At 39.6% G+C, this 144,179-nt stretch overlaps 3 protein-coding genes and 1 long non-coding RNA gene across 7 annotated transcripts; 1 reads left to right on the top strand and 3 right to left on the bottom strand.

Annotated features, from left to right (window-relative positions):
• Positions 1 to 3,620: 3,620 nt before the first annotated feature.
• SPTY2D1 (SPT2 chromatin protein domain containing 1) lies at positions 3,621 to 23,117 on the bottom strand. 2 transcript variants are annotated; one of them, XM_026706529.2, is made up of 6 exons: positions 22,955 to 23,117; positions 15,976 to 16,090; positions 12,357 to 13,781; positions 11,561 to 11,726; positions 10,827 to 10,904; positions 3,621 to 7,753 (listed from the first exon to the last, which is right to left on the bottom strand). In XM_026706529.2, exons 1-6 carry the CDS (start codon positions 23,012 to 23,014, stop codon positions 7,657 to 7,659), a joined length of 1,941 nt encoding a protein of 646 aa, XP_026562314.2. In that variant the 5' UTR covers positions 23,015 to 23,117; the 3' UTR covers positions 3,621 to 7,656. The 2 variants fall into 2 exon arrangements, 1 of the variants encoding a protein (XP_026562314.2); XR_003374696.2 differs by having other exon boundaries at positions 6,800 to 7,753; positions 11,541 to 11,726.
• Positions 23,118 to 37,263: 14,146 nt separating this feature from the next.
• On the bottom strand, positions 37,264 to 38,176 carry LOC148128108 (uncharacterized). The gene is made up of 2 exons (XR_015740797.1): positions 37,843 to 38,176; positions 37,264 to 37,454 (listed from the first exon to the last, which is right to left on the bottom strand). It is a non-coding gene; the product is annotated as an uncharacterized LOC148128108 (long non-coding RNA).
• Positions 38,177 to 43,745: 5,569 nt separating this feature from the next.
• On the top strand, positions 43,746 to 86,155 carry TMEM86A (transmembrane protein 86A). 2 transcript variants are annotated; one of them, XR_015740796.1, is made up of 4 exons: positions 43,746 to 43,975; positions 74,611 to 74,875; positions 76,808 to 78,268; positions 80,618 to 86,155. XR_015740796.1 is itself a non-coding variant. In XM_026706532.2 (3 exons), the coding sequence occupies exons 1-3, from the start codon at positions 43,955 to 43,957 to the stop codon at positions 77,233 to 77,235; spliced, it is 714 nt and encodes a 237-aa protein (XP_026562317.1). In that variant the 5' UTR covers positions 43,746 to 43,954; the 3' UTR covers positions 77,236 to 86,155. The 2 variants fall into 2 exon arrangements, 1 of the variants encoding a protein (XP_026562317.1); XM_026706532.2 differs by having other exon boundaries at positions 76,808 to 86,155.
• A 5,730-nt stretch (positions 86,156 to 91,885) lies between these two features.
• On the bottom strand, positions 91,886 to 143,816 carry IGSF22 (immunoglobulin superfamily member 22). Of its 2 annotated transcripts, none has more exons than XM_026706531.2 (23): positions 143,253 to 143,816; positions 140,751 to 140,904; positions 139,401 to 139,517; positions 138,047 to 138,183; positions 137,702 to 137,801; positions 137,129 to 137,168; positions 131,067 to 131,238; positions 128,934 to 129,047; positions 125,985 to 126,147; positions 124,369 to 124,641; positions 121,098 to 121,382; positions 119,559 to 119,683; positions 118,893 to 119,034; positions 115,660 to 115,956; positions 109,160 to 109,462; positions 106,463 to 106,636; positions 102,647 to 102,775; positions 100,993 to 101,289; positions 99,837 to 99,925; positions 97,000 to 97,192; positions 95,445 to 95,744; positions 93,362 to 93,688; positions 91,886 to 92,215 (listed from the first exon to the last, which is right to left on the bottom strand). In XM_026706531.2, exons 2-23 carry the CDS (start codon positions 140,860 to 140,862, stop codon positions 92,148 to 92,150), a joined length of 3,957 nt encoding a protein of 1,318 aa, XP_026562316.2. In that variant the 5' UTR covers positions 140,863 to 140,904; positions 143,253 to 143,816; the 3' UTR covers positions 91,886 to 92,147. The 2 variants fall into 2 exon arrangements, with proteins under 2 accessions (XP_026562316.2, XP_087776384.1); XM_087920258.1 differs by having other exon boundaries at positions 143,176 to 143,352.
• Positions 143,817 to 144,179: the final 363 nt, after the last annotated feature.

Genomic DNA, 144,179 nt, shown 5'->3' with positions numbered 1-144,179 from the left:
TTTAGAAAATTGGGCATCATCTAAGTTCAAACTAGGTGGTCTAGAAGCTATGGTTTATGCTCCTCCTTTGCCCTCTGCTAATTGTGCAACTTAATTCAATAAATAAAAAAAATTAGTGCCCAAATCTCAAATGCAGCTCTTTGAACTAACCTCACTTCTCCCAAGAATTAAGCCAACTCCTAAACAATGTGAGTTAAACTGTATGGGATTGCATGGAGGGAGCTGTAGGCAGGGACAATTACATTAAATCCTGTAGTAAAATGTAACTCCATTTAGTTGCCATTGAAGTCCTATTAGATAAATCACATTGTTAAAGGATCCCCTCCGGCAATATTTGTAGGTTAGATCAAAATAAGTCAAGATAGAACAGAGATATAAAGGAGGGTAAACAATTTAAAGGACATATTATCAGACAAAGTTTGATACAACTATGAAATGTTACCAAGAGAAGAGTAAATCCAGTGTTTTCTATCTTCTCCCTCAAATGCTTTTCATGTTGGAAATAATTACAACAAGAAAAAAGTAATTATTTACCCAGATATGGTTCCTCGAATTCTATGAACAAATTAAAAACACAGCAAGAACTATTTAGGCACAAGCTGGAATACACCATGGTTGATAGATTTACAAATAGCCTGAAGGATAAAATCAGAGCTCAAGAAGGAAGAAGGAACATCCGGAACAAAATAAAAACAGAATTTGAAACACTCAAATAAAACCAACACCATATATTGTGGCACATGTACAGACTTTTAGTTATAATACAAAGATAGAACAAACAAAATGTTTATGACAAAATGGATGTAAAATGTTAAAGAAACCATTATAATACATCAATGAGAAAATTATGGACTAAATCTATCAAATTTACATCGTTATAACTTAAAAGGAAAATTGATCCAAAATATTTTATAGATGTTATACAATTCCATTAACATTATCTAAGATAGACAGATCTCATGGTAATAACTCAATAACTGCCATGAAACAGAAGGAACATTTTATTCTATGAAATAGTCATGTAAAAAAAACCTCAAAAATAGTTGGAAAAAAATATGCCAAAAATCTTAAATTTAAATTTGAAATGAAACCACAACTTTTCCTACTAGGTGTAATCTCAGAAAAAAATTAACAAGAAATATCATTTAATGAGATACGTACTCATTTTGCAAGAATAAACTTTGTTCTACCTGGAAGACACAGTCCCAACCATATCTTAACTGGGAACTTTAACTTGGAGGATACACAATAACAGCAAAATCAACAATATATGTTCACAATACAAATTTAATTAAATTTAAACAAAAATGGTTCTCATACATGCAACACATAGAATAGAATAGAATTCTTTATGGGTCAAGTGTGATTGGACACACAAGGAATTTGTCTTTGGTGCATATGCTCTCGGTGTACATAAAAAGAAAAGATACATTCATCAAGAATCATAAGGTACAGCACTTAATGATAGTCATAGGGTACAAATAAGCAATCAAATCATATGCAGCATGGTAAATATAACAAGTTACTGTCTAGCTTCTAAGGGGGCCTAAATACCCACAAATATTGCAAATTAGCAAATGTATAAAAGTGGGGAAATTAAATCAAGTCATTTTTATTATTTTGCATTTTCCTTTAAAAAAAAGTTTAAAGGATTTTCACTTTTGCTTCATCTATCTTTTCGTCTGTCTGTCAGCTTGGGCCAGTCACTTTCTCTCAGCCCTGGGAAGCAGGCAAGGACAAACTAGTTCTGAAAAAAATGTGCCAAGAAAACTGCAGGGACTTACCCAGCCAGTCACCAGGAGACAACACTGGCTCAAAGGCACCCCTACCCAAAGGCAACAATACAATTTCTCATTCATTCATTCATTCATCCATCCATTCATTTGCACTTATGTGATCAAAATCCTATCCCTTTGTATATGCATATGGTGTCAACACATGTACAAAGGAGATAAGGCTGTATTTGTATGGTTATAACTACCTCCTTGACTTTTGAGTACCCCTTCCCTACAATACTGCCAAATCCCCACTGCTGGGAAATGGTTTGTTAGAGCTACAAAGAGGAAAGTAAGATAAATATTAGCTATACAAGCTGCCTGCCTTCTGCTTGCATATCTGTTGCCATGCAATTAGCTTATAAATAATACAGCAAATAATATTTTTCCATTTGTTTTACATTGTAAAGCATAATCAGAGGAGTATCTTATTTTAACCATGGTTAGCATCTCATTTGCACACTGCAGAACATCCAATTGTTAAGTGTCCACACCCAGATCTGAAGGCAGGACATTTCAAAATTAGGTTGCTCCCAACAATAACTCACCAATATTTGAGAAACACACCTACCTTTTCCTTAGTTATTGACATGATTAATTAGCCCTCTTATTTTCAATCACATTTACAATCTATATATAGCCTTTCCACCCCAAGGCAGTTGAATGAAAGTAGCAATATCACACTGGCTTCTTACTCTTTGGACAATGGAGTTTGCCTCACTAGGCCCATTTTTTTCAGATAGGTTCTACACTCACTGCTCCAGAGACATCCACAGGATTTGCTCAAAGAAATCAAGATGGTGGCCATGATCGTATGTTTAAAACTATTTTTTATGTATTGTATGTGTGCAGGAAAACCTGTAAGCTATGAAAAACCATTGTTATTAAATTATTCATACATGCAAATATTATGTTTCTTGGTCTTTGCTGAAGCTGTGATATTTTTACTCCAGATTTGCCACTTAGGAGTGCAGCATAACTTCTCAGGAGCATCTGCCTTTAAAATTAGTTTTGACATCTAAGTAGCAAATCATTGAAATATTTTTCTCTTGTGCCCGGACTCAGTCAGACAATAGACAACTTTACTGCATACCCAAAGAAAATGAAGAGTAACTGTGTTTTATTAAATTGTACTTTCCTGATGCTATGGAAACCTAAAATCATCCAACTTTTTCAAAACAGTTCTTTATGCTGTAATCAGGCTGGCATTTAATGCCACCAGTTTGACTACAATGTACTAATTGGAGTCAGCCTGAAAATGTCTTGAAAATCACACCCAGGTCAAAATATTTGCCTGGGAAGAATGATATTTAAATGCTAGATATCAACAATATCACCTAATTCAAGAGTCTTTGTGATTGGCTCCATCCAGCATAATGTTATGAACAGTGAGCATTGCCCTGGAACTTGTTTTGAAACTTATTACTTTTTAAATTGAAGAAATTGTTTTTCATGCCATGCACCTTAAGCCTTCAATGGCATTTACATTATACAAGTCTGATTTTACTAGTGATTGTGTTATTTTACCATACAAATGTAAGAACTCTATGCACTTTATTTACTAAATATTCCAGCCAATTGAGGACTGTTTCTGCATCCTAAAAAGGCTATGAATTGTAAGACGTGTAGGCCCATTTGCTTACAGGTCTCACAATTCTTTTTAACCATGGCAATTCTAGAGATAATTCTGTAGAAAAATGCTGGAAAAGATTCAGAAAACTATAAAACCATCTCCCTCAGAAGGGTCCAATAATGTGTGTTGTTTTGTAACCGTAAAACCTCCTCCTATCCACAGTTCAATAGACGGTTAATGAAAACTCTTGAGTCACGAAATGAAAAAAATAGTTTCAAGTCATAATATTTTATAGAGTCACTTGGAAGATTTTGGGCAATTTAACAATTATCAACACGATTAGCACATTGTAAAAACATTGATTATTCCATTATTAGTTATTTTAGACTATGTTACAGTTCTTTGTCCCATTTTTTTCTCAGAAATACTTGGAAATGAGTCTTTTAGAAAGATATTCTATGGCATATATATGCCATATATATATGGCATCTCAATATCTGCTACAAATTAAAGCAAATCAGCAAAAATCTCAATGCAATATTTAATGTCCGCAATTTTATTATATACATCATTTGTTTCAGACTGTATTTGGTGCAAAAACAGTGTTTAATTGAACCAGAAAAAAATAGCTATGCTTAACAGTTTTTACCTGAATTGTCACACTGTTAAATATAGTACATTTAACAAAAATGTAAGATGGACAAACTCTAAAAGTATCCTCTGTTATATCTAACACTTGATTGTATCACTCTGACTCAACGTAACAAATAGAAATCCAAACATAGTTACAAGAAGTTATTTACTCAGTCACTTTAAGACTGTATTTTCTTTCCAGTGTTTTGGTCTCCTGCTGCATATTATAGAAATGCACTTTAGTTGTAAAGGTAATTAAAGTTACATAAATGAACAAGCCAAATAAGTAGTTATGGGAGATTTAAAAATGGGAGTTTATAAAAATAAGTTTTTATACATTCTTATAAGATTCTGCTTTAGAGAGAACAAATAAAAAAAAATTACTAGGGGTTTTCACAATGCACGTTTCTGTTTCTGGTAATTTTCTGCTGTAAAAAGTGTTAAGTACAACTGAAATATATAGAAGATAACTATAAAATGAAGTCTTCATAAATACAAAGTGCCCTTAAGTTTTTATTTAATTTTAATAAACATTTAACTAGTTGTGCAAAGCAAGGCCTGGAAGGACTTGATGTAAAACGACTTTATTTCATATTATCAAGCTGCAACACAGCATCTTTGACAGCACAATTTAATTTTATATTTGTTTTCTTCCAACATTCATAGAAAGATTATATATATTTTTTTAAAAGGCACATCTTCCAACCATTGATCAAAATCTGCAGTTCAAGCTAGAGTTTTCTTCAATCACACATAATGTTATTTAAATTTTCCTCCTAATGGCTTCTATCAGCTGAAATGAGAGGGCGAGAGCAGCATTCAATCCCTTCATAGCCCCTAGAATTAATGTTGGGAAAGAGTCCAGAGTAGATTGTGGGTACATATGGGGAGTTCCTTTAGGAGTAGAGATTGATTTAATATAATCAAAAATGACATATGCCAGTTGTTTTTTTAAAGATTCATACATCTTAAAGAGAATCCTCTTGTATTCTACTTCCCTTACAAAGTAACTAGCCAATTTACATAAGATTTTTAGACTGCTGTAATTCTATGACTCTGTTTAGTTTTTAAAAATGAACTATATTTTCCTAAAGTGAAATAATGCAAATAGACAATTTATCATAAAAAGAACTTACAATTTTGGATGCTATCTTTGGAATGGCAGATAACTTTGACATACTATATCTCTATATGTAAATTTTAATAAGCAATATACTTGCTAAAAAGCAATAAATTATATAAAAATGAAGAGATCTATATAAGTTATCTTCTAGTTAATTATCTTCCAGTTATCTTCTATATGACAAACAACATCCAAATATTTAAGAAATACAGTAGTCTTGAATTAAACTTGCAAGAAGCAGTCAAAACATGCAGTGTATACTGGGGAGACTTTTTTTTCTCCAAAATTCAGAAATGAACACAAGTTTGTAATTACAATTTTTTTGCTAAGTCAGAGGTTTGTTGAGCACATCATCTACACAGATATCAAAGAGGTGCCGAGGAGGATTTCAATACTTCCACATTCAAATTATAAAATGAACAGTAACTTGGTCATGTTTCAACAGTCATTATCTTGGATAAAAAAGATTAATGAGTGCACCTGAACAAAGTAGGTTTTTTTTACAATACACAGTTCTGTAAAAATAGCATTAGTGATCACAGTAAACCAAAATTTAAGAATTCCAGTTTTGCATGCTAATTATAGCAATTGCTAAACTATTTCATTTCATCAAATATGATGTCTTACTAAACTGAGAAAAACAACAGTTTCATAAACAAAAATATCGGTTTTCTTTGTATTAATTCTGAAGTTTGACCTCTTTATCATATTTTAATAGCCAAATCTTTTCTTTCCTGATATTCTTTATCTCTGATTATTCTTTAGTACATTCTTTCCAGAATATTCAATTTCCAATGTCATACACTTAACTTTTAACTAAATAAAATTTCTTGCTAGGATTGCATGAAATGTTTTAAGAAATATTTAGACTTTATTTTGTTACTGCATTTTGCATAAATTCTTTATGAATTAAAAAAATATTGAACTTGATATTTAAATTTTTAACTGAAACTCCAAAGCACAATATTTGTAGAACAGAATGATTTGAGATTCTTCGGCAACTATGAAATGAACATCTGTTATTGTGCATAGCTTGAAATCAGTGTGCAACCAAAGTTTTTTTAAAAGTAAAAACAACCACTTGTTAAACCATAAAATTTTGGTTTTTTAGAAATCTTTTCATTGTTAAGCAGTTACATGAAGCAACTAGAAAGATGTTTATAATTACTAAAACGTAGATAAGCATCTGAATGAATGCAGAAATAAACTCTACTGGCAAGCCTTGCAGTTTTTATAAAGCATAGTAGTTAACCTAAAAAAACTAAATATTTAAATTAATCCAAAGACATAGAAGTGAGTTATAAACCACTGCAAGCTAGTCTTTTCCAAGATGATTTATTACGATGACTGGCAGTGAAATTTAAGCCCCATATCCAAACAAATTATTTGGTCATATTTCTTATAAAATAATGTCTGACTGCCACTAATAGAGGTCATATTAATTTTCTGCACTGCAAGAGAGAAAATAATTAGCCGACTGGGCTTTCAGTGATACTTCAATCTGATGTACACAGAACTAGGAAGGGTTCTAAATTCAAGAGTGGGGAGAAATAGCCCTGGACTGAGTGTCAGCAGGACATCTTTTCAAGGGGGTAGAAGGAAATTCATATTGGCGGCCATGTTGCTGCTGCCTCATTTCTTCATGCTGTTCGTTGCTATGTACTTATTCATGACAGTTATTTTCAGGGAACATCATGTTTCTATCAGCTTGTGATGTCAAAGCTTTGTAATATTAGAGTGGGTTGTTTTTTTTTTACATAATCTTGTCAAGCAGGAATCAGAAAATGTTAATATTGCTTTCAACATCATCATCGGCTACATTTTTAAATCTGTGCTTTATAGGAAGAGAAAAAGTGACTTAAGAATCTTGACTCAGGATACAACCTCTTTTGAAAGATAAAAACATAAACATTTTTCTAATTGTTATGGAATGAAAACAGACAGTACTGTTATTAGGGCCCACTTGCTGTAAGCCAGTGCATAGTCAATCAGCAGTCTGCTGGCATCCTTGAATTACTCTACATCGTAGTATAATTAATTTTCATTTTTACGACAACTAATATCCTTCATTAGTGCATTTATGTGTTTCAGAAAAGGAAACTTGGCAATTATTAAAGGTCAATATTTGAGCGCCAAACTAAAGAACATAATTTTGGATCCAGAGTTGCCTCTGTGAGCACAGAAAAATCATTGCTGTTCATGATAGGAATTGAATTCCAATAAAAATTTCCTGCTGAAGGAAAAGGCTGGACCAACATTTTCTCCCAATTTCCTCTTTTGGGGCTGTCCTAGTAACTAATTCCCATCCTGCTCTGGAAAATATCCCAGTATGGGAAGTGGTGTTGAGTGCTAGGAAAAGCAGAAAATCTTATCCCACATTTTCCTTGTCCAAGGCCTGCAGAACTTTGCACCGTAAAATCTGGCACCAAGTCCTTATTTTCTGTATGTCTATCTTCTACGTGATTTCTTGTTCTTTCATATGGGAGTACAACTAAAGCTAAACTTTGGAACAAATAGTAGAGTAGCAGTAAACCAAAACTGTGGCAAATTGGTTAACGTGTTCTCAACTTCTTTGTTTGCTTCCTGTTTTTCAATTCCTCCTCTTCACGTCTCATTTCTTCTAGATCTTCTTGTACTCCGAGTCTCAAGCTAGAAAATAAAGTTTTAGTCACCATAAAATTTAAAAAATTAAGAAAAACAACAATTTAAAACCAACCCACAGGATCTAAACATTTTTACCAAAATGAATTCCAAGCAACAACTCTTTTTTATTATGCTTGCTAGTTTACTTTCATATCTGAGCAAGTTTTTTTTTTTCATTCCAGGAAAGAAACTACTTTTCCTGGGATTGAACCAATGTTTGTGTATGATAATTATGTTACCAAAAAAGAGTAAGATGGTTATTATCTATGAAATAGAGAATGTTTTACATAACAAAACAAATAAGACACAATTCTGATGTTAGAACAATATTCAGAAAAGAGGAACAGTTTACTGCTAACAGAGCTATAGTAAGAGTTGTGGCTCCAGTAGTATGGTACTACCAGTACTATTACTACTACTAATACATCCACATTACCACTTCTATACCATTAGTAACACACTCTCCCACACACTCAGATTGCATCATGAAAATTCATGAACAAAATGTAATGATTTAATGCTTTTAGCTTTGGTCCCTTTTTTAGTGTTACAATAATGAGCAAAATACGTGGTTTACCTCTCAACCCTTCCAAAAAGCCAAAGAAAGTCACTGTGTCACCATATCTCAGTAGTTGAAAAACAATGCATACCCCAAATACTAAATGTTTGCCCACTAGTGTATTATATCAAATGTAGGCAACTATGGCGATGATTATACCTCAAAAAAATTTTTTTTACTGAAATGGTAAAAATTAAAATATGGAATGATGCAATTTCATTATAAATTTCTCATCCTACATGTGTAGAATATTCACACGTTCTGAACAGATTGTCCTTCATCGACAACAACGGCTTGCAGACATCTGCTTTCCTGCAGCAGAAAACCAAAAACTTGTAACCAATGTGATTGGGAAAGAAATTGGAATTCTAATCCACTCATTTGTGAAAGTAATCTCCATTTGCTATTATTACGATACTGAAGTATCAATGTTTCATGATGGATATTCTGTGTTTTATAATGGATATTCTGATCAGGTGACTAGGGATGAAGATATTTTGCTCTAAGAATATACTGCTCAAGATAGGTAGAGGCATTGCTTTTACTCTACAGATAGTCTTTGACATACAACAGTTCATTCAAAGTTACATCAGCACTAAAAGAAGTTATCAGCTAGTCAATGTCCTATCTCTTAGTCTACAAAGGTCTCTGTCACATCAAATTTAGTTTAGTTTACTTTATTGTCATTGCATCTCATACAACGAAATCAAATACCATCTTCAGTGCACATCATGACCATGAAAATAAGCACAAACACACATCCTTCACGCTCCACACATTGAACCGAAAACCTGAAACACTGCACCAACACTGCACTATACAGTAGAATTCAAAAGAGCTACTGCCCTGAGATAGCAGCTGTTTTTCAGCCTATTTGTGCTTGTTTTAATATTCTGTACTGTCTACCAGATGGTAATAGTTTAAAAAAAAAGGTTCCCAGGATGAGATGGATCTTTGAGAATGTTTTGAACATTCTTAAGGCAGCAGGAGCTATAAAACTCTTCCAAAGAGGGGAGAGGACAACCAATGATCTTCTGGGCAATAACGTTAACCCTCTGGAGTGCTGTCCTATCTGCCACTGTGCAATTAGCAAACCATACAGAAGTGCAGTATGTTAAAATGCTATCTATGGTGCAGCGGTAGAAGGTCACCAGCAGTTTTTCATTCAATTGTTGTTTTCTGAGAAGTCTCAGGTAGTATAATCTCTGCTGGGCCCTTTTGACCAGTGCTGCAATGTGAGCACCCCAGGTCAGGTTCTCTTTTATGGTAACACCCAGAAAACTGGCCACTTGCTCCACTCAGTCTCCATTGATAAGCATGGGCTGGATGTCTGATCTGTTCCTTCTATACTCCATTATAAGCTCCTTGGTCTTATTGGTGTTGAGGACCAAGTTATTGTCTCCACAACATGAAGCTGGTCCACCTCATCTCGGAAGGCAGATTCATCCCCCCCCCCCGGAGATGAGTCCCACCATTGTTGTATCATCTGCAAATTTAGTAATAGTATTACTAGCGTGAGCGGGAATACAGTCATGCACTTAAAGAGTATAGAGTAAGGGACTCAACAGGCAACCCTGTGGTGTACCAGTGTTAATAAGGGCTGAAGAGGTATGATTACCTAATTAAGACTGTTTTTCACACTTATGACTGTTGCAGCATCCCCGGGGTCATGTGACCAAAATTCAGATGCTTGGCAACTGACTCATATTTCTGACTGTTGCAGTGTCCCGGGATCATGTGATTAGATTTTGCGACCTTCCGACAAGCAAAGTCAATAGGGAATCCAGATTCACTTAACAATCGTGTCACTCGTTTAAAAAGTGCAGCGATTCACTTAACAACTATGGCAAGAAAGGCTGTAAAATGGGGCAAATTTCACTTAACAAATGTCTCACTTAGCAACATAAATTTTGGGCTCAATTGTGGATAAATAGAAGACTACCCGTATGTCCTTTCCTCCTGCAGTTTCTTGTCATGTCTTGATCTCTGAAAGCAAATATACCACAGTATCTACCAATAGGAACAAGAAGTAGGAAGCAGCTGAAGCAAGAAGGGAAAAGAGTTTGACAGGGACAATCCTCTTCTGCCCATCCTGAATTGCCACGCTACTGCTTATTTCTTGTTGCTGAAGATAGAGAACGATGTGATGAGGTAGAAAGGCTGCAGTAGGAGAAGGACTGGGTGACAGGTGGCCAGAAAGTCCAGAGAGGAAAGTACACAGACAGGTGGGCAGAGGAAGGTGAAATGTAGCAGAAATAAGCAAGCAGACAAGTATACTGATTGGATGAAAGAGACAAAAAAAGACAGCACTCTTATATAATCTTGTAATAGCTGAGGAAAAAGTACTGCATATCTTGTGATTACTGTTTTTGCACTGAAGCTCTATATAATTTCACATAAGATGACATGAAAAAGCCCAATAAAGCTATTACTCTTTAAAATCATTTTAACAGATTTCATTTTCAATGAAGGATTTCAACAATATATGTAAGAGTGAATCAGATTGTTTTAATTTTTTACCTTCTGGCTTCCTCTTTCTGCTGTTCTTTCCAAGTACTTTCCATGTAACGTAAGGCATAGTCACTTTCATCTTTGTATCTAAAAATGATTAAGTTAAATGCAATGCTATTTATCTAGCAGAATTATTTTGCCTTGCACAATATCATTTATGGGACTGAAGTTCTTGGGGGAAGATTGGAATACGCATAATCAAAGTGAGGGGAGGAAAAAGAAGCTCTGTCGAATACGTGGCTTTCTTTAGGTAACAGTAGACATGCTAATCAATCAATTGGATGTGTGTGTGTGTGTATGTGTGTGTGTATTTAAATAAAACAGAAACATGCCAATTAATGTTATAATCGCAGGGCTAAACTAAGCCAGTTTTAAGCCACAATATAGTTAACTTATCTTTTTCCAAAGCAATTAATCATCTTGTACTTATAGTACAACAATCTTTTTCCTTTCTGCTAAAATTATGGCAAGCCACATAATATTCCCTGAACTTTCTGGCTGTAGTTTTGAAAATAGCCATTCACTCAATACAATATAGAAGAGTACTGATAATTTTGGCATAAATACAATTTTCTTGTACAGTGTTGCAGGCAGAATGGTGCAACAATGTTTAAAAATGTGTGTTACTTTTTCAAACATCTTTTAAATCTTTTCATCTACTGTATGTTATAGAAATTCATGTACATGTTATGGATTGGTATAAATATACAACAGTAAAATTACGTTAAAGCTTATTTTCTCACTTTGACCGATCATAACCAAATATCTCTTTGATATGTCTCGAGATCTCTTCTTGAGGCTCTCCTTCATCATCAATAAAATCTTCCATTTCAGAATCTTCTTCATCTTCATCTTCATACTTTCTTTTATAGCTACTGGTAATAGGTGGAAGAGATGGTCTTGGAAAACCTAGGTCAGAAATTTAAGACATTATATATATATATAGATATATAGATTCTCAACTCTGTCTCAACTCTTCATAAATTGCCAGAGGTAAAACAACGGGTCCATACCTAGGACAGAGGATGGGGCATGAGAAAATTCTATCTTTGCTGCAGCTGTGCAGCCTGCCTAAAGCACACTGGCTGCTCTTCTGTGTGCCAAAGAGATTTAGGGCTTGTCATTTCAGATGCATGCTGTAGGACTCCCTGTTGCCTGTACTGCAGTTGCACAGTCTGAGAATTGCCCCAACACACATGGAAAGGCTTCAAGGCAGATGCCGTTGGCATGAAACACCACAATCTGTCATTTGGTTCAGGAATACCCATTCTAAAATCTTATTGAAGCCAGCAGAATTTATACCCAAGCCAAGCATTAGGTTAGAGCAGTGTTTTTCAAACTTGGCAATTTTAAGATGTGTGGACTTCAACTCCCAGAATTCCACAGTCTGCATCTTAAAAATGTTCACGTTTGAAAAGATCTGGGTCAGAAAGCTCTTATTTTGTGGGGGAGAATATTTTTGAGAATGCAATTTTAAATAATTGTATTTAAGCCATCCCTAAATACATACATACTCAGAAGCACAAACTCTCAAGATACCTTGTGGGGTAATCCCAGGTCTATGATTAGGAAATGGCCTCATTCCATTCATCTGTCTTGGAACCAGATTTTTGGATGAGATTGTTTCTGATACAACAGTACACTTTGGTTTTAGAGTTCCAGCTGTAATGGTACTTGGCCGACCCGATCCTGAGCTGCTATTCCTTCCAAGTCCAGGGTTTACATTGGAATTTGGCCGACCAGGTCCTACGCCTTGGCTACTGCCTAAAAAAACTGGTCTTGAAGTGATGCTTGGTCGACTAGATCCCATGCTTAAACTATTACTGGCCAGTCTAGGTCCTGTGCTTCGCTGTCCTTGCCCTGAGCTGTTTTCTGATCTCCTGGGTCCCATGATACGTGATCCATGCCCAGTAATCGAACTGCGGCTTGGCTGCCCGGGGCCTGAATTCAAGCTGTTCTTTGATCGTGCAGGAGGTCCTCCTGTAACTGAAATGTTGCTTGCTTGCTTGGAGCTGGAATTTTTATAAGTTTCTTGCTGGGCGGAAACCACATTGGTTGATTTTACATGGGTGCTATTTTTTTTCAAACTCAGTTCTTTATTAGATGATGGTCTGAGAGTTCCATTTGCAGCCGTTTTCAAGACTAGAGTTTGGGACTTAGATCCAGTTTTCCCACCTCCGCTGGGTGCAGGTTTAATGTGATTATTGTGCGGAGGGTTTTTTAAAGGCCCTTTTGGTGCAGATTTTACTTTTTCCGCGTGGCTTGCTTTGGAACTAGACACCAATTTGGAAGGCTTTTCACTTAAAACTGGCCCTTTGGTTTTCTTATTGTTATTATTTTGTGAGGGAATGCTTCCTTTAGAAAAGGCAGGTTTGTCTGTCAAATGCCTGCTAGCTTTAGCATTTACTAAATCCCTCTGAGAAATTTCCTTTTTGGAAGAACCCGATGGAACGGTATGTTTCATTTCTTTCTCTGATCTCTTTTCTTTTAGTATAACCCCTTTTCTGTTTCTCTTCTCTAGGTAGTCTCGCTCTCTTAATTCTTCTGCAGTCATTGGTCTTTCTTCAGTCTTTTTTACAACTTTTATTTCAACTGGCTCATATTGTTTTTTTTCAGCCAGCTTTAAAAGATCATTAAAATTCATTGCTGGAGGTGCACTTTTGGCTAGCACCTTTGGTTTTTCTGAAACTTTGGAGGGTTTCTCTTCATATTCTTCTGATTCCTGCTCAGACTCTGACATATTATAATCTACTTCATTCATTTCATCCTGTGTCCTACATTCTGTGCTTTCAGAACTTCTACTTTCATGACCCTGCTTCTTTTTAGGCTTCTCTTCAGTAGGAATGCCATTATAGCCATGAAAATTATCCTTTGTCCGTGAAGCCATAGCTCTGGCTTTTCGGTCGTGTTTCATTTCTATGCGCCTAGCCAGTAGATCTTGTTTTCTTCTTTTTTCCATAAGATCTAGAAAGAAAACAAAGCTTTAGTATATATATAAAAAAAGACTCTGCAAATATATATCTTGCAGATATAGATAAATTCCATACAGTTTAGGTTAAACATTTATATTCTAACTATATATTATCTAAAGTATGACACTACAGATTCAGCGTCAAGGCATACAGTAGGAATAACACCACAGATTTTAACTGAAACATCTCTTTAAGTAAGAGGGCTGGTACCAAAAAACCTCTACAGCATGTCCAAGAGGCATAGATTTCAATTAAGCATGGGCTTCTTTGAAACTAAGACGACCATTAAGGAATAGTTCTATGTAAGATAGGGGAAGACCTGCTGCTCTGAGCAAGCGTAAGCAGTTCTTGACTTACAACCATTACTTCAGCACCTGTTCAAAACTGCAGTGGCACTGAACAAAAGGACTTATGACTCATGACCGAAGTTACAGCCATTGCAGTGCTTCTGCAGTCACATGATCAAAATTCAGATGCTCGGCAGCCCACCTGCTATACACTTATGACCGTGTGGTGCTGCCACTCTCCTAGGCCAACCTGCACTGTAGTTGGCAGTAGTGCCAAGGCTGAGCCTGAGGTAGAGGCCTGGCTCTTCAGGAATCTTAGCCAGCCACTGCCTTCAGGCCTTGACATTAAGCTTAGCACTTTTGCTTCCACTGAAGTGCTTCTCTAAGGTGTACAAGTCTTAGAAAATAGTGTGATTCCCCTGAAGCCCAGCATTCCCTATGATCTGCAGGGCACTGCTCACCAGCTGCTAAGAGGTGCGTGTGGCTTATTCAAGGCAGCACCAGGCCTTCCATCCCAAAGCCACCTTGTACATTCTCCAATGCTTTGTGTTACCTACCTCACAAAGGGCTCTGGGGTGATGGTGGCAGGTGGGTCTGAGACGGCTGAAAACCCCGTGCCTCTATTTCAGGCCCAGCTCTGGCACTGCCGCCAAGTGCTGCATGGCAGGCAAACGTAACCTTTGCATCGCAGTGGGGTACCCCCCCTTACTCACACGTGGTCACCCAGGGCCTCCCCCACCGTGGTTGTTTGTACTGGTCGGGATTCCCAGGAGAGTGGAAGTACGTTCCAAGAACAAGAAACAGTTCAATTCATATAGTTGGTGTGAGGGAAAGAGGGTAAAAACAGCCCCTCCCTAATAGTTCTCTGAGTATAGGCTTGTGTAGATAGAAGAGTGCTTTCATTTTTCAAGATTCTGTCAGGACGTGTGGAACAATAATAAAACATATTTGGACGAATCACCATGAGTTTTGGTTTTGGGGGGCAGACAGCTCCCCCACTCCTTAGCTAGTCCACCTGCTTAATGACCATAACTAGGAGATTGTGGTTGCTGAGCAAAGTGGTGACAGGTTATCTTGCTCTGCTCAACAACCAAAATTCCAGTCCCAATAGTGATTGTAAGTTAAGGACTACCTATATAGCTCTTTGTTAAGATGGCAAAAGAAAATCAGTACACTATTATTATTATTTTTAAAAAAACCTGTATTTGCTTTTGCTTTTAGCTGTATAACTTACTTCTAATTACTTGTATATAGATATATAAAGCTAAAATTGTTATCCCAGAAAACTGGCCCTGCCTGGTGTGCAACGCCCGTACACCCAGGTGGAGATTGCGAAAGACTTTATTCTGCACAGAAGGACGCAGAGGGATCACTCCCACTAGGCCTGTCCCCCACCTTAAACAATATATGTTTATAACTTTACTTGCTCTTAAGCCCCATAAATCATACCCTAGGACCACCTAAAAGACCAACCCACCGTCATTCCCTATATTCAGCAAATTGTGTATATGCTTTAGCATAATCATAATCATTTACACAATTCCCAGCAATTGCTACCCTCGAGTTCCTTTTTCCTATGCGGTCATCTTCCCAGAGTACATTTGGGGTTTCATCAGAGCAACTATTCCTGAAGGTTTCACTGATCAAGCAGTTTTCATTACCCCTTATATTCTAGCAACTGACTAAATAACAATTCCTTACAGACACCAAATGTTTAGAAGAAGGGATCTTCTGCCCTTTTCTTCAAAACAATTTTAAAAAAGTCAGTTTTGTTTCAAGTTGACATGGAATATGTAAAAGTAAGGAAAGCGTGACAATGATTTTCAGAAGAAAGGCAAGATTTTTGTCCCAAGAATAACTAATAATAATCTTTATAGAAAGAAAAATACTGAACGATACCCTTTTTTTTCTGTTCCTCTTCTTGCCTTCTGAGAAAGGCTTGCACAGCTGCTGACTGAACACCTTTAACTTTTGGATCCTTTTTGGGAGGGCCAACCGCCAAACTGTACCTCTTCTGCAAAGAAACCAAAGTTTCACAAAGATGAGAAACAAATATGAACTTATTGTGCAACTGTTTTCAGCTATGTCCAAGAGGATTATTAGTATACAAAAACTTCCTCATGCATTAGAGGAAGAATTTCTTTCTTAACCAAAAACAAACTAAACAAAAACCACAAACAAATGCAATGAATAGACTAAAAGAAGAAAATTTAAATTCAGCTCTGTATCTCATCTTCTTTATATGGAATGTAAGAGATTTTCAAAGACAAAGTACCAAGGTAAACCAAAAAGACACGTAACATAAAATTACAAATAAATAGGGACATCGTTTCTATTGGACTGTAATTAATACAAGTGACTGAGTTCCTTTCTACAGCGTTTGGGATCTTAACAAGAAAAGGTTTCCTTAAAAAGATCAAACACATTGAGAAAAGAATCCCTACTCATAACTCTTTCAAAGAGATTCCTCTAAATGTTCAAATAAAAGAATGAGATATTTGGGATAAAATATCAAATCAAATAAGAAAAATATTTGCACAGGTACAATTTCTGCTAGTGAAATGTTATAAAATGTAAGCTTTTGTATGCTCCAGTTGAAAATATGACATTTTAATTACCCTCCCCTTATTTTTGGGTGGGAGGGGAACAACTGCTTCTGATTTACAAAATATTGTGGTGCTAAATAATGTTTTACTATTAAAGTAGAACAATTGAAGATTATATAAAACATTAACAGAATCACTTTAACAATAATATTTCCAGATGTACTTAGTCATATACTTTGAACACCTATTGTTTTAGAATAAAATCTTAGGTATATTGATTGATCAAATCACCTCTTAATATTGGGTCAATTAAGTTTAGGTTAGTTTGGCACTATGAGCAGTCATAACCCAAAGATTATGTAACCTTATCACCTTTTGCTCATATAGAAAGAAATGAATGAAAAAATAACTCACTCTTTTTGGGGGATCAATTATAATCTGATATTTTGAAAGAACTAAGAAAGCCATGGGTAGTTTAAGTTTGTTCACAAACCAAGACCTGAAAACTGATGGAAAGTGAGGTTCATGATACATCTAAAAAATCTAAACGGAATCAGGCTCATATAAATCTGCATAACAGTTGTTTGCAGAAACAAAGCAATCAATAACCAGCATAAAGTACCAGCATTGCATTGTCTAATAATTTGCAACTTCAGAAGGTATATTCAGAAATCCACCTTTAATGGAAAACTGATTGGGTTTTCTTGATAGGCTTCTACAAGTGGAAACACTGATTCTTGCTTTTCCAATAGCACTGGACGATATCTATATAGCTAAATGTTGCAACAAAGTGCAAATCATATATTGCTCTTATTAAAAAGTACCAATACAGAGATAAAATGAGCAAAAATTCCAAATGCCCTTAGAAATCATTTAAAGAGCTGAATGACATACTACATGCCCTTTCTTATAAGCATCACAAAACTATTTTAAAATCTCATCCTCCCTATACTAAGAGTGAAAATAGCACCTGGTTTCAGATCTATCATAAGTCATTCAACAGTACAATGAAGAAAGCTCTCAATCCTGGCTGAGTGAACTTCATATTCAAAATAATCAGAGCATATTAAACTACAATGAGTTTGTGCATGAATATAATATGCCCTTATTTCAGGATTTGTACCGGTAATTCACTTAAGTTGTGTATGATTACTATACAATAACAAGAAGTAATTTTGAATATACTTCATACAGCCATGTATATTACATCCTGAACTATCTACAGTAATAGTTGAACTATTATTATAGCAGTCAAGCAGAAGCAGCCTGTTTCAGTTTAAAAACAGCTAATTAATTGTTAGGTTTTTGCCAAGGGAAATGAACTAATAGGCCAACAATTTTAGTGACACATGATGCAATACTATAATTGGTTTTGTTTATATAAATTGTCAAATACAAATGTCATCTAACACATCTTTCTTAGAAAGCTGAACAATTTCAAACTCTTTTTCTTATCTCTTAACAGTGTTTCAAATTGGCCTACAATAAAAGATATGCATTTTATAAAACTCTATTCATGATTATAAAATTAATGAGATGGTTCCCACAGCTATGAAAGGAGTTTTCCTTCAGCTGAAGAACCTGCCCAATGCTGTCTGGTATTTGAAAAGAAAATATCCACCAGCATAGCTATCCTGTAAGAAAAGTGCAACATCCAAAATCAACATTAAAGCTCACATTTTAGTGAAAGCTTCACATTATATTTGATGTGGAACCTTCTTTATGAGTAATTTTGGAATGATTTAATTATATTTTATTGTATTTATTTTTCCCCATTAACCCATGTTATTTATTTGAGCATATGCTGAAGTTCCAAGACAGAAAGACCCTGTGCTCTATTTTAAACTTACAGGAGAGGCTAAATTCTCAATCCTTCTAAGGGCATTTTATTAATAGAGGTACAAATGAATTGTTCAAAATGTGAAAAATATATTACTTGTTGGTCTCTATGGGAACTCTCTCCTATACTATCCCACATAATGATCACATATATTAATGGTTTTGTTGGGTATATGGGATAGTTCTGAGATTATTTAAAAAATTGAATAAAATGAATGTATTTAAGTACATTGTATTTATGATGCTAAGATAGTAAAGGTAGACAATCTGGTACTGTTCAGATGTTTGGAGCTTTTGCTGAAAAGTAATGCGTAAATAGTCTAACTACATACATTTATTTTATTACCTCTTGGCCCAAATGGCCAACAGCTAAGTATGACAGGAATTGTAAAAAACTGAAATGTACATTTGCTTATTTTTATAACACACAATATTTACTAAGTTTGTTATTTACTTAAAGCCATTCACTGAATTTTGGAGAAAATAGGTAGCTTCGTTGTCAACAAAAATCCAACATGAAAACAACTGATCAAACTGAGAAAGTTATATTTTCTATATAGCAACATTCAGCAACTTTGTTGCTGTAGAATTACAAGTAGAAAATAACTTTTACCTCCAAATGTTTTGAATTGTGTGATCAATGGCAGACATATAAATGCTTCATACTTCAATTTTTTGGAAAGATCACCAACGGTCTCCTGCTGTTTTACAGAATCCCTGCATTCATTGGTTTGAGCCTAAACTATCTAATTTGTTCTCCACAACAATAGCTTCAACAAAAACTTTACAAGGCTAGATCACATTTCCACAAATTTCAAGTCAATCTAGTTGAAATGAATCGGATTATACTATGACTTTTAATTTACTATTATATTGCTTCGTTTGTATACCATTAGTATTTGAAATATTTTATGTTGCGATAATTTTCTCCGGGATAGTATCCCAGGATTAAAAAATTGTGTCTCCACCAGGGAATAGATCTCATCAACCTCTTGTATTACCAGGACACTTCTGCAGAAACACAATCTTTCTATACCCCAGCTGCTAGAGCTATAAAATTAACAGAGGGTCAGAAATCATATGGGAAACAAAAAAAATCAGGATCCAAAGCCCTGTAATATGCTCTTGACTTGTAAAACATTTTAGTACTAACACTTCAGCTAAATGAATAGCTTTCTAATTTAGGTAGGAAAGGAAGGCAACAAGCTTATCTCCATTCTCACTTCTATTTGTTGGCTTGTTGCCAGGATTATGCTCCATTTTTCAAACCCTCCAACAGAAAATCTTTCCATTAACTTAATTTTACTTCCTTAATCCCAAATAATTAGCATTCAAAGAAAAACAGCACTGGAGCAAAATACAATACATATTTTAAATATAGGAATGGACAAGCATATTTACAGATAGACCTTAATTTTCGACTGTAATTACGCCAGGAATTAGAGTCATGTTATGCTGGTCATTAAGTGGCTCATCATAACTGCACCTGATTTTACGACTTTTGCCCTAAAATGGTGGTTAAGTTAAAACATTCTTCACAATGGGCTTTTTTTTTTTTGCAGAAAACTGGAAGCAAACACCAGTTTCCTGCAAAAAAAAAAAAATGCCATAAATTGTGGTCATGTCACCGTGGGACACCACAAATACTGCAACGTTTGCAAAAACCAGTTGCCCAAATGTGGTTATATGACCATGGGGTGTTGGGGGGGGAATGGACCATGGATCTTCAAAACTAGAATCTTATTTGGTGTCCAGTGTAACTTTAAACTTTATGACCTGTGCCCATAACACATTATCTTGCATTGAAACAATTTAAAACATTAGCAGATTATGCTGGCTTCTATGAAGAAATCTTTTGAGCAACTGCTGTATCCAAAGGCTTACTGGACTCATGTGGGCAATTGGGAAAGAGTCTCCCTAGATGACAGGAAGATGATATTCTTTAGCAGAAAGATACCAGAGAGCATGCTAGCTGTGCGGGCACTTACCAGCTGTGCAGAAGTCATGGGAGACAGATGGTCCCTCAAGTATCCTGGCCCTATGCCACACAGGCCCAACTCCTTTTCTAATCTTGCTTCTACCAAAAGAGCTCTGATACTGGAAAGATAGGAATCTCAGATATTTACAAGGAGACTGGGGACAGGGCTTCCGAGGTAAATTCAGCTTCTCTGAAAATGGGCCTCTCCTTCTGCTCTTGGAGGATATTACAATATATTCTTCAAGGTGCCCTATTATCAAACCTCTTGATGGTCCTAAGTATAGTAAGTTTAATAAGGCTAGATTCCAACAATATGCAAATTTATGACTGCTTGATTTATGGTTTAACAGGATATATTATATACTCACACACACTTTATACAAGAAACCATGATGCTATCTTAGTAATTCATTTTTTATTCTGTTTATGTAATAACTGCAGTTATACCACTTTGTAAGAAGTATTCAGATTTGGCCAAGTGTCTTGAGAAACAAGGAAGAAAAACAGCAAAGGCAAAGCTTAGAAAACTAGGAATGAACAATAACAGCATTGTTTAAATATCATTAAAAATATTGAAATAGAGGAGTTACAAGCAGTGCTTTAATGAAAAAGTGAGCTTTGGAAAAATCAAAGGAATAATTTATTTTTAAATGAAGTGCGTTCTTCATCTCATTCAATGCTTTCCCCATAAAACATTTTAATACAGGTAGTCCTTGACTTAAAACAGTTTGTTTAGTGACCATTTGAAGTTACAATGGCAGTGAAAAAAATGACTTATGACCATTTTTCACATGATTCTTGCTGCATCCCCATGATCACATGATCAAAATTTAGATACCTGGCAAGCCCAGGGCCATGAGATTGCAACCTTCTAAAAAAGAACAATCAATGGGAAACCATATTCACTTAACAACTGTATTACTGAGCCATGGTGGAGCAGTGGTTAGAATGCAGTATTGCAGGCTAATTCTGCTGACTGCCAGCAGTTCGAATCTTACCTGCTTGTTGACTCAGCCTTCCATCCTTCCGAGGTGGGTAAAATGAGGACGCAGATGGTTGGAGGCAAGAGGCTAAATCTAAACCACTTAGAAGAGGGGGCTGTAAAGCACTGTGGTGTCTAAATGCTATTGCTATTAACTTTAGCGATTCACTGAACAACGGCAAAAAGGGCATAAAATGGGGCAAAATTCATTTAACAAATGTCTCACTTAGCAACAGAAATTTGGGGCTGAATTGTGGTCATAAGTTGAGGACATGTTGAGGACTACCTGCACATACATCTGATTAACCTGAACTTAAAACAACAGAATTTTAGTCATAAAATAGGCAGTCTCAACTCCAGACACAGCCTTTCTCAGAACACCTCAACAAAACCTCTGAAGAGTTTTAGCTGAAGATGAATATGGCATTCATTGTTCCTTGTTTTGGTAGAAGGCTACTTGGTTCTATCCATTGTATCCTGTTTGTTTTTTAAGGAAAGAACTCATCATATTCTACTATGGGTTTGTACCCCGAATACTATCAAATTCCACAGCATAACCATACATCCGTAAGCCAAATAATAAAAAGCATCACAACTTGATTAGCATTGCTAGAATTTCTGGAATTTTAGGGCTGTAATTCAGTTTATGTGAAATAGTACACATGTACATCCATACAAAGGCAGGTAAAGTTTGGAAGAATGTCTGTCTGATTACAACTCATTCCTGGCTCGGTTTACTACAACTGGACTATTTAACTTATATTTAACTCAAAGAGTAAAAAAACCGAAACAACTTGCACTAGATATTACTCTTAGCTCAAACGCAACAAAGGCAGAAAAATAAATGCAAGGAACAGCAGCTCTCTTGTGACTAAGGCTCTTTGCTACCCTTTCTCTCTCCTCTCTTCCCTTCCAGATGTATTTCTGAAGTCAATTCCCTCCCCCCCCCCCAAATAAATCCAACTCATAAATCTTTAGTTGAGAAAGCAATCCTTTTTCATGAGTCATTTTTGTTTGTAAAATGGTGGGGGGGGGGGGAGAAGACTTCCGAAGTAAAAAGAGTCGAATATGTACATAAAACCAGGTTTCTTATGGAAGTGAAGTTTTCCTTTCAAACTGACACCCTTGAACCACCTTTCCGGGGGTTGAAAACAGCCCTCGCCGGTGGTAGGAATCTCGAGATCCGAGGGGGACGAAGACGAAGACAACAAAATGAATCTTCCGGCTATTATTTCTGGCCGAGCCCTCGCCAAACAGGGCTGCCAAGTAGGAGATGGATCGCGGTTTGGGTCTGCGATCCCGCTGCAAAACCTGGGTGGAGGTTTCCACAGTGTGAGAGAGAGAGAGATTGGGGGGGAGATGGCGAATCCCTCTTTTCAAATACTCCGGATCCAGGGCTAGCTTACTCGGACGAAGCGTCCGGAAAGGAAGAGTTGGGCAACAGCTGGCATCCACGTCAATCCCAGCCCGCCGCGTCCTCCTCACTCCTTTTTTTTTTTCCCCCACCTCCCTTCCCCCTTTTTTCCTTCTCACCGGCATGGCGCTCGATCCTTGATGTTCCGAGGCCTTCATCAGGACTTCGCGGAAATCCATGACGGGCTCTCCAACGGTTCTTTCCCCCCTCAACACCTGCGAAGGCGCTCAGGCGGCGAGGAGCGCCCCTCCGCTCTCCTCTCCTCTCCTCTCTCGCTCTCTCTCGCTCTCGCTTCAGTCCCCTCGCCCAGCTGACGAAAAAGTTGCTCGCGACGCTCCTCCCCCCTTCCCTTACTTCCGGCCCGCGGACCTCTCTTGCCTTCTCTTTTTAAATATCGCCTCGGAGTTTTCGACTGAGTTGGTGGTGGTTTATTTTTTTAAGCAAACGTCACTTCCGTCACTCGCGCCATAAGCGAGCACGCACGCGCCCTCCCCTTTCCGAATTATAATTATTATTTTTTTTAAAAAAAAGTGCCTGTACGTCATGTGATCGGGCTTTTTCGGAAAGGCCGTCGGGGCGGAAGGCTCCACGTGTAGTGTGGGTGAGAGAGCTCACCGAGGGATCGATTCGTTCTGTTCCTCTCTTATGGAATGAGGCGGAGGGCCGGGCTGTTGCTTATACGGGTGGGTGTCGGTTGCTTTTGCTGCGGGCTTCCCTGGACTCGGAAGCTAAGCAGCGTCGGGTCGGGTTGGCGTTAGGGACGGCTGTACATTCGCTATACTGGGAATCACCATCCACGCCGCGAAGGAAGGAATAAGGAGCTTATTCTACTGCAATTGCATGTAGTTATGTGGGTGTGTCGGGGTGGTCGCTGGAGGTCGAAACTCGAGATCGAAACACTTCCGTATTACTTTTTGTGTTGAATTCACCTTGAATTGATTCACTTTTTTTATCAAGCGTGTATGCTGAAGTAGAAATTTCTGCTCTAATATTTTTATTCTGGCTTTGCTATAAATAACTGAAGATGTTGAAAGTACCTCGACTTAGGACTACAATGGAGCCCCAAATTTCTGTTAAGTGATACATTTGTTAAGTGAGTTTCCCCCCATCTTTTACAACCTTTCTTACCACAGTTTTGTTAAGTGGTTCACTGCAATTGATAAGTTAGCAACCCGGTTGTTAAGTGAATCTGGTTTCCCCATTGACTTCCCTCGTCAAAAGGTTGCAAAAGGTAATCACAGGACCTTGGGACACAGCGACGGTCATAAGTATGAACCAGTTGCCAAGCGTCTGAATTTTGATTACATGATCATGGGGATGCTACAAAGGTTGTAACTGAAAAACGGTCATAAGTCATTCTTTGAACGGTCCCTAAATGAACTGTGGTAAGCCGAGGACTACCTGTAGTTGCATGAGTGTGTCCAGATAGTCACTGAAGGTCAAAACTCAAGGGTTTCAATTTTGTCTGGTTTTTCACGTTTAAGTCACCATGAATTCTTTTTATCATGCATGTATGTTGAAATAGAAATTTCTGTTATATTTTTATCCTGCCTTTGCTATAAATAACTGAAGGTGTAGTAAGTGCCTAACACTCCTCTTATTTTCCCCTCAATCCTGTGAGTGGCTTTGGCTAAGAGGGACTGGCCCAAAGTCCCCAACCATCTTTCATGCCTCAAATCTCCTGGTTTCTGGGTCAGCATCTTCATTGCCACACCAAACTGGAACTCTTCAAACATCTTGATAAGAGTAATTGACCTTATTTTTATTTGTAACATGCTCCAAATTGTGGAATCAGTACATTTTCACATTGTTAGTTGTAGAGTAGTAATTGCAGGAATGTTCCAATCTCGGATGGCAAACCTCAGATAAAGAATGTTTCCAAGCAAATACAACTCAGGCAAACACAGTCACTAATCTAAAGAAGGATTAGAGAGAGGAAGTAAACATATGTTAGACTTTAACTAGAGATAATTAATTGTATTAATTACTGTGCTAAACAGTAACGAAAGTTAAGCAGTAACCAAAGTTAACCAGTGATGGAGGATAACTAAAAATGTGTATAAATGCAAGACTAGACTCCAATAAAGATCATCATGATTCAGTTGTTCATGATCAAACAACTCGACTGCCTCGTCATTACAACAGTTAGATACTAGTAATTTCTCAGTAGCTTACCATCAGTATTTGAGTAAGCAGATATTCCATTTCACTGACTCTGGTGTAATCTTTGTTGAAAAAGTTTTTGGTGTTATGTATGAATGGTATAGAAGGAAAAAAGATGCAAATCTGCTGAATGAGATCTAGATCTTTTACAGATTTAAAATATTGCTACAGAAAAATTCCAGGTACCCTGTGGGCTACCCCACTCCCTCCACCACACGACAAGAGTTCTACAGATGTGTATTCAACCTTCCCCAAACAGGTCCTCAGAAAACACCCACAAAGTCCAGGAAAGCAGGCCAGGATGCACTGCTCAAGCACACAAGGCATAGAACTGGGCATGTTGCTCCAGCAACACTGAAGTCCTTAGGGCAGAGTTAAGTAGGCAACACCATTAGAGCTTTTCATGAGAGGTGAGGTTGCCTCCTTATGAGTAGTCTAGCTGACCAGTGTTACCTGTCTCCTTTCTGCTCTACATGTCCTTCGACCGGAGGAGAATTGGACTCCATCTCCTCCGCATTGCTAATGGGCGGCAGCTGCTCCTGGTCCTAACCTGGAGCCTCCTGGGCAATTTGCTACAGCTGTGGCTCTCCTCCTTCAGCTTCAGCCTGTGGCTCCTCCTATTCACCCAGCTGAAGCTGCTCCAGAAGGCTAGCATTTTCTGAGCCCCAATCCTGACCAGTACACCTCTCTACACTTTACTCTGCAGACTCAATTTCACTCTCTTCCTCTGAACTCTGTTGTGGGCTTCAGCTGCCGGCCCCTCCAGCAGCTGAATCAGGAGGAGGAGGCATGGGAGTCAGGGTCAGCATCAAGGCAACTTGAGAGCTCTGAGGGGAAAGAGGGAGTGGAGCTGGCAAAGAGACTGGGCCATCCGTCAGCCCTCAGATGGAGAGTCAACAGCCCCCAGGTCTGGAAATGGCTTATGAGGAAGAGGAACAGAGGTGGTATTCAGCAGGTTCTGACCAGTTCTGGGGAACCAGAAATTTTGAGTAATTCGGAGAACCGGTAGCAGAAATTTTAAGTAGTTTGGAATTCTACCTCTGACTGGTCCCGACCCATCTATTCTCTGCCTCCCGAGTCCCAGCTGATCAGCTGGGTCTTGTTTTGTTCCCCTGCACAGGAAAACAGAGCTGGAAAGCAGATTATGGGGATGGGGAGAGAATGCAGAGTTTACAGTATCCTTCCCCTGGAGTGGGGTGGGAATGGAGATTTTGCAGTATCCTTTCCCTGCCATGCCCATGAAGCCATGCCCACCAAGCCATGCCACACCTACCAAGCCACACCCGCAGAACCGGTAGTTAAATTGAATCCCACCACTGAAGAGGAGGAACAACTATGTCCAGTGCCTGATGAAGAGAAGGCAGAGGAGAGGAGAGCAGTGGAAATTCATGGGCTGGAAGGAAGAACCACCTCTGCTAGCAAAGCCCCACCCTATCTCTGGAGATAAAAGGCAGGGGGCGGAGATGAATAGCTGTAACAGACTGTAGTTAGCCTGCAGTGAGAATGAAACTTTTTGCTGGGGCTCCTAATAAAGGAATCTTTGACTTAACTTCAGAGGGTTTGTCGTGTTTGGGGAGCTGGGTTAGAACAAACCCACATCTTGAAGGGCCCAGGGGATGATCCATGACACTCTGCCTGTGAAACAGGCCAAGAAGACCTCCAAAGTCCTTTTCAGCCACATGATTCTATGTATCTTATTAGTTTAAAAAGCAAACAAGCCAAATGTTCAATTAAGTACATGGATGTTTTTTACTTCAAAACTTCCATGAGGTGCTGCTATCTTTATTATAGATACAAATCAATAGATTTTGAATGTGGGTTTTTAGTGGCAAGTAATTTTTCTCACTCATTTACCCTCATCTAAAACATATGTTTTTGTTATATCAAATGTCAATTATTTTATTTTTTATTTTGATTTGTCAATTGCTTACAAGATAATAGGTATAAGTATATACATAGTTATGAATACATGAAATGGGTACATATAAGAAAAATAAAAGAAACAATAGGACAGGGACGGTAGGCACATTGGTGCGCTTATGCATGTCCACTACAGACCTCTTACGAAAGGGGTGAGGTCAATAGTAGACAGTCTAAGATTAAAGTTTTGGGGGTTTGGGGAAGAAACCAGAGTCAAGAGTATTCCAGACATTGACCACTCTGTTGCTGAAGTTGTATTTCCTGCAATCAAGTTTGGTACAGTTAACCTTGAGTAGTTTGTATCTCTTGTTTGCTCTTCTATTGTTATGGTTGAAGCTGAAGTATTTACTGACAGGTAGGACATTGCAATATATGATTTTATATGCTATACTTAGATCGGACCGAAGGTGGCCTAGTTCTAGGTTTTCTAGGTATAGAATTTCAAATCTGGTGGCATAAGGTATTCTGCAACAAGTAGAGGAGTGAAGAACTCTTCCTGTGAAATATTTCTGGACTTTTTCTACTGTGTTAATATCAGATATGTAATGTGGGTTCCAGACTGATGAGCTGTATTCGAGTATTGGTCTAGCAAATATTTTGTATGCTCTAGTTAGTAGTGTGATATTACCAGAGAAAAAGCTACGTAGGATTAGGTTAACAACTCTTAATGCCTTTTTGGCTATGTAGTTACAGTGGGCTCTAGCACTTAGATCATTAGACATGAGTATTCCAAGGTCCTTGACAGAGCTTGGATCATCAACAAGGTCTTGACTATTCAGCTTGTATTTTATTTTCTGATTTTTTTTTGCCAATATGTAAGACAGAGCATTTATTTGTTGAGATTTGAAATTGCCATTTGTTTGACCATTCTGATACATAGTCTAGATCTTTTTGAAGGGTAGCAGTATTGTCTGTGGTATTGAACAGCTTTACATAATCGGCGAAGAGAACGCAGTTGCTCTTAATGTGATCACAGAGGTCATTTATGTAGAGTATGAAAAGAGTTGGTCCTAGAACACTGCCTTGGGAGACACCACTATTGACAGATACAGAATTTGATAGCACACTCCCAATTTTGACCATTTGTTGTCTGTTTGACAGGAATGCTTCTATCCAGTTATGCAGGTGTCTAGAGATACCATAAGATTTTAGTTTTAGGAATAGTTTGTCGTATACCAGTGAATCAAAGGCTTTACAGAAGCCTATGTAGATTGTGTCCATTGTTTTGCCCTGATCAAATTGTATAATCCATATGATTTTGCAGTGTAAGAGTTGCAGATTACAGGGTAGTTGTTTTTTTTCGGAAACCAAATTGTTTATTAGAGAGTAGGTTGTTTGTCGCTAAGTGGAGGATAATGGATTGGTTAATAATTGATTCCATGACTTTACAGGTGATGCAGCATAAGGAGATTGGCCTGTAATTTTCAACTAAGCTGGGGTCTCCCTTTTTGAAGATGGGGATGACCGTGGCTTGTGACCATAGGTTAGGCAAGGAGCTGGTCCTGAAAGATTTTTCAAAGATTATGCTTAGAGGTTCTGCTATGGCAGTGGATAGCTTTTTTAAGAAGTAGGCACATATTCTATCCGGTCCAATAGATAAACATGGTTTTAGATTGCATAGTGCTTTTACAACATTGTCTTCTGTAAAATTGATATGTATTAGATCATTGTAGTTTTCTGTGGTTCGGCTAGGAAATACTGGCCATGATCCATTGCTGTTTATAAATACTGAGCCAAAGAATGTGTTAAAGAGGTTGGCTTTAATAGTGTCGTCGTTGCAGTCTTTACCATTAGGTCCTATCAGGTGGGGTGGACCTTGAGTCTTTTAGTTTGTTGTTTACAAAATTGTAAATTTTTCTCAATCATTTATCCTCATCTAAAACATGTTTTTGTTACATCAACTGTCAGTTATTTTACTTTTATGAAAACCAGAAGATGACTCTAATAATTGGTGAATCAGTAGATGGCACTCTTTCCTCTTAGTCCTGATCTGAGGCACTAAATGCCAGCAAACTATGTGTTCTGTGACTATCACATCATGATCGTTCTTTTAAAAAAAATAATACTATGAAATCCTAGATCATTGATGGCTTGCCAAATGTGAATCTAAATAACACTTAAGCTTAAGATTTGCTGTATATCAAAATACAGGTACGCCTTGACTGACAATCGTTCATTTAACGATCATCTGAAGTTACAAAAGAGTGGAAAAAAATGAGTTATGACTGTCACAGCAGTTGCAGGATCACCAGATGAAAATTAAGGTGCTTGACGGGTCTATCTGTACTGCAATAGTTCCTCCAATTAAATTCAGGATGAGATATACAGGTAGTCCTCAACTTATGACCACAATTGAGACCAACGTTTCTGTTACTGAGTGAAACTTGGCTAAATGAGGTTTACCCCATTTTATGACTTTTCTTGCCACAGTGGTTAAGTGAATCACTGCAGTTGATAAAGTGAGTAACCCAGTTGTTAAGTGAAACTGGTTCCCCCATTGACATTGCTTGTCAGAAGGTCGCAAAAGGTGATCACATGACCCCTAGACACTGCAAGCATCATAAACATGAACCAGTTGCCAAGCATCTGAATTTTGATCATATGACCATGGGGATGCTGCAATAGTCTTGTAAGTTTGAAAAAATGGTCATAAGTCACCTTTTTTCAGTGATGTAATTTTGAACGTTCACTAAGTGAACCGTTGTAAGTTGAGGACTACCTGTCATCCCATTAGAATAAGAATGAATCAAATTTCTTGTATCACTTAAAACTACAGTCCTTGAAAAAAGACATAATAGGCTTGGAAAAATTACTAAGCAGTAGAGTCAAAGACTGGAGATTTGAACATCTTTCTTGTATGGAAGAAATTAGATTGTGATTCTTTTGCCTGAAGACAATTTAGGAGAGAAATGATTGAGGGGAATGAAATCAGGTACTGAATTAAGAAAGTGACAAAGGAAAGTTTTTTCCTATCTTGCAAGCACTAGGCCTGTCAATGAAACTGGCAGGAAAAAAGATTCAAAGCAGACAAAATAATTTACCACATAGGAAATAATGAACCTCTGGAATAAATTAGTGTAATATATGGTGATGGCTACTAACATGGATTACTTTGAAAGGGGATTGGGCTTGTTTGTGAAAGTAAGGTCTATCATGTCTATTAGCCTTGAAGACTCAATATTTCCATTGACTGAGAGTAGCTTGTCTGTAACTACTGTTGCAAAGGAACCGTGGCAGGAGGGAAGTACTGTATACTATGATTCCCCCAAAATAAGATGCATAAGATCTCCAAAATAAGCATTATGGCTTATTTTCCAGTTAGGGCTTATTTCTGGGAAAATACAGTGCTAAATGTGGCTGATGATCTTAACTGGGGCTTATTTTGGGGGTAGGGCTTATATTACAAGCATCCTGAAAAAACATGCTAGGACTTATTTTCTGGTTGGATCTTATTTTGGGGAAAACATGGTATCTCCTGTCTGATTGGCCCTTAAAGGGAGTTTGGGCATGATCCAGTAAAAATATTGCTATATTCTTGTAGAAATGTAAAAAAATCTAAAAGTCTAGAAAATTGCTATTTTTTTCTTCTTGAAATGTGACTTGGTAGCATCCTCTGAAATATTTTTTTTTACATTTATTTGTATCTCATCTTTATTATTTTTACAAATAACTCAAGGCGATGAACATATTCAACACATCTTCCTGTTTTCCCCCACTTCTCTCCAAATCCTGTGAGGAAGGTTGGGCTATTTCTCTTACTGGTCAGTTATAAAATAAGGTCGGGGAGAAGATTTAATTTATTTTAATAATCCTGTAAATCCAAAACAAAAGGCTTGTTTTTAAATGATGTGTTCACTGCCCAAAGTTTTATCAGATAGCCAACTTTGCAAATTTTAACAAACAAACAAATAAATACATCGATAGGCCCATGTAAATCACCAGGATCTGAGTTCAGCTCAGACAGCTTTGTTTTACTTGTATGTTGCTACATGTATCTGCTCTATTTCCAAGCAATAAAAACTTTCAGGCCTGCCAGCATTTGTTTAGTATTTAATTCCCTTGATTGGAGATTTACAATGGTTAGGCTTCTATTGATTCATATATTTCAGGTAAACATAACATTAGGGTTCATAGCATCAGTAGTCCAACAAATTTCTGCTTTTGAGCATTTCTTGGAAGAAAACCTTTTATAGAACCAAGTCCTCTCTCCTTTCATGCACAGTTTTGATGTGGAAAAAAAAAGTTTCTCCTAAGTTTCTTCTAAGCCCACTGTCATGCCCCAGGAGTGGGGTGGGAATGGAGATTTTACAGTATCCTTCCCCTTCCACACCCACCAAGCTACTGGTAGTAAAGTTTTTTTAATCCCATCACTGGACTGTGTGTATTTGTGATTTGTTAGAGACACAAGTTTTTAATCCATGAAGCTATAGGATACTCCCATTGCTGAATGACCTTTCAGTGTCAATTGAAAGATATTTTAACTGGCCTATTTGTTAGGAAAGAAATGTACGAACAAATCATCCTTGTGAAAACGCATAAAGGTGAGAAAAGTGGCTGCAGGCAAAATCCATAGTTCTAGAAGCTGGGAATACTGTTGTTTTTTGTCACAGTAGATAATCATGTTACTGCTTCAGCCAATAATGTACTGGAAAGTTACAGCTGAGCTGTTGTAAAGCATCCCAAAGGCGAGTCATGTAGAGAAATTCTGGAACAGCTTTTGTTCTTCTTTATGCTGTTAGTCCTGTGCTCCTAAATTGACTACAGTAGCTGGGCATTAGATGTATCAATTAAGAAGTTTCTAGTGTCCTTTAGTGATGCAAATGATGGCTGTCATAGGCCTGGAAGGTGGAGGACTGTATATTCACTGTTGGAAGTCTCACATATGATGCAATGTACTACAATAGAAGTGCAGGATATGCTACAGCTCAGTTTTTACTCGTGACTTTTTGGATATGCTGAGCCAAGTTGTACAAAATCATAAACATTTCTAACTTCCTTCACCCCTGCAAGTCGGAAACATGATATTCTCAAACTTATGTGTGTTTTAATTCCTCTACTACTTTATGTTTCATACAATAATAGAGGGTTTAGGCATACTATAATAGTGTAATTGTATTAGGTTGTTATGGTTTTTTAAATACCATTTTATGTAAAGTTTTTAAAATGGTAAGAAATAACCCAAGCTAGTGTAGAGTAAGGAAGAAGACAAAGGAAATCAAAGAGAAGGCTAAAAGTGCAAGACAGAAAAAAAGGAAAAGAAGAATATAAAAGAAAGGGAAAATACAAAGAAACGGCTTTCAATGATTTTTATAGCGTTCCATGCGCCTTGGCATACAGTCATACTGGCCACATGACAATGGAAATGTCTTAGGACAACTTCGGGTCCCTTGGCTAAGAAACAAGATGAGCACCCACCCCCCACCCCCCCAGAGTAAGATACAACTGGATAGGGGAAATCTTTACCTTCACCTATTTACAGAAGTTATAAGTACAATTATAAATTGCACTAAGTTGCTAAGTGTAGAAATATGGAAGCTCTATTTTCTTAAATTCCAGAGCAGGCATGGGAGGCATCTGCTTCAGTGATGAACAAGTTTTGAGGGGTGAATGTTTTCCTATCATGCTACCTCAGTCAGTGCTGAGACACCTGAACTGCAACTATCTTTTGGTTCAGAGGAAGGAGGTTGAAGAGAATTAATGGAGATGCTGTGGGTCTTATTTCCTCCTCATCTGCTACAAGCAAGGTGTCTAGTTTTTTTTTTTAAAAAAATCCATTAATTAATGCTCTGTGTGTAGAAATCTGAATGCATATCAGATATATTTATTATTCAGTCAAATTAATAAATAAAGCAACTATGGGAATTGGCCCTGTAGTAACAAACTTACCAGGATTCTAACAAGCTAAGGAGTTTGTCAAGCAGTGAACCTATATTGCAAACCAGGAAGTTTGTTGCACAATCGGAAAAAATAGGTTATCACATCACATGATTCTGTTCACAGTTAGTACCAATATCAGACAGGTGAATTGATTTACTTTTGATGGATCTGTGGTGCACAGTAGACCACAGTTTATTTTTTGAGATGCTGCAGCCTAGGGAATGGACTGCTGATTTGCAGGAATTCTTATCCCATCTTATTTTTCTGCTTCTGCCTGCTGATTTTAAGGTGAACACCACTAAGCAGTTCACCATTTACATATGTTGAGTTATGAAATATTTTTATTCTGTATCTCTAGATGTTCTCTGAGTGGCTGAAAGGACAAAGATAAAAGCTGAGGAATGCAGACTATAACATTCACATGGCACTATTTGAAATATATAAACAAATCAACACTTGTCTTTCACGAATGTATAGCTAGTACTAATAGACAAGACCATTTATTGCTTTTTTCCTTGAGACAGGAACTGAAAACCTCAAGGTCCTAGTCTGTTATAGGAGTCCTTTACTGTAGCAGCTCTGAAGCTGCATACAACATGCTTTGTAAGAAAAACACCAAAGATAACAATTGATAGGGGCAGGAGTTTTGTGTTCCAATATTGTTCAGCCATGTAGTGTTCTCAATTAGTACAAGGAAGACAATGGAGAAAACTGGCAGATCTACTATAAATTATTTTACACACCTTGCTGGGTGAAAATTTGATGGCACAGAAAAGTATCCTTGGTAGAATATAATTTTCCCTCCTGAAGCAGAACATATCACAATCTCCCTGTTAGTAGGAGAATCAGATGAAAATTCTTTTTTAAAACTATCTTTGCCCAAGCGTTTAAGAGATCTGCAATAGTCGTACTAACAGCATAATACAGATTGCAAGATGAAGGAGTTATGCTTATTTTGCAAAGTGTCCAGTCTTGGTTATAGAAATGTTCTGTTCACAGCCACAGTTTCGTTGTGCAGTTACCTAACTAGCATTTTCTGCTTTTCTCCCCCCAAACAGAAAAATAGTAATTTCAATAGCTAGCGATGCTTTAAAAGCAGTAGCTAGCAATGCTTTAAAAATCTGACACCCATTTCCCCAGGGAGAAGTGGCTCTTCCCTCCAGCAATAACATATAGGTAGTCCTTGGTTAACAACCACTTGCCAGTTACGACAGGATTCACTGAATGGTACTTTTGTCCACTCCTCAAAAGTTCCAGCCATCCCAGCACCCCATGATGATTTGAGTGCAATCTGGGTGCTTGGCAACCAGCTCCCATTTACAACAGTGGCAGCATCCCACTGTCAAATGACCTTCCCTGCTTTGCTTTGCTTTGCTCTGCTCTGCTTTGCTCTGCTCTGCTCTGCTCTGCTCTGCTCTGCTCTGCTCTGCTTTGCTTTGCTTTGCTTTGCTTTGCTTTTGTAACCTTCCCTGCTTGCTTTCCACAAGTGAAGTCAATGGGGAAACTGGCAGAGAAGATTTGAAATTACTTGGGTAAATATCCCCAGCCCATGTAATCTCCCTGAGCCTTGTTGCACTTGCTCTATTTAAATGTTTTCAGTAGATGTCCAGGCGAGCCAATAAAGGAATCCGTGGTAGAAAGATTGTGTTTTTTTCATAGTAGTTGTATTCCTCTAGGCAAATAAATTGGGGATAATTGTGGACTTCGTAACAAAGTTTGCCCTGATCTTGGTCTTCTAAGTAGCTTTTAGTAGAACTGAACTGTCCATCTTCTAAGAGCATATATTTCTTTCATCTTTTTTATATGTAACTGCCAATAACACAAGGACACTGCGAGCAGAGAAGCACTGTGTCCAATTTTTCTCCAGGCCTCTTATCATAGTATGGCAAGTCACCTCAAACTGGGCACAGTAAGAATATTTAAAACCTCCATTCAGCTAAATGAGACGGTCCATTCACGGCTTACAATGAAGCATTTGTCTCTTGCAGTTGAACTATCAATGAAAGTTTATGTGCGAGATTTAGTAAAAACATTAGCTAAAGCAAAGACAATGTAAAATGGAAATTTGAATCAGTGATACATCCAAAAATATCCATAGATAAACAGATTTATACACATCAGAGAGCAAAGCTGACAAAGGAGTTTTGTGTAAGATAAGAATTTATGCAACAAATTCTTTTGAAAAGCTTTCTGTGTCTTGGCTGAATCTGCTTTAAGTTGGCAAAAGAAAAAAGCATTATTCTCTTTTATTGTAAAACAGGGATAATTACATGGAAGTAATTAATCAATTAAAATTATTCCACAAGTACATTAATTTAAATGATTCTCACACAATATGTGCATTAGGAATTTCTCCTACCAGCTATTGTGTATGTTATGCATAATTTTAACAATGTTTAATGAGAGAAAACTTTTTTTCTGCTTACCTTTGACAACTTTTACTTTTTTAAATCAATGTATACCTGCATTTGTTATTGTTGGTATAATTTTTTTATGTTTACATCATGGCTCCCATCCGTATAATGTTCCAATTTTTTTTCAAAACTTGGCTCATTTCCTAGTCCTGGGATTAAGGTGGTTGGAAACTTTTTTCTTGCTACACTCTATATGCTTCACTCCCTTCTAGAAATATATAATCTGTTATTTGATTTCATTATTTCTTCCTTTTTTTAAGTTTAAGCTGCCCAGAATTGTTGAATTGGACAGCCTCTAAGTCATATGTGAAGTACGTACATAAAGCCATTTATAGATTTGACTAAATCAGTAAGTCCCAAAGGTGCTTTTTTATGGCTCTCCATCCAGTCAGAGCTGAGGAAGCTTCTTGAATGACAAGTGAAATGTCTGTCATCAAAGAAAAAAACAAGAAAGTCCAGTTGCCTCCTGAAAAAGCACCTTTTGGACAACCATGACCTGGATGACTGAGAATCTCCATAGATTGTTATTATGAAGAGTTTACAGTCAGGATCAGACAGTGGAAGAAGCAGATAAGAATAGGGTGTAGAGAGATTTTTGAAAATTCAATTTGTGCTGAAAAGTTAGTAGAAAAGATGGGAATTAAAGGAGTAAGCCAGAAATCTCAAAAGAACGTAGTTTTACACAAAATACCATGATGTAGCAAATTATTTATTCTTCTCTCTATTTGGCTGCTTCTGTTTTTGGAATAATGTCAAGGTGGATTTCTTGGCTGACTAAAAGCAAGGCAGAATATTATGATAGATCAGAGACAGCAAGTAATCCATAGGAAGATATCTGGAGAAAATCCCCTTTTGGATGATTAATCTTAATGATGAAAACTTGGAACCATTCAAAGATATTGTGATGCTGATGAATAACGACAGAGTTCAATGATAGGAAGGCTTGGAGGCAAAATAAGTAAGTTGCAGAAGTGGTATTCAGCAGGTTCTGACCAGTTCTGGAGAACCGGTAGTGGAAATTTTGAGTAGTTCGGAGAACTGGCAAATCCCACCTCTGACTGGAGATTTTACAATATCCTTCCCCTGCCATGCCCACCAAGCCACGCCCACAGAACCCGTAGTAAAAAAAAAAATGAATCCCAACACTGGTAGGTTGGCATTGAATAGGTATCATTTGAGATGGTTGTGAGTCTTCAATATGAGTACAGCAAGCAGATGAGGGTATGAGATCAACAGAAAGAAAAATAAATTGGATGCCATTAGAGTAAGGGTAGTGAGAATTACAGGATTTGAAGAGCTCTCCCAGGAAAGTTGTGGAGAGAGGGGAAGATGCTGGGAACACGGAGGAGACCCTTGAGGAACAAAAGAGAAAACAAGCATTTATGAATGAGTTAACTGTTTGGAAATACTAAGCTATGGCAGAATTCCAAAACAGAAGAGGATGATCAATTATTTAGTTAGTTGGTTTAGTTTGACAAGCATGTATGAGAAAACAAGTATAAGTATGAACATAACATATAAACATATAAGTGTAAACAGGTATAAGTATATACATAATAAATGAGTATGAATAAAAGGGAACAGTAGGACAGGGACGGTAGGCACTCTGATGCACTTATGCGTGCCCCCTTGCAGACCTTTTAGGAATGGAGGGAGGTCCACAGGAGACAATTTGAGATTGAAGTTGTGAGGGGTTGAGGCTGTTAACAATGGAGTCAGGTAGGGTGTTCCAGGATTGACCACTCTGTTGTTGAAGTCGTATTTTCTGCAATCGAGTTTGGAGCGGTTTACCTTGAGTTTGTATTGGTTGTTTGCCCGTGTGTTATTGAGGTTGTTCTTTTTTTATTGTGCTTATTATAAATAAGGGAACATTCAAGAATAGAAATACTTGAATTTGGTGCAACAAGCTATTTATCATATAGATTTATAAAGGTGGCCCAACTCAGACTTGATGGCATAAAATTAAAACTGATATAATGCCTAGAAACAAGCAAATAACACCATAGAGCAGAACACAGAAGGTGGAACAAATAAAACCAAGGCAAGCTACACACTGATGGGCACAGCACCATTTTATCTTAAAGCTTGGAAAATATACCACATTTGTTTTAAAATGACCAGAGTTCAGGTGGTCCAATCTCTGGGGGGGGATGTTATTCCAAAGAGCAAGGTGGCATGACAAAATTCTTCTCCAGGGCAATTTCAGTGGACTAATAGAAAATTGAAACCAGATTGTCAAAGGCCCCTGAAAACAAAAGCACAGAAATAAGCTTATTCACTTGAACATGGCATTGACTCCACTACCCAGTCCACCAAAGCACTTTTGAGGTTTATCTGCCCATCATCTTAATTGTTGCTGAATTTGAAAAACTTGAGAAAAGAATGAGCCAATCAGTGTTTCCACTCAAGTTGACAAATGGGAGTGTACAAAAAAATCATTCCATTGTCCACGCTACTGCTAATCGTGGGGAAAGAAAAAGTCCTTTCATCTCCACCCAAAACAAACAGGAAATAATAATGTTAATGCTTGCTTCCCATCAACATTTTCAGTATATAATGTGTGTGCTTCATTGTTTGCAAATAAGGATCTGAACATCTGTATAATAATAGGACGAAACTGCTAGGCTACTCACCCAAATCTCCTCTATTAAAAAATCTCAAAGAGCTGTATAGTTGATGTGATATTGTGTCATTGATTTAATAATCCTGTGCCTCTGGCTGCAGCAGTGGAGGTTAAAATGGGGGAGAGGAAAGTTCTCCATGAAATGTATTATTTTTAGGATTCAGTAACTGGTCACATTTTCAGGTGGCTACGATTTTCCTTCTCTATCCACGCTCAATCCACATATATTCACTATCCTAAAATGGAACTTAGAAATTCAGAAGTAAATTTGGTTGTCTGCCCAACAAAGCTTATGTGGGATTGCCAAGGTCCAAAGTGGCTTTTGAATTTGTACAGAATCTTCCAATGGAAATGCTTTTGGTTAAAATATAAGGTTAGATCAAGGGAAGGATTTCTTTGTGTGGAGATGATATCCATAGCATGAAATGAACCGTATGCAAATGTAACACATACAGAATTCACAACAGCTCACATTGTTTAGCACTTGATGTTTTCAGCTTTAGGTAAGTAGGATAAAAATTAAGTTCTAATCCAGATCTTACTATTTTAATCATGCATCCTATAGTTATTCAAGTTCATGGGTAACAGTGAAGAGGTAATGTTCCTAACAGTACATTAGCAAATACGCTAATAGCTCTACAGACACTTCCTATGCAAGTCATTGTGGGGAAAGTATCTAACGTGTAATCATTTTGCCACTCCCAGACAATTGCTTTACTGCATCTTCAGTAACATCAGAATTTTCTTCTGAATTGTATTTTTAAACTAGGTTATGATTCTTTAGTATCTCTGTTTTTGAGATAGATGGGTCGTGATTGTCTTCTTTACTGATTTCAGGTAAAATATGATTTTGGGTTTTACGGTGCTCAGCTTACTCTTAGCTAAGCTTATGCAGCATGTGGAACTGTCAGCCTTTTCCAAACAGGTGTCCTCCATGAATACTGAACTACAGGTTTTATAATTCCTAATCAGCAGAAGAGTTGGAAATTAGCTGTTTCCCATTCTACAATTCAGAATTTCTCTCAATGGGTTGACACAATGGAAGTAGCTAACTGGCCAAGTCTACAGTATTAACATGCAGTGTGTTTGGAGCCAAGTTCTAGAATGGTGCCACAGTTCTTGGTTACTATGGAGACTAATCTGTGAAAACACATGAATACAAAATAAAATGTTAAACTGGGACCCCAAGCATGAATTTCCTTACTCTTTTATCTCTCTTTTTTGCTCTTTTTGTATAAAGTACCCATGGAGATAGAGGAATGTCTTCTGGGTGTAACTCTGAGAAAAAGTCTACCAAGACTCCATTTAAAAACAAACTTGATGAAATTTCTTTGCTCCTACTACAGCCAAACAATCAGCAATAGCCTTTGATAAAAATGAAGACAAATTTGTCATAAAAGCCATTAAGGTAGCTCCATCTTAATAAGGAGATTAAAATGCAATACAATACAATACAAATATATTACATGTGTGTATGTGTCTCTCTGTTTTTCTGTGTGTCTATTCTTCCATTTGGCTGTGTCCACTTCTCAGAGACTGCTGAACAAGTTCCTGCAGTTTTCTTGGCAAGGTTTTTCAGAAGTGGTTTGGCATTGCCTTTTTCCTTGGGCTGACAGAAAGTGACAAGCCCAAGATCACCCAGCTAGTTTTGTACCTAAGGTAGAACTAGAATTCACAGTTTCACAGTTTCCCAGTTTCTAACCTGATGCCTGAACCACTACACTGAACTGGCTCTCAAGGATTATATGGCAGTTGCTAAATCTAGTTAATCATGATGCTCTTTGTTCTTGCATCTGTTACTGTCAGGCAGAAAAATCACATAATCTCAGCACATTTATAGAAGGTTCCTAGGGCGTTCCTGGACTGAAGTGATTGAGTTCCCAAAACATGTTTAATGTTGCTATTAAATTAACCCATTTTAAAGGTTTGTGCAATAAACTAATCCAATCAGTTGCATTTGTGCAAGACATTAAGCTTCCAAAAGGAATCAAGTTTATCCTTCTATGTAAATTACAAATATAATTGCTAGGATTTTACTGAATGTTCACACAACTGAATTGTGTGACTTGAACGTAGCCGCCAAGTTAAAAGGAAGACCAAGCAAACTGGAATATCAGTAGTTCACTCTGCAGAATTCTTGATGATGCTATAAATGAAGGCCAACGGATAGGCCCAAAGGTTTGGAGTGAATTAGATTTAGTAATCATCATTGAATTATAACTGGAAGCTTTTTCATGTACCCCTGAATGAATATAAAAACACCAGTTCATATACAGACAGGTTTGAGATAATCAAAAGACCCATTTATTTTTGATTCTAGGATAGACAGGAATGCTCCCTACTGAATCCTCTCTCCCTGATGGAAAGATTGGTACAAGGTTACCCATGCAATGAGTAAAGTTTTTGCAAGCATTATGTAGGTCATACTTCAATCACCTCTCTCAACCCAAAACTCCATTCCCATTCACTGATGGGGCTTGCTGGTTGAGCTTTACTATTCATGTCATGCAACATTGAGGTAGCTTAAACCCTCCTCCTTATCACTCCCAAAGGCTCCCCCAATAACAACTCTTGAAAATTTGTGCCAGAACATGCATTCAAAATGGTGAGGTAACCTTAAAACACCCCCCACAACTCAATAATGACAAGAAAATCTCAGGTGTGCCGATGTGTATGATGTGGCATCAATCGCTTTGCATCATTACCTTGCCCACATCAGCTTTGCCACATCAGATTAACTTCAGCCTCCCTCTTTCAAAAGATTTCCTACTCCCATTAAGATTGCTGCTGAGCAAGATGGGAGTCTTAACACGCCTGAAGGGCACCAAGTGAGAGAAACTTTTCTTAAAGTTCCATGCAACGTAAAGGAATGTCAAACAAGATGAGTAAATTCTTAGTTTTCTTCCAGTTTCCATCCACAATAAGAATAAAGGTCAAACTACTGTATAGTTTTCTATTGCTATATTGGTGACGCTTTAATAGAAGGGGGGTTATTTTGCCCAAGAGGTTCAGGGCCCTTGGTCTAATAGTCCTATGAATTAGGAGTAAAGCCACTACTGAAGCTTGCATATATTTGAGTAAATGGAGATGTAAACATACTGGGCCAACCTATTACTTTTTCTTATGCTGCTGAGCTTATAATAAGATTTCCTGTGCCAGTGACTGGTTGTTTTTGCGTAAGAGGCCCCATTTTAGCAGCATCTCTCTCAGATGTCTCAGTCAGTACATAATTAATAGGGAGGTTAACACCCCAATGAAATATTTAGATAACAGGGCTGATAGAGTGACTTTAGTTCCAAATGAACTCAAGAGTTGTTTAGGGCTCAGGTTAACTCCCTAGGGTTAATTGTCTGGAGTAGCTAGATTATGGAGTTCATACCTTCCCGATTACACAGTTCAGACTGTTGTACAAACAGAATCAATAATGCAGATGAGCTCCCATACATCAGCATTTAGAGTTTGGTCCTATAAATCAGAAAGGTGCAAACTGGCTGTGCTTGTGGGCAATCTGAAGGGGCAAATGTGGCCTTAAAAGAGATTTTCAAATTCGTCCACAATTCCACCCCCCACCCCAATCAATGCTCAACTCTTCCACTCCCGACTTCAGATGCTACAGGGCTGCACACATGCTCCACCTGTCAAGTCTCAAATTTAGTTGTGGTTTTCCATTAATATCCTCAATAGCACGTCCTGCTTCTCTGTCCTATTTCCCATCCCATAAGCTGTTCCCATTTCCTTTCTGTTCCAGCCACACCCTTCATCGTGCCTGAGCTTCATATTACCCCTTTTTTTGCTTTTTCCTTGAATTGATCTGTCTTGTTTTTTTTTTCATTTCTATGTGAGCACTCTACCTTTTTTCAGTTAACCTGAAAATGTTCCTTTGTGGGGCGGGCAGGGATGTGTATTTCAGAGAGAGAGAGAAGGAAGGAGGGAGAGAGAGAGAGACAGAAAAGCATCCAGGGAAACTCAGTTCACTCTCTAGTCGAGTACTTTTTCATTGGATAGCAGAAATTGCTTCATTATTTATTGGTTGATTGGATTACAAATTGGATCCTGTTTGTAGTGGATTTGTGACTTTTTCAGTGGCAGACTAGCTGACTGATAAAGAATGGATAGACTAATAAATAAATAATAGTAAAGTAATGGAAGATTTGGCTATGCCTGTAGCAACCTTCTGGCTTTCTCAATACCTGGAGTTTGCAGCTTCATGATCATCGGGGAGGGGGAAGTGCCAGAAATCACTAGTTGAAGGGTAGATTGTCCACTTAGGTAGCAACACTGATTGACAATCAATTTCACATGCTGTTGTGCAAATGGAATAGACAACAGGTGGAAAGCATAGGCAGTTAGTAAGACATCCCCAATAAAGGAGTGGTTCTGCAGGTGGTAACCACAGACCACTTCTCAGTCCCTATGCTCTCTGGCTGATGGTTTGATCAATTTTGAATGCTGGCAGTGCTTTCACTCTAGTGATAGCATGAGACGGAGTCTACAACCCACACAAGTGGCTCAGGTAGTGCAGCTCATCCAGGATGGCACATCAATGTGAGCTGTGGCAAAAAGGTTTGCTGTGTCTGTCAGCGTAGTGTCCAGAGCATGGAGGCACTACCAGGAGACAGGCCAGTACATCAGGAGACGTGGAGGAGGCCGTAGGAGGGCAACAACCCAGCATCAGGACCGCTACCTCCGCCTTTGTGCAAGGAGGGACAGGAGGAGCACTGCCAGGGCCCTGCAAAATGACCTCCAGCGGACCACAAATGTGCATGTGGCTGCTCAAACGGTCAGAAATAGACTCCATGAGGGTGGCATGAGGGCCCGACATCCACAGGTGGGGGTTGTGCTTACAGCCCAACACCGTGCAGGATGTTTGGCATTTGCCAGAGAACACCAAGATTGGCAAATTCGCCACTGGCGCCCTGTGCTCTTCACAGATGAAAGCAGGTTCACACTGAGCACATGTGACAGACGTGACAGGGTCTGGAGACACCATGGAGAACATTCTGCTGCCTGCAACATCCTCCAACATGACCGGTTTGGCAGTGGGTCAGTAAAGGTGTGGGTGGCATTTCTTTAGGGAGCTGCACAGCCCTCCATGTGCTCGCCAGAGATAGCCTGACTGCCATTAGGTACCGAGATGAGATCCTCAGACCCCTTGTGAGACCATATGCTGCTGCAGTTGGCCCTGAGTTCCTCCTAATGCATGACAATGCTAGACCTCATGTGGCTGGAGTGTGTCAGCAGTTCCTGCAAGACGAAGGCATTGATGCTATGGACTGGCCCGCCCATTGCCCAGACCTGAATCCAATTGAGCACATCTGGGACATCATGTCTCGCTCCATCCACCAATGCCACATTGCATCACAGACTGTCCAGGAGTTGGGGGATGCTTTAGTCCAGGTGTGGGAGGAGACACCTCAGGAGACCATCCACCACCTCATCAGGAGCATGCCCAGGCATTGTAGGGAGGTCATACAGGCACGTAGAGGCCACACACACTGAGCCTCATTTTGACTTGTTTTAAGGACATTACATCAAAGTTGGATCAGCCTGCAGTGTTTTTTTCCACTTTAATTTTGAGTGTAACTCCAAATCCAGACCTCCATGGGTTGCTAAATTTGATTTCCATTGATCATTTTTGTGTGATTTTTGTTGTCAGCACATTCAACTATGTAATGAACCAAGTATTTAATAAGAATATTTCATTCATTCAGATCTAGGATGTCTTATTTTTGTGTTCCCTTTATTTTTTGGAGCAGTGTATATGTTTGCTGAGAAGAGGTCAACATCTTTTAGAGGAAAGCAGTTCTTGCAATCGGACAACTGCCTGCTCCCCAAACAATACGCATTGGGACGGGTCTACTCACCAGCGAGCGCAGCCCTTCATAGGAGGAGAGCGGGGTGGAGACGTAGTTGCTGCAGGACCGCCCCCCCTTCCCTCTGCACATTCGCTCCGAGCATTATGACGTCACGGCGTTCTTTAAAAAGCACCAGAGAAAACACTCGGCATTGAGAAAAATAAATGCCCTCCGATCTTGATTAAAAGCGGTAGCGGCGACCCGCAGATAGAGCGAGCTGTATAAAGCAAACGCGAAGAACTGCCCATAGAAGCCTCCTCGGCAAACATGGTGTCCCCGGTGACCGTGGTGAGTTCGGTGACGGTTGTTTTTGTTTTGTTTTGGCCAGAGTAAAAAAAAAAAGTCAGGACCAAAGATATTCAGATAGTATCACCAGACGGGAAGGAGATGCGAGATCTGCAAGGCGACTTTTATGATCCCCGCAGGAGTCTTTCGATAACAATAGATAAGAGTCGCTGTGCAGCAGTAAGACTGCCTCCTCCAGTATGTTTGCTGTGAATTAGACTCCGGGGTTTCTCTTCCTAGTGCGTTACTCGCTCTGTTTGCAGCCCTTTTCCTTCTTTCTTTCTTTCCTCCCCCCCCCCCCCCCCGGCTTTGTAAGAAAGAAAATGTGGCATGCCAAGTGTTGCTTTTCTTAGCGCCCCTCCACCACCACCACTTACCAAAAGCCTCTGAAAGCTGGATTGGATGAAAACATTAAACATGTGACAAGAAAGCGTGACTTTGTTGATTTCATTCCTTGGATAGGCAACAGGGAAGATGTTTAAGGAGGAGGGCGGAACGGAGGGAGAAAGAGGTTCCAGAGTTCAGTCTTCCCCCTTTAATGTCTGGCGTCGGAAGAGAATAAAATGCAGCGATATTTGGCGCTTTTGCTTGGGTCTGCCCTGAGGCTGGCCTATAGTAGAACGTGAGCCGGTCTACACATAGATTCTCGATCACGAGTTGATGCTGCTGCCTTGCCGAAGGAAGATCGGGGAATTCCTGTGGGGGAAAATCGGTCTCACCCTAAAGTTCTTTTTCTTACTTTCCTTTGTCCCCTCTCCTCCCAAAACACCAACCGTTAGATTGGCAATAATAAAACAAAAACGGGAGAGCGAGGGAAGTCAACAATTGCTCTTATGTGGACAGAGTAATGTAAATTAAATAGATTTAAAATGAGGATTTAAATGCAGGATGAGCCAGTTTGGCCTACTGATTAAGGAACCAGGAGGCTGTGAGTTCTAGGCATGAAAGCCAGCTCATAAGGTGAACTTTGGACCACTCTCCCTCAGTGCTACCCACCTCACAGGGTTGTTGTGGGAAAAATAAGAGGAGGAAGGAGTGTTAGGCATGTTCACTGTCTTGAATTTCTTATAAAGAAGGGAGGTAAAGAGGGAGATAAAAATCTAATAAATGTGTCCTCTGTAATAGATGCATGTACTAAAGGAAAACACTGGTCAGCTGGTATAAATAAGGATTTAGAAAGACAGGAGATTTCAGACTTATGACAAGTTTGGGAAGGAGACTTGAAATCTTGTTCTCTGGTCAACTATGAAGCATCTTGGATTCTATTTTGCAGGACTATTAGAAGGATAATGTAGGCTTTCCTTAGGAAATCTTTTCCAGACTTCCTGCAGGAGCAGAATAATAAATGTGTGCCATTTTCTGTCAATTTAAATATGCAATGCACAGTTTGTTCACTTTTATCGCCAAATGGGGTAGAGAATTCTGAATGAACTAAGAGCAATAATAATATTTGTAAAGTTTTAAAAAGTTCCTTTGATTTGGATTAATTTATTTATATCTTGTTTTTCTGCTTTAAGGATTGTTCATATTAGCTAACAGAACTGAAAAAAGAGTCAATCTAAAAAGTTAAAAAAATTAATACTGTAATTAATACTGATGCCATTTAATAATTAAAAACTTGGTGAAAGAAAGGTGTTCTTATATAAATTAATTTATCCACAGAATGCTGAGATATGGGATCTAAAAGCCAAAAATCCCTCCATTCCATAGTTTGGAAGCAGCAAATGAGAAGCCCTCATGCCAGAAAAACAGACCTGTGATAGCAGAGGTATCTTCAGAAGAGACACTTCTGCAGATCCATCAGCTGGACAGGGCTGGTAACAAGAGAGAAATTCTTAGTCTCTAAGTGATTTAGGACATTAAAGTTTAATATCAGCAAATAAAATATGCCTGGGATACAATTGGCAGCCAGAACAGATTTTTCAGTATTGTAAAAACACCATTGGTCCTTATGCCTGTTAGCAATCTAGCTGCGTCCTATTGCATCAACTGTAGTTTCTGGCTGCTTTTCAAGTACAATCCCAGGTACCACATATAAATATTGCAACAGTAGAGATACTGCCTGGGAATTCAGTGATGAATTAGCTTTCCAAAACTGAGAATCTGCTGTTTTCAAGGAGAGTGTAATTCCATCTAAAACAAACTGAAGCTCAATTGCTGCATTCATTTTTCTAATTGTAACAGTTAACTGCAGTTGAGGAGACTGGAAAATAGAAAGAAAAATGTGACAAATTCTCTTTTCAACACATTATAAGGTTGATCTGTGGGATAGCAAGTAGGCTATGGGCATGAGATTTGAATGTGCTTGGAGCTGTCCTGCAAATTATGTATTGTTTTGCCTCCTATAAACTTCTAACTATTTGTTTTTGAGTACTGATAAGAACTGCAAAAGAACAAAAGTTAGTTTTCTCTCATGGAGAATTTCTCCCTTAAGACTGCATTATTGCAATCTGAGTGTACATTTTGCTTTTATTATTTGTCAGGGAAAGGGTTCCATTGTGTAGAATAGGAATTATATTGTTATGTCTTGATTTGTCTGATTGATTATTGTCTACACTGATTGGCAACAGATTTCCAGGATTCCAACCAAAATCTTTTTCAGATTTACCTGGAGAGACTATAGAGAGACTCAGAATGAAACCTAGAAATATTGACATCAAAGCTCTGTTGATTTACATCCCTTTACTTCATCTGGGAAATATTTATGATCCTCAGGTAGTAGTGAAACTTGTTTCCCCATTTATATTGGGAACCGGGGAAATAAATGTATGTAGCAAGGATATTGTACACTGTTTTATTTTCACAGTACTGATTGATTTATTTTTCATCAGTCAGTGTAATACAATGTCTGTATTATTTACGCTAAGAACATTATTTTTCAGTGGGAAAACTAAAGTAGACAAGACTAAATCTTTATGTCTTGGTTAAAAGCCACAAGGAAGTTGTTAAATAGTGTGAAATTGTTAAATAGGCCTTCAAGTCAGTTTTTGACACCTGGTGACAAGTTGCTGACTAGTCTCTGCCGTTTTCTTGGCAAGGTTTTTCGGAAGTGATTTGCCATTGCCCACTTCTTACAGAGAGAGAGGGAGAGACTGACTTAAAGTTATCAAGCTGGCTTCCTGACAGAGGTGGGACTAGAACTCACTGTCCCACAGTTTTTAGTCTGGTACCTTAGACACTTTTCCAGATGGGTTCTCCTAATAAAACTAAAGAACTAAAGAAGGAAAAGTAAATGTATGCTTAATCCAGATTAGACAGATGTGTTCTGTTTACTCAAGAGGTAGACTGACGATTTAATGGAAAGGAGAGAGCTATAAATCTATGTGAAGCAGAATCAGTTGTTTGCTTTCAGTTATCAGCTAGTCAATGTCCTATCTCTTAGTCTACAAAGGTCTCTGTCACATCAAATTTAGTTTAGTTTACTTTATTGTTATTGCACTTCGTATAACGAAATCAAACACCATCTTCAGTGCACATCATGACCATGACCATGAAAATAAACACAAACACACATCCTTCACCCTTCACACATTGAACCAGATACCCCCGACACCACATCAACACTGCACTATACAGCAGAATTCAAAAGAGCTACTGCCCTGGTTGTTTTTCAGCCTGTTTGTCATTGTTTTTATTATTCTGTACCGTCTGCCAGATGGTAATAGTTCAAAAAAAAGGTTCCCAGGATGAGATGGATCTTTGAGAATGTTTTGAATTTTCTTAAGGCAGCGGGAGTTATAAAGCTCTTCCAAACAGGGGAGAGGGTAACCAATGATCTTCTGGGCAATGACATTAAACCTCTGGAGTGCTTTCCTATCTGCCACTGTGCAATTGGCAAACCATACAGAGGTGCAGTATGTTAAAATGCTCTCTATGGTGCAGCGGTAGAAGATCACCAGCAGTTTTTCATTCAGTTGTTGTTTCCTGAGAAGTCTCAGGTAGTATAATCTCTGCTGGACCCTTTTGATCAGGGCTGCAACGTGGGCACCCAAGTCAGGTCCTCTTCTAGGGTAACACCCAGAAACTTAAAACTGGCCACTTGCTCCACTCGGTCTCAAATAATCGAAGACTTGTCTTGGCTTCCTTCGATTATGTAATGTTGCTTAATGGATCTGGCAACCCACCTCTAAGCTCTGTTTTCAAGGTAAAAAAGTCACAACAGAATTCTTCAGATACTCGGACACTAGCTCTGAGTAGCTACCTGCCAAGTTGTCTTATTTCCAATGGCTGCTCTAGGAAGGAAGAGTAAAAGAGGGTAAAAGAAAGAAATACCGGGGGTCCTACTTAACACTATGCTTTTATATAGGGCATTTCCTCAGATCTTTAATGTATGGCATTATGACTATAGTAAATCTTCCATATAGTACATTTAGGGTTTTTTTTTAAATTAAAAAGGCAATATGTGAAGAAGCTACATAGGAAACACTGCATGAAAGTCATGCATCCTTTTCTCCTTGTTCAAATGAACATACTACTGTTTTTGCACAGTGGGAAAACATTTAGAGTCTCCTCATCACCATCCTACTTTTTGCAACAAGTACATTAACTGCTAGTTTGGTCTTGTGCTTAATGTGCAGGCATAGGAGTCTAGTCTAGTTTAGGCAGAGAAATCAAGTGGGTGAGAAGTGATATCTCAGTTTTAGGAAGAATCTAATAATAACAAAGCCATGTTTCAAAAATGTTGCCAAGCAAATTTCATGAAAGTCCCGTGTCCTATCCAGGTAATCATGAGACATCAGGATTGACATGTCACACAGGCATATAATTATGATAACATTACTATAACATGCCATTTTAAAAAAAATGCTTAGAAACTCAGAAAAATCATATTTCAAACAAACCTGTTAGAAATATCGCAAATACCACACTTTATTCATATGAAAAAGGGTTAATGAGGAATCATGCTTTGTAGGCACAGTTAGAATATCCTCCACTGAGATATTTCAGATAAAAACTGAAGAGACATTGAAGTATTTCTCATATACAGTATTCCATCCCAGGGGATTGGGGTAGTCTCATTCTTAAACCTCTCTACCATATGCTGCGGATGATTTATTTCTGTTACATTTAACTACTGTGCTTAACAACATTGCTCCTTAGTATTCCAGGCATGTCTCACAACCATTAACACAGTCCTATAAGATAGATAGAATAGATTGAGGTTGAAGCCAAGAAATAATGGAACTACAGAAGCTCTCATCCATTTTATGCTTATGGCTGAAGTTGGCAGTAGGCAATGTACTGCTTACTAACCTCCTTGCTCTACTTAATTATAACAATAAAATCCAAAGTAATTAATTTTAGCAATAACATTAAAATTAACTGTTTTAATTAGAAACACACCATAAGAAGCTTACATGGTGCAAACACAATAACAAGCTCCCCATGCTAATTGATTTTCAGGAATGGGAAGGTTCTTTAAAAATAGCAGTTGTGAATGGGTGCAGCCTTGGTCTTTGTCTGGAAGTGTGCTCCACCTGTTCACCTCTGGAACAGAAAGAAAACGGGAAACATAAGTTTGAGATGGTTGACAGCATCCTAGGGTTGAGGGTTAGATGAGATATTGGGCAGTAATTTCATCAGTTTGCCTTATTAATAGTTGAATTACTGGCTGTGCACCACTTTATTGGCTGTGCACCACTTTTAAATCAACCACTTTAAATCAAGGTGTTTCCATCACTCTTAATCATTATTTTACCCTACCTCAATCAATCTTCATAAGTGAGTAATCCCCTCCTGTCTTGTTTATAGTGGAAGAGACTCAGGTAAGGGTCTGAATAGGAGTAAAAGATCATACTTCATTAAGAGTCAACCCCTCATTTCAGGGCTAGGGTTTTTGTTAGAACCCTAACAAAAAAGATGAAATTAACATTGTTTTTAAAAACTCTAAGCACAATGTATCTTAACTGTGAGAGAATGATTTGAAAAGTAAGAATGAACATATTCAACCATTTTCATCATTCTGTCTCTAGATGTTTCCATTTATTTCTATTTTTTCCTGTTCTTTGAACCTGCAAATGAAATGGCCTGTTTTATCTGGTTTTGCAAATTTGTACTGCAACAACAGAATAATGGCCATTCTGTGTAGGATAAATGCAGTCGGTATATATTTGAATGATGTTAATACGAGATTTTTGCAGATTTCAATTTCTGCTATTAGAACTACTACAAAAGCTCTCAGAAATATTTGGGTAACATACTTGTGTTCTTTATTGATTCTATCCCCAGTCTCATATGAAAGAGGGGTGTTAAATTCCATTAATTTCCATGAGAAATATTTAAAACCAGCAGTAGCAGTTATTAATAAAGCTAGGCTAGGAAAGATTTTGCTGTGTAATATTTAATACATTTTGTACTGTGTGCTTTTAAAGAGTTGTATTATGCTAGCTAGTGTGGTTGGGCATAAACTGTTCCTAGTGGTAATTCCTTTGTGGATAAGAGAATTTCCCAGGGAACAAAAAAAATGACAATAGTCTATTCACAGCCACTTCTAGCCTAAAACCCAGTGGAAAGGCTGCTGAGAAGATTTCTAATGTCAGTTACAAGAAAAGCCTATTCTTAAACCCAGCATTAATTATATATGGATGATATTGTTCTCTATTAATTAGTTTATTGTTTATGTGCCATCAAGTCATTGTCCATTCTTAGTTGTCACCTAATAGATTTTCTTCATGATGATCTATCCCTGACCTGGTCCTTCATGGTGCATCAGTGGTCGCCATAACTGGATCTATCTGCCTTGCTACTGATCATCCTTTTTCCTCTTCCTTTCCATTTTTCCAGCATTTGGAGAGAGAGCTAGGTCTTTGTAGAATGTGACTGAAGCAGGGATAATTTCATTTGTACGTCAATGTGAGAAACTTGGATTGATTTATATCTGCTTATATAAAGCTTAGGGGTATAAACTCTTAGAGAGAAATTAAAACTACCCACAGAGTAAGAATAGATTAAAACGATGTAATCTCAGGCCTGTACAGTTGTTAAAAATCGTTGCCGTTTGGATTAATTGTATAAGCAGCTTAATCTCTGATGAAATTGTGTAAGAAGCTTCCTCTCTGATGAAATGGGCTAGAGATAGCCAATCTGATACTGTCTTTTTGGTGAGTCTGAGTTTACATTATAAAAGGACTCGTTAATTCTGACTAGATGGGTTAATGTAAGAAAAAGGCTAACAAAAGGCTACCTACGGGAATAATTTTTTCACCAATGTGATAAATTATAGATACTCTGGGAACATTTGTAAAGCTCTGTTCAAGAGTCTGTCATAATTAATGGAAGTGACAAACATACTTCATATTTGAAGTGTTAACCTGAAGAAAGTAGTTTAAAAATCTTAAAGAGTACTGACCTGCCGGTAGGAGAATCCCAAGGGAATCAATACTTTTGTCTGCTTCTTGTGCCAAGCTTCACTATTGATCACTGGTGGTAGTAAATGGCTGATAGTGCTTTTGGAGCTGGAATAATATTGGCCTGGTTTACATGCTACATTGTGTTATCAATCATGGATTACAAACTGCAGTGTCTGGGATTACATGTCAAGCCAAAATTAAACCACCTTTGGATCAGTATGATATATGAAACAAGTCAATAGAAGATAGGAGAAGTTGAGGGGGCTGTCATTGCACATAGATTGAAATGTTATATTGATAACTTTTAAATTCCATTTTTCCCTACTGCAATTGTTTTTTGGGGTTAGCAGCATCAAGTGCCAATTATCCTCAGACCTCTTGAAAGTGTCTTGTAAATCTTTAATGGGAATATCCTTATGAGATCATAGGAAAAGAGGTCACTTTTCATTTGAAATGTTCTGTTTGTTCTTGTTGACTTTGTTAAAGATGCAGAACCGGGGGGAAAAACGGACTAAAAAACTGCCTACTGTAGTAAGGAGAAATTAACAAGGATCTTCTGTCCTGTTCTGAGAAATACTACCCCATGTAGCACAGTGTTTTCCTTTTCATTCAGCCTTCCATATGGCCAAGTGTCAGGAAACAAAATTTTCTTTGAAAAATATTACCAAGCAGCTTAATGAAATGCTCTTGTTTACTTCCTTGTGAGTAAAACAGGAAAAAGAATCCTTCTTGTTTAGCTTTACAAGACAGCTGTGTGTTCCATTTCCCTCTTAGTGGTGCTTTGTCTACCAAGACTGCAAAAAATGCTCCTTCTACTTTTCTGGACAAGTTTATCAAATCCCTAGTGTCTTAATTCCTCATCTTAAAAAGGCAAAAAAAAAGACTATTAGGGACAGTATCAAACAAAATTCTCATCATGCCCAACTGTGCTGCTTAGAAATAATATAATTATTATATAATAGGAATAATAGTTCAATGTATGTAGAAAGTATTCAGCAGAGAGGACTCAATATATTGACTAGCCACAGTAATAGTATTGGCTTATATAAGCTCTGGGTAGAGAGTATGTTTGGTTGTTTTGAATGGAAATGCTGGATATTGTAGCCTCTAATAGAGCACTGCACACCAGAACAACTAGACACAAGAACAGTTTTTTCCAGAAAGCCATCACTCTGCTAAACAAATAATTCCCTCAACACTGTTCAATTATTACAAAGTCTGCACTATTATTACTGTTAATCTTCTCATCACTCCCTATCACCCATCCCCTCCCACTTGTGACCGTAGGACTGTAACTTTGTCGCTTGTATCCTTAACATTTATATTGACTGTTTCCTAATACATTTTGATTGCTTATTGTACCCTATGACTATCATTAAGTGTCGTACCTTATGATTCTTGACTCTTGACGAATGTATCTTTTCTTTGATGTATACTGCATGTGCAGAGAGCATCTGCACCAAGACAAATTCCTTGTGTGTCCAATCACACTTGGCCAATAAAGTATTCTATTCTATTCTAACACAGGAGTCTTCAAACTTGACAGCCTTAAGACTTGTGGACTTCAGCTCCCAGAATTCTTCCTCCAGTCATGTTAGCTCAGGAATTCTGGGAGTTGAAGTCCACAAGTCTTAAAGCTGTCAAGTTTGAAGACCCTTGCTCCAACATATTGAATCAGAACAGAGATGGAAGGGATCTTGAAGCTCTTCTAGTCCAACCTCCTGCTCAAGCAGGAGACCCATACTGTATCAGATAGTCCAGTCTTTTCTTAAAAACTTCCAGTGATGAAACACCTACAACTTCTAGAGGCAAGCTGTTCTACTGGTTAATTGTTCTCACTGTTAGGAAGTTTCTCCTTAATTCCAGTTTGCTTCTCTGGTTAGTTTTCATCCATTGTTTCTTGTCCTGGCCTCTGGTGCTTTGGAAAATAAGTTGACCTCTTATTTGTGGCAGTCCCTCAAATACTGAGATACTGTGCTATCACCCCCCTAGTCTTTATTTTCTCTAGACTAGCCATTCCCAATTCCTGGAACCGTTCATATCTGGAGGATATGACCAAAAATTTACTGAATACCATTTTAAAGTTATCCAAGTTACTATTAATTGTCAGGTCTTGGAAATGATTATTTACATTTTAATTATTTTACCCTCAATCCATTGAACATTGAGTTAAATTCTTTATTTTCAGCTATAATTCAATATAATAATTATTTTAACATTTTATAATGAATATGATATATTGGGTAAATCAACTATTTTAATTTAACTGAGTATCTTTTTACTGTTTACAAATCAAGTGCTCATTTAATTTTGGATAATCTTGAATAACTTTGAATATTCTGAGAGGGGCAGAGAGAGAACATTTTATTTTGCTTTTTTCCCATCCCTGATGATTACGGTCTTAAATATACTTACTAACAAGTTTATGTATGAGCTAATATCCATAGGATTATATTATACATGTTGACTCTATTCCCATTTGAGTGGTTGGTTGTTAAATTTGTAAACTATCCTAAATAGAACTTCTTCATGGGGAAGTCTAGTTTTTGATTGCATCTTTTTATATGGTTTTTTTTTGATAGTTGAATAAGCAAAAATTAGTATTTACAAGCATCTTGGAATTTTTTATCCCTTTCCCATGCATAGTTGCTAGTGCTTTCCCTGTGTGTTCTACTTATCACCCTAAGAGTCCCCTTTTTGATTAGTCATTCTCAGTCTCGAATCTTATGCTGTTAAATATTGCAGGTTGCGGTTTCAGAGCTAAACAGCAAAACTGATTATAGAAGCTGCTTGTTAAAGCTTTTGGGTTGATATGAAATAAAAATATAATTAATATATTAAAACTTGGGTTAATATACAGTATTAAACCATATTCTATATTTGCAAAAAATGAATTGTTATTTTAAAACTGAGTATACTATGGCAAACTTACTATTTCAGTTTATATGCTACGTATAGTACAAATATATCTTTTGTTATTTATTAATTAAATTTCTTTATCTTCCATCTCACCACTTATGCTTGATAGAATTTATGTTTAAAAAATGTGGTGCTTCTTCCTCCCCCACAAAACATCTGGAATCAGTCCTCAGATATGTAGATTAATTGTGGAGCTTCCAGACTGAAAGGCATCTAGTTGGGTTGTGCCTTGTGTAGCAATTAGGAGCTTAACTTGCTTTTGAATTAAAAGCAAACACCCTTTTCCCCAGTGCAACTGTTCCTGAAAGAGACCATCCTTTTTCTGTACTGTATTTCTGTACTGTACTATACGGGACTATTTTGCAAATGCTATCATCACCAAAAGCATCTCCTTCTTTTTATAGCATTCTTAGAAGTGAATAGAGACGAATTGGAATCTTAATGTACTCATTCATTCATTATGATAATTTTGCTGTTAAGGAGTAATCACTTTGCTATTCCTGTTTTATGGGGTGGAAGCCATCCTCAGCGTGTGATCTGAATGACGATGGATACTCACTGCAAATCTGACTTTAGGAAATTAACATTGTGCCTCCCTGTGTGGCAAAGAGAAACTGAGCATGTACTATATGCACTTTCCACAAATCCCATGAACAATGAATAAGAAAAGGTTCTTTATATTGTAGGACAGGGAGGGTAATGTTTGAGGGATCGGGGTCTGCAATTCAATATTTTGATCTTTTACTATGCTGCAGGAAGATATCTGGTGACACTGTGATATCACTAGGAGTCAGCTTAAATGGGAAAAGGAAGCAAAGAATTTAGAAACTAGTGTCACAAACAATGAAAAAAGCACCCATATTGTTTACTGTTTGCATATCTACATTCAGGGGTGGGATTCTACCAGTTCACACCTATTCGCTAGAACTGGTTGTTAACATTCTAAGCAATTCGGAGAACCGGTTGTTAGAAGAAATTACTGGCCTAAACCTGTAAGGAAGGCAGGAAGGAAACATTCTGGTGTTGCTTACAGAAACTGCCTCTCCGTTAACCCTTATTACAGTCTTGGCAGGACTAGACTTCCTGTCTCTGGAACTTCTCCGGAGGTTTTTTTCCCCTCCTTTGCTGGTACTTTGTTTGCTTTTCAGTGGCACTGAAAAAAGTGACTTATGACCATTTTTCACACTTACGACTGTTGCAGCATCTCCACAGTCAAGAGAGGCCAGGCGAGGAGATGCATACCTTGATATGAGTGATATTGAGTTGGCCACACTCAGCTAATAACATGACCACCAAGCCATGTCCACCCAGTCACATGACCATCAAGCCACACCCACCACCTAAGCCACACCCACAGAACCGGTTGTTCAAAAATTTGAATCTCACGCCTGTCTACATTGAAATGCTCTTATCTAGTAGAACTTTTCATGGTAAGGTTCCATTGACATCAGTAGAAAAAAAGTTGTGACAGATCATATTCTTTTACATGGAACACTCACGTTTAATAGTTAAAAAAAGAAACGCTCCCAGTGGTGATAGTATGACTTTCCTCCAAGGTACTTCTGGATGGATGGCTCGAAGTCCTGTCAATCCAAATACATTATGGAATAATTCTTCCTTCTCCCCTAAATGGATTTTGTGCTTGAAATAAACTTGAGAAAATACAGGACAGTTTTAAATCCGGGTAATTTGAAATCTCCTTTACAACTTTCTGTGAATAAGAAAGCTTGAATGCTTTCATTGTTTAAAGATAAATGGGCATAAAACTTCATCTATAGCCATTGCCAAATTTATTGCAATGGGAGCCTTAAATTCAGTCATCTGTTGCCTAAAATGCCTTTTCCCCCTTTCCCTTGCTAATTATAGTTCCTCAGCTAAATATTCTTATGCTATTTTATTTGAGTATTTGTCTCGATTCATTCATTCATTCAAAATCAATAATTTTGACTGTTTCAGACTTTGGCTTTCCCTTCTACTTCTGGTTTCTCAGTTGAGACTCTTTTAACCTTGCACCCTCATTAAGTTTATCATGTTACAGTGGTCATTGGTATTCCTTGTTTGATTTCCTCCCCCCCACCTACACACACACTTCAGCCATGTTATCTTTGAACCTGTTTAGATCATATAAATATTTTTCATCAACTGTGGGAGCTGGTAAAACAAAGGGAACTTTTCTTAAACAGCTTATAGCTAGTCTTTGACTTACGACCGTAATGGAGCATGCCCATCATGGTTACATGTCCAACCCAATTTTGTGATCATTGTTTGCAGTGGTTGTTAAGTGCATGCTACAAGTGTACAGTGGCCATTGTGGTTGTTAAGCAAATCAATGGATCGTTATGTATGCAGTTTTGCTGAAAAACAAAAGTAAATGTGGGTTTCTGGCAAAACCATTATAAAACATGGTCACATGGCTGTAAATGTGGCCTGGTAGCCGAGTACAATTCAGTCATGGTGACTGTCTGAACATTTGAATCTAGGTCATAAGTAGCCCCAGGTAGGTCTGTTGTAACTTTAAATGATTGTTAGATAACTGGTCGTAAGTCAAGGAGTGCCTGTATACCCAAGAGGTTCAATGGTTCATCCATGGGTAAACTAAATCCATTCACTTAGAGTCTTAGATCATAATTGTGATTGCTTGAATTTTCAGATTGTTTTCTCTTAGCTACATGAATTCAAATGCCTCCTCCACTTTTTTATTATAAATCTGAGGGCAAGGTTTTTCTTTTAAATTTATTATGTGGCATGTATTGCCTGATATCAGTGGTGGGATTCAAAAATGCTGGTTCTGTGGGCATGGCTTAGTGGGCATGGCAGGGGAAGGATACTGTAAAATCTCCAGTCAGAGGTGGTATTTGTCGGTTCTCTGAACTACTCAAAATTTCCACTACCATTATCAGAACCTGCTGAATACCACCTCTGCCTGATATGCTTTGTAACTAAACTTCCCCCTCCTGTTTAAAATGAATAGAGTCAGAGTCAAATCTGGTATAAAATGACATTTGTAAGCAAAAGCAGTTAAGTGATTGTTTAATCAATTTAAGAATCTATTCTACCCTTAAAATTGCTGTATTTCATTCATCTTTCCAGTAATCCTGCGGCACAGCTCAGGCTTATTCGTTCAAAAGGCAGTGCTATAATAATGTTTTTGTTAGAGGCTAAGGGTTGAACATTTCATGGTCTATGATCAGGAAAGCAAGTTTTATTTATTGATCTATTTATATCCCGCCTTGATTATGTTTATAAATAACTCAAGGTGGCAAACATTCCTAATATCCTCCTGCCTCCTATTTTTCCATAACAACAAACATGTGAGGTGAGTTGGGCCGAGAGAGAATGACTGATCCAAAGTTACCCAACCAAGTTTTCATGCCCGAGGCAGGCTTAGGAATCACTGTCTCCTAGTTTCTAGGTCAGCACCTTCACCATGTCACTAAACCCTAATCTTCCTGTTGCTTGTGACTGGCCTTGTGCAGTGGGTTCCCATCTCCTTTCAGGTTCACAGAAAACCTAAGATCTGCTTAAAATGCTGATATTTTTCTCCTCTACTATGTGCCTCTTTTGATTTTAGAATTGCTTCCTCCAATTCATATAATTGCAGCAGGTTTGGAATTAAATAGATGGATCGGTTACCCACATCAATAGCAGCATATCTGTCCTGTCGTTATATAACATGTAACCCATTAGCCTCACCCACCAATGGGACAAAGCAAAAGGGATTGTTAAACTTCCTTGTCTTCAAACCCTGCGCTTTGTCAAATCAAAAGATGCTGGCTAAAAGGCAATGTATTGGTAATCAAATGAATATATAAGGCATTTTTGTATCTTCTCAATCCCTCAAAAGTTGATCTATGTTCACTTCTAGAGAGGTGTCCATGGGTTATGGTTAAAAAAAAAAAAGGCCAAGCAGGCAGCCATATCATTTTATGGAAGAACGGCAGAGAATGATAGCTTTGGTATATTAGGTTACATTCGTAGGAGATAGTAATCTGTAAATAGGGAGAGCTTCAGTTGCACCATCAAAGCCGCCATCTTGTCTTTCTAGATCCCCTTTCCAACCGGGGGGCAGGAATAAGACCCACCCTTTCCTAGCTTAGTTTCCATTGCTTTGGTGATTGTGGGCTAGCTTTTTTCAATAAAATCCTGAGAAATAAAGAGCAGACAGCAGTCACTCAACAGTGGTGACTTGTGTGTGGAGATAATAGAATAAGAGAACTGGAGGGACCTAGTCCAACCCCCTGCCCAAGCAAGAGACCCTATACCATTTCAGACAAATGGTTGTCCAATCTCTTCTTAAAAACCTCCAATGTTGGAGCATTTACAACTTCTGGAGGCAAGTGGTTCCACTGATTAATTGTTCTTTTAACTGTCAGGAAATTTCTCCCTTAGTTCTAGGTTGGTTCTCTCCTTGATTAGTTTCCATCCATTGCTTCTTGCCCTGCCTTCAGGTGCTTTGGAGAATAGGCTGAGCCCTTTTTCTTTGGGCAGCCCCTAAGATATTGAAGCTATCCCTAAGCTATTCAGTGTAATGCTAGGAGTAAGTTTTCCTGGGAGCCAGAAATGAGAAGGAAATAATACTGGATTCTGTACTAACAAGGGGTTTTGATTAAAGATTTTATTGCATAATCTAAATTCAGTATAGGAGATGCAATCCCCATCCACCATCCTGCACTCGTGGCCCAATTCTTCTCTCTACTATGAATTTTACGCCATGCATAGGTTCTGTTTCTTCCTACTAATAATACAAAAGCCTTCTCTGAACCTTGTTGCCTTTTGATTATTTTTTCTTTCATTATGCTGGCTGTTTTGCCTTTCTTTCTCAGGACATTATTCACTCTGCCCCCCCCCCCCTTCAATTCTCCAGTCATATTCTTCCTCCAACTTCCTGATCCTATCACAGGGCATGCTTACGTTCAATTCTGCTTCAGTGGTGGTATGCTATCGGTTCGGCCCGGTTCGGCCAAGCTGGTAGCGGCGATCAGCAGCAGAGACTGAACCGGTTCTCTCCACCGCTCTGCTGTTGGGCTCATCCGCCCGCCCAGGCTCCCATACTCTGCTTTTTTTATTTTCGGCTTTTGAAGCGCAGCTGCTTTGCGTGACACAGAAGAGTGCTGCGCAGCAGCTGTTGAAACGACCGGAAGAGTGCAGGCTTGCAGGAGGTGAGTTAGAACACCTCTGCACCCGTGCAAACACCTCTGCGCCTGCGCAAACACTTCTGCATCTGCTCATAGTGTGTGTTTGGCACAAGTGTGCATGCAAAATGTGTGCACGCCCACCAAGCCATGCCCACCAAGCCACGCCCACCGAACCGGTGGTAAATGTTTTTGAACCCCACCACTGCTCTGCTTGACCAACAGAGCCAGCAACTAATATCACAGTTTCATACCAGCTCAAGTTCCTGCTTGCCTCTCTCCTCCTTCCTCAGCGAAATAAGAGAAGACAAATAAATGTCTGCCACCCATCCATCCTTTTGCTTTGTATGCATGGTATGCTTCTTTGTCCGTCGAGGTGAGTGATATCCTGCCAGGAATAGTGCATTTGGGTTGTTTTTGCTTAAGCCTGTAACTGCGGCTGTCCTCCAAAGGAAGCACAAAGAATGTAAAACATTTGGGCAGTGACATTCACTGTAACCAAAATGACCCGCTCCTGAGAAACAAAAGCACAACAGATTATCAGAATTCCTCCTTCCCGTGAGCTTCCTGTTGTGGCAGCATCTGATTGGTGGTGGTGGAGATTGTAGCGGTGGTGTCTCATTGCAGTTCCTTCTTTTAATAGTCGTATTGATGAAATATAACAATAAAAAAAGTGATACATCAGCAATAATCCAATAAGAAATATATACATTGCAGCAATTAAAATAAAAACTAAATGTCTTGCAAGAAAACAGAATCTAGGCAAATAAAGGGGAAAAAAACCTTAGTTACATATGATACAATATAAAATTAATTCCGTCTTTAAACATATTTGTTAAGCCAGACCATATTGTACCATCTTCTCTTTTTTAAAATACAAAATCATTCTGAAAATTGATAGCAATATGTTTAATCCATCCCATAACATTAGGAGGTTGTACATTTTTATCTGCATCTCACAGTCCATGATCTGATCAGCTTCCCATCTGGAAATCAGAGGTGGTATTCAGCAGATTCTGACCAGTTCTTGAGAACTGGTAGCGGAAATTTTTGGGTAGTTTGGACAGCTGGCAAATACCACCTCTGATTGGCCCCAACCCCATCTATTCTCTGCCTCCCAAGTCCCAGCTGATCGGCTGGGTCTTCTTTTGTTGCCCTGCACAGGAGAACGGAACTGGAAAGCAGGTTAGTGGGGTGGGGAGGGAATGGAGATTTTGCAGTATCCTTCCCCTGCCACGCCCACCAAGCCATGCCCACAGAACTGGTAGTAAAAAAAATTGAATCCCACCACTGCTGAAAATCCCCATATTATTATGCATCCTATGGGCTGCACCCATAAGACGTAAAATCTGCTGCATCTATCACACATTGGCAGCCTCTTCCCTGCTCCAGCTGCTTCCTGCACCAAGCTAAAAAGGGAGTTTATCATTCCAGATTAACATGAAATGAGTAATTTAGCCTTGCTGCCACCTGGCCTAGGGATTAGAGAAGTCAACTATTCCAAATGATTTGTTCTGAATGTGGTTGAATTCATTTCAAAGGACAACATTATCACATTGTCCTTGACAATGGTATAACGTCCTTGCTACATTTTACATGCAGATATTTTTTAAAGCTTCATTTTTAAAAAATATCTAGAAGTGGCTTTTATTTTGAAAATAACTAGGAGGAAGGCAGAATCTTGGAGAAGACTTTTGGTCACATCATATGTCATGATTATAAGAGTCAGATCCATTGATGTAAACTGCTGGATTTCCTTCGCTAACTTTAGCTTACGTGTAGCGGTGGGATTCAATTTTTTTTATTACCGGTTCTGTGGCTGTGGCTTGGTGGGCATGGCAGGGGAAGAATACTGTAAAATCTCCAGTCAGAGATAGTATTTGTCGGTTCTCTGGACTACTCAAAATTTCCGCTACCGGTTCTCCAGAACTGGTCAGAACCTGCTGAATCCCACTTCTGGACATTGTTTTAACTTTGGACCACAATTTAAGCTGGGTTTGATCATCTTTTTTTCTTAAATGTAGGGCCCTGGTGATTTTCTGCTCGGTTGCATTACAAGGTCAGGTCAATATTTTGTAATCTGATTCAGGGAGAATGGCATTGATTGGCATTGAATGGCATTGATTGTCTAGAAACTTGCTGCTATTTTCTGTTTGTCCTTGAGATATTTCCTTCACTTGAACTAGACAAATCATAATCAGAACATGCTTCTGGGATTCTTGGAACATTTGTTTTAGAAATGAGATTGGTACTCTACCTGAAATATAGCCAAGATCCAACATTTAGTCTTAATAGAAATGTCCTTACTATGCCTATTTTTGTCTCTTTGTTAATGCTTTAAGAACCAACAATTTTCATCTCAGGAACTAACTGCATAAATGCTATGAGTCAGCCTAATGCATCTCTAAAATTGTATTACAGAATTTCTGAAGACAATTCAAAGAAATGGAGTCTTTTATCCTCTCTACGGGAAAGGGAGCTTGCTGCAACCTTAAATAAACCATAATTTCCCATTAAGAGTATAACACAGCTACTCTTTTTAATTTGTTACAGTGCTCTGAATATTTTACCTGCAGAAGATGTCAGCTAGCAGAAGAAGATAGAAAAACAGACCAGCAAAAACAGCTGGGAAGTTCCTCTGAATCCTTATGTTAAGCCATTAGTTCTTGAATCAATCAATACAAATTAATAATTTATTGTACTATAAAATGTGGCTCATCTATTACACCTATGACAGGTGTAATGTCAACTTTATTCCACCCATGTTGAATTTTGGTGGGTTTTTTTAAGTATGAGTCGAGTTTTGTTGCTCTCCACTTTAATTTCTTTGAACCATTTCTAACCCAACAGTTTAGTACATTTTTCTTCCAATCAATAAAAACAAGCGGCCCTCCCAAGCTCCATTTTTGCTGGCAGAGGCACCGCAGGCCAGTCCTTCACTGTTTCCAGGGCAACCCCTGGGCCAGATCTAAGCACCCCACAGGCTGGATCCAGCTTGTGGGCCTTGAGTTTGACACTCCTGATCTAAACTACCATTTTTAAGTACAGTAGAATAAGTCTTTCCCTACTATAATTTCTTTGCCCAGATATTGAGTGTGGAAGTCTGCGTGGAATTAGATAAGGAAAATATGGAGCAGGGGACTTTAGTGACTTACCTACTCCAAGGATGTTAAACTGGATTTCTTCTGCAGCACCCTGCCAGCCAAAATGGGGGATGGGGGAGCGTGTGGCCCCCGCAAGCCCTGTTTTCAGCTTGGATGGCCTCCTGCAGCATTTTGCTGGCCAAAATGGCATGAGATCCACCTGTGTCCCGTTTTGTCTGGCAAAGTGGTGCAGGAGGTTGAAAATGGGATGCGTGGCAGCCACATATGGTCGTCCGTCTCCCCCTCACACACACACACCCTATTTTGGCTGTCAAAAAACATTTCCTCAAAAGGTTTGTTAATATACAGCAGCTTTTCCCAGTTTGGTAATATATAGCAGTTTTTTCCAGCCTAGAAATTTAAGGATATAAACATCAGCATTTCTATGTGTGCTGCTGTACAATAATTGGCATTATTTAATTCAAAGCCCCAGCATTCAGAATCTGCCTAGAAATACTGGTAGTTTTATTCTCTTCATATTCCCAGAAACTAAGTTGGCAGTAGCTGATAAGAAGTTGCAAGGATAATCACACAGAGACAGTACATTCTGATATCAAAATGATAACAAGTTTTCCAACTCAATTTCCCAGGCTTACAAAATGTTCCTGAATTGTTCTGCCAGACGTTCAGATGGAGGCTACATTTGGAGAGATATTGTACTGCATGCAGCTATGTAAATAATGGATCAGGACAAAACATTTTTACTCCTGTACCAAAAAAGAAATCTACATTCATTTCGTAATGAAGTATTGGACCTAATCTCAGCTTGAGGGTACAAAACTATATACTTTTAAGTTCATTGATGGTTTACTGTTATATTTTAGGAGTGAGACTCTTACCAGTTTACTTAAATCTTAGAGCTCTTTGCATGAACCATGTTAACTCTCTAGTTTTGCTAAAGCAAGATCTTTCCTATAAATTTCTCTTGAATTTTACTTAAGCTGATATTTAATTCTGACTGATTTTCTCAGGAGGCCCATATTTGCTGCATATTATATGGTAGTTTTGTGGAAACCACACATTGATTACTCTGTGCAGATTATGGGTAATCTGTAAGGGTGCACACATCACCCTCGTCCTTCATCTGCTGCCCCCTCCATGACATAATTCAATCACCAATAAAGCTGTCACCTAGAAGCTCTCATCTCAGTATCTCATTACCAATTCTTTCATCTTGCTAATCCTTCTCAGGCAAAAATATAAATGCTATAAAATGTGAGGAAAAAAACACCTTTTTCCTGTGCTGGTATAATGGACAATCCATGTTCTTTCCATAGAAGGTTGTAGAATGAATGATTAAGTAGCCTCTAGAGAAGGTGTTATTTGAAGCATAGAAAGATTCATTAAGTTCACCCAGAGCCCCTTTTTCATTGCAGAAGTTTGGGGTCAGCTTTGTTTGATTAAGTCTGTCAGAGCTATGCCATGATGAAGCGAAAGGGGGAGGGTGGTGTTAAAAAATGAAGACTGTGACTACAAGTGTGATCAGTGCAGCCACCAGTCACTTTTTTCATGCTCTTGCAGATGCTTTGCTGCCTGAGGTAGAAAATCCAAAATATTGCAAAAATATAGAAAGTAAAATACCATATTTTTTGCGCTATAAGATGCACCCCCCCCAAAGTGGATAGAAATGTCTGTGCGACTTATAGAGCGAATATTGCTGCGGGGGGGATGGGGGGAGGGAAGTTGGTGTGCTGCCGCCGGTGGTGAGCACTTTGCTGCCAAGCAGCTGATTGGTGGTTGGATTTGTCTCCCGGAACACCACTGATCAGCTGTTGTAGGCGGTGAGGATCACTGCCTATCACCACCCAATTGCTGCTGCCTGTTCGCCGCTGCCTATTCGCTGAGATGGGCCACGTGCTGGGACTGCGATAACGTGCTGAAGCTGACCAGGCTGTTTGCTGCAAGGAGGCTAGCCAGATGAATATCAGATGGATGCTGGGAGGCAGAGGCAGATTTTTTTTCTTGTTTAGCTTTCCTCTAAAGCTAATGTGCATCTTATAGTCTGGAGCGTTCCTATACAGAGGTGGTATTCAGCAAGTTCTGACCAGCTCTGGAGAACCGGTAGCGGAAATTTTGAGCAGTTCGAAGAACTGGCAAATACCACCTCTGACTGGAGATTTTACAGTATCCTTCCCCTGCCACGCCCACCAAGCCACGCCCACAGAACCAGCAGTAAAAACATTCACTGGCCCTATGGTGCGAAAAATACGGTAAATAATAAACCATTTTCAATTTTTAACTATGTCCTGCTACTAGGAATAGAAATAAGCTTTAAGTACAGCTGGATCAGAAAGACAAAAGTCAGCGTTAACAGAATAAATAAGAACATTTTGTAGTTACATTTTGTGCCTTCAAGTTGGTGTTGACTCTTAGTCGCCATTCCATGATAACATGTATGCATATGAGGGTGTAGGAAAGTAGGTAGATACACACCACCCGCATACTGTATATACTGTTGTTTCTGTCCATCATTTATCAAAGTATGTTTATAAAGCCATCTCATGCATAGAATTTACTATTAGGGACTTTTATATAAGACACAACTTTTTCTCCATTTCTACCTTCCTTATCCTTGAAACCATGAGAAGCAGATTTTTAATTGTCTTCTGCTAGGAGAGATGGGTGCACATTAATTAAATTAATTAATGAATTAATGATAAAATGATGACAAGGGACAGGAGAAACCATGACCCAATCCCTTCCCCTTCACCTGACAGATAAAAGAGTTCAGAAATGAAACCCAACAGGGGCCCTGACTTTTGAACATCATAATCACCTTCTCATCTATTGCTCCTTAGAAAACAAGATTAAATATATTGGTGGCCATCCCCGTAGCACTGCAGGAAGGAACCCTGCTTTCTGTTCAAAAGACCTCTATCTGCTCCTGCAATAATGGCAGGGCAGGATGGCAGCAGTCTGCTGCATTCACTCTTCACAACGGCTCTAACTATGGTTGTTGTAGATGGTAATTTAGAGCCTCTGGTTGTCTGTGGGACTCCTTGATCTCTGGAAAGAAGCGACACCAGTTCTATGCACTGTGAAACTGCCCCCAAACCAGCTAGTTAGTAGAGGAATTGAGATCCAAATTTCTGATAAAGATTGCTTATGTAGGCAGGAAAAACCAAGTGATGATTGTGCAGGTCTCAAGAAACATCATAAAGTGGAGGCTTGCCTAAATTCCTTTCTTTTCATGATTAAATTTCAGGGCTACTGAATTTCCTGCATCCATGAACTGGGTGGCATTATGTTGTAGTAGAAGTAAAGGCAATAAAAAGATCAGAGTATCCCTAAACCCGATGATGATGATTGATGGTGGAGGAGGAGGAGGAAGTCATATTTGTTCCAGTTTCGGATAAAATTGGCAGCCAGTCAGTCTGCCTCAGTCCTTAAAATGAATCAGCCTCCTGGGTCATTAGGACTCAGGCTAATCCGAGAACAGCACGAAGTGTGAATGTGTCAATAAGTGCCCTCACTTATTCTCCCCTCACTGTGGAAATCAATGAGTGATATGCTTCTTAGGCAAAACCCGCATTTCTTTGTTCTCATTTTTCATTCAAGGGTAGCAGAGCTTTAATAAGGGGCATGAATATTAGGTCAGGAAATGACTGGTCTCTTTAGAAAACTGCTGATGCTATTGAGAGGAACTTTGGGGTTAGGGGACAGGGCCCGCAATCAGAAGGAATGCTCTTTGGACTTAACATATTTATTCAAATAACAGTGCTCTCTGTACTTGGTTGTGTTTTTGAAGATGTTTCATTACAGTGAAACTTACTCTGAGGTTACTGTTGATAAGATTGCAGGTTTAGGATAGAATCCTGCAACTGGAAAATGAGTGTCATTGAACCTTCTGTTTTGGAAAGGGACATCATTTATGTCAGTAGGAGCAGGAGAATTTTGCTATTTTTGTCAACCCTTATTGTAAATAATTAGGGGGCCATTGGGCTGAAGAAAGCTCTCTTCTTCCCCACCCCTCCACCGGAATGTCCTTCTCAATCCTGGGTTGCCAGGTCACTGGTCATAAGTGTATTAATTTGGAAAGCGAAATGGGAACTACTTGTCAGTTTGTACTTCATTTCGATCAATACGACCCACTTACAAAGGAAGTTGAGGTGGACTTTTTAGATCCCCGGTGGTTTCCCGAATGAGCATTTTAGCCTTGACTACCTACTACATTCCAAGCAGGAGGTTCATATTATTGCTAGTTACTCATCCTCAGTTATTTAAATCAGAATTCCTATTACCTATATCTACTTCAGGGATCTAGCATTTGTGATGGGTGTGCACATTCACTATATTCTGTTTACAAGGGAGTATGACAGAGTTGAATGGCCATGTTGTCTGTATCCTTTTCCTGATCTCTACCCTACTGCTAGTGATTTCCTCTCAGCATTATTTTACACACAATTTGTGCTTAATCTGTGCTTAAAACTATTTTTAAGGCATAGTGCCTGCAGCACATGGCATATGGAATATTTCTTCCAAATCAACTCTGGTGCAGTGAAGCTATAAGTTCTGTTTTTTGTCTGGGTGATTTCATGGATAGGAAATTTACCTATTTCTTTCCTAGTTTCAAATTTGCTTCTTGATAGTTCTGACTACTTTTGTAATCCTTCTTGACCTGACCATAGGGGGAATCCTTGTTTTCATTATTTCTCACTTAGGCTACTTATTTTACTTTAACAGAAAATCAGAGTTGGAAGGGACCTTGTATGTTATCTAGTCCAACCCCCCCATCCAAGCGGGAGACCCTACACCATTTCTGACAAATGGCAGTCCAATCTCTTCTTGAAAATCTCAAGTAATGACGCTTCCACAACTTCCGAGGGCAAGCTGTTCCATTGGTTGATTGTTCTCACTGTCAGAAAGTTTCTCCTTATTTCCAGGTTCAATCTCACCTTGTTCAGTTTCCATCCATTATTCCTTGTCTGTCCTACAGGCGCTTTATAAAATCCTCTCTTCTCTGTGGCAGCCCCTCAAATATTGGAAGACTGCTATCACGTCTCCCCTGGTCCTTCTTTCAAGAAGCTGCCTTAAAAATTCTTGTGAAATTTCAAATAGTAAAAAAATGCCAAACACAAATTGTGATCTGGCATATATTGTAGGGATTAACCCTTTAGGTACCTTGTAAGGGCTTCCAATCTGTTTCTGAGATCAGCCCAGGGCTTGGTTTTTAACTCTCAATAACCTAGGTGCTAGGCTATCTGAAAGACCACCCATTTTCATATGAGCTTGCTGGTGATCTGTGCTTTTCATTGGAGATCCTGTTACAACATATGCCTCATCAACAAGGAGGTTGGGTTGCTGGGTTGGCTCTGAAACATCTTCCGAGTTGGCTGGTCCCTGTCTGCATTGGAATTATGCAGTAAATAGTCTGATTAAATGTACCCTGAGAAATTCTAGGGAATGGCTCTCCTTAATCTCTTTTTCTTCCCAAATCCAGCTCCAGACTATCCTTTATCTTACCCCCCACCCCCTTCCAATGTGACCCTTGCTTCCTGGGAACCTGCCACCTTATTGCAGTCTATCATATCACCTTCCCCTTCATAGACACTTTCCATAACGCTATTTTTCATTTCACTTATGCCTTTTTTTTCAAGCTTCTATGTATGGGAGCTACTTTAAGAGTCTCATTAACTTTAACAAGTAGACTTTGCTGAAGCAGCAGAGGTTTGAAAAATGTCAGGCTAATTTAATGAGTAGCAAATTGATACCCTGCTTGCACAAGATCCAAATTAGTTTCCCCCCCTCAAATCAAAGTGTACACAGCTCTAATAAGTTATAATCTGTATGTCTAAATTATGCATACATTTGGAAGGGAGGGGCAAGAGTTTTTTTTTTATATAAAAAAATTATTTGGATTTTCACAAAACATAATACAAGTAAAATTTCTTTTTTTGAGAATAGCATGGTCCTGGGTTATCATTTCTCCGTACAGACACAAATTCAATTTCATATTCATCTTTGTGTTCTATTCCGTATCTTATTACTATTTTAACATTTTCTCAATAATTTTTCCCTTCCCTTAGTTTTCTCAATCTTACTTTTTATTATCTCATTCCTTTCTAAATTCAATTATATATCTATCTTTTTCTAAGGTTCAATACCTTTCTAGTCATCATATTTATACTTTTTTCTGTCCTGTTTCATTTTCATATTTTCTTTTCTCATTATACAAAATTTCCCCCCGTAGTTACTAATTGGAGTATGACACCTTTGTATCTTTTAATTTTAATCCATTCAGCTCTTATTTAAACTTCAATTTATGCCTTTACCATTATAACATTCAATATAACACATAACTTCCAGTCGAATTCTGCTTGGTACATTCTTAAAATACCCACTAAGTTCTTAAAGAGAAAGTATATATATAAAACAATAATAAATAAAATACTTATTCTATTCCAATTCAGCTCTATCATTAATGTTAGTTATAATCTTTGATATCTTTAACATTTCTTTTCAATAGGATATCATACTTCTAGGAACACTTATAATATTTCCATAATTTTTTCATGCTTCTTTCATATTCCTCTTCACTTAAATTTTTATAACACATAATAATTAAAATGTTCCCTGGGAGGGGAAAGAGTTGATCTGCTATTAATAGCAGGATGTAGTTTATCCCAGTAGCATATCTGGGCTGCAAAACTCTCACGTTTCTGGGGATAAGGGCACATGCTAATATATAACTCTAAGGAATTTGTACCTCCTTTGATAGACCAATTCTTTTTTTAATGCTGACTTGATTAATTTTCATTGACTCATTCATTCTATGCACCTTTATTGTTGTGCCAGGATTATTTTTTTTTAATGCCAAATTAAAGCAGAGACAAGTTCAATATGAAGGGTTTTAAGGGCCTGTTGCCAAGGGTTTAATTATATTTTTCTGTCAAATGTTCCCTGTTTGCTCTTTCAAAAATTCGGACTTTGCTGGATATCAACTCTGTAATTTCCCTCAGCTGAGGAGAGATGCTCTGTCTGAAGTGATGCAAAAGGCTCGTTTTAGTGACAATCAGCAATCCGAAATGTCATCTTTGAGACAAACCTGGACATATATTTGATTTAAGAAAACCTCATGACCTTATTACCGGGAAATTTTATAAGATAGCAATTTGCATGTGATCCAGTGCCTTCTGTCAGATAATATTGTGTGGGAAGCCACACCCCTCCTAGAAGAATGAAATACTTTGAGGAATATTTTAAAAAGGGCAGAATATTATATTTCCCAAAGGGGGAACTGGAGAAACATGTTTTTTAGAGGCAGAAAGCAACTTCGACTTTCCTTAATAGCCCACAGCAGATGTCAACACTTAAGAGATAAAGAACTTATTGAAAACTAGATAGCTCTACTCATAGGCAAAGCAAATACTGCAGGCAGAAATCCATTCAAGACAGGTTATTTTGAAATTTCCTGAAGCAAAGTCTGAACAAAGGCAGTCAAGAGCTGCCCACCCAAGAGCCAAAACTGGACGAAAGCCATTAAGCCACAATAGGAATTGCCCAGCACCCTTTCAGAACACAAGCCTTCATTGCATCACCTTCAGAGCAGTCCAAACTTCAAACAAATGTAGTTCAGACAAGCACCTAGGATTTGCATGTCCTCTTTTGCCTATGGAGCCAGCTATGACCCCTGCATAATTCCTACATGACCCCATATGAATCAGCCAATAGAACACATGTTCTTGCACAGGAACAGAAAGCTCAAGTGCAAAGCTCAAAGAAGGTATAAACCCCCCCCACCAACTCCATTTAGTCAGCTGCACCAGAACCATGTGCTTGGTGGTTCTGTTCAATATTAAACCTTCTTTCCAATCAGCTTCCATGTTTCCAGTGTCTTTCTCCCAGTTTGGAACTGAACCAGATGGATATTTCTTTCCACAATCGATTATGTAAAGAAATTGCAGCAGTTCCTCGTTACAATTACCTGGTATAGACTGCATAATCTGAGGTTAACATATACTGTACTGCAATACAGTATTAAGAGATTTCTGTATCTGTGCTGCATTCTAGGAGCTAACTAGATTTTTGTAGCCCAGATTTTGTAATGCACAATTTTAATGAATTTTTTCACAAATATAAAAATGAAACAAAAAGCAGAGCCTGCAAGTGCCATTTAACCATTTAACCAGTCTCTCTTTCTCTCAAACTCTGAATATTACAAGCTACAAGATAGCATTGGTACAAAAGAAATAAATACAGGGAAGAAGATTAAAGGAAAGACATAAGCAATGACATTTATCTAATTTTCTACAATACAAGAATATTAGGCCACACAGAATCATATTTTCTTATTTTTCCCTTGTTGCCATAGAGCCAATTTAAAAGCTGGGAGTTGACAAATTTTATTAAATTACCCTTTAGACTCTGGGGAACAAATATTCTTGAAGTAGTACATAATCACATTTTTTCACAGGAGCATTGTCGAAGTGCAATATAACCAATGTTTCTCATACATAGATAAATTTTAAAGTTCTGGATATAATTTACCAATATATAGTATATGATCTAGTAAATGATTTTATTTCATCCCAAAACACCTGTTCCACCAAAGTGTTAATGTCAAATCAGAAAGGAGCATGGCCAAATCATGCATATTAAAGTGCCTTCAAATGTATTACATTAACAATAAGCCTACCCAATTTTTATTGAATTGGTTTAGCCTTTTAACTCATAAGGAATATATTTGGTATTCATGAAAAAATAGAATCATTGATTTTGTAAGGCAGGACATTTCAATTAGTGTCCTGAAATTTAAAATATTTAAATTTCTTATATCCTATCCAATATTTTTTTAAAAATTAGCTCAGATCTAATAGCCTTATTGTAATACTGTACTGAGAGAACAGTCAGAAGTGAAGAGGTAAATCACAGTTTGGATTAAAGCTTGCTCTGTAATGAAGGAAGTGACCAATCAACAGGGCAGAAATTAAACTGAGAACAATAAGAAACAAATGAAGAGAGTATACTTGGAAAAAATCCCAGTTTTGCAAAGATACAAAAAAATTATTTTAAAAACACTCAGAAAGATAAAATCCACTCAACACAGTCCAGTTATTACCACTCATGCTTTATACTTTAAAACAGGGGTGTCAAAACTCAAGGCCCAGCCCACGGGGTGCTTAGATCTGGCCTGTGGGTCTGCCCTGGAAACAGTGAAGGCCCTCCAAGACTCCATTTTCGGCCCTAATGGCCTCCTGCAACTCTCTGCCAGTGAAAACAGAACCTGGGGAGGTTGCTCCATTTTTGCTGGCAGAGGGCTCCAGGAGGCCATCGCAGCTGAAAACAGAACATCAATGAGTGACGTTGAGCTGGCCACACCCACCCTGGCTTCCCAAGGTCAAACACAACCCTGATGCGGCCCTCAATGAAATTGAGTTTGACATCCCTGCTTTAAAGTGTAGGTTAAGCATTGGAAAACTAAAATAAAGTGCAGATAGTCCTTGACTACAACAGTTCATTTAGTGACCATTCGAAGTTACAGCAGCACTGGAAAAAGAGACTTATGACCGTTTTTCTTTCAGAATGGTCACTATGACCCTTGCAGCATCTCCGAGGTCATGGGATTTACCTTTGGATGCTTGACAACTGACTCACATTTATGACAATTGCAGTGTCCCAGGCTCATGTGATCACTTTCTGTGACTTTCGTACAAGCAAAGTCAATGCGGAAGCCAGATTCACTTAACAACGGTGTTGCTAATTTAACAGCTGCAGTGATTCACTTAACAAATGTGGCAAGGAAAGTTGTAAAATGGGGCAATATTCACTTAACAAACTTCTCACTTAGCAATATAAATTTTGGGCTCAATTGTGGTCGTAAGTCGAGGACTACCTGTATAGGAAGAATGGAATAATCTGTTTGGCAGGAGTTTTACCTAAAAGGGGAGCATTCCATTTGGTTGAAGGAAAGATGGCAAGTCAATCTTGCATCTTCCATTTGCATGTCTCTATTCTATTATTACCTATTATGCCTCTGTTAAGCTGTTTCTCTATATCAATATTAATAGAATAAATCTCTTTGTCACAGGGCCCTCATCCATAGAAAATACCCATTTTCAGGTTATAGAATTTCTTCTGAGTAACTTGCATGGAGAAAAAAAGTTTTCATTGTTCTTTTTTAAACAAGTTGGTCAATGCGTTATTTATACATATTGTTTTGAATGTTTCCCAGAGCTTTTATAAATGGGAATAAGATTTATTGTCACTGATTTAGAATGTATGTTGTGGACAATGCCAGTTTGAATTTGTGAATCATGTCTCGGATAAAATACTGAGAAATTTCTCAGATCAGCAATACATGTTTTTCAGCGGGAGACTAAACAAGAATAAAGCAACTGCTTAGTAAACGTTTTTTCTAGTTTTTTCTAGTTTTTTTCTTATCCTACAGCAATTGTAGTAGATGTTACTGCTCTTGTAGAGATCAGTGTGAAATGATATATTTTAAAGTGCCAATAAAAGTGAATTGCTTTGGAAAAGCCTTTTGAAGGAACACCTTGTGCTATTTCTAAATATTTACACATATCCAGCTCATGTTAAAAAAAAAACACACAGGTTCTTTGGTGCAGATTTACTAAGGCTGATCTTTTGTGTGCTTATTGTAAAACAAATTCTACCCCATCTATAATGTCAGTGTTAGAGTATAAATTTAAAATTGTCATAAGGACGATAGCAAACAAATTAAATATGATGAGGTAATGCAAAATGCAGTGTTATTCATCAAAAATGTAGAAGGTTTGGGACATAATTTGCCAAACAAATCATGGTGGTGGGTTTGCATAGAATCAGCTCAGAAATGGGATCATTCCTGTCATGGAATCATGGATGTATTATAACCATAATTAAGGCCAATGTTTATTTGGGTCACTCTGAATTTAAATTCCTAATCGTTTGCAGCCTTAATCTTGAAAATTGATGAAAAATGAGGTTGGATCACAAATTAACATTCTCTGTCAGAAAAGTGCTAGGACTATCCATATTTCTAAAGCAATTAAAAAGAGATTGTAGGGAAGGTAAATTCACACAATTAAGGGAATGCACATAATTAACAGCTATCCGGAAATTTGATTCTACCTAGTATTATGTTGAGAAATGTTTATTGAATGACAGCGGATGTGTGGTTATAGCTGTGTGAGGATCCTGGTGGTGGTAATGGCATGTTGAAGCCTTTTGTTAACTTCTTAGGAAAGGCCAAGCAATCCAGGGCTGCAATTGTATGCTGCTCCCTACCCATTTTATACCATCTGGCTGCAAAATGGCTGACTATTGCTAGTTTGGCTGCCCCCCCCCCTCTATTTTCAAGCAAACTTTATACAGAAATACATTCATTTTCATGCATTCAATGGCATTGCCACATCACTGGACATACCCTCTTGCTCACCTTGTAAGCCAAAGTAATTTTTTAAAAGTCATTCTGATCTTGGCTAAAAACCATTGTCCGCTCTTGATCCAGTCTAATATTCCCTAATCCTTCACGGTGACCAGAGACTCTCAAAGGGTAAAGGCCCACACATCTCGAAGGACTCCTTACATCACGAGACTTTCCAAGGTTCTGTCTTCCTATATATGCATATAAATAAATGCATGGTGCCAGAAACTTACAAAGCAGCTTATGCCCTGCTGCTGCTATGGTTTTGGAAAATTATATTTGTTTGCGCATGTACAGTATGTGCAGAGTAGACTATACATGTGCTATGTATGAGTGCATATCTGTGTGAGAGAGAACTAAACTTCAGAACCCATTTAGAACAAATTTCACTCCTGTATACAAACAGTATTACAGTACATTTAAAAACCCTAATCATAATCAGACAGATGGATTTCCAAGATGCAGATCCTTTGCAGGAAGTAAACGTCTGTTCTTGGCATGGAAAAATTCTGTGGCTAAACAGCTAATGGCATATGGAGAGGGTGAAAGTATGGTAAAGTTCAAGATACTTTTGTTTTTGAAAATGCTGCTGAACAGCAAGATTTTTGAACAATAGGGGAAGTAGGCTGTCTAGACTCAGAGGAAGGATTTGATCCTGTTGTTTACTGCTATTATTTGGGGCTCAGTGCCTATTGAATAGACCTTAACATCCACTTCTTGTTTCTTCTAGGTGAAGAGTGAAGGTCCTAAACTCGTGCCCTTTTTCAAAGCCACCTGTGTCTACTTTGTCCTCTGGTTGCCAACCTCCAGCCCTTCCTGGTTCAGTGCCCTGATCAAGTGTTTGCCAATCTTCTGCTTGTGGGTCTTCTTGCTGGCCCATGGGATCAATTTCCTGACAGCCCATCACAATGCCTGTAGGATCTTCGCTGGTTTGATATTCTCTGCCTTGGGAGATGCTTTCCTCATCTGGCAAGAGCAGGGTTACTTTATTCACGGTTAGTGAGTTTCTCTGCTATGAAGGAGACACAGAACCTTTTGGGGAAGATGCCCAGTTGCTGTCAAGGATAAATGAGTGGGAATCAACACCCAGTTTTGGTACCAGAACTGGAATTAGTCTGTTTCTGTGTGAAGCGTTAGTATACAACTAGAGATATGGGGAGCAGTAACAAGCGAATGAAGGACGCAGTGGCTAAGATGCTCAGCTTGTTGATCAGAAAGGTCAGCAGTTCGGCGGTTCGAACCCCTAGCACCACATAATATAGTGAGCTCCCATTACTTGTCCCAGCTTCTGCCAACCTAGCAGTTCAAAAGCATATAAAAATGCAATTAGAAAAAATAAGGACCACTTTGGTGAGAAGATAATAGCGTTCTATGCACCTTCGACCTTTAGTCATGCCGGCCACATGACCACAGAGACCTCTTCGGACAGCACTGGCTCTTCGACTTTGTAATGGAGATGAGCACTGCCTCCTAGAGCCGGAAATGATCAGCATGTATGTGTGAGGAGAACCTTTACCTTTTAACAAGCGACTGAGACAAGAAAATGTCATGTTGCTACATGGAGGGATGTCACTGCATGCCCTAACTTCTTTACCTTCAGTCCAATTACCCTGATTTGAGTTGCAGAATGGGGAGAAAGTGGATGAAGTGGCTCTTACAGGAATAGATCTATTGGATAGCGAGAGATCTTTCTTTTCTGTTGTCTGTTCCTTTTATTTTTTTGGTCCCATGATGAAATTCATAGTTTCATTGTAGTCTTTGTCATCCCTTTGCATCCTGAAGTAATTTTTCTAAATCACTCCTGCCCAAATGTTTAATTAATAAATCAAGAAACAAATTCATAATCACAATAGGTGTCAGGGATCTGTAGTATTTTTAGTTTGTCATGCATACATCCCGATTACCCTTGAAGAAACGAAGATGTGACTTTTTGTGAATCTTTTCTGGCAGGAGACATCGACTCTTTTTTTAAGAGTTACAGTTACAATATACATTTCCTACAATATACGTTCTCTAGTTTTCACCCCTTACAATAAATTTTGTAGATTTTTGTTGTAATCCCAGGTATTCTTTCAGTATCAGAATTAAGCCAGTCATCCCATCTCCAAATAGTTTTACCATGGTGCACTAGTGGTTGTATAGATGAGAACATCTGGGTCTGTGTCAGGCTCTCCTTGGCTAGCCAGGTGGAACAGTTTTCCAAAGACACAAACAATTCTGCCAACTGCTGGGTATTAAACATAACCTCTGTTTCTAATAAAATCATGATTCAGATTCTTGTACCTATTTTCCTACCCATGTGATGCAAAGGGCTAGAGGCCATTCTTCTTGGAGTGGGAGAGACAATTTCTATCTATTTCTTGTTTTAAAAAAAGCAGAACAGAATAAATATAAGGTATTTTCTTTTGACTGTGTGAGAATTTCTCTCTCAGTCTGAAATGGCATAGTCATTTTTACATTCTTTTTACTTACTGCAAAGTTGAAGCTGACATTTTCTATTCCACATTTTTTCATCCACACTGATGCAATTAGAATTTCAAGAAAATGTTGGACAGCCTTTTGTACAGAATGGCACTGGGCTGGAGATTAGATTAAAAGGCTTTCAAAGTCCCTTCCAGCCCCCATGATTCTATGATTTAGGAAGGCCATGTCTGGGTTTCAAAAGATCCAATAGTTACTAAAAGGCAGCAGCGTTACAATTTTTCTGTATCTCTAGGAGTTACCCTGGATTTTTTTAAGCTGACACCTGGTAACTCCAGACAGGGTTTTTTTTATAGAAAAGCTAAAACTTATTTCCATAGTTAGCACACAGCACACATGATTTTTCACTTGTAATTTTTGCTGAGCAATGTTCTGAAACTATAATTGTAAGCTATGTTAAGTATTTTATTCTCTACTAATTCAGAGCATTTGTTTTCTTTCCCCAGGCTTGTTGATGTTCGGTATTACACACATACTGTATTCCTCAGCATTTGGGATTAAACCTTGGGATCTGAAAGTTGGCCTTGGGATTGGCTTGGTGTCCAGCTTCTGCTACACCTTCCTGTATTCCTACCTTTCAGGCCCATTTACCTATTTGGTAGCTGTCTACGTTGCCTTAATTGGCTTCATGGGCTGGCGGGCTATGGCTGGTGTGCAGCTCTGCAACGACCTTTGGACTTGGACCAAGCTTTCTGCTTGCATCGGTTCTGTGCTTTTCATGGTATCTGACCTGACTATTGCGGTCAACAAATTCTGCTTTCCTGTCCCCTACTCAAGGGTCATTATCATGGCCACTTACTATGCGGCTCAAATGCTCATTGCACTTTCTGCAGTGGAAAGCAAGGATGAAGAAGTTTTCAGAAAGAGAAAATAAGAGACTGATGTCTGCACATACACCAGTTCTGTTGGGGATGCTACAGCTGCATGCATCCTGGAGGATGTTCCAGAATCTGTGACTGCAAATCTTGCTTCTTTGAAGCTTTTCTTTATAGTATTTGGACGGTCTTGTCTAGTCCTGTTGATTGGAGTATGGAACTCACAGTGGAGGCTTAGATGGTTTTAGAGAATTTACTTCCTGACCCTTGGAAACCTCTCTCTTAACACATTAGTATATTTGTATAATACAAAAACTGGTGCTGAACATTCCAGTGGGACAAAGCTCATTTCAGAACAATATTACTATTAAATAGGGTAGGCAATACACTGGAATTTAAGAGCTTTGCCTTCGACACAGAATGTGCAAAAATCACACAAAAAAGAGTCTCCATACTGCCTAAGCCCCTGTATTGCATACATTGCATTAGAACTGTGAGCCATTGTGAGTCTACACAAGAAATCTTTGGGACTTGAAAAATAATCACAGGATGTAGGAGCATTCATGTCAATCACTATGGGTAATGTAATGTATGCTGTCCTTGGGAGAAATCAGTTTAAATTCCAGATTCATGAAATCATGTATTTATAGGCCATGCATAGCCTTTTTTTTATTTTTTTGGTGAATGTGAATCCTGCGGAGCATCTGTTTTTCTGCAGATTTTAAAAGCAACAACAAAATGCAATGAACTTTCTCAGGCTGGTAGAGGTTGGAGGCAGGGAAAAATGTCGGGGGAAAAAAGGGTTTTAACAATAAAACAAGTCATGCTGTTCAGTGCATCAGCTCTTCCAAGGGAAAGCGTCCAATGTTATTAGTACTGAAACACTACGAAGGACACTTGGGCATTTTTAAGACACCAGCTGCTTTGTAGACATAATTGATTGGCCAAGAAAATCACCTCATTGTACAAGATTCCCAGCCTGTTTTCCTCTCCACAATCAGTGCCAGTATGTCTTGGAAGAGAATGCATACGCTGATACGCAAGAATCTGAGCATGATGTTGTGAAGAATGACTGTGAAATGGATTTCTAAGGTACATTTGCAATTCATCCTTCACCTGTGGATTATTTAAAGTGAGGCCAGTGGCTTCCAGGCAGTTGCTCTTCTTCTTTCTGTAGATGTGCACATCAATATTTCCCCATCCCGTCCAGCAAGCTGTAGACTTTGCAGGTGCCTTCGTGTCTCACTACAGCTGCAGCATGGATCATGCTGACAGGCACAGCCCGTCACCCAAGTGCTGAGAAACTTATCACTTCACCATGCTCCAGAGCCATTCATTTGCTCATTTTCTTCTGGCAACAATGAACGGTAATCAATCAACCTGGATGGGAAGTCCAGTTGCATGGTGGCGCATTCCCTGGTTTTGTGGCATCCAGCATATACAAAATGGGTTCTGTTGACTCACACTGCAACCATCAGTGTGAAATCCCTTGGGTCCACCCGCTTCTGGTTTTGCTCAGTGGCATTTTGGGGGACATGATTCCCCCTATATATTTTTCTTGTTACATTTTTTTCTTCTTCACCATCTGTTAATATATGATCATGTCAGTGTTTATTTCTCAACATTTTGGCTGCTTGATGCCATTCAGATTTGCTAGAAGGTCTGCAACACTCAGAATTCTTTGTCAGCATTAACAGCTGTAGGATCAGAGGAGTTGTAACACTCCCTGGAAGACACTAGGTTGGGGAAGATTGATGTAGAAAGTAGAGCAGGGGCCCCCAACCCTTGGGCCACGGCTCCATACCGGGTTGCGGCCCATTCAGAACCGGGCTGTGCAAGCGGTGGGCGTGCCTGCCCACGGTCAAAGCTCCACTTGTGCGAGAGGCAGGCACACTCGCTTGTGCGCAAAGCTCCATTTCTGTGGAACCAACCTCTCTCTCCCCTCCTCTGGCCACCGCCACCAGTCCACAAAGCTGGAAAGATTAGGGACCACTGATGTAGAGCATCTCGTTAGATTTCCCCCATCATATTATTTCAGGAGGATTCTCTTTCTGCTTGCAAAAGTAATTGTGTAGAAATGTAGCCATGGGAGTTATGTTTTGTATAATTTCTGTGCAAAATGTTCCTAGTAAATATTGTTGGGAATTTAAAACGATCGATATCGGAAGGCTGGTTCTCATTCAACAATCACTTGTTCAGCAGAATGAGCAGTATATATATATATATATATAGATATAATCAGTTCTTGAAGCTGCAGCTCTTGCAGCAATCCCCATAGTTATCTGATTGCGATCCAAGTACTTGGCAATCAGCTTGCAATGACAGTGTCGCAGCATCCCACAGTCCCTTGATTGCCATTTGTGACAGTCACTTCAGGCTTCTGACAAGCCAAGTCAATGGGGCAGCTAACTGGAGGTCATGAATGGCAGCCACATCACTCTGTTAACAGCATTATGATATTTGCTTGATAGTAACAAGAGCCAGAACTACTGTCAATCAGCAGCACAGTTAGGTGACATTGTTCTTTACAACTGCTTCACTTAGCGATGGGAATTCCCGTCCAAATTGTTGTTGTTAACCGAGAACTATCAGTACTGAAAATATTTCAGCTTGCTTGTATCGTCCATCCCCTTCACACAACTGTGTCCTGAAGTAATCCTAGACATCCAGCCCATAATCTAAGTGATCCCATGTTTCCCAGAGAGGCAAGTATACCCCAGACTTTAACCATGAAAATGGAAGAATACATTTTAATTACTTTCCGTAATTATTCCAGCAATACATTGCTGTCAGTTCAGGAAACTGGGAATTTTTGCCATGCTGTAAACGGACATTATCTTTACTTATTGTTTCATTATAGCAGCATGGTTTGCAGATAGCTGCCAAAACAGGTTTAATTTGCAGAAGGAATTATTCAAGGAACAATTCAAAATCAAACCATTCTGAAATCATTTTGTTCCTTTATCTCGTATTCAGAGAAGAGGGAACAAAAAGTAAAAGTGACATTCAGTTTACACTTAAATGAACCACAGAGTGATTTTTAGTGGCCATTGCTTGCTGATACTTCTCTCTGAGGAAAACCCTCTTTGATTTTATATTGGGGTAGATATCTGGCCAGATTTTAAATCAACACAGCAATAAGGGACATGACGATATCCAAATTTTCTAACTGCTTCTTTAAAAGTATAGAGCTCTCACTGCAGAGCTCTTCAGTGAACCAACCACAGGGGAACAAAAGGCTACTTAACGTGTATTTGTATTTCATGATTGATTTTTTTTTTCTTAAAAGAGTTCCCTGATTGTACAACTTTTTTTTTTAATGTACCTGATTATGATCTCTTCTGAATTAGGATATTTGACCTGGGACTGCTTAGGCAGCTGCTCATAAAACAAACTGATTCATATGTGACTTTGCCTTTGAATCTCTTTGGTACAGTTTAGATACACTCTTGTTAATGTGAAAAAGAAGAGGAAGAAGAAGAAAAGAAGAAGAAGGAAAGATGTGAGTGAATATGGATATACATGAGCAAAACATGGATATAAATTTTCTAATGGAAGCATTTTGCATCGTGTTCGTCTATGGGTGATTTTCTTGTACTATGCTCTTCCATAGTCTTTCAGTGTTTTATGAAATTGTCTTGTCCATCTGTTCTTCTGTAGTCCCATCTACTCTCTTAAGTCTAACACTGTTAAGTTGTCAAGTCTATTTATTTTGATCTATAGAATTCCAGAATTTTAAGAGAAACTAATGGGTGTAATAGTAAATGCATTCCAAAGCTGGTAGGGACCTAACATTTCATTTGCCACCGGAGCCTTGACAAAATGGCTAATTGATTTCAACATTTACACTCCTCACAAATGAAAATAATAATGTAAATATAAGAACTATTGTGGCAAAAGAAAGCAAAGATAATACCAATAGTGATGGGTGCCTTGGGTACAATCCCCTCAAAATCTGAAGCACCGCCAGTTAATTACAAAAGGCAGCGTTACTTGAAATAGTTTACATCCTGTGACAATACTTTTAATATCATTAATTAATAATATTTGCATAGCCCAGGTTTGGGGGAAGGACTCAATAGGAGAACAAAAATGCATATCCAGTCTAACTATCTGAATGACTGTGACCAAACATAATAATAGTAAGCATCTCTTTTGGAGATAGTTTTTCATATTGTCAAACACCTCATGCTATCAGAATGTTCTTCCTAATACTGAATTAAAGTCATCTTCCCCTGTAATTTAAGCATAGTAATTTTGCTCCTGAACAGCAGAGAACATGTTTGCTGCATCAACCCTGTGCCAATCCTTTGAATGTTTAAAGATAGCTATCATATTCACCAACCTTTCTTTGCCAGGTATGGCTGCCAGCCCTTAATTATCTTTGTCATCCTTCTCTGGTCTAGTTCGTTGATGGCTATCATACAGCCCAGACTTAATTAGTAGTGTTCAAGACAAGTATTGCTTTCAGAACTGCATTAAAGTTGTGGAATAAAAAAAGTACAGTAAAACTTCTGTTTATATAGAGGTTGAAATATTTAGGGTTTTTTTTTAAACAAGAGACGGCTTAAAATTTCTCAGCTTAATCTCATGCAGTAGAGAATTTTTCAGACCATCTACCTATAGACCATTTACCTATGTAGTAAATGACAAAAACATTTTTTTATTATCCCTAACTTCCTTACCCAGATGTGTTTTTTTTCCCAAACCATCATTGGCAGGCAATTTTTTTAGAGTTGCTGGAGATCCTTAACTAATTTTAGTAAGTACCATTTGTTTTAGAGAAAGCTCCTTCCACAATGACCATATGAGTTTTTTTAATTTCAATCTGTCACATTTTTTCATCTGAAAACATTTATGAAATACAGTGCTCGTAATACATTTTAAATGCTATATAGTTTACCAGCAGTACTTCCCAAGACTTCTACATATCCTATAAAATATGATATGTGTGTGTAAATTTGATTGAGAGGGTTTTTCTTAAAACATTGGATATGTTGGCTTAACATGTTCTCTAGGATTGTTGTGCTGTTCTTCAAAGATTCATCATAAAGGAATTGTTGGCTCAAAATGGAAATTATAAGTAGCTGTTAAGGTCTTCTGCTTTAAGGTATAATATATAAAATTCAACTGTGATATGGAAAAGTTGTTCTTGGGATAATCTGCCAGAAATATGAACAGGCATAAAATATGTAATTCTATCTTTTAAAAACACATTTTTTTATATTTAAAACTATTAAATATATGTAACAATCAGTTAAGTAATAGTGTTGAGTTGGAAAAAAATAGATTTATTTTTTGATGATACTTTTTAATTTTTCTATTAGTTTGGTTGGTTGTTTTCTAAGAACTGCTACGAGAACTGCTTTCACTGCATGAAGCCAAAACTCCCCACCCCCCCTGAAAACGATGCTGGAGACGGTATCCTGCGATACCAAATAAAGAATGATCGATTGGTAGGAAAACAGGGTGGGGAATTTTCCTGCAGTCTTTTGGGGATTTTCCCAGGGTCTGCTGCCTCTGTTTTTTCGGCAGAGCTCCAGGATGCCAAAGGGCCAGTCTTGTGACTAAAGCAGCTCTGGAACATTGGGACTGACTTTCCCACCAACATCAGCAAGCCACTATCAGTCAAAATTCATATTAGTGTTCCACAGGATTTAAAATTATGAGTTTGGTGGTCCCTGAGGTCCAAAAGGTTGGCGACCCCTGATTTAGCAAACTGTTATCTCAACTCGTCCACTCTCAGTATGAATTCTGTTCTGACCGTCACAGAAACCCTACACATCTGAAGTTTTTCGAAATTATCCCAATTTTGCAAAATATGTTTAACATAAATCAGCTTATCTTTTTGTTGGTGTTTCTTCTGGGGATAAAGGAATGGGACTATTTCAAAAAGGAGAATGTAGAATGTTCTTTCACATTTCATTCATATTTTCTATGCTTTAGGACTCAGAAAGCAGGTGATGATTACAACAGTCCTCAACTTATGACCACAATGGAGCCCAAGATTTATGTTACTAAGTGAGACATTCATTAAGTGAGACTTTCCCCATTTTATGACCTTTCTTACCATAGTTGTGAAGTGAATCATTGCAGTTGTTGAGTTAGTAACATGATTGTTAAGTGAATCCGGCTTGCCCATTTGGACTTTGCTTGTTGGAAGGTCACCAGATGTGATCCCATGATCTCAGGGGCACTGCAACCAGCATAAATATGAACCAGTTCCCAAGTATCTGAATTTTGATCACGTGACCACAACAATCATAATAAGTGTGAAAAATGGTGGTGAGTCACTTTTTTCAATGCCGTTGTAACTTTGAGCGGTCACTAAATGAACTGTTATAAGTCGAGGACTACCTGTATAGTTCCTGTGTTCCTTCAAGTTATTGGAAAGATGCTCCCCTTCTTAGAACACAGTGGAAACGCGGGTCACGAACGCTCCTGTTAGCGATTGAATCGGGTGGTGAACAAAAAATCTATCCGATTTTTGAATCGGGTATCCGATTTTTGAATCGGGTGGCGAACAAAATCGGCACAAAAAGATTCCCTTCCCGCGCCAATTTCCCCTCTGGTGCCATATTTTTTACTGCGTGAATGCACAGTCAGTTGTGCTTCCGGACACGACCACATCAGGTCGCGACCAGAGTCCGGGAATGGATTATGGTCGTGACCTGAGACTCCACTGTATATGCATATGTCTGAGAAAGAAAGTAACTGAATGAGAGAAAAAAGGCATCAATCTAATGTAGGAAAAATGCACTGCATTCACGCGGATGTCTTTTATTGTGCTACTGAATTAACCAATTTTCTGGGCTCTGTTGCATTAAATCCTAAAGAGGGTGGGTTCTCAAGACATAATAAGCCACAAAAAGCCTGACTAAAGTTCATACTAAGGTTGGTGTTTTATGCAAATGAACTATGAATTATTTGCCACATCTTTCTATAAGGATCTTCTGTAGACACCACCTTTGCAAGGTCAGCATCTCTCTTCCTTTCTCCTCATTAGATTATCTTAACTACCTAAAAGTGTGTCTGCTCAGAAATAGATTTGCTTCTGGATACATGGAAGGGATCTTTTAAAATTTAGAAAGATTAAGAAAAGTGAATAAAATAAATGGAAGGAGCACATCTGATGGTACAGGTAGATAAAGAAATTGTGTAGAATGTTAAGAAGATTTTCTTTGAGGGAAAATCACCCCATTATTTCTTCTGAACCAAAAGAGAGAAAAAAGCAGAACACAAACACATTTTGAGATTACTATGATAAACTCCGATGAGGAAGAGAAAAACCTGGAGCTTTGAATATCAGATATGCTGTTTCAGTCTGGAACGTTTGATCCTTCCCTCCTTGCAGAAACACTTCAGATTTGTTTGTGGGAATTGCAATACACATCACTGGATGCAGTTCCTTGAAAGGAACTTAGGAGAAGATAGCAATGTTGATAAATTGTAGTGGCATTTGCAGCACAGATAAAAATAATCCTTGTCAAACTGGGAAAAGATCCTTGACTTTAATAAAAGATTCCTGAATTGCAGTTGTATGGATCCTAAAGCTCCACAGAATATATTAGATTATTCCTTTAAAGCAGTGGCCCCCAACCTTTTTTGTGCCACGGCCCGGTACTGGCATCACAAAATGATCCGCGGCCTGGTACCGGCATCACAAAATGATCCGCGGCCCGGTACCGGCATCAGCATGCATGGCAAGGCAAGGTGAGCCGAGCGACCAGCCAGCCAGCCATCCCCCGCTTCTCCCCGCCACCTTCAACTCCACCTTTGTACCTTTGTTGATGGGCTTTGCTTCGGGACGGTCGCTCGGCTCGCCTTGCCTTGGGTGCTGAAAGAATCCTCGCGCCTTAGTTTTGTTCAAAGCCCCCCCCCTTTGATGAAACTAAGGCGCGAGGATTCCTTCAGGACCCAAACACAGCTTTCCAACCGGAAAAGCTCACCCAGAAGCACTTTCTCATCAAACAAGATGGCGGCGCCCAGCAAACCGGTGGCCCAGTAGGAAATGTTCCACGGACTGGTACCAGTCCGCGGCCCGGTGGTTGGGGACCCCTGTTTTAAAGGACCTGAACTGAGAAAGGAAATTCTCACATCCCCTTCCTATCCTGTAGAAGCCATTCTCCTGTCTCTTCCTCCAGCTTTCTTCATAGTGTCAGAGCTCAGAGAGTTGACAGGAAAGATTGAGACAGATCAGGTTGCTTGTAGGAGCAGATTAGTGGACACAAACCATTCAGGGGGACCATACCCTTTCCACCTTTCAACACACCTCAACCCAGAGTAATAAGTAGACCAGCTCTGGAAGTCACCAAAATGTTCTTCCTCCTTTTATTAATGTTCTTTTCAAAGGGAAGATAATTCTTCATCTCTTTTTGCATGTCTGTTCTTCCTGGACCGTTAAGGTGCAGGGACTGTCAGAGCCTCTGATGTCAGAGCCTGCCAAACCCTGCCACACTTCCCGAGTTCTGTTTTCATTTAGAGGAAACGGTCTCACTGCAAGAACATCTTTGCCTTTCTGAATTACAACGCTTGCCTGTCTACTTCGCAGAAGTAATATAAGAAATGTGTGGTCATTTTTCTTCAAAATGGAAGTCATGTATGTAAGCACATGCGTATTCCTATAGGCAGCATTCAACTCATGTTTTAGAGTTCGCACAACTGTTTTAAAGAATGCTATGTTGTTATCAAGCAACATTTTTTTAAAAAATGTGAATGCAGCGGCCAGCATTTTTAAGTACTATTTATCTGTACTGAAAGTAACAGAATGCAGGAAAGAAAGAAAAGATCTTGGATTTTAATTTGGGATCATTCAAATAATCCCAATTTATTGAAAATGTTTGCAAATGTTGCTATATAATTAATATAAATACCTTATGCTGTAAAATGACATTTTGGTTTGTAAATGAGAAGGATTTAATATTGTCAAACTTTGCATAAAGTGTGTGTGTGTATTAATATTAAAACTTGGTCTCTCCATTTTGTTGCAGTCAATTAGAATAGAATAGAATAGAATCACAATCTTGCTAAATCCCTTTCTAAATCAAATTAACATTTAACTGAATTGCCCAGTTTTCTCTGCATCGCCATCATAATGAAAGAACACAATCAGGTGAAGGCCTTTATCCACTTTGCATAAGGCATCCTTTGATTGTGTTAACAAGAGTAATAAGGCCATTCCCAAAGCGGATGAAAAACAAATCCTATTTTTGTGCCAGTCTTCACAGAAGATGCAGTTTAGGACAACAGTGGTACTACTATGCTATAAAATATTTTCAATAAATATGGGAAATATAGAGCTAAACATGGGCTGTTTGAAATGTTACATAAAGTTATTGGCAAAGGTATATCCAATCCCCTTTCTGTGATTTGTGGATCTCTTTGAATAGATACATTTGCCAGCATGTGCTTTTTCTATCCACATCTTATGCTTTTAGGTGTACATTTAAAATATCTTTGATGTGCCTCATGGAAAAGCAAAAGCAGTGAAGTGTTGACAATCAAAGACATTTATTATGGCATCTGCTACTATAGACAGGCTCACTTTCTCAGATGCGAAAATTTTCATTTGAGAAAAGTGGATATTCTCAAATAGAATTGATCCAATGAAATGACTGTCAAAAAGGCCTTCATGCCTCTAACACAGGCGTGTCAAGCTCCCGATGTCACATCGTCACGTGGCGTATCACAACTTTTTTCCACTGTGCTAAACCAAGGGTGGGCGTGGCCAGTGCATGACACATCTGGCCCACGAGCCGCGAGTTTGATACCCCTGCTCTTAACACATACAACTACTTCTCTGAGTTGGGTCCAAAGATGATACATGCAGGACTGAGAACAATTCACGAGACAAGAATAAGTGGCCAAAGACAAGAATGCATCTGGGTTTTCTATTCCCATGTATTTTGACCTGTTGTGTATTAGCTGTTGCAATACTTCCATCTACAGTATATTTCCCAATATGTTTCTGAAAAGATTATAAATTAGGAGCTGGTTTATACTCTGGTACATAGTAGAAAAAAACTAGATACCATTGAATTTAACTCCTCAAATCAAGTTCAGAGAAGGGACAGTGATTTGTATTCTTCCACTGTAACATATTTTCAGATGAATTATGCTTATATTAGTAATTTGCCAGTTATTGGCAACCCCCTACTCCATCCCATTCAATTCTCTGAGATGAAAGACATAAAAAAAGGAATAGAGTGATTTTGGAAAACCGACGATGCTGAAAAAAGCATTTTCCTTACTGTATAACATAGTTAATGCAGTTATCAGAATGGCATTATATTAGCTATGATCATGAAAAAAAGGGAGCAGATGTGAGGATTTTCCTAACATAATCTCTTGCTGTTGGTTTGAGGTGTGAAATATTTTAGGATTGATATATATATATATATTCAAAGTTTTGGGGAATTCTGTCTAGAGATACCACGCAGAACCTTCAATAATGCCTTTTTCTTTTAGACATTTCAATGGTTTAAAAATATGGGGGGAACTCAGTTACTATACAAAAGCAGTCCTGGAATAAAATGAAATAATGAGGGAAAACTTAGCAAATAATTAGAGATTTGCAAAAACAAGCTCGTACCATTTTTTCCTTTTCTATTGGAGGTCTATTTATGGTGTTTAACAGTCAGCAACTCTACAAATTGAATGCTGGCTTCCATTTAATATTATGTGATATGAGCCAGACTCTGATAATGTCTATTGCATTGCAAATTATTCTTTTTTTCACTAATCAACAATGATTTCACCACTATACAAAACCAGGACAAATCCTGTTAGATTTCTAGCAATTATTTCTTTAGAAATCTAGGGCAATGGATCTGTGGATAATAACTGCAAAGATACTTACGTTAAGATAAACTCTGAAGCAAAAACAATACAAATTTTTCTTTTGTGTTTAGTTTAATTTCTTTTAATTTTCAGTTCCAAGAATGTTCGGTTGTGTGTACATTTGTGTAAGTACAATGTATATGTGGGTGTATATATACGTATATATATATAGTATTCAGCTTTGTTTGGGTATTTTCCCACGTCATTATAGTTGTGCTTTTAAAGTTGTAGCAACGTTTTGGCAGAATCTCATCTGCCATCATCAGGCTTCTGTATTGTGTTCGTATATATATATATGTATATATATATGTATGTGTGTGTGTGTGTGTATATATAAGTTTTCGTGGGTACTTACATGTATGGTATTCAGCTTTGTTCGGGTATTTTCCCACATCATTGTAGTTGTGCTTTTAAAGTTGTAGCAACGTTTCAGCAGAATCTCATCTGCCATCATCAGGCTTCTGTATAGTGTTCATCTGGTGATGAACACAATACAGAAGCCTGATGATGGCAGATGAGATTCTGCCGAAATGCTACAACTTTAAAAGCACAACTACAATGACGTGGGAACCAGAAGGACAATGTGTAGTGCATTATTCGGTAATTCTTGATAAAATAGAAGGCAAGGGAAGTCCATCTTTCATATAGACATACATTTGGTGAGGAAGTGTGGAAACCTAACTATACTTATCCTGGTGAAGAGTAGATTAAAGAATAACAGCGTAATTTATTAGGATGCCAGGCAGAAAATGTATTTACAGTATATTCTGTTGCTTCAGAGAGGTGTATGGAATGAATGGATGAGAAATTAAAGGAAATCATATGGTGTCCTAACACTGGGAATGGTTTGTCCTGTTCTAATAAACCAGTGGATTGGAGTTTTGGGAATATTACATTAGTGTCTCGTTATGTTAAGATGTAATTAATGCAAGAGTTTACTTGCATATTGGGCACTCTATAGAATATGTTGCAAGGTTTAAGTTGCCAATTAAAATATTTTCCAGTATCAGATTAAAAAATGGTCTTACTCACTGTTGAGAACAGGAAGTTATTCGAAAGGCTGTAATTATAAACTATCTCTGCTGGATAGAAAGGTCTAATGCCTGACCCACAGGTTCCAGGTTTGGCTGTTACATTTCCCCAGTTATGTAGAGGGTTATATTCAGTTCTTTCCTCCATGAACACAATTGTGATGGTTGAACCCAACAACCTGTTGTTCCTTTTGTGCACCCTGAACTACCTCCACACTCAACTTGCCAATATTAAAGGGAGAAGCATGAGAACAAAGTCTTGCATCTGCCAGCTTCTTCTATTACCAAATGATGGGATTAGGCAGTCATAGTGGTACACAGCTGGCTCATGGCTGTCTTATCTCTTTCTCTTTTGATAACATGCTTCATCTTTTCCAAGCAGCATATAAATGTATGAACATATCAGAGGTGGTATTCAGTAGGTTCTGACCAGTTCTGGAGAACCGGTAGCGGAAATTTTGAGTAATTGGAAGAACCAGCAAATGCCACCTCTGACTGGCCCTGCCTCCATCTATTCTCTGGCTCCCGAGTCCCAGCTGATCGGCTGGGTCTTCTTTTGTTGCCCTGCACAGGAGAACGGAGCTGGAAAGCAGATTAGTGGGTGGGGAGGGAATGGGGATTTTGCAGTAACCTTCCCCTGCCATGCCCACTAAGCCATAACCACCACGCCACGCCCACAAAACTAGTAGTAAAAAAAATTTGAATCCCATCACTGGAACATACAAATCAGGATTACTGTGTAAATGTAGGAAGTGATTTGAAGAGTTTTAAAATGCACAAAAAGTTCTGAATTTGTATTACGTGAAGTAGGCTTATTTAATATGAAGCACCTCACCTGTGGTATTTTAAATGAAGAATTGACTGGCATCAGTTATTGATGATGATGTCCTGCCTGAGCCATTGTAACAATGGTCCAGGAAATGTGAGAAAACCAGCATTGGAAGAACTGTAGTGGCAGTGGTTAGAATGCAGTTCTGCAGGCTGCTTCTGCTGACTGCTGGCTGCCAGTAGTTCAGCAGTTCAATTCTCAACCGGCTCAAGGTTGACTCAGCTTTCCATCCTTCTGAGGTTGGTAAAATGAGGACCCAGATTGTTGGGGGCAAAAGGCTGACTCTGTAAACCACTTATAGAGGGCTGTAAAGCTCTGTGAAGTGGTATATAAGTCTAAGCGCCATTGCCATTCTGCCTTTTGCAGGTATAAATTATACAGCATATCCCTTCCAAGGCAATGTATACCATCCTTCAGATACCCATAACAACAGCTGTGCAACAGTTCAGTTCCTTAGGGCCTTTTCTATTTTTATACATGTATATGGATATAATATGGTTACATTTGTTCTTATTCTCCAGTTTATATAGTGCTATGGAAATATTTTTTAAAAATCAATTATTTGTCCGTAGCTTAATGCATGATGAATTGAATTGGACTTGGGAGTTATAAACTGAGTCCTGGGGTTTTTTATTATAGCAATATTAAACATTGGCAAATCTATTCATAAGTTGGTGAACACTTGGTAATTATAGTTACAGTTGCTTGAAATCATTATCAATATTTTTAAAAAAGTGCTTAACATACAGTACTTTAAATTGAAGTACACTTTCTCTGCAAAATTAGTGATACTAAGTTATGCTAACCCTTTAAGTTCTGCCTTAACTAGATTTCACAAAAAATGACTTTTTAAAAAATGAATCCTTTTATTTTTCATCTTCCATATAGCATTATCTGCATCTTTATCAGATACTCTGAGGATTCTCTCTTCTGATATCAGAATGCGACAACTTGCCACAGCCAACTTGCTATGGCCACCTCACAGTGAAAATTCACTGTGGCCAACTCACCATAGCCAACTCACTGCAGAACAGTTCACCACAGGACAATTTATCAATTCAGTTTAATTATTTAAAATAGATAAAAATGGCTCTATTTTTTGTCATTCAGACTTCATTCTGTCCTCCTTTTGCATCTTTTCTTTTAACTATTCTATTCCGCCATTTCTTTGATATCAGTGTAACTCTTGCCCTGCAGTGAGTTGTCCTGCAGCGAATTGGCCCTGGTGAGTTGTCCCATGACAAGTTGGCTGTGGTGAGTTGGCCACAGTGAATTTTCATAGACCCTTCTCATATGCCTACCAATTGGACAGTTCCTTTGCTGTGGTGGAGACACTTTATGAGGGGTTTTCTGTCTAACGTCTACTTTTGAATTGGTAGCTTCAAAACCTTGGAAAAAATATAATATGATACTAGAGCCATTTACTCATGGTAGTAAGTTTCCTTTAATTTAACTTTTCTACAGTCTTGAAGTTGAAATGCTTTATTTTTATGTTGGCTTTCTGGTTTACTGCTGCCACATTTTTATACCGATTGTTATAGTAAGCTTTAATAGCAGTTAAAGGATTTTATACAGGTCATGTTTAAGATATTGGATTTATAGGTTAGATGTATATTATGTCACACGCTTAAATATAGCACCTTTCCATAATAAGAAAAGACCCATAAAAGCATGCTGGCAGTTGATACTTTGAAGATAATTCCAAAAGGCACTTCGACCTAAACGTTCTACTTTAACTGGATAAGCTCTTTAGCATTTATTGCTATGTGTACTTTACCAACTTGACATTGAAATTCTAGATGGAGTTGAAATGGCCATTCTTCTATTCCATTAGACGATTGCCAAATATTGTTAACAAAGTGATCAATTGTGTGTGTGTGTGTGTGTGTGTATGTGCATACCGTAGCATTATATAATAACATGACCTGATGCAAGCTTCTAGTAAGGAAATGACTGGTGGGTTGTAGGATTTAGGTAAATGAGAAAAGAAATAGAATGAAGGCACAAAAGTATATTTATCTCATTTTAATTTTTCTTTTTAAGTAAGCGCCATGTATTATTAATTATAACTAAAATAATCCACATCTTCTTAGTCGTCTGATGGCAAATCTATTGTCCCTATGACAGCCTGACTACCAGCATCATATTTGCATTACAAGACTACTAATAATTATACAGTCCCAAAGAGCTCAAACCACGAACAACCCAAAACAGTCTGAATGATGCTGAACCATGCTTGAAATTTGTATTTGGTGAAGTATGTGGTTCAACTTCACATGAGATGTTTTGATTTCTGCAGGCTGCCAATAACTGTGTCCAAAAGGCTTCTATCATCTTTTTCTAAAAGAGAAAGAATAAAAAATGTGAACAGATGCTGCATTATTGAATGTTGCCACCCTGAATCATTTTTTGTGATATGGGCAGCTGTACAAATTTGATAAATAAATAGAAAGTTTATTACTGAACTGCAGGGAAATTCTGTTCATAGTCAAATTCTCAAGGCATTTGTTTCTTATTCTTAAGGTCAGTACTTGATAATAGGGTGGGGGGTGGAGGAAATTTAAAAAAATAATTGCACGTAATAGCTAACTTCCTGGCTTGCAAGAATTGTATGTGTTCAATAACTTTCTAAAAAACAAAAAGTAAAAGGACCACCCACAGAAAGGGATAAGGGAAACCAGAACTTTTGTGGATCCCGAAGAACTGAACCTGAATATTTCCTCATTGGGTGGGAGGTTTAGATAGGCACTGGCTGAAGCAGTGACTACATGCAACAATGAAACTGAATGAAATAGGCTTCTCTCTTAGATCTCAGTGCGTTACTACCTTCAAACCCCTTTCTTCTTCTGTAACTAAGTATACTAACACCCAAGATGTCAACTTTGACACCTCTCCCCTGATACTAGGTGACTCAAGGCCTTTATCAAGGGCTTTATACCATTCCAAGAAAAGTCCTTTGATGCCATTCCTTAAATTCATGATACAAAAACGTCACAATTTTTGTATTAAATGATCTGCAGCCTCATCAAAATTTTGAAATTTCCCAAGTTTGAGACTAGTTGTGGCCAACTCTCTGTCAGAAGGGGGAAAAAATATTCAAGTTCTTTCCCTAAACTAGTACAAATAGTATCAGCTTCAGTAGAAGTAATTTCGTGAGAGAAATTATATCATATCTGATTATGGTTACTTTTTTTTCTTTTTTTGTAGCATCAAGTCAGACTTGATTCTAGGCAATTGTCTGCATTGGTCCCTGCAGTTTTCTTGACTGGGTTTTTGGAAAGTAGATTGCCATTGCCTCATTCTTAGGGCTGAAAGTATGTGATTGGCCTAAAGTCACACAGCTGACTAGAACACACAGTCTCCCGGTTTCTATCCTGATGCCTTAATTACTGCAGCAAACTGGCTCCCTTCTGAGGGAGAACGTATTAAATTGAATGGGATAGAACCAATATCTTCAACCTATGCCAAAGAGGAGAGAGAACTTACCATAGACTGTCAAGGTACAACTGCATTTTTCTTCCCCAAGCGCATTCTCAATTAGTATGGAGTATTCACCGCTATCCTTGGCAGTGCATGTGGGAATCATCAGTGTACAGACACCACTCGTTGAATTGTACCAGAATTTGGAATGGGCTGTGATATTGACTTCGCCCTTGTACAATGTAACCGTTGGGCGGGGGTTTCCTAAGAAAGCACAGCTCATGGTACAGTCATGACCTCGGCACACTAGGTGGTTCTTCAGACGCATTATAAAATGCGGGGCATGGCTCCAGTCCCGCTCAGGGTACTCCTTCATCTTGGCATGGAAAAGGTCTGTCAATAAAACAATGCGATTGATTATGGGCTCCGAAAGAGAGTTCGTTTCATCAGCCTTATCCCTGTTTGTGTACATCTCTTCTATATATTGACAGGAACACTATGGCAAAAATCAATCCTCCAGTTTCCTGAAAGATTTTTTTTCCCCCCTTATAAACCAGACTTTATTTTTAGGTTGCTTTAGAATTACTTATTTGTTAAACTCATTTCCCACCTTTCTTCCAGGTATACAAAATGACGCAAACAGATTTTTTTAAAAAATTTTTTTAAACAGATTGTTTTCATATAATTGGAGAAATAGCAGGAGGAATGAAGGAGGAATGAGAGAGGATGTAGAAAATAAAGGCCAACATGGTTCTGATGGCGCTAGGGCTGTGACTCATAAGTTGGGAGAGTGGTTCCAACAGATCTCAGGAACAACAACAGAATTCTCTGTTCAGCAGAGTGCAGGGTAGAACAGTGGCCCCCTATCAGAGACCAGTTCCGTGGAGAGAGGTTTTCCCGGTGGGCTAGAGGGGTGTGTGGCTTCATGTGCTGCCTGCTTCCCGTGAATGGGGCTTCGCTTGTTTGCATAGCCCGGTTTCTGGCATGCTATGGCCCAGTGCTGGTCCACAGATCAGGGATTGGGGAGCAGTGGTGTAGAGAACAGATAAGACCCTATGCAGAACTCTCAAAGGCCCCAAGATTGAGGAAGATACATACTGCCTAAAGGTCAATGGTGGGATTCAATTTTTTTTTACTACCAGTTCTGTGGGCATGGCTTGGTGGGTGTGGCAGGGGAAGGATACTGTAAAATCTCGTCAGAAGTGGTATTTGCCAGTTCTCTGAACTACTCAAAATTTCTGCTACCAGTTCTCCAGAACTGGTCAGAACCTGCTGAATACCACCTCTGCCAAAAGTGTGAAAATGGATTTTTTATACACCTCCACCAGGTGTCAGCAACCCGTGGCTCTGGAGCCGCATGCAGCTCTTTGAGCCCTCTACTGTGGCTGCCTGTTGGGTGATCCCATCACTGGCTGGCCCCACCCCTCGTCCTCCCCTGCCCTTCCAGTCACTCCTCACCTGGACAGAGAAGGTAAAACACAAAAAACAGAAATGAGAGGGAGAGAGGAAGAGAGAAAGAGAGCCATTTCCCACAGAAAACACCGAGAGCCACAAAACCTTGGTAGGAGTGGCGGGGGGGTCATGTGACTGGGTGGGAGTGACATTGAGTTGGCCAAGCCTACCCAGGTTTTGTGGCTCCCAATGTTTTCTGTGGGAAATGGGTCCAAATGACTCTTTGAATGTTTAAGGTTGTGGACCCCTGACCTACACACACACACTTGATCAAGTCAAATTTTCCCCACAGCTACAACCCAGCTGTCAAAGCCTAAGGCAGCCATAGAATTCACCATCTGCTTTTTATGCCAGCAGCTTCGCCACTACATCAGATTTGGCTCTCTTATATAGCCATCCTTCTCAGCAAGGACTAGACAGTTGTTCTCACTGTTCCTGTTTGGGTGAAAGAGAGTGACTGATCGAAACTCTAAAAGTTGCCCCTTTTTAAATAAAAAATTAAATATTTACATAAATATTTACAATATTTACATACAAGCCATGCCTAGCCAGTCACGTGACCACCAAGCCACACCCAGCCAGCAAGCCATGCCCACCCAGTCACATGACCAACAAGCCACACCCACAAATTAGGTCATACCCACAGAACCGGTTGTTAAGAAATTTGAATCCCACCCCTGGAGACATCCATACTTACCTATATCTTTATCGATATGCCAGGAATCTTTTGAATCCAAAGGATCACTGTCACCGATGTCATTGCGGGCAATCACCCGGAAGAAATATTTCCTGCCAGGAAGCAGACCAGTAACAGTATACTTGTTATTGTACACTCTTTCCTCTGCAGTGAACCAAGTGGCAGTGCTGGTGTCACGTTTTAGAATGACATAATGGGCATTGTCATCCTCCTTCACATCTGGAGAATGATCCCACTTTAGTGTTACAGTGTTTGGCACTTCTTCGTAGAGGTTCAGATTAGTAGGTGGCCTTGGGAAGTCTAAGGTAGAAATACAAAAAGGAGAACCAGAGTTTCTTTTCTCTTTCTAGTCATTCATCAGTTAGTCCCTGGCAATAATTATAAGACAATTTTTCTTATTTATTTCTTGAATTTATTTGCCGCCTGTCTCATTGTGAGGTGACTCTGGGCAGCTTACAACATTAAATCCTTGTTTTTTTAAAATATATCTTTGATGACCTGGCTTTGAGATATTAAGCCGTAAAGAGTGGCAAATTGTCCAAAACAAGCATTGTAATGTATACTGCCCTTCCCCGATTGGCTGACATTATGGGTGTTTTATACTGTTGGTCCATGGTTCATGAACAGAAATATAGATCTCAGCATTAGCTACTCAGAATCATAAAAATCGAGGAGTGTAAAGTGCTTACTAGATCTGAAAGAGACCAATTAAAACAAATTAAAAACCAAAATAATATGTCTTGGATTGATCATTAATATCTAGCCATTCTTTCAATCAATCAGAATAGAGCTGGAAGGGACCTTGGAGATCTTCTAGTCCAACCCCCTGTACAAACAGGAGAACCTATGCAATTTGAGACAAGTGGCTGTCCAGTCTCTTCTTAAAAACCTCCAGTGATGAATCATCCACAAACTCTGAAGGCAAGTTGCTCCACCGGTTAATTGTTCTCACTGTTAGGAAATTTCTCCTTAATTCCAGGTTGTTTCTCTTTGAATATGTGTAGATTTTTTAAGCTTCCATAGTCTCATCCAAAAATGAAACATTCCCTGCTCTCATCCTACATTGTGGCTCTTGAAAGAGAAATAAATCAAGAGTGGGTGTTTTTGCTTAGAAGGACTTTTGATCTTGGATCTAATAAATTCCTGGGCTGAGATGTTATCAGAGGCAGCCTGGACTTAATATTTAGTGCACATTGATCTGCAATATTATTATTATTATTTTTGCCTTGAGTAGAATAGAATAGAATAAAACAGAATATAGAACAGAATACTGTAGTTCTTTATTGCCAAGTGTAATTGGACACACAAGGAATTTGTCTTTAGTGCATAAATTCTCAGTGTACACAGTTTCAGTGTACACAATTATAGACAATTTTATACAGGCTCCTTTTGGGGTGGGGGTCTGGGGATCTGGGAGGAGAATATCTGAGTCAGAACTTCTACTTCCCTACCTCCTCAGCATGGACAGTTGCATCCTTACCTCCCGCTTTGGCTAAACCAATAGATGGGGCAAGATACACCCTCCCACTTATCCCTCCTTCTGATGATCCTTTACCTGTCACTCTGACATGGATGTCGTAGTGTGTCTCTCCATAATCATTACTCAGCACGATCCGATAGAGTCCAGAATCGATGCGTTTGGTGCTATGGATGAGGAACTGGGAGTGATGCTTGCCTTTTGTAATGCTTTCCCTCCCCTTTGTGGGAACCCCGTCTTTTTGCCACACAACATTGGGAGGAGGAGAGCCCTGTTGGAGACAAAGCAGGTTGAAAGAAAGCAGGAGAGAAATCCTTCTCCTGCTAGGGTCCCCTCACCCCCAGTCTTTTAACCAACCCTTTTCTCTATTTAGAATTCTGCTCCCTTATAAGGAGGGAGATGGAGGAAAAGCAGGAGGATAAGATGAGCAGGAAATGCTCTGGATCTTGCTATTTCCACATTGTGGGTTGTTTTTTTTTAATAAAAATGCATCATACAGGATACTGAAACTTTTACATATCGAAATATTCCCTCAGGAGGCGATATCTTAGTGTAAGGGAGCTGAACAATCAGGGCAGATGGAGGAGAAGCCATCAAATTAACGGGTTACTGCTACTTCCTCTTCCTCCTCCTCCTCCTCCTCTGACTGATTTTATCTCTTTTTCCTGTTTCCCCCCCACCCCCCCATCATCCAACATACTGTCATGAAAAAAAAAAATTATTTTTTCCCAGAGGTTACTATCGCTTGCTTGGAAATAATCTTAACAAGAACTTAAAAGCCACCACTGCCTCAGTCCTGTTTTGAAGAAACACGCTCAGCTGAGGCTTAGCATCCCTAATCACCAAGTAGGCTCTTTGAGGCTGTGGTGGCAAAAGGACCACCTGGAGCAATCGTTACACCCAGTCAACTACTCTGTGAAACAAGCAGCAGAGTAACAAGGACTCCTGAATCATAAAAACCATTCAGGCTATAATTGGAGAATAGTAGGGAATCCCTATGGTGGAAAGCTTGGCCTGACCCAACAATGAAGTCTCCTGGTGTAGATTTGAGCAGCAATTACAAGGTTCATAAAACCCTAATTAGTCCAATATCCCAACTGGCATTAGCCTCTCTTACAGATTAGGAGTAGGAAAAGCAGCAGCTTGAATATGCATAGCTTCCCACTAAAATAGTTATACACATACAAGCTGCCACCTCTTCTTAACAAGATTCTTTTTCTGGCCTGAATAGGTTTCATATGTGACCTGTCAACCTCAGAAATTATACTTAACATCCACACATATCTGAGATTTTTTACTTTTCAGTAGCAACTACAGTGGCGTGCTGTTTAAAACAAGAATGAAAACATTCACTGTCAAATTAAAACCAATCCGGGGTGGAATTTTACTGGTTCAGCCCGGTTCTGTAGAACTGGTAGCTCTGAAGAGCAGCTGATGCCGAACCGATTTGCTGCGATGATTTCTGGTCGTCTGTTTGGCCCACCTGCCCGCCTGGGCTCTAGGTTGTGCTTTATCCCCTGCTTTTTCCTCCTCAGCTGCTTTGCATGGCACAGCGGAGTGCCGCTCGAAAGCAGAAGAAGTTGAATGGTTTGCCGGAGCAGGTAATTTGTAAATAGTGCGCGCATGCGCACGAAGCATGCGTTCACCGAACCGGTTGTTATGACGATAGGATCCCACCCCTGAACCAATCCCAGTAACAGTAACAATAACTACTCAAAACTACAAAACAAAAACATAAGAAACAATATAAAGGAGGAAAAAAAACAATGAGAAGAAGGTGCCATCTTACAAAAACTTACAAAAAGATTTCTAAAGTAACCCAGTTTTTAACATTTTCTGAATAGCCAGCAAGGAAATGGCCAGCTTGATTGCTTTTGAGAAGCTCCCGCTTTCTAGCCTAGTGCCTTAATTACTAGATCAAACTGGTTTCTATATCTCTATAGTATACATAGATATATCTTAAGATGATATATCTTAAGATATATCTATGTATATTATAGAGATATCCCGTCCTGATCGCAGCTGGTGCTCATCTCTGATTCTTAGCTGATGGAGCCTATATTGTCCCAGAGGTGCTTTTGCCATCATGTGGCCCTCATGAAAATATGGAACGCTGTTACCTTCCCACCAAAGTGGTACCTATTTATCTACTTGCATTTGCGTGCTTTTGAACTGCTGGATGGGCAGGAGCTGGGGCAAGGATGGGAGCGCTCTATCATGCGATGCTCAGGTCTCAAACACAGGCTGTCAGCTTTCCAGTTGACAAGCTCAGCATCTTTAACCATTGAGCCATTGTACAGCCATAGGATATAGGATAGATACAGATATACAGATGTAGATGCATGTATAGATATAGATATATGGATATAGATAGATGTATCTATATAGGATATATCTATACCCTATAGGATATATCTATATCCTATATCTATATAAGTTATCTACATCTGACAATGGCACTTGAGTGTCTCAGGTCAAATAACTTCAAGTACCTCCTCCCATCATTTTCTACCACAGGTAGTCCTTATTTAGCAACTATAATTGGGATCAGCAACTTGGTCAGTAGGTAAAGTGGTCACTAAGTGAAACTTACTGTGCTTATGATCTTATTTCAGGTTGTTTTTTTTTATAGGCCTACGAAGGTTGTAAATGGCCACAAACCTAATTTTCATCACTACTATAATTGCAAATGGTTTCTAAATGAGGCAATCAATAAAGAAGGACTGCTTCTAACCAGAGATGCCAGAAATTGAATCCTGGCTCTTTTCCATGTAAAATTATTTGCTAGACCAACATTTGCTAGACCAACATTCCAGGCTCAAAACCTCACTAGTCTCGATTTGAACAATTTCCAAAGATAATGGATATGCAAATTTTTTAAATGTAATATTCCAATTGAAAAAAAGACAACTTACAATAAAGGAAGCATGAATGCAGAGGGCAGTCCCAGCACGAACCACCATATGACTCTTTAGTCTGACACTCAGATCAAACTTTGGAGCAGCTATACAACAGAGAGAGGGAGGGAGGAAGGGAGGGAGGGAGAGGGAGAGAGGGGGGAGAGGAGGAGGGAGAATATATAAGATTATTCATTCATTTAGGGCAGTATTGCCAGTATTTGCATAGCAGTTTAGTCTTCCAGGTAAAATTTAGGACTTTCTGTATGCACAGCAAATAGCCTAGTAGTGAGATATTCCTCAAAAAGATGCCTGAATAAACAGTAGGGTCTATTTGTACTATTACTACCTATTATATTCCTTCCGTTCCCATGGCAAAATTGTCAAATTAATTCAGGAAGAACCTTTAGACTCTATATTCAAGGGTTATCACAACTGGTCCTCAATGCAGCACAGGTAGCTAAGGGGCAAACTAAATAAAGTTGCTGCAGGCATACAAGTGTTTTCCCCTAGATTTTCTGTGTGTATTTTTACGTATTCCTGGCCTGACCTGAATTTAATTAGAATTTGCTTGTTTGACAGGATAGAAATATCCTTTCCACGTGGAGAGGCAAAACTATACCGAGCTTAATTTTCTATTTGAGAGACTGGAACAACTTTAGAGAGAGAGAGAGAAGAAATAATGAGCAATCCTTCTTATTGATAAGGAATATTTTCCTTGAAAAATATGAATGTTTCTTTACGATTTGGAACATCATTTATTTGGATGAACCTAACATGAGAAGGAAAAAAATGAACAGAATAACAGGGTTAGAAGGGATCTGGGAGGGCTCAATCTCCTGCTCTAGGAGACCCTATACCATTTCATACAAATGGTTGTCCAATCTCTTAGATTTGTTGACAGAATGTTTTCTGGATTTGTAAATTCCATTCATATGCTATATCATCTTCTAGATCAGGGGTCTCCAACCTTGGCAACTTTAAGGCTTGTGGACTTCACACTCCCAGAATTGTGGACTTCAGTTCTGGGAGTTGAAGTCCACAAGTCTTAAAGTTGCCAAGGTTGGAGATCCCTGATCTAGATCAAATTCCGTATCTCTCACTTTTTGCAAAGGAGTTAACATACCAGCAGTCAAGGCATGATTGTATGAAGGCTGGATTGGGTAAGTTTTACCTGGAGGGGGCATGGCCAGAACCCCTTCTTTCAGCTCAATCGGTTCTCCCACTCCAGCTTCATTGACAGCTCGGATACGGAAGAAATACTTCTGCCTCTCCTGCAGACCTCCCACGGTGTAACTCTTGCCAGAAATTGGGATCTTGGTACACTTGGACCATTCCTTGGTGCCCTCAGGTCGCATCTCCAGTATGTACCCTGAAGGTGGATCACCCTCCTCAGGTTCTTGCCATGCCAACGAAATGCTGGATTGGGAAGAATCAGCCACGTGCAATCCCTTCACCTGCCCAGGAGGCTCTGGATCAATAGCAAACATTCAGTAATTAATACACAGTTGTAACTTATTGGGAAAAAAAGAACATGTTATTTGAATGAACGGACCATTCGAGCTTTCAAATCCAGTAGAGTTGGCAAGGTTTCTTCCTCTCAAATTCATAAGAGTCATCCAGTCCAAGTGTGTGAAGAATTGGTAAATTTACAGTTAAAACTTACTGAGCTATGCTAGTAAATGAGGGTCAGTTTATATAGGCATATTCTTGACTTGATATGTTAAAAGAATATATTATCAGACAGAAATTCAGTATTATCCCACACCAATAAATGTGAATCTAAACACTATTTGAAAAATTACTTTTAAAAAGAGAGTGGAAAAGAACCCAAGAATGGCTTATAAATCAATGATGGCCTACTTCCTCATTTTGAGATGGAAACATAAAATAGATGCCAATTTTGCTATACTAACAGACATTCTTTAGTCAGATTCCATGGGAAAGTTGGCCCGTTTTAGCAGGTGACAGGATCTTTTGTCTCCTGGAAATTTCCAAAATGGAAAAGTTACTCTTAGATGCTAGTATCTGCAGGCTCTCCCTAGCAGGAATTTTGGAAAACTAGCATACATGAACCACACAGTGTCCTTGGAAATCACCATCAGGACTATAGCATTCACCTCTTAATTTAGTTTATAACCAAATATCCTATACCTCTTGCGTCGTGTTTCAATCATCTCTTCTGATGGCCCACCAAGTATTGCTGAACTACAATAACCCTCAGCCCCAGCCTGCAGCCTGCAGTAATGAATGACAGCTATTTTAATGATTGCTGAACAACTCAGTCATCTATTGTGCCTTAAATCAGGATAATAGCTATCATTAGGGGACAGAACGATCTTAGCACCATTAGTCTGAACTTGGTAGATACTTCAGAAGTCAGGTAAAATGCTTTAGGAAATATTTATTTCAGGAGCCTGGAATATTTTGCCATCACTTGGTTTGTATTGTTAGTTTATTGTTATTACGAAATCACAGACTCACAATACATAGATGTTGCAGTAACTATAATAAAGATTGATTGATAGGTGTTGCTGTATAATTGGGCCAACACCACCCTTAGGCCAACTCAATATTATTTGAAAGAAGATCACCTAGTCACATGCTGAAATTTAAATGATTGTGACATTACAAAATGGAAATGAAGCAATCAGCAGCAAGTAACAATAAGCTGCCACAATCAAGTTCCCTGATTATCCCATTATATTTTGCTTGTATAATGAACCTCATAAACTGAATTGCACCCTCCCACACACCCCTCACACAAACACACCCTACATATATGGTACATATTGGACACTAGAAATAAATGAAAAGTAGAACCATACTGATGGGATCTTTTGCTACAACTGAGCTGGAAGCACTGCTGGGAACTCCAGGCCCTGCTCGGTTCACTGCTATGACGTGGAACTCATATTCCGCACCTTCCAGTAAACCATCCACTGTGCACTTAGTATCTGGCAATAAAAACAACATTTTTGAAATAATTTAGCTTTCAAAATAAATAAACAAGAGATTCTGAATTTTTTTTAAAAATCAAATAAACATCACACTTAAAAAACTGGCCATAACAAAGTAGTATCTATATGTAAATATAGATGGATGATAAATGACGGTGATAGGTAGAGATAACTAGTTAGATAGAGATAGATGAAAGATAGAAAGAGATGATGGAAAGATAGATAGATGAGATAGATAGATAGATAGATAGATAGATAGATAGATAGATAGATAGACAGACAGACAGACAGACAGACAGACACATAGGTATTGATAGATAGAAAGATATACAGATAGATGATAGAGAGATATAAGATGATAGATAGATAGAAAGATAGAAAGAAATGATAGGATAGAGAGATATAGATAGATATTGATAGATGATAGACATGATAGAGATTGATTGATTGATCGATCAATAGATGATAGACATGATAGTGTTAGATAGATGATAGATAGATAGATATAGATAGATAGATAGATATCGATAGAAAGATATGATACAGATAGATGATAGAGAGATATAGATAGATGATAGATAGATAGAAAAATAGAAAGAAATGATAGATAGGATAGAGAGATATAGATAGATATTGATAGATGATAGACATGATAGAGATTGATTGATTGATCGATCAATAGATGATGGACATGATAGTGTTAGATAGATGATAGATAGATAGATATAGATAGATAGATAGATAGATAGATAGATAGATAGATAGATATTGATAGATAGAAAGATATGATACAGATAGATGATAGAGAGATATAGATAGATGATAGATAGATAGAAAGATAGAAAGAAAGAAATGATAGATAGGATAGAGAGATATAGATAGATATTGATAGATGATAGACATTATAGAGATTGATTGATTGATCGATCAATAGATGATAGACAGGATAGTGTTAGATAGATAGATGATAGATAGATAGATAGATAGCTAAATAGATAGATAGATAGAGTTAGATGATAGAAAGATATAGATTATGTACCATCAGCTTTTAATAACCCCCCAGATAGATCTCTTGCCAATTGGAAGACTCCAAGTTCTGCTGTAAGTAAATCTATTCAATTTGCTGCTGGTCATCTTCTCCTTTTCATTTTCCCCAGAATTATAGACTTCCAAAGAGAAGTTAGGTGTTTACCATATTTTGGACATATTATTTGTGTCCTCAACTGAGAATTATTTTATGATGCATTTTTTCTTATTTTCCTGGCCATTATCACAAACTTCTAAAGAGACAATAGTTTCTCTACTGAGCTTCTGCAAAGCCCCCAGATTTTACCTTCACATATCATCATAGGGAAAACAATTTCTTGCACTTTTCTGATCTTTGTAAATAGAGATATTTTCTGGCACTCACCTGTTCAGGCATCTGAATATCTTTTCCATGGCTTTCATTGCTACTCTACCAACTACAGGTAGTCCTCAATTTACCACCACAATTGACCCCAAAATTTATGCTACTAAATGAGAAATGTGTTAATTTTGTCCCATTTTACGACTTTTCCTGCCACATTAGTTAAGTGAATCACTGCAATGGTTAAATTAGTAACCCGGTTGTTAAGTGAATCTGGCTTCCCCATTGACACTGCTTATCAGAAAGTCGCAAAAGGTGATCATGTGAACCCAGGACACTGCAAGCCAGTTAAGAAGCCTCTGAATGTAAATCATGTGACCATGATTTCTGTTGCAGATGCTGCAACAATCGTAAGTGTGAAAAATGGTCATAAGTCACTTTTTTCAGTTGTAACTTCGAATGGTCACTAAGCAAACTATTGTAAGTCGAGAACTACCTGGACTAGTCTGTATATTTACAATATATTTCCTGACTGCTAGTTCTTTTACTGTTTGATAGTTGATTGTATAAAGCAGGGCTGTCAAACTCCTGGCCGGCAGGCCAGATGCGTCACACGCTGGCCACGTCCACGCCCGGTTTAGCAAAGGGGGAGGGAAGTTCTGATAGGTTACGTGACACAGCCATGATAACATGAGTTTACACCCCTGCTATAAAGCATATCTATTCCCCACTTTAATATTCTATTACTAAATCTAATAACCTAAACTAATTTTAAAGTTGTTTGCTACTGTCATTAGTTTGGACTTCTTTATACTTAATCTTCATCACTGTTTCATACTGAGATGTTTGATTTTCATTGCTAGTAGATTGTTTGCCTTTTTAGCTATCAGAGTAGTGTCATTGGCACACAGTGGATTATTTATGCTTATTCCCCCATTTTTAAATCCATGCTCCTCTTCTTTCTTCCAACCCAGCTTTCCTCAATATATTGTATATTCAGCATATAGGTGGAACAAGCAATGCGAGAGCGTGCAGCTTCGTCTCACTCCTTGGGTGACCTAGAACCAGTTTGCTTTGCCATGTTCTATTTAGATTGTGTCTAAAATTGGCTATCTATGTGGTTTTCTTAATAAAATACAGGGATAGCCTTCGTTTGCCTTCTCCCATGCAAGATGTAATGGTCCCTTTGCCATGGTCATTCAAGGGATCACCCACTTCCAGCATTGTCCTACATTGCTACTTCCCAGTATAGGTGCCTGCTTGCTTAGCCGAACAGCTAAAATGACCTCTTTAGGAGACCCTGCTGGAAGTATCTAGTCCTGATGTACAATCTCATGCTTTTCACTCATCCCCTTCAGAAATAATCCTCCCTTCGCTGTAGCAGGGTTGAGGGGATATACCTGGGAGTTGACATGGTTTCGAGGGTCTGGCAATATCTGTTTGTATATCTGTCTGTCTGTCTGTGTCTGTCTATCTATCTATCTATCATCTATTTATATCATATCTATCATCTACCTACCTATCATCTATCTACCTATCATCTATCTATCTATCTATCTATCTATCTATCTATCTATCTATCTATCTATCTATCTATCTATCTATCCATCCATCTATCTATCTACCTATCTATCTAATCTATTTATCTATCTATCTATCCTCCCCTCTCTCTCATCTATCTTCTACCTAGAATCCCTAAATGGTATCACATTGTGACGTTTTGCTGCCACCTGCTGAGCATAAACACACATAAAATAGAATATTTGTAGCTTCAGAGTTGAAATGAGTGGTGCTCTCTGAGCTTTCTTGTTTTCTTACAGACATTTCATTTTCTAAATAGGTAACATCACCTCGTTTGGGTAATGAAATGTCTACAAGAAAACAAGGAAGCTCAGAGAACACCAAGCACCCCTCATAAACACACATTTAGGAGCCTCAGTGGCGCAGTGGTTAGAGTGCAGCACTGCAAGCTACTCTAACTGCAATTTGGCAGATCGAATCCCACCAGGCTCAAGGTTGACTCAGCCTTCCATCCTTCCAAGGTGGGTAAAATTAGGACCCAGACTGTTGGGGGCAATAGGCTGACCCTGTGTCCTCAAGTCAGTTTTTGACTCCTGGCAAGTGCCTGGACTGGTCCCTGTAGTTTTCTGAGCAAGATTTCAGAAGTGGCTTGCTCTTGTTATCTCCCTAGAATTGAGAAAAAGGGACTGGCCAAAAGTCACCCGGCTGGCTTTGTGCCAATGGAACTAGAACTTATAGTCTCCCTGTTTCTAGCCTGACGCCTTAACCAACCTAAACCAAACTAGGTCCCATGTTACACAGTGGAAATTGCTGACCTTGAATTGGTTCCTTGGATATAGGCACCCAGAGGTTGCTACCTTTCTTCCTTCTTTCCACAATGTAACCTGTAACTGGAGACCCGCCATCATTAGCTGGAGGATTCCAAGTAATGGTAATAGCCTCTTTCGAAACATCAGTAACTTGAGGTTGAGATGCTTGTCCTGGAGGATCTGAAAAAAAAAAGTTTAAGCGTGATGAAGCAGAACACAAACAGAAGGAGATTCTTCCATTCCTAATTGCTTTTCTATATCTTTTTACATAGATGACTGATATAGAAGCAACATTCAAATGGTAAAGATAAAGGTTCCCCTTCGCACATACATGTTAGTCATTTCCGACTCTAGGGAGCGGTGCTCATCTCCATTACAAAGCTGAAGAGTCAGTGCTGTCCGTAGACGTCTCCGTGGTCATGTGGCCGGCATAACTAAATGCCGAAAGTGCACAGAACGCTGTTACCTTCCCACCAGAGTGGTCCCTATTTTTCTACTTGCATTTTTACATGCTTTTGAACTGTTAGGTTGGCAGAAGCTGGGAGAAGTAACGGGAGTTCACTCTTTTATGCGGTGCTAGAGATTCGAGCCACCGAACTGCTGACCTTTCTGATCGACAAGCTCAGCATCTTAGCCACTGAGCCACCATGTCCCTTCAATGTATATAAATAGAAACTTATATAATTTATATAAACTTAGATAACCCTTTAAATGTATATAAATAGAAATGTATATAAATAGAAATGTATATAAATAGAAACTTGCAAAAATGCCTCCTGAGATAGCCATAATGTCCTAGAGCAGGGATGTCAAACTCGTGGCCTGCAGGCCGGATGTGTCACATGATGGCCCTGCCCCCGCCTGGTTTAGCAAAGGGGGGAAAAGTCCTGATACATCACGTGATGCCGCCATGATGCTGCAAGTTTGGCACCCCTGCCCTAGAGGAACTATAGTACCATAGAATCATAGGATTCCAGATCCAGAAAGGAACGTTAGAACAACTGATCCCGATCTTCTGCTCAAATTAAAGCATCCCAGACAGATGGGTGCAGGGGTGGGATTCAAATTTTTTAATAACCAGTTCTGTGGGCGTGGCTTAGTTGGTGGGCGTGGCTTGGTGGTCATGTTATTGGCTGGGTGTGGCCAGCTCAATATCTCTCATATTGAGGCACGCATCTTGTCGCTTGGCCTCTCATGACTGTGGGGATGCTGCAACAGTCGTAAGTGTGAAAAATGGTCATAAGTCACTTTTTTCAGTGCCATTGTAACTTTGAATGGTTACTCCACACAAGCAAAGTACCAGCAAAGGAGGGGGAAAAAAAACTCAAAAGAAGTTCCTGAGACAGGAAGTCTATTCCTGCCAAGAATGTAAATAAGGGTTAACAGAGAGGCAGTTTCTGTAAGCAACACCAGAATGTTTCCTTCCTGCCTTCCTGACAGGATTAGGACAGTAATTTCTTCTAACAACTGGCTCTCCGAACTGCTTAGAATGTTAACAACCGGTTCTACTGAATAGGTGTGAATTGGTAGAATCCCACCCCTGGGTGGGTGCCTTGTGAAGAAGAGCCCACTATAGAACAACAAACAAGGCCTGATGAAAAGGCCTATATTCTGCATCGTCTACTTTGCTGTCAGCAACATAAGAATTCTGTAGGCTACCAAGGTATGCTTGGCAACAGCAAATGTTATCTTGGGATCTTTAGCTAACAAAAGAAGATGCATCTAGTCTGAACTGAAAATGGGTTAAGAAAAGAGGTTAGTAATTCATTGTGGACACTAGTAAATATTGCAATACAGTGAAATGTAATCATATCATGCTGTGTTCCCACTGATGCAGGGACCAGCTTTTCAGCATAGGAGAGTTAGAGATTCTTTCTCAAGAAATGTGGTGATTAGACTATTAAAGACAAGTGTATCACTAAATTCCTTTTTGAGTGTCCTCACCTGGCCCTAATCACAAATAAATGACCCTAATTAAAGTAAAATTTTGAGGAAATTTAAATGCCATTCTTCACTTCCTAGGAATGCTTCGGCTCAGCAATTCCATCAAAAACATCAATTCTCAAATACAGTTCATCTGCCTGGAATCCACACTGTATAACAGACATTAATACAGTTGAATGAGTCCAGAGGTATTTCACGAGAAGAGTAATACACTCCTCAGCTCGCAATAGATTACCTTATGCCACCAGGCTTGAAATTTTGGACCTAGACAACTTAGAACTACGCTGCCTACAGTCTAACCTAAGCTTAGTACACAAAATTGTCTGCTACAACGTCCTACCTGTCAATGACTACTTCAGCTTCAACCACAATAACACACGGGCAAACAATAGATACAAACTCAGGGTAAACCACACAAAACTCGATTGCAGGAAATATGACTTCAGCAACAGAGTGGTCAACGCCTGGAATGCCCCACCAGACTCAGTTGTTACATCCTCAACCCCTCACAGCTTCAACCTTAAACTGTCTACCGTGGACTTCACTCCATTCCTAAGAGATCTGTGAGGGGGCATGCATAAGCGCACCGGCGTGCCTACTGTCCCTGTCCTACTGTTCCCATTTATTCATACCCATTTATTATACATATACTTATATATGTTTATATGTTATCTTCATACTTACACTTGTTTTCTCATACATGCTTGACAAACTAAACTAAATAAAAAAAATAAAAAAAAAATGTATTGAGATGCTTACCAATTGGATTCCCAGCAAAAACTTCCTCTGTTTCTAGTGGTTCACTTGCACCTTCCGAATTCACAGCCAGGATTCGGAACTGGTAGGCTTTCCCTTCTTCCACTTTATCCGTGGCAAATGTGGTGTGCTTGCTTTCAATTTCCCCAATTTTGATCCAGGATTTTTTCCCAACTATTCGTCGTTCGATAATGAAGTGGGTCACTTGTTTGCCCCCGTTGTCTTTTGGGGCCTTCCATTTCATTTTGATACACTTCCCTGATGTCTCCAAGAATTCCACTTTCCCTTGGGGTGGTTTCGGTTTGTCTGAAGCACAAGGATATCAGCGGTCATGAAGTGAAATGATCATTGGAATACAGAGGTGGTATTTCAGCAGGTTCTGACCAGTTCTGGAGAACTGGTAGCGGAGATTTTGGGTAGTTTGGAAATACCACCTCTGACTGGCTCCGCCCCCATCTATTCTCTGCCTCCCAAGCCCCAGCTGATAGGCTGGATCTTCTTTTGTTGCCCTGCACAGGAGAACGGAGCTGAAGATTAGTGGGGTGGGAAGGGAATGGGATTTTGCAATAACCTTTCCCCTGCCATGCCCACCAAACCATGACACGCCCACCACAGAACCAGTAATAATTCTTTTTTTGAATCCTGGAATAGCTCAGCCTGGTGTTTGGGGACTCCCCTTGATGATGAGGCTTGCCCAATCTGCCTTAACTTCAACATATAGAAGCTCCTCATTTGATCACAGGTTGGTCTTAAACTTTTGATTGCACATCAGTGAGTTCCTAGACCAGAAGTGTCAAACTCAAGTTGTCATAGCGACATCACATGATGTATCAGGACTTTTTTTCCCCCCCTTCGCTAAACCAGGCTTGGGCATGGCCAGTGCGTGACACATCTTGTCCACGGGGCGGGAATTTGACAGCCCTGCTCTAGACCATCAGAACATCAAAGAGCTTAACAGTGTAACACTGAGCACTTGATCTCCCCCAGAATCTGCTGCTAATACTTGCTCTGAATTTCATATGCTAACATTCTCCTTCTGAAATTCATTTTACAGCATTAAGAAGTCATTGTGTTTTGGGTTTGGTCCTCTTCTATTTCTCAACATTCTGTTTTCCTCAAACAATTGCATTCAAATGTGTTATAGTCAGCAACTATAATTCTCAGCCACAGTCACTATTACTTCCAAAAAGAATAGCATAGAATCACCTATTTCTTTCCTATAGAGACCACCTGGTTATCGTGGCAGAGGTGACTGCTGGCAAGATGGCAGAAGCAGTGCCTTCATCCAAGTCCTGCCCCTTTTACATTTGCAATATGTTTTGGAATTGGGTATCTGTAGTCTAGAGTAGCAGTCGGCAAGCAGTGGGCTGTGGCCCACTGTTGGGCCGTGGAAAAATTTTGGTGGGCTGCAGAAGAAATGGTTTCTGAAAGCAATTAATCTGGGCAGCGCCATTCTCGTGCCTCCCAGCTCTTCGAGGGACCCCAGAGTCAGGTCCTTGAGATGCACACACCAACCAGCTCCCACACATGGCGGGTGGCGGCAACAACAGTCCCCTCCCCCGGTGCCCATTGTTAGCTCTCCCCATTAGTTCTCTAGTTTTGAATTGTTCCCACCTCTCTCTCTTTCTTCCCCTCTACCCCTCGTGCTCATGTGCAGACAGGCAAGGAAAGGGAGACAGAGCCGTGTGCGGCTCTCAACTCCTCTCAGCTCCTCCCCGCTGTCTCTCCCAACATCGAAGCCTCCGAGATGCACTGAAAGCCGCCACAGTGGTAGCACTCAAGTTGCCCTAGCATGCTCAATTAGTTCAGAATCACCCTACCCAGAGAAGGAGGTGCTGGAGGAGGAGGAGGAGGCAGTGGTGGAGAAGTAGGCAACTAAGCAACTCAGGGCACTACCGCTCAGATGCTTTGCCTGCATCTCCAAGGCTTCAATGGAGGAGCCGAGAGCTGCACACAGCTCCATTTCCCTTTCCTTGCCTGTCTACACATGGGCACGGGGGCGCGGGGGAGAACGAGTTTGGTGATTTTGAAGAACTCGTAGAACACAGTAGATTGGCGTTTTGTAGGTCTCGATGAAAGAGTGAGCTTTGTTTCGTTTCCTTTCTTCCCCTGGTAATGCGAGAGATGCTGTCTCTCTTTCTCTCTCCCCCCTCCTGCCCGCTCCCAAATGATCACTGGCTGTGGCTGGGTTTGGCAGCAAAGTGCTAAAGTGCCCCCAGGGATACCTTTCTTTGCCTGTCTGGGAGCCCCCTCCCAGCTTTTCCTCGGCTGCAGATCTGAGCTCTCTCAAACCTCCACATACATATACATATATATAATTTATATTTAACATTTTTTAAAAAAATATTAAATATATTAGCTTTTTAAAAAAAAACATATTAGTGGTCCTTGGGATTTAAAAGTATGAGTTTGGTGGACCCTGAGGTCCAAAAGTTTGGCGACCCCTGGTCTACAGGAGGGATGTCAAACTCGTTCCCATTGTGGGTGATATCAGAATTTTGTTTGCTCTTGGGGGACCAGGGTGGGCATTATGTGGATGGGCTGGGGCCAGGGCAGGAGCCGGGACAACAGGGGCTGGTCCCTTACTGTCTCTGGCATAGCCCCAAGGGACAACACTGGGCCTATTGCAGGCAGGATCTGGCCCATGGGCCGTGTTTTTGACATGTCTGGTCTAGAGCAAAGAAGGACCAGGGGTGACATGATAGCGGTGACAGCAGTGTTCCAATATTTGAGGGGCTGCCACAAAGAAAAGCGAGTCAACCTAATTTCCAAAGCACCTGAAGGCAAGACAAGAAACAATGGATGGAAACTAATCAAAGGGAGAAGCAACCTGGAACTAAGGAGAAATTTCCTAACAGTGAGGACCATTAACCAGTGGCTTGCCTTCAGAAGTTGTAGGTGCTCCATCACTGGAAGCTTTTAAGAAGGGACTGGACAGCCACTTGTCTGAAATGATATAGGGTCTCCTGCTTGAACAGGGGCTTGGACCACAAGATCTCTCTTCCAACTCTGTTATTCTGCTATATGTGCCTAGGACATGAAGGCTTGTACAAAAGAAAGGGGGCTTCAATTGTGGCATGCATATATGTGTGGTGGGATTCAAATTTTCTTACTACCGGTTCTTTGGGCGTGGCTTGGTGGGCATGGCAAGGGAAGGATACCGTAAAATCTCCAGGCAGAGGTGGTATTTGCTGGTTCTCGGAACTACTGAAAATTTCCGCTACCGGTTCTCCAGAACTGGTCAGAACCTGCAGAATACCACCTCTGGTGTGTATGTATGTATGTATGTATGTATGTATTTATGTATGTATATATGGTGTTCAGCTTTGTTCAGGTATTTTCCCACGTCATTATAGTTGTGCTTTTTAAGTTGTAGCAACATTTCAGCAGAATCTCATCTGCCATCATCAGGCTTCTGTATTGAGTTCGTCTGTGAGTCAGACTTTCACAGCCGTTTCTGTTTTAAATTTGGTGCTGGCCTACACTGTGCCAGAATGGTTTTTTCTTCATCCTGATTGGTTGGGAGTCTGACTCACAGACGAATCTGGTGATGAACACAATACAGAAACCTGATGATGGCAGATGAGATTCTGCCGAAACGTTGGTACAACTTTAAAAGCACAACTATAATGACATGGGAAAATACCCGAACAAAGCCTTGTTATACCAACATCAACCTGTTATACCAACATCAACTCCATCAACCAATCAAGAGGCAGCAGCGCAGCCAACCAGCCCAGCACACCAGCCCGCCCCCCCCACCAGTATTTATAGAGAGATGGCAGCTCCGATCACACACTGCTTGCACTGGCATGAAGCTGAAAGCACCAGCCTGAGGATGGTGAGTGGGACCTCGCCGAAATGTCACCAAAATACTCTTAACCTTACACGGGAAAAGACCCGAACACACCTAGACCTACATACCTGTACCCGTGAAAATCTACGAATATATATATATATATTATATATATATACATATATATATACATATACATATACATATACATATACATATACATATATATATATATATATATGTTATGTCTCCTCTTGGAGATTCAAACGAACAAACACAAAGCAGCCGTTTCACAATCAAATCAAACTGTAGAAAATAACAAGATAAAGGCTGGCAAAAACTGTTAGGACTTCCCTTCAAAATTCAAACAAACAGAGATCTCTTTGCAGTAACGTCCTCATTCAAAATAGACATTTTGTTTCTGGCAAAAGGCACCAGCTCAGCTGTGTCCTTTTATACCCATTAAGGCAACGTGCTAATTAACTGGCTTGCCCTTCAGATTAACGTTTCCTGGTTCTGACGTCAATCCACGATTTAACAGTCATCAGATTCAAAGTTTCTTAACAGGGCCGATCCTGCCAATCACAACACTATCCCCCACCGCATGGCCCTTCCCGAGTCTGATGATTAACTTGATGATGTTTCGTTGACAACCCCACTCTGTCTCCCACAGCCAATGGAGGCGTCGCTCGTTCCAATTGTCTCAGGTGGTCTACACATTGGAGACTTGGAAAAGAAATACCGTTCTGCGACCAAGCCACCAACGGATTGTGCAACTGCAACCAGGACATTCCGAGCACCAAAGGAAGATGAAGGTTCGAGGTGATGTAAAAACTTATCGCCTCCTCATGATCCCCAATGATCATACGCACTGGCTGGGTGGCGAAACGAATGGGCCCAGACTTGAGCTCACGCCCATCCATGGTTTCCACCTTAATGGGTGGATGTACAGCAACCAATGGGATCCCATAATGCGTAGCAAAAGCTCGGTCCATAAAGCTGGTTGTAGCCCCTGAGTCCACCAACGCAACAGCAGGAATTCCCTCCTTCTGTGACTGTAGAAAAATTCGAGTGTCCAAAAGTAAATGCCGAGGAGGGCCAGGATTTACTTCAGCAATTTGAGGTGGGGATGTGAAATGTGTCCGACCTAGGGTTTCCTTGAGATCAGGTCTACCCTGTTTTCCTGACGAGACAAGAGTGGTTTCAGGTACGGATCTGCGGGTCCCTCTCCATTTGCAGGAATTAACAAAATGTCCCAGACCCCCGCAATAAAGGCACAAGCCTTCCTGGAACCTTCTCGATCGTTCTCGTGCCGTTAAGTGAGGGCGGAGTGCGCCTAACTCCATCGGTTCCTCAATATTAACCATGGGTTGGAAAACTCTCGGTGGCGTGGGATGCACGAGAAACGAAGATGATTCCATACCGAGCCGTTTGCGTCCACGTTGCTGTAAAAGCGAGCTTCAATTCGTAAGCACTGAACTATCAATGCATCCAAAGTTAAAGCCCTCTCTGCATGGACCAGCTCATCTTTGATGGCATCAGACAAACCTTCCTGGAATGCAGCCATATGAGCCGGTTCATTCCAATTGGAGTCCAAACACAGCAAACGAAATTCTGCAACGTAATCTTGGAGGAACGTTTCCCTGATTTATATCCCACAAACGTTTGTCCACAGTTTGTATCTTAATTGGGTTCTCAAACATCACTTTCATTTGCTGAAGAAAACCCTGGAAATCATTCAACAACGGGTTATCTTGAACTAACAAAGGAGTAGCCCAATTAGCAGCCTGCCCAGATAAGAGGCTAAGAATGAATCCTGTCTTGGCCCGATCATTTGGAAAGTTTTCAGGCCTCAAGGACATAAATAATTGACACTGCCCCAGAAATGCAGGAAACATGTCCGTTTGCCCAGAAAATTTCTCCGGCATGGATACTGGGCTTTTCCTCACAGGAGGGGCAGGGGGAACAGAAGCAGGGCTTGGTAAGCTGGAAACATAATTCAGCAATTGTGTTACCTGATTCTGAAGCGTCACATTGCTTTGCAGGAGCTGATTTATTTGCTGTTGCTGCTGCTCTACCAAACGCTGCAATTGATTTAAATCCATCTTGCTTGAAAGATGGTTTGTTTAGGCCAGAAACAATAATGTTATGTCTCCTCTTGGAGATTCAAATGAACAAACACAAAGCAGCCGTTTCACAATCAAAACAAACTGTAGAAAATAACAAGATAACGGCTGGCAAAAACTGTTAGGACTTCCCTTCAAAATTCAAACAAACAGAGATCTCTTTGCAGTAACGTCCTCATTCAAAATAGACATTTTGTTTCTGGCAAAAGGCACCAGCTCAGCTGTGTCCTTTTATACCCATTAAGGCAACGTGCTAATTAACTGGCTTGCCCTTCAGATTAACGTTTCCTGGTTCTGACGTCAATCCACGGTTTAACAGTCATCAGATTCAAAGTTTCTTAACAGGGCCGATCCTGCCAATCACAACATATATATATATACACATACAATATATATATACATACAATATATATATATATACATACACACGCACGCACGCACGCACACACACGTATATACATGTGTGTGAGTGTGTGTGAGTGAGTGTGTGCATAGATGATAGATAGATAGATAAATAGATAGATAGATAGATAGTTCACTACTTTATATAGGGCTGCCCAGAATTATCACCCCGAACTTACCAATAACATTTAGGAATAATTGAGCAGTGGCTGATCCACAATCACTTTTCAGCCTCAACATGATGCTTCCAGTGTCCTCTCTCACGCATTTTGTTATGGTGAGCATGGCCTGGTCATGGGACCTCTCCAGAATGACCCTCTCTTCTTCAGTCACCTCAATGCCATCTTTAAACCAGGTGACCTTGGGCAAAGGCTTGGCCTTGAAGGGTACTTTAATTAAAGCCGTCTGTCCCGCCTTCACAGTTATTGGATGGGCAGCCGAAGCTTCCAGAAAAGAAGGGTCAATAAATGGAGGGTCTTAAGAGAAGAAACAATGGGAAAATAGGTTCAGTCTTCACCAGTGACAATGATAGACTTTGCAGTACAGGCAGTCCTTGACTTATGACCACAACTGAGCCCAAAATTTCTGTTGGTAAATGAGATGTTTGTTAAGTGAGTTTGCCCCATTTTATGACCTGTCTTGCTGCAGCTGTTAAGTGGATCACCACAGTTGTTAAGTTGGTAAAATGCTGGTTAAGTGACTCTGGCTTCCTCATTGACTTTGCATGTCAGGAGCTCTCAAAAGCTGATCACATGATCCTGGGGGCATAAATATACAGTATCCTAGTTGCCAGGTGTTCAAATTTTGATCACATGACCATGGGGATGTTGCAACGGTCATAAATTATGAAAAATGGTCATAAGTCACTTTTTCAATGCCGTTTTAATGTTAAACGCTCACTAAACAAATGGTTGTATGTCAAGGACTACCTGTAATAGAATTCCTGAGGTAAAATTAAGATCTTTTGGGGGAAAAAGTTACAATACATACAAAAGTGAGGTCTGAGTGATTTCAACTGCTTTATACTTCACATACAGCGCATCAAATGAGTTGTGGAGATCTTTTCACTTATTAAAAGACCTTTTAATGCAGTGATTCCCAAAGTGGGCGGTACCGCCCCTTGGGGGGTGTTGAGAGGCAAGGGGGCTGGCAGGGGGGTGCTAAGAGGTGGCAGGGGGGTGCTGGTGGTGAGCGGCAGGGCAAAATTCAGTGTGGCTTTGCTCTCCTTTTCAAACATCCCGCCGCCGCCGTGTTCCACCCCATTGAGCCCCTTGCACCAGAGGCACCTGCCCAAGCAAGTCTGAATGGAGCGGTGCACAAAGTCAATGGGGTGAGCTTGAGAGAGGGAAAGAGAGAGGAAAGAAAGAGAGAGAAAGAGAGAAGGAAGAAGAGAAAGAGAAAAGGGAAAGAAAGAAAAAGGGACAAAAAAAGAGGGGGGATGGAAGGAAGGGACAGAAAGAAAAAGAAATAAAGAAGGAGGGAGGGAGGAGATAGATAATGAGATATCTATTCTAGTCCAATCAGCTGCTCCAGCAGGGTTAGAAGGGAGTGTGTGTGCGTGTGTGTGTTCTCCTTGTAATTTACCAGTACATTTTGGTTTTGCCTTCTTCAGAATTGGCACTGTAATACATTGGGGAAAAGTAATTTTTTAGGATGGAGATCTGGTCCAATGGATCCTGTTTAAAGCCTCAACAAAATGTGAGGGCTTCCTGATAGTCTTGGCCATGTTTCGTCCACAAAATCTTTAATTAATAGAAGCCAAAGATGTTTCAATGTGATGGCAAAGATGCCGGCAAAGATGTTTCAATGTGGAAAAGGGCCTCTAAACTAGGCCTCATTTCAATCTGATGCATCAGCGCTCTCTCTCTCTCTCTCTCTCTCTCCCCCTCATCCCTCCATCCTCCCTTTCTTTGTCCCTTTTTCTTTCTTTCCCTTTTCTCTTTCTTTTCTTCCTTCTCTCTTTCTCTCTTTTCTCTCTCTCTCTTTCCCGCTCTCTGGCTCACCCCATTGACAGTGCACCGCTCCCCAAGGACCTTGGGCAGGTCCTTCCAGTGCAGTGGGCTCAATGGGATGGACCTGCGGGGCCACCACCTAGAACGCGGCAGTGCTGGCAGTTTGAAAAGTAGAGCAAAGCCAGAGGTCGGTAAATTTTGCTGCAAAGAATCACAAAAGCTTCTGGGTTGTGCACAAGAAGGGACACACCTGCCAATGCAACTCAGCAACATAAAATAAAGAAATACAACTAAAACAAATCAACAAGAATCGGCAAAGCATCTCTGATTAGATTTTATTCACTACTAGAATCTAATCAGAGATGCTTTGCCGATTCCAGTCCAATGACCTGCTCCAGCAGGGTTAGAAGGGAGTGTGTGTGCATGTGTGTGCATGGCTGTCAAAACTCCCAAAACAGGTCAAGTAGTTCTGGGGAGGCCAGTCATAAATTAGAACACTTGCTAAGCAACCGGCCATTAAGTGAAGACCACTTGTATTGGGTTTGCCAGCCATCAAACCACACTCACCCAGTCACGTGACCAGCAAGCCACACCACCAATCAGGTGACCAGCAAACCACACCCTCAAATTAGGCCATGTCCATAGAAATTTGAATCCCACCTGTGGATGGGTGGCATTGAGGATGAGTTTGTAGCACCAAGGGGGCGGTGGACTGAAAAAGTTTGGGAACCACTGTTTTAATGTGACAAAAGAGCTACATATTTTATCAACTGAGTTTTTACATTACATTAAGCATGACAGCTTTATTTGACTTTGGTGTTCTGTAATTTTAGAAGTTAGTAAGGCTTGCCATTTTACATCTTATACAAACCCAACTGTTCTCATTTATTCAACAATGCTTAAAACATGGGTTAGCCTGCTGTATGACTCATTGTTGAATGATACCATGTTCAAGCAGAAATTGTATGAAGATCAACTAGGCCCAGACTCAGCATCTCAAGCAGAATTGCTCTGCTTGATTGAATTGCTCCCATTTTGAGACTCTAAACTTACATCTTTAACAGTCAAATTATTTTCTGTATTCCATATCATAATAACTGTTCTTAGCAAAAGATTTCATAGTAAAACTTCATACAATGTGGAGTTTCTCTCAATCTGGTTAATGAATAGTGGTGAGCCAAGACTTGTTTATTTGTGGTCTATTAAATAAGCTACAGTTGCTAGTTGGCTTCATACTTCAACTAGGCAAAACCCATGCTACTCAGGACACACAAATTCCATTTTGTATCATTCTACATCAAATAACATTTTGGTAACTACTACATACCAGGTGGATATCTACCATGCTTTTGTAATGGAAGCCCAGGAAGACATGGAGAAAAAAGTGGTTGAAGAAGAGAACTAGCTGAAGTCTAGAGTAAAACCAGAACTACAGTCCCAGAGCAGTGAGAATCCCGTACCTGCGATGCTGACGGTGGCCTCACTTTCTGCTCCTTTTGCTCTGAAAGTATACTTCCCTTCATACTCCTCACCCATCTTGTCAATGATCAATTTGTGCACAGCTCCTTGCTTGACAATCTGGATTCCTCTCATATCTGTGATCTGCAGATTTTTTTTTTTAAAAAAATACACGTCTCAAAATGTTCTAATCAGAAACAAGAAGCCTATGCATGACTATTAAGCTCAGGTCCAGTGGTGAGATTCAAAAAATTTTACTACAGGTTTTGGTGGGCATGGCATGGTTTGGTGGGTGTGGCAGGGGCAGGATACTGCAAAATATCCCATTTCCACCCCACCCCATTAACCTGCTTTCCAGCTCCGTTCTCATGCACAGGGCAACAAAAGAAGACCCAGCCAATCAGCTGGGACTTGGGAGGCAGAGAATAGATGGAGGCGGGGCCAGTTAGAGGTGATATTTGCAGGTTCTCCGAACTACTCAAAATTTCCACTATTGGTTCTCCAGAACTGGTCAGAACCTGCTGAATACCATCTCTGCTCAGGTCTCCCTGGGACCTATTCAAGTATCCTAATTTAGCACGGTGCCAATTTTCCCATGAGAGTCCTTAGCTGAGCCCTGAGATATGACCATTATGATTCTAGGAGGCCCAGGTTTCTTCACCACTTACCTCTTTGCCATCCTTCAGCCACACACCTTCCACTTTCTCATCATTCAGGACAACACAAAGCTCTGCTGGGTCTCCTGTAGCTGCTTGGACATCTGATAAGCCACTCTTGACTGTAGCAAATCTCTCTGAGGATGGAGGAGGAAAGAAACCAGAACAGGGAAGGCCAAAGATGCGTTTATGAATGAGATAAGTATGGGAAAGAATAACTCTCATTAAGCTAGGGCGAATTAACTGAGAGAACACTATCGGTCTTGGTGTAGTATCTCCATACCATTTCTGATTTTGCAGCAGTCTTCCAGGATGTTAGAGTACAGAGCAGCTTCGGTGTGAATGAATTCAGAATGAAGGAGCTTACAGAAGCCAGAGTTGGTTTGCTACTGGCACCAGCTTTTTGTCTACACGGAATCACCATAAGAAAACCAACAGCTTTGCTGTCACTCCCCAAGCCAGACAAAAGGAAGCATGCAACAAATCAAGGACTGGTGCTGCAACCAGAATCCAGAAATTATGATGCAGAAGTCCTTTGGTCAGAACCAGGGAGGAAGGTCAGATTCAAAGCCCATTCAGACATAAAGTTCTCTGGGGAAAAACCTTGTCCCAGTTTTACCTGGTGCATATGAACAGGGAGGGTGGGGATAGGAGAACTACATCTGCCACTTAACCCTTGAAGAAGAAGAACTGCCTCTAGCTGACTAACCAAGAGAGATGTTGTTGACTGGAAAAAAACATCTTTCCTTTTTTATTTCAGACAGCTGAGATGCTACAAACGATCGTTATTGTGGATAGAGTGATGAGTTTATATAACCAGTAGACACTAGTTTTCTGTCTTGGTTTCTCTACCCAAAGCTGCATTGTATCCTTCCATGAGCAAATTGGCTAAATGTTCAGGTTTACTTGGAAAAAGAGAATGCACTGGAAGTACCTTTCACCTTCACCTTTACCACTAAAAGTTGCAATTTTTATTCGAAAAAGAACATGGGATATAGTTGGGTACTTGTGAAACAAGTAGAGCAGGGGTCGCCAACCTTTTGGACCTCAGGGACCACCAAACTCATAATTTTAAATCCCGTGGACCAGAGACCCTGGGAAAATCCCCCAAAAAAGTCTGCAGAAAAATTCCCCAGCCCGTTTTCCTACCAATCGATCATTCTTTATTTGGGATCGCAGGATACCGTCTCCAGCTCCATTCTCAGTGGGAGAGAGAGAGACAGAGAGACTTTTGGCTTCATGCAAGGAAAGCAGCAGAAGCAGCAGAAGTCTTTCTTTCTCTCCTCCAAACTCCTCCAGAAATGAGTCTTTGTGAGACTTGTTGTGCTGACACTGGGTGGGTGCTCTGTGGGTGACATTTTCCTGTGGACCACCAAAATTTTCTCATGGACCACCAGTGGTCCCCGGCTCACTGGTTGGTGACCACTGAACTAGAATCATCTGGAATTTGAGATTGGAAGGCACACAATGCCTTACCAGCCTTCTTCTCCCACCCAAAACTTATCACTCATAAATAAAGGCAATACACATAGCATCATCATGAGCTCTTACCTTCCACAGTTACATTACAAGTGCTGTAGTATTCTGTAGGGTCACTTTCTTGTGTGGCAACTACCATATATTCTCCTGAGTCACTTAGCTCGGTATCATCTATGATCAATTCTGCCGTCTTCCCTTCATGGGTCATGGTAAATTTCTGAGATTTCCCAATCACCCTCCCGTTCTTCATCCATTTCAACACCACATCTTTACTGGTCAGCTCACATTCCAGGCAAGCTTTGCTTTTCTCCTTGACTCGGACATTCTTCAGGTTTCTAACAAACTTAATTGGTGTTCCTTAAGAGAGAGAAGACAGGTGTTGGTTGCATTTGGTTCAATGTTATGCAAATCATCCATGGGAATCAAAGATTGGTAGCCACAGGCAACATGTTGATGTACAGAATAGTAAGGAAATGGAAAGGTGCCCAAGGCAATTTATAAAACTATGAATGTGGAATCTTAAAATAGTCTTATTGTCCATAAATACTTTTGCTTTCTCTATAAAATCAAAGGATACTTGTACTCCTTTTTAACAGATCCCCTTAGGGCACCTCCATATTCGTTCAGAAAACACTGGTGGTTTTGTAGCAAAAGGATATATAGGTATCTATCAGTGTAGTAGCTAATAAGGTTTCCCTAACCGTACTCTACGTATGTGTGTGTCTAGAGTGTATGTGTTGCTGTGAGAAAATACTCCTTAGAACAAGCTTTACTACAAATGTCTATGGAGATTTTCAGTCATCCAGGTCATGGTTGTCCGAAATCTTTCCCTACCATCCAGTCAGAGCTAAAGAAGCTTCTTGAATGAGAAGTGAACCATCTTAAAAAACAAACAAGCAATAAAGTAAAAAATCACCTTTGGGACAAGCCTTAGAACATTTCTGGCACTAGAATGCTGAGCATATATTTGTTTAGCACTGCCCCTGGAGTCTCTTTGAAAACTCTGGTGGATAGCAATAAAGAATTCTGGAATCTCTTGGAAAACAGCACGTAGAAATTTTCTTTGTGAAAAATAAAACCTGTCACCTTTGTATGGCATATTGCTTGGATCCAGATGAATTGGCAATATGGAATTAGGACTGTGCTTCAGATGGAGTTGAACCCTGAATGGAACTGATTTGAAAGAGATTATCATCCATCCAAGGCAGAATGGATGCTTCTAATCTTTCCTGTGATGAATAAATACTTCAGCTCAGTTCTGATGCTTCTGAACTACAAATGGTTATGCTGCATCAAGCACACCAAAAAGGGAAAGAAATGTTGCGAAGTTGCCAAAAACTACAGAACGGAAGAGATTTACTAATTGTCAGGCTTGTTCTCAGTCCAGAGGCAACTTTGTGAGAAAATTGCAATAGGGCACTCAAAATAGAGTGACATTTGCAATGGTACCACTAAGACGTGCTCCAGTTGCAGTGTCTTGGACAGCGACAAGACTTCTTACAGCACTGAGGTAGCAGATAATGGAAGGGTAAGGCAGTCTACATTGCGAATGGGATTTGAGGCAATATTGAGAATGCTGACGGAACAAAAAAAAAAAACTAATTTTTTTTTTAAATAACTAAGATATGTCTGTGACACAGAGCTCAAGCAGTGTCCAGTTTGTGAGATGCTGTGTTGATCAGGGAAGTGCTAAGATGTCATAGTTCCCTCTTTCTTGTAAATTAGAGCAACATATCCCTTCTCTAGATCAATGATCGCCAACCTTTTGGCGGATCGGTGGAGGTAACGATGGTGGCATTGTTGGTAGAGGGGATGGTTACGCACATGCACGCACATGCACACCGTTTTCAAAAATGCAGCTTCCTGTGCATGCACACTTGTCCTTCTGTGGCTTGGTTCCAAATGGGCTGCAGCCCAGCACTGTATCACAGGCCGGGGGAGGCGGGTTAGGGACCCCTGTTCTACATGCTTGGGACGGTAGAACTTGCATGATCCTGTGCTATAGGAAGATTGCAATCTGTGCCCCACAGTCTTGTTGTATCTAGCCTCTGATCCTTTTCTAGTCAAAGAATAAAACAAGAAATGCCATAGAAGTAACTTTCCGGTGGAAACGTTCTCTGGATCCAAGGAAAAAGGCAAATTTCCCATCAAGAGAGTGAGCCAGGAAAGGCTAAACAAAAAGTTCTCCAATGGTAATGTTTTAACTCCATATACCCCCTTATTCAGTGGAATTGTGGGAAATGAGACAGACTTTTTTTTAAAAAAATGGATCATCTCAACATCAGCCTTTGGATGAATGCTGCATTTTATAGCATTGAAATGGAGAGGCATCAGGCGAAAAGTACTTCTATTGCCCATTGAACTTCATAAAATAGGATTTACAAAAGTTATTTTATCTTCACATCTCCTACCATGTTTTTGTTTCTCTGTTAAGCCATACCTCCATAACTCTATAACTGTCTGGTTTGGTTCTGCAACCCAACAGGACAGACACAGACTTCAGAGGATAATTAGGACTGCAGAAAAAACAATTACTACCAACCTGCCTTCAATCGAGGACCTGTATAATGCTCGAGTCAAAAAGAGGGCTGTGAAAATGTTTACAGACCCCTCACATCCCGGACATAAACTGTTTCAACTCCTTCCCTCAAAACGACTCTATAGAGCACTGCACACCAGAACAACTAGACACAAGAACTGTTTTTTCCAGAAAGCCATCACTCTGCTAAACAAATAATTCCCTCAACACTGTTCAATTATTACAAAGTCTGCACTATTATTACTGTTAATCTTCTCATCACTCCTTATCACCCATCCCCTCCCACTTGTAACAGTATGACTGTAACTTGTTGCTTGTATCCTTACAATTTATATTGACTGTTTCCTAATATGTTTTGATTGCTTATTGTACCCTATGACTATCATTAAGTGTTGTACCTTATGATTCTTGACTATTGACAAATTTATCTTTTCTTTTATGTATACTGAGAGCACTTGTACTAAGATAAATTCCTTGTGTGTCCAATCACACTTGGCCAATAAAGAATTCTAATTCTAAATACTTTGTTTTACACTATGAATTATTTCGCATATTCAGTATTCCATTCTCACTGTAATAATAATAATAATAATAATAATAATAATAATAATAATAATAGTTGGTAAAGCCAAAGATTCATCTGCTATTTAGTACCAAACAACAGGTAACAAAAGGAACAAGTGAGTTATTGGAAAAAGAAAACAAAGCATCCAATTTTCACCTTCAATTCAGTACTAAATAGCATCACCAGCTGCTTGCCTGAAACTTGGGCAATAGGCAACAGTTAATCCCAGCATCTCTTACTCTGAATGAAAAGCTCGGTTTCTGTCAACAGGCCTCCACCTTCAAAGCTGACCTTCCCCATGTCACTCAGGCGGGCATCTTTAATTTTCAGCGTGTGTGTCAAGCCATCTTCGGAGGTGATGATCTCGTACTTCTCATCCCGCTTCAACTCTTTTCCATTCAGTTTCCAAACAAAGTTGGAGACCTTTTTGGAAAGGCGGACCTCAAGTACAGCAGTTTGCCTTTCGTTTACTTTCATGGGTTTTAGATCTGACAGAAACTGCAGAGGCTCATCTGTCAAAAGAAGATAACACTCAGAATGAATGGCCTCTAGTTATGTTGAATTTTGTCGATGGAGAACTTTCAAAAATACAGTTTCCATATCTCAGTTCTACATAGAAGTAGACCTCGGTGTACGACCAAAGTTGAGCCCAAAATGTATGTTGTGAAGCGAGAAAGATGTTAAGTGAATTTTGCCCCATTTTACAACCTTTCTTGCCACAGTTGTTAAGTGAATCACTGCAGTTTCTAAACTAGTAGCATGGTTGTTAAGTGAGCCTGGCTTCCCCATTGACTTTGATTGTCACAAGGTCACAAAAGACAATCACAGGACCCCAAGACACTACAACCATCATAAAAATGAATTAAGTGTCCGAATTTTGATCACAGGAAAATGGGGATGCTTGCAATGGTTGTGAGTGTGAAAAATGGTCATAAGTCACTTTTTTCAGTGCCACCGTAACTTCGAACGATCACTAAATGAATTATTGTAAGTTAACCACTTTCTGTATTTCTGGAGCAGAACTGGATAAGTGCTTGGCCTGGGAATTGCATGTACCCCTACCCCAAAAAACCCTGACATTTTTTGCTCCTCCTAGAGTTTCTCAAGTGTTTCCGTACTGTCAAAATTCAGAAGCTTGTGATGTTCAGTGTAACATGTTTTCTTTATAAGAAAAAAAAAATTCAACTTCCTAGTACAATGGTGGATAACCTTTTTGGGCTCCTGTGCCAAAAATTGTGTGCTCACTTGCACACTCCTGCTCATGTGCCAGCACCCAGAAGGCAATGCGCATGCCCCCCGCCCCCTGCACATGCACGTGCAATTCCCCCAGCCGTTGCCTCCTTACCTGCACTGCACCTCACAGCTGATTTTTTTGGGCTGGTTTGAGGCCTTTTTCGGCCTCCCAGAGGCTTGAGGATAAATTCTGCAGCCTTTGCAGGCCGAAAAATGGGCCCATTTCATCACTTCTGGTATTTCAGGAAGTGACGAAACAGGCCTATTTTTCAGCCTGCAAAGGCTGCAGAAGCTATCCTCAAGCCTCTGGGAAGCTGAAAAAGGCCTCAAACCAGCCAAAAAAAAATCAGCTGTGAGGCATGCGCATACGCAGTGAGGTAAGTTTGCCTGCAGCTCACACGCCAGCATAAATAGCTCTGCGTGCAACCTGTGACAGGCGTGCCGTAGGTTTGCCATCACAGTTCTAGTAGATTTGTGATGTCCTTGATGACAAACCCCAAACCTTTCAATGCAGCTCCCAACTCCCTGACTCTAAAGAAAAGGTAAATAATATGATTCATATAAGTGGAAGTTCACGTGACCTTTCATCATCCTCACAGTAAATGAAAGAAATCAAACTTACCTATTACATGCAAATTTGCAGACAGAACTTTATCACCAATGACAAAAGAGTAGGCACCTATGTCAGCTTTGTTGACATTAGCAATGTACAGCATAAACTTAGTGCCCATCTGTTTTGTCTCATATTTCCCTAAACTATATTGAAGACGCAGGGGTTCATCACCCTAGAAAGAAGAAAATGTGATGTTTTTGAAAGGTTGAGTAAACACATGGCACACATGGGTTATTAAAATAAGAAAGAGGCCTTTGTAAGATAGCCACACCTATCTCTATCTATCCCTATTACCGCTCCCCTGCCTGGTTAATCATCTTTTATGACTGGCACCCTCAAGTATGAAATAAATTCATAGCACAGTACCTGTTGGAGCTCTTATCATGAATGTTCTGTCTTATTAAGGTGTCATGTCTCATTGAGCAATGACAACCTTCAGATAAAACTGCACATTGAGTAACTGGCTCCAAGGTAAGTAAAATTCAAATTTCCAAACAGTGACTATTTATTATGAAATTAATGCATGGATTCATCTGGACATTTCATGAAGTAATCATTACTTTAGATGTATAATTACTTTACATTCTGTAAAGCAGATAAAATGAACAAAATGAAATGAAATCCAGAGCATTTTCCTCTTGGCATGCATTACTGAAAAGGCAATACGGTGGCTCAGTGGTTAAGATGCTGGACTTGTTGGCTGAAAAGCCTCAAGCCCAGGTTCGAGACCCAAGCGCCAAGTGATAGGATCAGCTCCTGTCCTCACTTCAGTTCCTGCTCGCCCCAGCTCCTCCTATCAATTCGAAAGCATGGCAAATGTGAGTAGATAAATAGGTGCCACTATGATGGGAAGGTAACATGCTCCATGATGTCATGCTGGTCACCTGACCACAGAAGTGTCTTCAGACAGCATTGGCTCAATGGCCTTTAAGTGGAGATGAGCACTGCCCCCTTATAGTGGGCAACGACTAGTTGAGTAAAATCTGCAGGGACTCTTTTATCTTTTTTCTTATGCATTACAATGCAACTAATCCTCCTGCCTCACTTTGTCCATGGAGTATTAATTATCTTGCTCTTGACTTTAACTGCCTTAACTGAAGTATTTCCTCATCAAGGTGGCTTTAAGCCACAAATTGGACAATCCAAAACCCCTATTTGGCCTTTCGTTGTATCACCTACAACCTATGATGCATCTCTTTGCTGCATATTTATCTGATCAGGCTAAAAGTTTGTTTATAGAAATTACTGCCAGAGTCACCCATCTCATAACAGTGACTGTGGGTAGCTTACAACAATTAAAAACATCACAAAAGTACAAACTCATGATATTCCAATTAAACAATACCTCCTGGATAAAACTACATCATCCTCATCAAGATTTGCTTGGTCAAATGCCATGTCTTCAGGGCCTTATGAAAGGCTAACAGACTCAGGAGGTAGGGCGAGACTAAGTGTGTGTGTGGGGGGTAGATATTTTACTCAGTCCCTTCATTGATCTCACTCAGTATTGTTCAGTGGTGGGATTCATTTTTTTTACTACTGGTTCTGTGGGTGTGGCTTGGTGGGCGTGGCTTGGTGGGCATGATAGGGGAAGGGTACTGCAAAATCCCATTCCCTCCCCACTTGTTCTGACCCAGGCTTTGTAACTCGTAATTAATCACAAACTTGTTTTAAAAGCAAAACCTATTTTATTGCAAAGCTTTCATTCCCAGACAGAGCTAATCTTAACAGTCTCCCAAGATACGCACACACTGTTCAGTTTTGTGGAATGCTGCCAAAAAACAGAAGTATCCAATTAACTATAAAAGAAACCAACCAAAGTACAAGAAAAAAACGAACCAAAGTATACAGAGCTTCAGAGATGACTTGGAACCGATCGAACTACTTGGCTTCCTGCAAAGGTTTCGTCTGCAAACTCCCTGCAAACTTTTATCTCTTATTATCTCAGCCTTACTCCCGTGTCACCCCTTTTGTTTCAGCTGCTCTCGCCTTCTAGCATCTCTGCACTGCTTCGCTGTTGCCAGACTCCAAAGGTAGCATCCCACTCCCTGATGGTCCTGGCCCCATCCCTGCATCAGATACAGGACTCTCATCCAAGTCCTCTCCAGACTCCCTGACTGGTCCCCTTTCTTCCCCACTGTCCGATTCCACTGCCATCTGCACCAGCTGCCGGCAAACCACAACACCACCCACTAACCTGCTTTCCAGCTCTGTTCTCCTGTACAGGACAACCAAAGAAGACCCAGCCAATCAGCTGGGACTCAAGAGGCAGAGAATAGATGGGGGTGGGGCCAGTCAGAGCTGGTATTTGCCGGTTCTCCAAACTACTCAAAATTTCTGCTATTGGTTCTCCAGAACTGGTCAGAATCTACTGAATACCACTTCTGGTATTGTTGCTCCTTAACAACAATTAGTTGTGGAGAAAGCAGTGATTGATAGCATTGTTGCTAGGCCAGAAAGCTTTGTCTCTTATCCTCAAAAATGAGGTTTTGTTTTCCATCTTAGCAAATTGGCTTAAGCTGACTGTTGTCCACTGGTCTTCCCAACAGACTCACAGAAACCTGGAAAGAAATGCTGAGATACAATGGGATAAAGCTTTCTGACCTGCAGTAACTATTTATTTTATTATTCATTTATTTATTTTCATCAAAAGCTTACATTATAACAGAAACAAGAATAAGCATAAGTTTAAATACAAGAAATAGGAACTAATCATTGGGGACAATAGGACAGGGACAGTAGGCACGATTGTGTGCTTATGCACGTGTATGAATGATGGATGGAATATTATGCTGCTTATCAACATAGATGCAACTTCTAACCCTCAATCAAAGCACCAGATCAGTTCCCAGAATGGAAGAGATTGCTCATCTTGCTGTAGACAGAACATGCAACGCCCTTTGCTCTCCCTCACCTACCCACTTTCATTTCAGTTACAATAAATAAAAATACAGTTACTTTTAACCACGTCATCTTCACATTGGCATCCCTGAGTTCCAGAATACAATCAAATATTGCTGTAGAGTCTGCTTTAGCAGAAACATCTTCCAAAGGTTTTAGAATCTTTATTGCCTGAAATATAAAAAAAAGAGCAGTCTTTCGATACTTTTTAAATATTTATTTTTAGCCTTATTTATTGTTACATTTACTTATTGCAACTTGTGTAATGCTCATGGATTTGACCACAAATCTCTTGAGCCTGTAATCCAATATTTTTCTTTTAATCTATTACTTGTAATGATGCTGCATTGTTAAGCCTCTGACCAAAACAGGGACAGCTGAACTTAGTATGTTTATATTTTGTTGAATATATAAGAGAGAATCAGTAGCTAATAAACTTTTGGCATCTTCAAGCCAACAAACATGTCCTGGTAGACGTTTTAGACATCTCTTTTGTACTGTTACACTATTTGTGGTGCAACTATTTGGAGTGTCGAGTTCTACTAATCAATTGTCTTTATAACACCCACTAGATTAATGTGATAGAATAGAATAGAATTCCTTATTGGCCAAGTGTGATTGGACACACAAGGAATTTGTCTTGGTGCAAATGCTCTCAGCGTACATATAAGAAAAGATACAGTCGTCAAGAGTCAAGAATCATAAGGTACAACACTTAATCATAGTCGTAGGGTAAAATAAGCAATCAAATCATACTAGGAAACAATCAGTATAAATCGTATGGATACAAGTGATAGCTTAATTGTAGGATTACTATTTTACCTGCATCTCTGTTGGTGGGTTTTTATTTTTGTTATATAACGCTAGTCTTTGTCAAAAATAAAGCTTTGACCACTGGGGCAAATGCTGAGTGGTGGAGAAGGATCTTTCAACCTAACCTGCTGTTACTTAAACAATGCTCTACATTTAAGCAGGGGTGGTATTCCACCAGTACAACAACTGGTTCGATGATCGCATGTGCCAAACATGAGCTCCACGTTTTAAAAAGCTCTGATGTGTTCCTTCTACTGCAGTCCCTGTGAATAAAACAGCTGAGGCACGGCAAACCCCTCTGCCGCGTGAATCAGCTGTGCTCTAAAAAACCGAAATAAAGCACAGGAAAGAGCAGGGGCGGGTGGGGGGCCGACCCACATGCTCATCACAGCGAACCAATTCTCTGCCGGCCGATCTTCGGAGCAAGGGGTTCACCCGAACTGGTCCAAATTGGTAGAATCCCACCCCTGCGTTTAAGAGATAAAATCAGGGATGTCTACAGGGAGTGGTTTTAAAAAGTCAATATGGAGGCTACAACTTCGTCATTGAAGTTTTTTTCCCCCTCAAACTGCAGATTAAAAAAGGGCTAAGATTACATTGTCACAGCACCTCTCTTGACTTTTTTTTTTTTTTTTTTACTATTCCTACAATTCCTGAATAAAACAGAAATTCCTTTCATTGTTTCTTGACTTTCTCTTCAAGAGGAAGTTTGTGGGGGAGGAACCAAGGCTTTCCTTTCCTATGTATTTTTAAATAAATTTAGTTAAGATAAGATGAATGTGTGTCCACCAATTGCTTGGCTGGACTTATACTTTTTATCCAACAGAACTATACTAAGAGCAGTTTGCCATTTGCCCTAGGCATCAAGAAGGGCATCCAGCCAGTAAATGCTCAGCTCCATTCAGTTGCCCTGATTCCACCTCAATGAAGGGATTCTAGGGTCAAAAAACAAAATCATTTTCCCATAGCAGACAGACAGCATATGTTCCGGACTAGCAGGCTCGAAAGCCTGCAACTCTGATTGGCCCGCGAATAGCTGATCATGATTGGTCACCGCAGACTGATCTGATTGGCTAGTAAATGGGCTGCCGCGATTGGCCCTGCCAAGAGCGGCAAACTCAAATCGCTTTCATTGGCTGCCTAGCCGCAGCCAGCCCTATATAAGGGGCTGCTGCGGCTGGGATTCTTTGCTCAGATCTGAAGTCACTAATAAAGAGCTGTTGTTGTTATCTGAGTCTTGCCTCCGTTCTTGAACCATCCTCCCAGATCTAACAGCATATCTATCATTTTCAAGGAAAATTGTTGCCCTGTATTTAAATTATAATGCACATGTAAGACAACTCAAGAATCCAAGGTCTGGGTGAATCCATCACTGACCTCAACTTCTTTTTTCTTCATCTGCTTCAGCTTTTTTAGAAGTCCTCGAAAATCGGTGAAACCATACTCCATGCAGACCCTCTCAAAGTCTTTCTTAGGTACATGGGAGAGGATCTCCAGCATTTCCTTTTCATCAATCACCTTCTTCTCCTTCTTTGGAGCAGGAAGCCCCCTACATGCAGACAGACAAAATCTATTTATGAGCTTGTTATTTTTTTAAAAAAAATTATTGGTTTTTAAAAACGAACATAAACAAACATAAAAGCATCAAGCTATCTTCCATATGTGTACATACAGTGTGCGGGTTGGTTTACGAATTGTTTTGTGCTTCCATTTCATAGTCTTCAATTACAATTACATTGCATATAATCTCATATTTTCAATCAAAAATTAAATACCTTAGTATCATTATTAATCAATCATTTAACTATACTTTTATTCATTCATGTTTTACAAGATAATCATAATTTAATTTTATAACAGTTCATATTATCATCCCAAATCTATCCTAAAACCATTTTGTAGATATAATAAGAAAGAAGTACATCTTTATATATTTATTATTTTCTAAAAGTCTACATATTTCATTACTGTATTTTATTATCTAACCATTGATAGAAAAAATCCCAAATCTTATAAAATTGTTTATCCTCTTGTTCTCTAATTTCAAATGTCAATCTACTCATTTCAGCACATTCCAATATTTTCTTAATATTTTCTTCCTGTGATGGTATTTTCTCACTTGTCCAGTTTTTAGCAAATACAATCCTAGCCGCTGTTAATACATTTACAATTAGGTATTTCAAGTCTTTGCTATATATTTCAGGTAAAATTCCCAATAAAAATATCTCTGGTTTCAAGTCTATATGGTTTTTTGTCATTTTTTCCAACCACATATGGATTTTAGTCCAATATCTTTTAGCATCCGCACAAGTCCACCACATATGGTAATATGAGCCAGGTGTCTGATGACATTCCCAACATTTATGAGCTTGTTATAAAACCACACAAATTCTTATGTGGAACCCCTTCTCCCTTAACCCCAAGTCAGAGTTACAATTCCATATTTAACTATAGGAGGAGAGAATGGAAAGCCATTAACAATTTCATCAGGTATTTTGATCCCAAACAGCTACTCAGTTGCAATATTATTCTCTATATTATCTTGATACTACCCATTAAAATATCATGAAAAAGTCTCTTGAAGCAACCTGGTTATGAAGTTAGGTGAAAAGCTCTTATGTATTACCCAGCTACTGTGTTTCTCCAACAACACGGCCTCCACCAATAGGAAGGCCCAGCATGTTTTATCGGCATAAAATCAAATTAAGCCCATTCCCCCCAAATTAAGGCCTATGTTAAACTTGCGAAATGGGGAGGGGAATGGCGGGGGGGTGCCGTTAGGAAGAACTTTTGTTGCATACCCGGATATGGTGCTGCCTGCGTTGACTTTGGCATTGGTGGAGCACTTCGTATCAGGAGACCTTCCTCCACCATTGCTTTCCTTCTCCCTTGCTGCTGCAGCGTTTAGACCAACGCCGTGGCGTTTGGTGCAGCCACGCACAGCCAACTAGGGCTCCTCCCTGCAACCGGAGCCTGGCAGAGACACTTGGCTTCAGGCGCTCCTGTCGCCGCCTTCCCTTCGCCTTCAAAGGCAAAGCCAATTCTTTTAAAAATGACACCCTACTACCGGTACGATAAAGCCTCCCCTGCCTGAGAGGGCAGCCCAACCCCACGTGTGGAGGCGAATCTCCCAGGGCCACAACGCAGGAACAGCCCACCCCAGGAGAAGCACCCAGCTGCCATCTCTGCCTGGCACCGGGCAGAGTGCAAAGAGCTTCGCCTGGGGCGCCCAGCGCAGCTAACAGGCGGGCCCTCCTGCCCAGCAGCGGAGCTCTCGCCAAGGCAGTGAGCACCTCCCCACTGGACCCTCTGCTCAACCTGTCAGGGCCGTGCCAGAGCCGTGCGGGCTGGGCAGAGCCAGGAAAGCAAGCTGCGGGTGCACGCCCGCCTGCCAAGCAAAAGAGCCGGGCCGACCCAAGCTTGGCTTCCTTCCCTCCAGCCTGAACCCGAAGGGGCCACTGGGAGAGGCCGCCCAAGGCAGTGATAGCACCCACCCATCCATGGACAGGGAGGCAAGGCGACGGCCTGGACCGCGTCCTCCTCTGAGCTGAGCCCCGCCGAGTGAGCGCCTCTGCCTGATGCCCTTTCCGCTGCAGCATTTGGAGCTGCTAGCGCATTTGGAGATGCATGGGGACGGGGACAGGCTGGGTGAGGCATGGAAAGGACAAGCAGCTTCATGCTCTCTCCGCTGGCCAGGGAAGCAGCGCTGCCATCACCTCTCCTCCCTGTCCGTGGAGGCCTCTTTGGCCCCTCCCTCTCCCAGTGGCCCCTTTGGGTTCATGCTGGAGGGACTTGGGAAGGAAGCCAAGCTCAGGTCGGCCCGGCTCTTTTGCTTGGCACGTGGGTGTGCACCCGCAGCTCGCTTTCCTGGCTCTGCCCAGCCCGCATGGCTCTGGTGCGGCCCTGGCGGGATGAACGGAGGGTCTGGCAGGGAGGCACTCATTTCCTTGGTGCGAGCTCTGCTGCCGGGAAGGATGGCCTGCCTGTCAGCTGCGCTGGGAGCCCCAGGAGAAGCTCTTCGCACTCTGCCCGGCGCCAGGCAGGGATGGCAGCTGGGCAGCTGGTGGACCGATCCTGCGCTGTGGCCCCGGGAGATTCACCTCCCCATGTGGGGTTGGGCTGCCCTCTCAGGGAGGGGAGTCTTTGTTGTAGTAGGGCGTCATTTTTAAAATAATTTGCTTTACCTTCAAAGGCAACAGGAAGGCGGTGACAGGAGCACCTGAAGCCGAGTGTCTCCGCCAGGCTCGTTGCAGGAGAGCCTGGCTGGCCACATGTGGCTGCGCCAAACGCCACGGTGTTGCTAACGCCACGGCAGCAAGGGAGAAGGAAGCAACGGTGGTGGAAGTCTTCCGATCGGTGCCCCACCAATGCCGAGGTCAACATCCAAGCTGTTGCTGCCCGCCCACCCGAGGATGCAAGCGGGGGAATTAAGTCACCCGAAGAGACGGCCTAGCCATTTTTGGGGGTCAAAAAAAAATATGTCCGGGCCTTATTTTGTGAGAAACATGGTATATGTTAGCACTTGGCTGGTCTCAAAAAACAAAGCATGATAGGATGGGTTAGTAGCTGAATGGGAGATTACTAAGATCTCAGGGCTATAGATGACATTAGAAGTCATTTTCCACTGCAAAGAGATTCTTCCTGCCATTTTACACAATTCCAGTCAGTTTCCTTTTCCCTGACTGTATTCAGAACCAGATAGATGGGTTCCATCTGGTGGTGGGATTCAAATTTTTTTACTACCGGTTCTGTGGGCATGGCTTGGTGGGCATGGTGTGGCTTGATGGATGTGGCTTGGTGGGCGTGGCAGAGGAAGGATACTGTAAAATCTCCATTCCCACCCCACTCCTGGGGGAAGGTTACTGCAAAATCCCATTCCCTCTGCATCCCACTAACCTGCTTTCCGGTTCTGTTCTCCTGTGCAGGGCAACAAAAGAAGACCCAGCCGATCAGCTGGGACTCAGGAGGCAGAGAATAGATGTGGGCGGGGCCAGTCAGAAGTGGTATTTGCCAGTTCTCCAAACTACTCAAAATTTCCACTACTGGTTCTCCAGAACTGGTCAGAACCAGCTGAATACCACCTCTGGTGAGACAGTGATAGGAATGAACCCCACGAGACTAATTTGGGCAAAAAAGCCTTTCCTGCACTACTACTCTGACTTTGGAAACTGTCCTGAAGAAATTCAATGGGGTCCTGATAGCATTTTCAAGGCTTAGTTACAGGTGGTCCTCGACTTACAGCCACAATTGAGTCCAAAGTTTCTGTTGCTAAGTGAGACATTTACTAAGTGAGTTTCCCCTCATTTTATAACATTTCTTGCCACAGTGGATAAGTGAATCAATGCAGTTGTTAAGTTAGTAACTGTTCTGACCCAAGCCTTGTTCAAATAAAAAAAACACAAAAGCAAACCTTTTTAATGCAGCGCTGTGAATTCTGTTCATTCACAACCAAGAGTCATTCAAAATGAATTGTCCCAGATAAGAGCCAGCCCTTTCAAGATTGCAAAAGGCTGCCAAGGACAAAAGACTAATTGCAGATAAATATCCAAAGCCAGAAGTTGCAAAAAATAAACCGGAGTAAGCAGGGCTTCAATGAAGACTCTGAATAGAAAGAACTTCTTGGCTTCCTGTAAAGAAGCCAGCCGCAAAGGCTGGCTTTTATCCCTTATGGGAGGGGCCATCACCTTCCAGCCTTACCCCCGAGAACTGTTGTAAGTCAAGGAATACCTAGATTGCCCAGGCAATCTAAGTTAGGTTGATTACCTTTGCTTATATTTCTACCAGAGAGTTCAGGTGTTTGTTTGTTTGTTAGGTATTCCTGCTGTTTTCTTGAAAAGATTTTGGAAATGATTTTCTCTTGCTTGCTTCCTGGAGCTGAGAGAGAGCGACTGGCCCAGCTGATTTCTAGCCTGTAGCCTGAACCAGTACACCAAACTGGCTTTCTTTCCCTTAGTTACCTCTTTATTTTATATATGTTTTACTATTTAGGATGAAAGGAGGCTCAATACATAATTAGCTTTTGCGGAACAGCCCAACTTTGCCCATTCTCTTTGAGAACCGGGCAGCAGTGGGATTCCAAATTTTTTCCCCACTGGTTCTATGAGAACGTGCTTCGTGCACACAGGGATGAAAAACCGCCTTCTGTCAGCGCTGGTGAGGTGAGCTGTTTTTTAACTCAGTTGAGGCACGGCAATCCGCTCTGCCGTGCAAATCAGCTGAGGTAAAAAAACAACGGAATGTAGGACAGGATAGGGTGGGGCAGGTGGGCGGGGCTACCCAGGGGTAGTATTTGCCGGTTCTCTGAGCTAGTCAAAATCTCTGCTACTGGTACACCAGAACCAGTCTGAATTGGCTGAACACCACCTCTGAACCCAGGGGATTGTAGTATCTAGGGGATTGATATCGTTACTCTCCAAGAGAACTAGGGAAAGTCCCTTCTGATATGTTTTCTTTATTCCCATTCCTTCTGTGGGCTGAGATATCTCTTTTCTGACTGTTGTCAAGGCTATGATTCTCTCAATCCCATTACACCTGGGGAAATGGGAAAACTGTTGAAAACTGACAGGAATTTTCCAGGAGGGGCAAGGGAATATGTTGGATGCTACAAATCTGGACGTTCAGGTTTAGTAAGTAGCTGAATATAGGAAAGAGAGAGAGAGGCAGATGGCCCCAACCTTATCGGCTTTTTGTAAAGTCTTATAGACATGTTTCCCACCCGCCCACCTGTTATGTATCCCCTTTAATTGCAGGAGGGCAAAACGAAACAAGCAGTTCACAAACCAAAAAGCAAACCTTCCCAAAAGGACTGTGGAAGGGTCCTCAGCAATAAGTCCAAACTCTGTCCAGCAAACCTGATGTGGCTATAAATCCCAAAGCCTCAAAGAGTTCTCTCCGTGTGTTCACTCCCATAAATCACTTTGCTTCTGGCAAAGCTCACCAGCCAAGCCGTTTCCTTTTATCCACTATGAGGGCGTGTTAATCTCCTTAATTAGTCACTGGCTCAGCACCTCCTTCCTAATTGTGATTGATGCCTCAACTTTCGTCTGTTACGCACATCTAGCCAGGTTCTTTCCAAAGACGACTCCTCACTAGAAAAGTCTCGCAAGTGTTCCTGGTTAGCTATTCCCGGCTGTTGCTCAGCCAGAGGAGAAGAATCAGAGGAGGTCGAAGGTCCTGACAGCTCTATTAAATCAGGTTCGTCCCTCCTAGTTACATCCATTTCCTCATCCTGACTGCAATCCAAATCGCTCAACAGAGCCGGCTCATAATTTACTGCCATTTCCTCTTTACTTGAGCTCCCATCTGCCAATGGAACAGATTCCAACTCCGGAGTCACAACACCCACCCATTGGGACTGAAGTGTTTCTGTGATCTTGTCAGGTATGACTATTTTTTGGAGTGTTTTTTTGGCTAAGTGTAAAAGATGGAAAGCATCTCACCTTTTTTTCAGCATTTTTTTGAAATCCATCTTTTCTTGACCTTAAAAAAAAACAATAAAAAAAGAGAAAAGAGAGGATTAGTCCAAGCAGCCAAAATTATAAGGCAGGGTTTCTCAATCTTACCATCTTTATTGTATGTGGACCTCATGTCCCAGAATACCCCAGCCAGAAAACTGAGTGTGAATCATCTAGCTGGGGAATTCTGGGAGTCCAGAAGTCTACAACATCTTAAAGTTGCCAAGAAACTCTGGTGTAAAGGAAGCAAGATGTAGATGCTTTGGATCTCTCATGGCAGTCTTTCATTATCCATCACCGCCCAGATACGTTGAGATTACTACTTCCAAAATGTTCAGCCAAACTAAAGGGAGTATCAATTCCAACATATCAAGAATTGGTTTAATTGTAGAAAGAGGAGTTGTTGCATAATTGTGGGCTAGAGATCTGTGGTCCTTATTATACATTGCCCCAGAGCTTCCAGTTCTTTTATTCAAGGAAAAGCTACAGGGATTGTTCTATTTTGAAAATGGGATGCTATTTTTTCTTTCCAGCTTTGAATTTATGCTTCTTGTTTACCTTCAGCTATAACCAGGGATACTGTATAGATAATGTCAGCATGCCTGTTGGAAACGATACACTTATAAAGATCAGCGTCACCAGGTGTGAGGTTTTCTAACTGCAATAGAAAAAAAAAAACCACAGATCAAAATGAAAGTACCCTTAATGCTCTGGAGGTCAAATGGGGCATAGTCTATAGTACTTGGAGAGTAGATGTATTTCACTTCAACAAAGGAGAATTTAAAGCAAGTTTTAATAAGATGATAGAAACACCCTTGAAATTTTTTTTTTAAAAAGTTATTTTGCAAGGCAGAGAAGGAAGCAAAGGAGAGAAGCTACTTTTAAAAAGCTGCACATTTTTACCTTGAGGACGTACTCTTTATTGATGCTGTCGAAAAATACCTTTGATCCCTCTTTGAGTGGCAACCCACTTTCTCTTTTCCATGTAACATTAGGCTTGGGGTTACCTGTCACTTTGGCTCGGAATATAGCCTTATCTCCTGTTGACAAGCGACAAAGAATGAGTTTTGAACAACAAATGAGTTTGAATGTACTAGATTTGCTCATTTGGGGACAATTTTCAGGCTGCCTCAAGGCGTGATGCTCCGAGCCTCTTTCTTCAACAACTAAATGAGACCAACAAGACAGATTAGCCATCTGTTTGGATTTGAGTATCACCAGCACATTGATGATAATATCTGCCCAAAGATCTCTATACTCAGTAGTACATCTTGACTTCTGATTGTCCAAATGATGCAGGCATGGTCTGATCTCAATTGCCTGGATGGAGAAGAACAGGGTCAAGTTCAACCTGAGCAAGACTAAGTGCCTGTGGGTGCTTGATTCTTCCAGTTCTGGGGATGTCCAAGTTTTGGGGACCTTCTATCTTTACTCAGGACCGGGGAGCATTCTGGGGTCTTCCTGGACTCTCAGCTCCTGCTTGAGAAGGAGTGGAAGCCATGGCCAGGAAGGCCTTTGCATACCTTCAACTTGTACATCCTTTATACCCATTCCTAAATTAAGAAGACCTCTTTATGAGTCTCTTGCCTTTGTTATCCCATTTCTCTCTCTCTCTCTCATACACACACACACAAACACACAGAGGCAGGGGTGGGATTCAAATTTCTTAACAACCAGTTCTGTGGATGTAGCTAATTTGTGGGTATGGCTTGGTGGTCATATGACTGGCTGGGTATGGCTTGTATGTAAATATTATCAATATTTATGTAAATATTGAATTTTTTTATTAAAAAAGAGCAACTTTTACCCAAAATCAGGCAAGGCAGGCAGGCAGATTGAGTTTCTTACAGAATCACAGATACACTATCTATCTATCCGCCATCGGCTACCTGAGTCTGCACTGAATAATAAGCTTCAGTCCTAAGGAAGGTTCAGCTCTGTTTTTAGATTAGCTAGAAAGCAAGAAATCCAACGATTTCCTGCTTTCTAGCTAATCTAAATCTCCCAGCACAACAGAACAGCTGATGGTTGAGAAAAAAAAGGAAAAATAGCAACTTAGCAGGCAAGTTGCCAGGAAAGGAGTGAGTGAGCGGGGAGAGCTCCCACGGGCCATGTGGGCGGTATTCTATTTAAAAACAAGACTACTTATTCTTTCCTCTTGAACATAAACAGGGCAGAGAACTGGGCAATTATGGTGTAATACATCTGCAAATATTATATTGGAGAAGGCTAATATGGAGGGTGAATAAGAGGTTACCTTCGGAAGTTGTCAGTGGCTGAGGCTTCACCACAAATTCAGGAATGCTCTCTCCAGCAGGGATTTCCACAGAATGAGAAACCATGCTGAAGGACTCTACAGAAGAAGAGGATTTCTCTGCAGGTAAAAGCAGGCATGTGTCATACAAAATAATATTTTTTCATTAATCTGTTTGAGAATTAGGTCCACAAATATTTCTAGAAAGCAATAATCAGAAGAAAAATGGCTTGTGTTTTTTCCAACAATGGATGACTAAATACCAAAGTACTAAAAGAAATATGTGTATCATGATTCCAATAAACTTTAGAACAGATCTCACAGTTCAATATTGACCACAAATTCTGTTTAACAGTGAAAAAGGATCCCAGCTTCCCCGGCCTCCTTTCCTTTGAAGTTATCATTATGTCATAACCTTCCCATAACCTTCATCCAGTGGTGGGATTCTACCGGTTCAACAACCGGTTCAGTGAGCGCGCGTGCTTTGCAATAGCACTTATATACTGCTTCATGGTGCTTTACAGTACTCTGTAAGCGGTTTACAGAGTCAGCATATTGACTCCCCGACCTCAACAATCTCAGTCCTCATTTTACTGACCTCGGAAGGATGGAAGGCTGAGTCAATCTTGAGCCAGTCAGGATCGAACTCCAAGCAGTGGGCAGTGTTAGCCCACAATGCTACATTCTAACCACTCTGCCACCATGGCAAATAATGGATTGAGATGAAGAATGTTTAGTTCTTAGGTAAGAATTGGGTAAGAATCAGCTTTTTCCATTTCAAGTGAACTTTCATAAAACAAATGAACTCAACAGCAACTTTACATAAGTCATGTGATGAATGTGGAGAAAGACATTTCCAGGTTTTATTTTAGGTATCTCTTTAACCTTTAATCAGGTTTTAAGTTTTAATCAAGAAATATCCATATCATTGGTATCATCTAGAGATAAAGACACCAAGAGACTTACCTTTGGCTTTGGATGGCAAAATAAGAAAGGCAATTGGCTTTTGCAATTAGCAATCTGCAATGCCAGTTTGTTAGGACTGCACTGTGAATAACAGACCATCGCATTTGGAAAACATTAGATTAGGGAAGGCCAAGTTAAACATAATTGTGAATTACAGTTCCCATGCACTAAGCCTGAAGCAAGCAAAAGTACTGATTATAGTGATATTGATGGGTGGTTGTGAAAAAGAGGTTCCACCCCCATTCTCCAAGTTGATATCACCAACTTGTTGACGTTAGCTAACTCAGAATCAATTAATATAACTGTATTTAGTTCCTTCTTTAAAAACAGCTATAGCATTTTTAAAATATATTCTGACCTCCTGGAAATAATTATCCAACTACTTGCCTTCTGTGATTTTGGTTGCCTGAGTCATATGCTCCACTGAGCTGGAGGTAGAAACCATAGAAGAGTAATGTTGCCGGACTTGAGTTTTCATCTGCTGGGTTGAGGTTTCCATAATTACTTTGATATTTTTTACAGGTTACAGAATGTATAAGTGCTGTGGAAGGGGGAAAAAAAAAGTCATTTTACTTATTTAATGAGTAAGCATTTTTTCTGTTTCACTTGGTCTTGATCCAAACCAGTGGTTCTCAACCTGTGGTCCGTGGACCCCTGGGGTGGGGGCACAATGTCATCACAGGGTATCTGTGAAGGCTTGAAGAAATGTTATGATTTGAATTTTGAGTTAAGTCTTGGGGGTCCATGGCCATGGTCCTTGGCCACAAAAAGGGGGGCCAGTGATAAAGAAAAGGTTGAGAACCACTGACCTAAGCCTATATTTCGCAGCCTCAGCAACCTGAAGATGTGTGAACTTCAACTCCCAGAATTACCCAGCCAGCCCTCATGTCCCTATATCTTCAAGCAATTGAGTTTGAGAAGGGAAGTTCAGGGGGTTGAAAACCTAGCATCTGGAGGGCCCTAACATTGGGAAATGTATCCCATATCTTCAGCCTGAATGTTCTTGTGATGGATAACAAAGGAATAAAAACAATACTAGTCGGTTAACAGAATAACATAGGCAAAGTCCCCCCCAAAAATCATAATTCAGATTACTACATGTAAGGAACGGACACATATCTGAAAAAGATTGGACTGCCCAGAACACAGGCGAAAAGAAAAAAAAAACATTTGGCTTAATATGGATGTGTAATTTTAAGAAATCTTGATGAGCTTGTGAAATATCAAAAATCTGCAAATGGACAAATGTGGTCTTTGTCTTTAGAAAAAGATGATCCAAGGAACTGCAGTCCAATATGCAGGGCATTAATATCTATAAAGATTCTAGAGCAATTCATAAAAGAAGCAGTGTGGAGAAATAGCTAAGCTCATAGTATCATAGGCCACGGATCTCAAATCTCTGCTCCCAGGACTTTCCATCAGTTATCCACCTCCCACTTTGTGATGCCAACATGGAGGTCCTGGTGTTAAACTTTCAGGTAACATAACTGACATAAGTTTTCTTGTACTGCCTTAGTAGATTAATGGAATGGTGTATATTCCATTAAAATAGATTGTCTCCCCCCCACCTTAAAAAAAAAATCATTTGACAAAGTATTCATACCATTTTGGTATGAAGTTCATTATAGACTGGGTGATATTACAGTGACCTGGATACATAACTGGTATGAAAATCATACTGAGTGTTATCAAGCTGGAAGAAAGGATGTCAGAAAATTCAATTCTGGAAAATTCTATTAAATGTATCAATTTATATCCTGAATGAAGTAGATGAAATGTTTCTCAAAATTTTCAAGATGACATAACATTCAGTGAGATTAATATAATTCTGTCAGACTTTGATAAATTAGAGTAATAAGCCAAACATAATGGTATAAAATCAATCCAAGGAAAGCTCTTCATTAGGAAACAGAAATTAAATGCTCAAATATAGCCTGAGGAATACTTGGCTTGATAATAATGAAAAACACGATGTAGTGGTATTTGATTACAAGCAAAATAAATCAATAATGCCACATGTCTGCAAAAAAAGGTTAAAAAGCTATTTTAATTGCAGAAAAATAAATATAATTTTCTAATCACAAGATGTAGTAGTTCCCTTATTCTCTGCCCTCGTCAAATCCCACATCTAATATTGTATTAATTACTATACAACCCACAAAAGGCTCAGCCAGACTGAAATAGATTCGGTAGTGATAAGGATTATTATGAGACTAGAAACTAAATGCTATGTAAAGCGATGGAAGGAATTGGGAATATTTAGCCTTAAGAAGAACATGGACAAATACAATGGATTCTCAAAATACCTGAAAGAAACCCAGGAAAAAAGTCTTCTATATTTTCAGAGTTTAGGATGTGGAATCATAGAGTCCAGCTACAGGAAGGCAGATTTCGGATGAAGATAAGGAAAATTTTCCTACAGTAAGAGCAGTTCAACAGTGGGACCAATGACCCTGAGAAGTGACCCTAGTTCAAGTGGAGAATAGATAGCCATCTATATGGGATTTGAATGGTGCAGGTGATTGAATCTAATGGCTTGTGCTATCTTATCCAACTCAACAAATACATCTCTTATTGTGATAAAAGTCAGTCTGGACAATTCAGGATCCTGGATGCTATCAAGGATATATTTAAGTCTTGTTTGGAACTGACAATAACAATTACATTTTGCAACCTGTTGTTTAGATGCTGTAAGTGAGGTTAACTTATTTATTCTTAGTCTCTATCCATTTACTTTAAGACAATGTGACATTTCCAAGAATACATCAGATTAGGTTACATATTCAAAAGAAAGAAAGAAAGAAAAACACACCTGAAAGCAATTAGAGAAGAAACATCTGTATTATATCGCAAATACAACAGGCAAATAAAATGATGCGCATATAGTACCTTTCCTTTTTCTGAAAAGATCACTGACAGACGTTGTTTTGAAACAGATCTTTGTGAAGCATCCGTGAGCTCTTCTGGCTAAAGTGCCTTTACACAGCCTGAGCTGGATCCTTCAACATATCTCAAATATGGCTCTACGTAGCTGAAACTTTAAATAGACACTGGCCCCTTGTGGGCGATGTGGTTACATGCATTTCTGCAGCTTCAACAATTTCACTTATTTAGAGACAGTATTACAGAGGCACAAATCAAGGACATGACAGTAATTAAAAATTACATTCAGCATGTTCTTAGACAGCAGTCTTAATGTTTAAGTTTGGTGTGTGTGTTTATTTATTTATTAAATTTACATGCCACTCAAGTGACTCTGGGCAGCTTCCAAAGTTCATAAAAAACAAATGTGCAAATGAATTCTATTGTGGTAACATTTTCTGCCAGCTCAAGGACTGGTTGATAGTGCTTAAAACTCTCATGGTTTCATTATTATTTTTGTCCAGTACCTTGTTTTTAAAGTTGAAGCCTTAAATGATCTCTACCTTCTCTAGCATGAAGAAATCAAATGTTTACTTCTGACTTTGCTCAGTGGATATTTATTGCACATCCTTTATGCTTCTGGATGTTTTTAGCTCCCAGAGCATATTTTCCTCGTGCTGATTTTAGCAGGAAGCCTCGATCACTATGCAAAGCAGGATGAACTCCTCATGCCTTCTCTCTGTCAGATCCCTGGGGATGGCTTACCATCAAAAGACGTTACCTTATAAGAGTAATGGAGAAGTCTTGAAGTTGCCACTGGGACTTGAGCTTAATTCAAACTTAATAATAAAACATTGACGCAGACAACTATTACAACTTCCCAGAGGAGAAATCTTTTATATAAGGCATATGATGTAACAGGAATTGCCTCTCCCTCAAATTCTGCCATGTTAA

This window comes from Pseudonaja textilis, chromosome 1, assembly GCF_049901715.1.
Source record: "Pseudonaja textilis isolate UNSWEBS1 chromosome 1, rPseTex1.2, whole genome shotgun sequence".
In the NCBI taxonomy this organism is placed as follows: domain Eukaryota; kingdom Metazoa; phylum Chordata; class Lepidosauria; order Squamata; family Elapidae; genus Pseudonaja; species Pseudonaja textilis.
The sequence above is the reverse complement of the archived record's forward strand: the minus strand, read 5'-3'. Positions and strand labels throughout refer to the sequence as shown.

Bases quoted from the DNA above. Each gene is read 5' to 3' on its own strand.
- SPTY2D1 (XM_026706529.2), bottom strand. From the start codon at position 23,014: ATGGATTTCCGCGAAGTCCTGATGAAGGCCTCGGAACATCAAGGATCG. The intron at 13,782-15,975 runs GTATCGTTCAGT...TTTTCTTTCTAG, and splicing joins AGAGGAACAGAAAAAAAAGG to ATCTTATGGAAAAAAGAAGA. The intron at 11,727-12,356 runs GTATCTTGAGAG...TTTCTGACCTAG, and splicing joins ACCTGGGATTACCCCACAAG to GTTTTCCAAGACCATCTCTT.
- IGSF22 (XM_026706531.2), bottom strand. From the start codon at position 140,862: ATGGAAACCTCAACCCAGCAGATGAAAACTCAAGTCCGGCAACATTAC. The intron at 119,035-119,558 runs GTAAGTGGTGAA...AAAAATCTGCAG, and splicing joins GGCTGAAGGATGGCAAAGAG to ATCACAGATATGAGAGGAAT. The intron at 102,776-106,462 runs GTCAGCAATTTC...TTTTATTGCCAG, and splicing joins ATCCAAGGAACCAATTCAAG to ATACTAAGTGCACAGTGGAT.
- TMEM86A (XM_026706532.2), top strand. From the start codon at position 43,955: ATGGTGTCCCCGGTGACCGTG. The intron at 43,976-74,610 runs GTGAGTTCGGTG...TGTTTCTTCTAG, and splicing joins TGGTGTCCCCGGTGACCGTG to GTGAAGAGTGAAGGTCCTAA. The intron at 74,876-76,807 runs GTTAGTGAGTTT...TTCTTTCCCCAG, and splicing joins GCAGGGTTACTTTATTCACG to GCTTGTTGATGTTCGGTATT.